Raw genomic sequence first — 137,388 nt, forward strand, 5'->3', positions numbered from 1 at the left:
AGTATACTTTTAGTAATTCTTTTGCATTTAATTGATATCCAGTGGATGATATTAATATTATTATGTTTGTTTATGAGGTATATGATATAATCAATTTGCAATGATAGATTAGTATTATTAGTAAAGGATGTATTGGTAAAGATAATTAAGTTGATAGAATCTATGTTGAGAGGTATAAATGTGAATCTTTTTTTCAGATTATCTATTTGCTATTTAATGATTTTATTAAGCTTAATAGTATCTTCCTTCTTCGAATCTATTATCTGGGCAGTAACAGAAAGATGATATAATATCTTTGGTTGATATATAATTGCAATATATACATTTTTTGTATATTAAGTAATATACTGATTCTTTAAAATAATATTCTTTCGAACTTTTCCTTTTATTCTGTATATATCGATATTTCCCAATATAATCATTCTGAGATTATTATATTGTTTTTCTTAATTCAAATAAATCCTATTATTTTTAAGAATAATCAATTTATTATTAAATTTGAATAAATAGTTTTTGGTAAGTTGCTTTTTGTTTTTAATTATAAAACCAGCTTTTTCCAACTTTTTTTACTCTAAATGTACAAATCTCTTATCTCTAACTATAAGAATATTATTAATTTGAAGTCCTATAATACCAATACAATCAATCGAATAAAATAAACAAGGGTTATATATAGATTATATTATATTTAGTCTATTTCTATAATAATTATAATAAGTTCTAAACCAATGATTTCCTGCCTCTAAAACATTATATAAAGATTTAACGATATATAATATATATCCGTTATTAAGTTCGATTTTTATTAATATTTCCATATAAATGAATTTGCTCAAAGTTGTAATTAACTAGATATATATCTGTATAATATTTTATAAATAAATCTGAATATTTTTATTTAATATTTGCAAAATAATAATAAATATAAAAATAATATACTAACTAATATATTAAATAGTTGATAATTGTATTAAAATAATAATTTTGCTTATATCCTTGTATATTTGAATTATTAATTATAATTTTATATATATTTTATTGATTTCTTTTTTCTTTATTTCATTAATAAATCGAAATTTAAATAATTACATTTCGAATAATATATTAGTTTTTGAGATAATTTTAAAAACTTTATTTTTTATTAAATTATTAATTTCCTTATATTGTAATTCTTTATATTGTATAGATATATTATCTTATAAGAATATAATTAATTATAATTATGATTTAATATTAATATTCATTATATTGATTATATTAACTAAATTACTATATAATTGATATTGTAATTATACACCTAATTATATCGCTAGAGGAGATGTTTATAATTATAATATAAATATATATAATATATTAATTATTATAATATTACCATCATTATTATCCATAGTATTGATATTATTTAACTCGATTTCTTTAGATTTTTTATAAAAAGATTGTACTAACATAAATCAAAATTTAGTTGATTTACTAATAAGTTCCATCTTATACATTTCTCTATCCATTCTAATTAGAGTATGTAATCCAATCCACTTACCTAACATATTATCGCCTTTATCCTTTTTTTATATTAAAATCTATAAGTTAAATAATAAAATAAGAATTGATATTATAAATAATCTATTCTTTATTCTGAATATCTTTGTAATCTATTTCTTAGTTTGTATATAATATACTTCCACTATAATCTTCTTTATAGCTTTTGTATATTAAATAATTATCAGAATTAAAGGATTAATATCATTTAATCTGGGATACATTCCATAGATTAGTAATGTGGGAATAAGTCTATTAGATTCTGTTGTATTGTTTATAGCTTTTATTGTTATTTATAGAATTATTGATTTTATCAAATTGTTATTTTCAAACTTCTTTATTAAAATCTTATATATATAATATAATAAATAATAATATTATTCTATAATCCCTATTGAATTATATATTTCAATTGATATACTTTTAATGATAATTAACATGGATTTTGTATTCTAAACAAATTCTTTACTTATAAAATTCTTTTTTGTATTATAAATAATATAATCCGGTAATCCCATATATACATCAATCTAGTACTTCCGGAGATTGTTGAATGTATACTTAGCTGAAATGTTTTTAAGAAATTGAGTAGTTTAATATTATTTTATTTTATTAATAATATATAAAACTAATTCTTTTGTAATATATATAATATCGATATATATAATATAATTAAATTCAATATTCTTTGGTAAAGTGAATTTAAAATGTTTTAATAACTTGCTATACATTTAATAGTATTTATAATATTTAATAAGATATTTGATAATATTATTATTCTTATTATAGTCTGTTTATTATAATATATAATAAAAGTATTATATAAATAGATAGTCAAATTGATGATATAAATGTTATAGCTCTGTAATTATTAAATAACAATTATTCTAATAAATCGATTTTTGAATAAATTAATCTATATTCATCTTTTATATCAAAAACATATATTTGCATTTCCTAATAATAGAGTATTAATTGATTGGATTAATAAATTTGTTAATAATATTATTATAAAATGCTTTAAATCAGTTTATATCCTCTAGTTCTAATAAAAATGGAATATTAGTATTTATAATATAAAAATCGATATATTCAAATAATATTTTGATATAAAATAATTCTATTAATATCATAGTTCCCTTTTTAAAGCATATATTCACAACTTCTGTTATTTGTGGATTATACGTTACCGAGTATATTTATTGTTATGTATAATATTATCTAATTCCAATTATTAATTTACCCATACAAACTGTATTAATATATATACTATAAAACTTCTTGCTTGTATAATTTGTATAAAAGATATCTATTGAATTCTCTATAAATAAAACAATTTTAATAAAATCTTTAACAATTATATGTAGGAGAGTATTGATTAATAGTTAATTGAATATTTCCTAGTTATTGATAGATTTTGAATTAACAAAAAACATTTCTTCTTTATTATTATTATCAATATTAAGATTTGTAAAGAACTAATCTATTTCAACCTTTAAATCAAACTCTGTATTTGTAGCCTTTTTCTTGTATTTAATTAACCATTAATTGTAATACTTATTATATATATTATTGCTATTAATCTTAATCTTTTCCTAATATTTATAATAGTTTTTATTTTATTCCTCCTGAATATACTTTATTAATTAATATCCCTCTTTCTTATATATTCAATAATAATTATATTGATTCGAAGAATTAGATTATTATCAGAACTTGCCCTTAAAGCTATTATATCTGAAATTACTATTATCTCTAGAATCCCTAGAACCACTTTAGTTATTATTATTATAGAATCTTTTATTAATAAATAATACTCTATTTTCTTTATTTTTATACAATCTCTTTTATATATTAATAAATTATTATAATTAATTAATTAAACCGGATACTTCCTTTTTGGAATCAAAACAAGCCAGATTGTATGCCTTCATATTCTCATATATAAATATAAGCTTATTATACAAATAAAATATTTGCCGCATAATAGGATTAAATTGATATTACAATATGCATAATTCTTTAATTATAATAATAAGATACTTATTAAATAATTTATTTTTATATTTCTTTTTAATTAATTTGAAATTAATATTATTTTATTTAAATAGTATATTATATTAATATTCTTTTTTCTTAAAGTTATTTTATATATAAATATAAAGCTCCTTGAATATTAATAATAATGAAATATAATTAATATAAAAGAACTGAAGTACATTGTTCTTAAATATAATTAGAAATGCTTTGTATTGCAAATCTATAGATACCTCTACACATCATAAGATTTCATAGAATATTGAGAATTTGAAATCGAAATTATTATTATCTCTACTATATTTCTTTTTATCAATATAGAATTTAAATAGACTAATAAAAGATTGATTATTGAAATAACTAAAATATATTAATAATTTTTTATCCCTATCGCATCGTCCCTTCTTTTCACCATTATCGTCACCATTATCATCAGGATCTTTTTCTCCATCACCATTTTTATTACCATTTCCATCACCATTTCCATCACTATTTCTATTACCATTTCCATCACCATTTCCATCACCATTTCCATCACCATTTCCATTACCTTCTCAATCATTATCATATTTGAAACCGTTTTTGATAAATCTTTTGATCATTCTGAATCTAAATTTAGGATCCTTAATATTGCAATTCTTCAAAACTTTTTAAATCTAATTCTTTATTCACACTTTTACAGTAAATTTACAAGATTGATTATATAAAGCTATATATACTTTAATATCTATCTTTAGTATTAATACTTCCCATATATATAATACTATATAGCTTTCGTACATTTATCTAGTAAATCTTTGAAAACTATCCAAATATAAATATATTAAAGTTATTATAAAAAATCTCAATAAGCTTGTTATCATTAATATTCTTATAATTATATTGTTTATATTTGAATTTGATATATTTAATAAACTCTCTAATATCGAATATAAATTTATCTTTAGCCTATTATTCCTTTATTAGACTTAATTACTCCTTACAATAATCCTCTTTTTTCTCCATATATAAATCCTTATCAATAACCTTAAGAATAATAGAGATAATTATAGTATTATTGCTATCCAATATAATAATATATAAGAGTAGATATAGATATAAGTGTTTTTGAAAGAATAAAAGAGTAAAAGGATGAAAGGATATTTATAAATGTATTTTAAATAAAGATTTATAGGTTATTCTGTATAATATATAATATAAAAACAAATATATAATAAATACAAGCTCGATTCGTTATAATTAACAAGATCGATCTTTTTGAATATATCTTTCTGATACAATTATCTAAAATATACTCTTTAATACAACAAAAAAGAAATAATACATTATACCAAGTACAATAATATCTTCCTTTATAGTCTCTTCAGAATTTCTACCAATCTTAAAAACTACTTCAAAACACCTAATACTTTATAGTAGAATCCAAAACCCTAATTTGTAATATCACTAATTAATATTAATATTAACTTGGGTTAATAAAATATATAGTACTTTAGTCTATTATATTTCATTCATACTTGATTCTTATTACTATAGGAAGCTAGTACTTAATATAATAGAAGAACTAGTGCTAGTGTATACGCTAGTACATACGCTAGTTGCAATACAGTGCCCTCTTAGATCACATGATCAATATCCCGACAGGATGGATGAATGGATGGAGGAAAGGCTCTTCCGCCCTTCACGGCATCCCCGCATCCAGGATGTATTCACCCCAGATTGTCATTACCCAATAAACTTGGGTAGCATTTGCAATTATCATTCGACCCAGCAAAAGAATACCAAGAGTTCTCTACAGAGAAACCCAAAAAGAGAAGCGAATGCGCATCGTGCCACTCACACTGTTGAAAATTCACTTGGTATCGAACGCAGAGACTACCCGAATGACGTTGAGTAACGACCTACAAACAACATGCCAAATACTAATTGACAAACCGACGATCGAGTTTTCCCCAGGTCTCCCTCTAAGATGTATTCGGACCTTCTGCTGTCGTGTAACATACTAGGCAGTTGGTATTGGGTATTGTTATTGGTATGTCATTACCATAGAGCGAATCAATATGTAAATTACCCATCCGAGTTCAAGTTCAACCAACAAACACGCGAGAGAAGCTTCCAAAAACCGCCTTATTCACGGAACACAAGGACTGCTGGTAAAAGAAACAGGACAAGGGAATCGCAAACGAGCTAATTCCCCACAAAACGACCGTATTCTAATAACTTCCGTCCGAAGGAAGAGAAGTTGGGGGTTCAAAGCACAAGGTTCTAGTATAGCGTCAACCGTAGAAGGTTAATGATCCGTCCCGAATATTCTCGAAGGATTCTATACCTTCATTTTTTTGATTGTAACATGGATTCGGCAATTGCGCTCCAAAGGAATATGTTGTTGTTTTTCTCCTGCTCTCGTCGTACGTACAATTTGTAGATGAATAGCCACCCATTCTGATGGGATGAGACGTAGGCAAAAAATCTAAAAAATCGTGGAGACATGTACGTAGTGAATTTTAGCCAATTGATGAATGATATCTGTAGTGCGTCTATCTGCATCTCAAGAATTACATCGGACGGCATAAAATGAAGCTTACATTCGGCGTGAGCACACTTATGCAGGAACACCTTAGTGAGTGAGTACGTACCGCGAGCCATCCAATCAAATTGCAGACGATGTATATCCCATATGAAAGTAACAATAAAGAATTTCATAGGTGGTAACACCTTTGCTGCTGTATTGTATGTAGGCCGTATCACCAACATTTGGATCGAGTAACATTTCCCCAACGAACTCAGTCAACTCATTGTAACGTGAGATGAAGGATACTTATATGCCAAGACTCGAAAAAGGAAAGTTTCCAGAAGCAGTAACAAAAACGCGTAATCAATCCATGGGTTTCCCACACCTGAAGAGAATCAAGAGATGCACATCGATCACATTCTCCAAGTATCTTGGTACCTATCAATCCACCGCGCCCATCTGCAGTTTCCACACGGAGCACATACAGTAGCTTCTATGCAAACCTTCGGAGACTGTAGGACTATCATCCTATGCATATCTCACCCTGGTACCCGCCTCCGGATTCAATTCATTTCCAATTCCAAGCCCGCCCAGGGGCAAATAGACCAGCTTACACGGGTCGGTGGTAAGGCTAGAATGGTAACTTCCATCCGGCATTGACGTTCCTGTAGCCTGTAAATATGGAATACTACCATACCACACCACACGCAATCGCAGAAATATGCGAGGCGTTCAGAGCTTAGTGTTGTGAGGGTTTCTGGCATGACAAGGTGGGAATGTTACATACGAATGTACAGTATAGTAGATAATGTAGGTGTACAGAGTATGATTGAAGCGAAGTTGAACGATAACATTGGTAGCGATGGCAGTGTTCGGTCTTTATTCGGTTGGTCTTATTGTATTATCCTTCTGCTTCAAGACAACTTTCCACAACAGCATTGAAATCGTCCACTATCTAAACCCCAGCTTACTGTACGATATTCTTGATGGCATCTAGATTCCAGATTCCACCCCTCCAAGATGACATAACATAACATTACAAACTATCCATCCACCCCTCTTCCTTCGCCCCGTAACCCGTTCCCCCCGTTTTCTTCTTCTCGGGAAAGATAGGTACAGAACCCACAGCCTACAAAATACACCTTGCACCAACAAACAAATAAACAATAACAGTAAGCTGACTTTACCACGGTATCAACCGTCCGTAGCCGTAAGTCCGGGGTTTCGCGCTGTTTCTTCCGGTCATACTATTAGAATTTCCCCTGATTTCTGACACAGATAAGTGCCAATGAGAGGTCGTATATCGCATTACTATTTACAAATGCTGAAAAAAAGGAAAACAGAGCGAGATGTATCTGTGAGGCTGACTGATATGTACATACCTCGAAGTATACAAAAGCCTCGCACGAAAGGTGGTGTAATTTTCGGGAGCGATTGATAGATACAAATATTCCTGGTGATATGATCTGACGGTCACAGCTGGGGTCACAGCTGATACTGACAGGTAGATACCATATGAAAGCAATCCATGAATGAACGTGGAAATCACGACATAAACGAACACTTGGGTCCAGCTCATGGCGTTTGGCTATATCGCATTCCAGCACGACAAGCAAGCACCCACGACCGGCCTCGTACGTACGAAGCTGCCGTACGTCTCACCCGCATCAATTCTGGTTTCATAAGATTTTCGCACGTTCAAGTCAAATACCATGGCGAAGAAGACAATGTTTACCTCACCAGTTCAGAAACGCTTTACGTAGTGAGTTCGCGTACAGTGAATGTAACCTTAAAATTCTCCTGTTTATCCGCTTCAGACGCTATTTTCTCACCTCCCTAGGTATTTTCCCACCTAAAAATTTAAAACCATCCTGGTGGATATATCTGCACGATCCCTGAGATCTATATCACCTTCAAGGGATAGTGTTAGCTCTCGCCTATTCAGGATATATTCTCTACAAATGTGTGACTTTGTACCGAGACTTATGTAACCGATATCCCTACTACGTGCACAGCCCTACTATGTGCACGCTCTTATTATTTATATAAAATATTATATTAAATTGAATTAAAAATTGAAAAAGCTAAAATTTAATTTGAAATTTAAAACTAGGATAATTTCAGTATATTAATATAATATTTTGAAATAAAAAATTTGAAATTTCAATTTTTTTTAATAATAATATTAATAAATAAGATATTAAATTTTTATATAAGAAATCATTTATTTATTAATATATTTTGTAATGTAATTAAAAATATAAGTATTATTTAAGGAAATTATAAAATTTTCTATATTATAATATAAAGTAATTAAAAAAAATAGACTTTTTTATTGAAATTCTGAAATTATATTAATATTCAATTCTAATATATTTTAAAAAGAATATTTATAAGAATTAATCATTAATAAAATAATAAGTTTACAATATTTATATATGGACAAGGGAATTCAAGGGAATTCATTCAAGGGAATTTACTTCAAAGGATTCACTTCAATACAATGGCAACTGTATTAAGGGTATTAGGCGAAAGCGAAGGAGACTAGCTCTTTCAGTAGTGCCTATATAAGGCCTACTATTTCCCTCATTTAGCTAGCTCCTTAGATTGAATACAAATAGACATTTAGGGGCCTACACATAGTGGGAACCACGTCTTCCGTATCTCTCTCAAACCAACAATTTAACTACACTTTTGAGTTATATAATAATGATGATTTTCAAAATCATTATAAATATATTAAAATCTATAGTTTATTGATATTATATTTAAATAAAGGTTTATAAATAAATATAAAAAATTTAATTAAATATAATATTAATTATAATCTAAGCTTTTATTGATTATTAATAAAAATTTAATTTCGAAAATCTTTAATCATATATATTTCATTTAATTGCTAAAAAAAAGAATTGTATTGATTGATTTTTAATTTAATAAAACAATTATATATCTAGATTTTCAGGATTTATTAATATTAAAATAATTTCTATTTAGAATATTCTATTTTAAAAATTGGTTTAATAATATTTTGAATTCTAAAAAACTTCTTTTTTAAATTGTTCTATATTATAATAATAGTCTCATAATTAAAGTTTCATTATATATCATAAATTTAGAAATAAATTAATTTTAAAATTTAAAATTTAAAAATAAAAGATTTCTTTGAATAATTTCTTCTAATTTATTGATATTTTATATACTTTAATATTCAATATAATTTATTTCAAAAAGATTATAATATTTAAATCTTTAATATTAATTATAAAACTTAAATTCATTTTAAGATTTATTTTAAGTTTTTTTAAAAAAAATAAAAATAATTAGGAAATCTAATAAGTTATGTTAAATGCAATTCTTATTACTTTTTTGATTTTTTTGATTCTTTTATAATAATGTTATTATCAAAAAATCTATTAATATATTTTATAATTCTATAAATAGATTTGATTCTATCTTTATTAAACAATTATATATTAAAATTATATATTCTTTTTATTCAATTATTCAATCAATTTTTATTTCAATAATTTGAAAATTCGAAAAATTCAAATAAATACTATTATTTAATCCTCAATTTAAATTTTATTTCATTTTAATAATTTTCGAATTTTAAATTGATTTTTATTTTGAAATACAAAAACGTGCATATAGTAGGGGCGTGTACATAGCAGGGATATCGGTTACTGCGTAAGGGATTGATTAATTCGGATGTACTAATTAATGTATATATCTAGTAATAGATTCGAGTCTCGAGCCGTTCCAAGTAGTCGGGTCGGAGTCTCGGTCATGATCTTGATGTCTGGACAGAGGTGCAGAGTACATATTTACACATGTATCATTTGAGATGTTGTCCGATGCAATGCGGATTATGTTATGTTGGAATTGATGGTGAAGCCAGAATGAGATAGATATAGGAGGTCAGTGCGTCTGTCACATCTCATTTTGAATCCTGATACAATGATAGCATAAACCTTTAGCAGTCATTCAACTGGTTGGTTTGTAATATGGAGTGAGGCATCATAAGGAATTTGAGCCTAGGCGTTGTTACAGTTAGTCTTCAAATCCGTAGGGCTTAGCTGTTACAACGGTTGTGTGATAATGTTCAAAAATAACATTGCTTCTAGAAGTTAGAGATTGTAGATACTCCGTAGACGAGGAACTGGTTCGTGAACTTTCAGTAAGGTTACTAGCGAGAGATTTTTATCTAGCGGAAAGATGAAGCAAGATCAGTTTGAAATACTTGATGATTCTGAAATAGTAATGAAGAGTAATTATGGAGTTATATTGAAGATACAGAGGAAGGCTGAGGGGGCACAGTCTAGATAGGCGAGGATGAAATTGCCGCGCGAACGTTGTAGGTAAAGAAATCAAGTATCTGTGAAATTAGCAACGTAAATATTACCAAATATTGTGGTATATCGTCACAGTGCTCGGCGGGTCTTGTGAAGGTTCTGTAGCGTGAGTGCCGACGTGATATGTCTGAAACTACCTATTGATACAAGCCCGGAGGGGATTTGATCCGCGAGAAACCTTTATGAACTTCTATTGCATGAACAATGTTCACGTTTCCAAGTGAACGAGGATGACGATATTCACACATGAACGATAGATCAACGCGTGAGACAAAGAGGGTCAAACGAAGGGAGTCTCCACTACCACGTGCTCGTGACGAGCGTGTACATTTCCTATTCATCCTACCAGCTTTGATGGGATTTTTATAGACAGATAAAAATGAGTCGTGTGGCAATCAGGGGGCTTTGTACCCAATAAGTTCATTTCTAATGCAAGAAAGTACGGAATATTGCAGGAAACCAGGTGCCTACTCGTAGCACAGATATTATTTTTGTAATTGCAGTTGTTTTGCACTGGGATTAAACGAGCTGGTTTTGGGGGCCATCTGGGCGGCGATGTACGCAGTGACCACACCTGTTTTTTGTACGCGAAATGAGCATTTGTAAATACCTGGAGCCGATATGCGAAGTAGAGATTCAGAACTCAGCCAGATAGAATTCAATCTGCCTTGCATCAAATACCTTCCTCAAATATAAACAAATTTTGGCAAATGACTCTCCATTCGAGTCAAGATTGATAAAAATAATCGACGGCCGGCCCCGCAGCATAGATTCCCAAAGTGGATGACGATATAGAAAGGAGGGACCTTTTCGGAGATGTTGGACGATCATTGCCACTTAAAACAGATCCTTCTGCGGGTGCTTGATAGGTCAGTTGAGACTACGTATCCAGAATTCAAGAGTAATCCCTTCGCGGCAGCAATATCATTCATGCTATTACGCTTGTGCGATGGCCAACAGACGTCAGCTTCGGCGTCAAAGTTACAACCAACAGTACATTGAATATGAGATGTCGTTGTGATATCAACTTTGGCGGATAATGGCGTGAGGATTGTCGTAAAGAGTCAACCTCTCAGCAGGCTGAACGGCATTTTTTTCAAAGCAGCGGGGCTCTCCGGTACCTGGTATGAGGGACTAGACTATTTCATCTACATTAGCTTCAAACCAATCATTAGCTTCAGGGCACTGTGGGACCGTAAACAACAGTTTGCTTGCCTCCACTACTCTTTCAGACCCGATCCTGCCGACATGCAGATGATTATGTAAATGTAAACATGAACGAGAGCACTTCCTTTTTCGACTTTGTCTATCCTTTGGATGAGATTTGACGTTGATGCGTTTGCAGTTGTCCATGGTGGATGGCTGGCTGATAATTATGATTCCATTATGACTGACTTTGCCTCTCCGTCTTTCTGCATGATATTTAAGCCACTCTGCCCAGCCTCATTGCGTGGACAAAAAGTGGAAGTTGTGGCAAGATCGCGGGTCGATTCCAGCAAAGTGCACACGAATTCCAGGAGGACTAAAAAAATACGGTACAGTACCTAGTTAAGAATGTCCTTTCGTATGGTGTGTTTGAGTGAGACGGCACGATATTGTGCGAAATATCAAATGTACCTAGACCATTTAGTACATTACGTTCTAGTACGCACTACACGGTGGCTTCTTTGCTTCCATGCGTATTAAATTCCCCGGCAGAAGGACTCTACTCTGTATGGAAAGGCGTGACTTTGACAATACAAGGAACTCTTGCCATTTATATCGCCTGGCTTGACCTTTCCGTTCTCTTTGGCGTTGTGTTCAATTGGGAAGTCCAATCGCATGATTTCAGGCCCACCTGTCAAAATTAAGTCAACAGCTTTCGAATCGACATTGCCTTCAGGTATCTAGGTTACCCAAGCCTTCTCGTGTTTATTAGATACTTTACGGTCTTAGTACAAAGTATGATATACTCGAGTGTCAAAGTTTTGAGCTCGTTGGATCCTCAATTCCAAATTAAAAATCCGAGGTCACGACTCGCTTCTTGTTCAGTGGACCTTTGGGGTAGTACGATCTTCCAAACTTTGTTTAAGGAAACATGATCTTTTTCTTTCCGAACCATGATCACATCTATTAGAATTCTACCACAGTAGATCATCGATCGGATAAACTCCAATAAAGCTTTTGTGATATTGATCAGGGGTTGTAACATAAATGATGATGAAATACGACCTTACGCGCGACCTTTGGACCTGCATATATGTTTACACATCTGCAATTAGTTGAAGCAATGTGTGTGGGTGGGCAAGTGAGTGAGTGGACTGCGGAATACGTTAGCTGGTATCTAGCAAATTTTGTGTACGCCTAGTTGTAAGCTTGTGCCTGTAAGCGAAAAGGGTGTATTTACCTCCTAGCAAATTGCGGAGTTCTAATTGAGGGGGAAGAGGGGGCCACGGCTCGGTATAGGAAAACGAAAAGATAAATGAAATCAGTTGTTGATGATTACTACCTGTAAACAGAGCAATTTGGAATACACAGTCAAGTAGGCAACGCCTCCCCCTTGTAAATCCTTGTGGTGGCTTTCTTTATCAACGCTCTTCTGGTTCGGTTGGGTTGGGTTGGGTTGGATTGAATTCAATTCAATTCAATTCATTTTCTTTCTTGGGTATTTCTTCCTCGCCCGTGCCAATTATAACTTATATCTGAGAGCAGTCAACAATAAACCAATAACCCGATCATCCAATGGTATCAATTAGCCATGGAGAAAAGACCTAATGTGGAAAAGTCAGGAGTGGATCCCCCGGAGACGCAAATTACAAGGTGACCTGGTCATCGTATCCATGCAAAGGCAATCAACTTACCACACTCTCACACCCAATGATTCAGCTCGTTGGCCGAGATTTTCTTAGACACAGGGAAAAAAACACCCATCACCAGTATTTCTCCAAAACTTTCTCAACCACTCTTCAGCTTGCCAATTGGCAACCTCCTCCCAAATGTATCCTCTCTCTCCGATAACCCAGGAATGCTATATTCCTTGTTCAAATATTGTAATATTGTGCCTCTACACGCAAATCTTTTCTTCCAATTAAATCTGCAAGGTGGATTTATATCCTAATCCGGTCAACCACTAGTTGATACTTAAGACTTCATCCGCGTCTTTTGCTGGCCGAAACACCATCTTCTCACAGGGATTCGTCCTACCGTCCCTTCAAGGAAGGCATAAGGAAAGACCAATCCTAGCTCATCATGGAGCCAGAGCACCATCATGGGCAAGACCCTCGCGTGCGTCCCAAGCTACGAGACTCCACCTATGGTACTCAGACTGCACTTATGTCGCCTTATACATATGCAGGCTTGTAATCCCCATTCTATCCATTTGGATCAGTTTCTATTTTTCTCATCTCTGTATCATACACAAACGTTCCAGTTCCATTTTTGAAGTCTCTCTGCTTTCTTGATATCAGCTGAAGTATTGTCAAAACACCTGGCGATGGCCTTATGAAACTCTTCCAGTATTATATCCCACGGGCCTACGCACCACCGAGCGTTCAAACAGACTAGACTTTCCCATCACTGGTTTCGTAATATACCACATGACGATTACAAACGTTTAACTTCCAAAAGTATATGACAGCTGAAGAAGAACGCCACAGCATAGAGTGTTCTTACACTTCCTTCCGTCCATTGATATACGGCCGGTCCGGTGTGAGAATCAGGAAAGTTCACACACCTGGCTGCCGTCATTTTCAATCGATCTGGTGTTCCTCTATCTCGATTGTTGATTCTCATCTCCACAATGAGTGGTTCTAATTCGACAGTTTTTGGCCAGGGCAGGTGTCCAGCGCCGTTCCTTGAGGCAGATCTCTTCCCATCGACAGGTGGTTGTATGTCTTGCGTACTCTCCGGTCCGTTTCACCATGCTGACAATATATAGTTATCGATGGAAGATTTTGCTCTACCACCTTGGGGGTCATTTGCTGCTTGCCATGTCCACAGACTGAATGGTTTTACGGTGGAAGCATCAACACCCTCACCGAATCCGCAAATTGGGTCAGTGTAGCGGCGATGATATGTTCTATATACTTGTTGATATGCTTCGCATTTCTGCCAGTTGAGAAGACCCATAGGCACTACCTCAGTATCTGCTTGGTTATTGCTACAGTTTTGATGCAGGTAAGTCACTAGTCCCCGTGCCTTCTACCAACCGCTTCCTAACATATGTCGCCAAAAGTTGGGATTCATTATACCATTAAGCGCAAACCCCGATCAATGCTATAACGCAATCACTCCGAACGATATGAGCACTAACTTTACTTGTGCGATCTCTGGCGCATTCATAATGGCTGGAGGCTGGTGTGGTGTGATGTGGGTCTTCTTAAGGTCCCTCGCCTTACATCTACAGATCTGTTGGCAGGTGATTATTGGGAAGTCATTCATGTGGGGAGCTCTTGCTACTGGATGGGGAATACCGGCCATTGCATTATGTTTTGGAATGATCTTCAGTGGTGTTTCCTTCCGATTTGGAGATACTTGCCACATCAATCACGAGAACAGTTTAGCGGACTTCTGGATTCCTCTTCTAATATTTTCTGGCGCCACCGTTATTATCCAGTTCGTTACTTTCGGTTACTGTATTAAAGTATATCTTTCATCCCTCACAGACGATTCCAACACCACGGAAACTTCAGGAGTTCTGCCTTCGTACACTAACAGTGTACGCACTGTCTCACCACGACAAGCATATCGTAGAGTTCGCCGAGTGATTGAGTTACAATGGAGAGGTATCGCTATTGTACTAGTGATTATCGCTGATGTCACATTCTTTGCGATTGTGTTTGTCTTCATGGATGATTTAGAAACAAACATCCTCAAGGATCCTACCAAGGCGGAGCAATGGTTAACATGTCTGGTGCGAACTGCTGGAGGTAAAGAAGAGTGTTTACCTTTAGCAAAATCTCTAGTCGTGAACGAGGCTACCGTTGGTGCGGTCCTTGTCATGCTATCCGTTAGTTCTCCCCATTGCCATCCTTATTCTACTCAATTGCTAATGTGATTTAGTTCAATGGCTTCTGGGCAGCAATATTCTTGGGAAGAAAGGCAATGATTACAGGCTGGTATGAGATGTACCGTGGAAAAATCAAGCCCAACAATGAATTCATCAGTGCCGATGTTCACGCCTTCAAAGATCCCAGGTCATACGAAATGCTTAGCAAGGATCGAGATCAACGTGACAGCAAGAACATAGAGGCATACGGAACTCCAGATGCCGTCACTCCAATTTCACCCGTTCGAAAAAGTGGTCGAGAAACACCAGACTACTTTGGCAGAGAAGCAAGATATAAATCACCGTCACGTTCATTTTCCAAACCCCATCCACCACAATCGTGGGATTCTACCACAACATATGCTCCACCCATGAATTCAAGCACGAACAAATTCTAGTATGGGTTCTACATGTATATTTTATTTATTTTCAAGCATTTTTTTTAGCGATGTTTCATGCTGTCCCTCACGAAGGGTCAAACAGGAGTTTGGTGGCTTGGCGACTCGGCGGCTTGGCTAGGCGATAGAGCGAGAAGAAATAGAGAGCTCGGCTCGTCACCCCACGCGGGATGAAAAGACTTTGGATAGTCACCTACATGAATCAAGTCAGGATACAAAAAGGACGAAACCTGGAACAAACCATTTTTTCTTTGTCCAAGAGAAGGCCGGTCAGGTACGAAAGGGCTCCGACCGGATGGATAGAATTATGGAGGGGGATTGGGTATAATGTGTTTACAATACTCAGATACCCATCATAGACCAAAATGGTCATCGAAATTACTGGTTCGAGGGTACTAATACTGCTACAGTTGTAGTAGGTATACATAGAGATCTCGAGTCCCGAGATCTCGGATTAGGTATGGGGTATACCCCGCCTACGTAATGACGATCTGTACTTTATTAGTAGTGTTTGTATGTATTATGATGACATCAAATAGAAAATATCTAAACCAATTATCTGATGATTTCACTCCTGTTTGTACTGTGCTGGATTATATATTCTTCTGACGGCGTTGGGTATCCATCATGGAGATGTTATGAAGTCAAGTCCATAACATCCAATAGAAGCTAAACATTTTCAAGCCCGTACTTTGCTTAAGTTGCTAGATATTGTTGAACTACAGCATCACCAGTGTTCGCATTCCTTCCCTAATTCTTAAATCCAACAAGACCCTGGGCCTTCGCACACACAGAGGCATCCACTCTCATTAGCATGACATTGCCGTACTAGGGAGGAGCTAGTTCAAGCCCGATATTACCGGAAATTCGATGATGGATATCGTCTGCATCTCATAACGAAGGTTCAGTACTGGCTAATCACGAGAGGCAATGAGCAACGCAAACGAAAAGAAAATCTTGATCATATACTTGAGTATAACCTATGGATACCCGTCTCTTCGTGGCTTTCTCGCGAAATCCATGCTTGTTCATCACGATTCATAGCATCGCATCTACGGTTCCTTTGAATGTCTCAGAGTGGGTTTAGACTCTTTGAAATTGTATATTAAGCAAGGATTTCCTCTCAAGACTCAGAAGTTGAAGTCTGATTCCTCATTTCTTATAGTATACGCCGTACAAACGTGCCTGATCAGGAGAGTCCGAGAGCCTTGAATCGAGTTTGAGATCGTAATGGCCGGTGCCTTGGAATGGATACTATATCTATCTATTTAGAATCTTCCCCTCCGTCTCCGCTCTACACTCAATAGATAATAATGTCAATATTTTGATTGGACGCTAAACCAACGGCCTCTTACAACCAGAAAATACATAATCACGAGATCCCCATTCTCACCAGTCAGATACTCCTTCCATCCCTCTCCCCTCGAGGAGGGGGTGGTGTTTGGATTTGGGTTTGAGGGGGGGTTTGGAGAGGGGGGGGGGGCTGAGGAATCGAATTCGTTGGTAGAATATTACAAGATCATGGATGTTGAGAAGTAGCACCAGGAGAATTAGAAGGGAATTAAGTAATGAGTGTCATGGAAGATAGCGTGGAGGAAGGTTAAGAGAAAGGTGGTCGCCATTTAGCTATGAAGTGTCTGTCCGTGTTACATTAGGAAGGTAACCTGCGAAAAGAGTTATTGCCAGGTCGAACACTTGACAGATTAGGGAGCAAGCTTGTTGGCTGAATGTGATGACTTTTAAGTAATCACTCGTGAAAATAATTTGCACTGATGAAAAGGTCCAACAAGCTTATAGAAGTGCTCATGTAGATATCTGTTAAAACCCTTGATGGAAATATATGGAGGTTGAACGCAGACGATCTGGCAGGATACAGCACTCTAACTACTGTATGAAATTGCTTGGCTGATGGCGAGAGAATTCTACACCGATTAGATTGATTCCATAAACTCCAATGGAGTCATGCGGGATGAAGTGAAGCAAATCACTGAATCGAGCAAAATCACATATAACGATCAAATAGATAGACAGCGTTACAAGACATCAAAAATATTATTGTATTCTATATAAAAGAGCATAGAAGTTTTCTCTCCGGCTCACTAAACACCACATCACTTGAAGAAGTACACGATTCTCATGATCCAAATCCATTTCGTGAACCTACCTATACCCTGAAAGAGCATGACTGGCAATATCATATGTAAAATGTCACCAATCTAGGCCGTGGTCGTGAAGTATAAATTGGCACATTGATGTTGGACAGAAATAAAATCTCCACAGGCATCTCTGATATCTACCAGACATTACATGCTTTCCAAGAATGTTGACCTTTGCGATGCGAGAAATTGGTTCATGTGAAAGTGTTCTATTTCAAGGTCAGTTACGGATCGTGTGTAGATATACAATATCATAAAAAGTAGCAACCGAGAAGATTAATCAGATGTTCAGTTAGTTCATTGTTCCCTCCGCAGAGAGTCCTAAAACAAGAGGTACCAGAAAAATAGTAAAAAGAAATATCATCATTGTATCTTCTCGGTCGATTGTGAATGGAATGGGAATCTCTTACATTTAAATGATAGCGCGACGCAATGGAAAGTTTGAATAGTCAGTACAAACGACGAGGCTGATCCTCAATCAGTTATGATGAATTGATCATTACTTCTGTTGGTGAATCAAAGTTGTTGTCAGGAAAATTAAAAGCTCTGGACTTGAGAAATTTCTTATGATGTTCGGATTGCGCTAGTCAGAATTCAGTCTAGTACAGAAAATACCAGCTCTTAGCGTAAGCTAAGCGACGAACAATCCACACACATAATTTTGCGACGACGAACATTTTCAAATCTTTAACACCTCTCGACAATCTCAATCTAACGACCAGTTTAATCACCGTCGACAAATACCGCAAAAATGGGTCGTCTTCACTCCAACGGAAAGGGAATATCTTCCTCTGCTCTCCCATACTCCCGTGCTCCTCCTTCGTGGCTCAAGACCACCCCAGAGCAAGTTGTTGACCAAATCTGCAAGCTTGCCAAGAAGGGTGCTGCTCCTTCCCAAATCGGTGTTGTCTTGAGAGATTCTCACGGTATTGCTCAAGTCAAGGTTGTTACTGGTATGTTCATTTCCTCGTTCTGCAATTGATGTGGTTGGATTTTATTTTGAGAGAAACACGAATACTAATATTTTTATTTCTGCAGGTAACAAGATTCTTAGAATCCTCAAGTCCAACGGTACGATATCAAACATTACCTGAATAGTTCCATATATGCCATCATTGGATTATAGTACATCCTTGATGTGTCAATTTGTATCTTTACAATCGCCTCTGCTTGGTCATAGACTGACAGAGTGACAAAATAGGCCTTGCCCCAGAGATCCCAGAGGACCTTTACATGTTGATCAAGAAGGTACGTTCAATACTATTCTCATAACTAACGTTGAATTATACTAATCCAATAAATTTAGGCCGTCGCTGTCCGCAAGCATCTCGAGCGTAACCGCAAGGACAAGGACTCCAAGTTCCGTTTGATTCTCATTGAATCCCGTATCCACCGTCTCTCCCGTTACTACAAGACCGTCGGTGTTCTCCCACCAACCTGGAGATACGAGAGTGCCACTGCCAGCACCATGGTCGCATAAAAAGTTTCACCATGACAAAATGGATATGGAGTTGGGGTGTGGACATAATTGCATCACGAACTACACTACTTTCTTGAGAAGGAGTACTGCTATATTGGCATAAGAACTAAATAGCAAATTAAATATTAAGAAATACTTCCAGCGCCAGCCTTGTTCTCAATTATTGTCCAATTGTTTTAACGTGATGTCTCACTCCTTGAACGCCCATCTTGAAACGATTTTGATGTGCCTAGGGGTATTGTAACTAAACCCCATCTATTTTTTAATTTCCCCCTTCCAACTCCTTGGATTTTGATAATAAAAATTCTCCCAGTACTCGTAAAGGATCTTTTGGTCTATTAAGAAATGATTGTTAGTTTATACGCACCGTGAGAGATTCTTGTCGGGCAGCAGATCCAAGGTACATACTGGTCCTTGGCTAATAGTTTCATGCCCTCTAATAAACTTCCCGTAACAGTCTGATTCAAATAAACCCGTGCCGGCGCTCCATGCACACTTGCTTCAGTTGGCAACGATGGCCCCGTATCAGGATGTTGGCTGGTAGCTCTCGAAGAATTTTCCTTCTCCGCATTTCCATTTACCTTCGGTACTGGCGTACTTGTGCGCGCAGGGACGGGCGCTGGAGAAGCTGTTTCGCGATTTATGTTCGCAGACGAAGTGGAAGCTTGATGCGAGGGGGGTAAAATGGGCGAATGAGAATGTGTTTGCGATTGAGTTTGAGCAGTGGGTGGGAGAATTGCAGCGGCTGGAGACTGTGAAAGAGTTGTATGAGTAAGTATAGAGAATTCTAGTGCAGAAGACAGTCGCGAGAGGAAACGTCCAATTGAATTTGAAGGATGGGAGGAAGGAGAAGGTGGAGGGATGGGTGGAGGATCAGGGTCTGGGGGAAGTATAAGGCATACTGCAGGTCTATGAAGAGGTGCATCTTCCATAACCACATCGCGTGTTGCGCCCGGCATTTGGAGGACGCCGGAGGGTGTGGATGAGGGGGGTGTGGAGGAAGATTGTGTTTGCATCGCGAGTTGATAGGTATGCGCGGCTGAACTGATGCTGGGTGTGCTGTTAGGGTTGATTTCGGGTGATGGGGTCTCGGGTTGCGACATGCTGGTAGTGGAGTTAGGTGTGGATTTATGAAGGTATATGTTTATGTCGCTATGATTGGATTGTGTACGTAATTGGGTGGAGGAGGATTGCTTTCTGCCAAAGCGGTGAACCAAGTATGGTAGCTGGTAACGTGCTCAGGCGTATATTGGAATGATTGACGCGCTTGAAGACGCGGATGTAAGATACGTTCTTGCCATAAAATTATATGCGATGGATGAAGTACTTCTGTATACATAACATTCGGTATAATGGTACTCGAAGAAATTAAGAACGCTAATCACAAAGTTATGCTACATCGAAGAAGTCAACGTAAGATACCGCAAGACTTTAAAGATAAATTATTGCCACCTTCAAAGCGTTTGAAAACTGCAGAGAGTATAGATGGTGATGATCTTAGTTCTCGGTGTCCTTCCGATGAAGATGAATCATTACCTTTATCCCCACGAATCCGAAGTCCCATTCAATTCAGAAGTACGGAAATTCCCGATTCGGATGATGAAGGGGAAGATGAAGCGGAGCAGATTGTGGCTCCCAGATTGACGGAATTGGAGAGTGCATTGCCACCAGTTGTTATCAATAAGAATGCAATTGCTGAATATGAAGCAATGCGTGCCGAAAACGAAAACTTTCCAGATGATCTCAAAGCGAGGTTGACTGGGAGGACTTGGGAGAGAGGTAAAAGTAGTATTTATAGTGATGCTTTCAATCTTGCATTGGAAACTGTGTTAGAGGATGAAGGGCATCTGTTCGATGAGAAGGAAGTGGAAGTTTTCACGCAATGGAGAGAATTGGATTATGAAGCTCAATATTTGTAAGGCCCGATTATTATCTCTGTATTATAACTTTTGAGAGCTGACGAACATAGGTATGTACGTCTTTTCTTACGAAAAACTTCAGCATGGCATCGTATAAACCGTTTGGGTTATCATGGAGATTTGACGGATGTTTCTGCAGCTTCGAAAGTTCTGCAATCTACCCGAGCATTACCAGAATCAACTGCAACAGTTCAAGTCAATCCAGCAGAGTTGGGACCTCCCGAAGGAACAGTCCTTGGAGACTCGTTGACTTTTGCTGATTCGTCAGAAGATCAAATCAGAACCTTAGATGAGGCATTATCCCTATTGAACCTGGATGAACTAAAAGGCTTAGCAAAGGAACTCAAGGTTCAAGGAAAAAATAAACCTGATATACTAAAAGCACTTCGTGAAACAAGTCGAAGACAGGCTGGACTCGGTTATGTTGGGTTGAAAAGAGCCGATAGTGCTTTGAAATCAAACCCTACAACTCCAGATGGATCGATTCTCGAAGAAGAAGACGACAGTCTCGATCATGTGAACAGAGATGTTCATTTCCTCAGAAAGATCATGGCTATCACAGGACCGTGTATACGACTTTCACTGCCAGCTTTGAACTTATTCGAACGAGTCCATCTCGTCTTTTACAGATCAACCGAATGGACCGATAAGTCTCTAACCACAATCATTCTTGCCAGAATCTCCCGCCGTAACTTCCCCTCTTATATTGTCTCACGATCAACCAATATCTTCCCCACCCGTTCCACCCTCCTCGAATTTGAAGCATCAATTCGAACGCAATACCGCGTCGACAACATTCTCGACGGCCATCCAGGCAAATCCGACCTAGACCAAGTTCTTGAAACTTTCGAAGCCATATATCCCCGTTGGAAGATTCTCCTGGAAGAAGAACAACGCAAAGAAGACTCCATATATGAAAGTGGAGAGGGAGGCTACCTTCGTCGATTTTCTCCAGCATGGGTCTACACACGCATCGTGCATAAAGCCCTCTACGTACTCGGACGATTTAAGTTCTACGAAAAAGAATACGCTCTACTCATCGAACTCCTTTCTCAGAAGCTTTTTCATTCATCCCGAAGGGGTGCATGGTATCAACGTAAAGCTCTTCTAGAAGAACATTATATGTATAATCTCCTCCCAACCCCAGGAATTAAAGATCTAGAACAACGAAAACGTCATTGGAAACGTATTTCGCTCAAAACATGTGAGCAAGGTCTTCAAGATCGACATTGCCATACAATCTATCACTACGACTTACAGAAACGAATCCGTAAACTCGAGAAGACACTTAAGATTCCTAAGAGAGAAAAACACGATTTTGAGCATGTTCTTCTCTCTAAACCCATCGAAACAACTATTCAAGGAATTCAAATCAAAAAGTCGTATCTCACCCCCACAACTCTCCGACGCAAGTCCAGCGCACCCAATGGATTTGAAGAGAGACAACGCAGTACCAAAACCATTTGGTTAGATGAATATGAATCTCCATCAAGCCCATCCGAATGTTCCGTTGAACAATTAACTCTAAGCTACTATCGCAGTCTCGGGTTCCGCGGCTACCACTCCGAAGGTGGCATTCTACGCACTCTATTCGCATACCTCTTTTTCGACATCCTATTTCTTTACATCCCCAATGTATTTCAGACAGAATACCAAACTTGCCCTCTAGACTTACATACCGAGTCATTCTATGAAGCTCGAGCGTCGGAAATCAATCATCGTATTGTAGAGATTGAGAATGGAATGGCGGCGGAGATTATAAGGGGGGTTTGGGAGAGAGAAGGGGAGAGAAAGACGTGTGTAGTGGGTTTGAGATGGGACTTTGAGAGGAAGGACTTGGAGGGGATTGTGGAGGCTTTTGGGAGTGGGCTGGGGAAGGTGATGAGGGTTATGGCGGAGGAGTATAGGGTGAGAGGGGGTGGAGTGCCTGATTTGTTTTTATGGGATGATGGAGTGGAGGAAGAAGCGGAGGATGAGCCAACGAAACAAGAGCCGGTGAAAGGGAAATTGAAGGAAGAGAAAGATATCAAGAACGAAACTCCCGAAGAGGTCGAGGAGGAAAAGAAAGGGCCGCAAGTGAAGAATGAGTACAAAAATGGGTCACAAGACACCGTCAAAAGGAGAAGGAAAAAAGAAGTACTCTTCGTAGAAGTCAAAAGCGAGAATGATAGACTAAGCGATACGCAAAGATTGTGGATACATGTACTTCTAGGGGCGGGGATCAGGGTTGAGCTTTGCAACGTGGTAGCGAGGGAGGTGAGGGTTATTGATGCTGAATAGGGGGTAAAGGAGGAGTAAGGAGTTGATTTGGTTTCTGACGGAGTGAACTATATGGATTGGGAGAATGAACAGTATTGAGTGAGAATTTATTATGTTCAGGTGGTATAATAACTAGGCGATACGATTTCGATTGAAGATTTGCCTTCTTAGTTTTCATGCATGTTCTGGCGGATCAAGCCTGGCATCACAGGACTTTTCCTCCATTCGAAAAATCTACAACAGGCCTCGGCTTACCCCGCATTCAGATACTTGGGTGGCTTTGGGCTGCATTCTGGTATCTCAGATTCTTTCAATACTATTTATAGTCTCTCGTACCTCAGTACTAACTAATGTGGCGTCTCCGTAATACTCTTTTCCCACAACTCCTTTTCTTCTATAAGTGTAATCTATATATTACTTTATATTTCACAAATATCCTGAAATCAACAGTCGAAGTAAAATCTGGGTAGGATACATTTTGCTCTGGTATAATTCAATCATGTGCAAAATCTCCTCAAACATCCAATTCATCCTGCACCAACCTAATCCTCACCCCATTCCCATTCTCCACCGCCATTCTAAACCGTTCCATCCAAGGTCTTGAATCCCGACTTTCAATTTTCGAGAACTTCTGCATTACTCTCACAATAATATACGCCGAGTCAATAAAAACCATCTGCTGAGCAGGGCAAATGCGCGGTCCCCCTGAAAATGGAAGGTATTCCCAAGTAGGTCGCAAGGTTTCCCATCTCTCGGGACAAAAGTCATCGGCATCGCTGCCCCAGTAGCTTTTGTCGCGATGTAACGTGTGGATATCACATGTGATATTACTACCCTTTTTGATTAAGAAGGGGGCCTTCCCATCAGGGCCACCGCCAAGTGGTAGAATGGTGTCTTTGTGACATACTCGCCGTAGAAAGCCTGCGGTGGGGTGAAGACGGAGACCTGGGGAAATGGTTGATTAGACTGGATCATACATTACTGGAAAATATCAAGAATATGGTGATCTTTGAACGATGTCAAGCAAGAAACAAGTATACGTACTTTCATTAAACACATATCGTAAATATTTCATTGACTTCAGGATTTCGAAACTCAGCGTCTGTCCGGTCGTCGCAGCGAGTACTTCTCTCCGCAGTTTATCCCATCGATGCGCATCACGAGCTAGATGAAAAAATATATCGCTAACAGCTATCCCCGTCGCATCATGAGCGGGGATAAAGACATGAAAAAGCTGATAGCGTAAATCAACCGGATCCTGCGTTTCCTTTGCCATTTCGTTCAAGAGTATATACTGTTTTTGAGTGGTACTCTTATCTTCCTCTTCATTATTCTCTGCACTCTTCTGACCCTCCAGAACCCGAGAGACGTGTTTGTCAATATAGGCGTGCACTTTCCCGAAAGCCTTTTTCCACTCGATATCTCGACCACGAATGAATCTCAGCTTGCCAAGCATCATTCGTGCGCCGAGACCACGCATGGTCATATCGAATGCATTGAGGAATTCTCGAGCATCGAAGGGGGTATTCGGAGATTGAGATTCTACCGATTCACCGAACAGGAATTCGGTGGAGATATCTAGAAACTAGGAAAGAGACAGACACTCAGTCAGCCAAACAAGCAGATCGTGGTAATCCAGCCATGACAAAACAAACAATCGCAAGGAAAGATTCACCATACCAAATTCTTCGTAAGCGGTTGCAAATCAACCGTCGAGTCATCGCACGGAAGAAGCTCCAAAAACCGCGCGACGTGTTTCTCCAAAGCCCCAAGAATAGAAATCTCAGTCCGCGCAAACGTCGGTCGAATGAGCGCACGCGAGCGTTGCCATATCTTCCCATCCGCGGTAAAGATTCCCTGGGCCTCTAGCGATCCACCCCTTTCCTCCGGCTTCACCTTCACCTTTCCGAAACACCCAAACGAAAGCGCGAGGACGGTTTTGATATTTTCGGATTCGCAGGTGTCGATGACTGATGTTCCCCAGGAGTTGCTCTGGAAGGTTTTCCCATACGTGGCGTATAGTTGTCGGTTTGTCTGGAGTACTTTTCCGGCTTTCATCGCTGCGCCCATCTTGAAGATGAAATCGAGTCCGAGAAGCGGATCCTTGTGTGGACATTTCCTTGGCCGCATGCAGCCATTTTTGCGTTCGAGGTTTGCGATGGTGAGATGTTCGGAAAGTTTCTTGTATAGATATACGGTGATCAATATTCCCGTAGTCGCTAGAGCTAGATAGGTGGTGGTCCTCATGATTAAGAAGGGTTATTGAGAGGTTATAAGTGAGACAATTTCAAGATCGAGTTGTGAGAGAACTTCGTGGATAACTAAGTTTAAAACCCCCCCGCCTCGCTTTATCGTCATCATAATATGATCTACCAACATGTTGGAATGATATTAATGTTAGGAAGGATTCATCCTATCTTATCTAAGAACTTTGGATCATTGGGCTGCGGCACATGTTTAGAGCGGTTGGAATTGCTTTTTTTTGTTCGATAAGAGGAGATTGATACTTACTATTGGACTGATGAACAAGCGTATGACAAGCTCAGCCCTTTTGTGTTTTGCGCTACAAGTTGACATTGGCATGTAGAGTTGTAAAGCATACAAATCTAGCACAGTGAATTCCTATCTATGCTCGAGCTGGCTTGGTGCGTTTGGCTTGATGGAATCATAAATTCGCGGCGTAGCATGCAACTGCATAAGTGACGGAGCCTATATAAGTGACACAGGCCGACGACGGCAAGGAAAACTTCAATATCACGATTTCGTGTTGCAAACCAAACACGAAGGGGGAATTTTCACAGAAATAAATCTTTGTGTATTATTCAAGGACGTGAATGCAAATCCGGTACGTGACCATTACTTCGTATAGAAACAGCCCGACCAGTCATCCAACATCCTGGCAACCCCATAATTTTATCATCATATCCAAGCACTCGTGGTATCAAAACGACCAAAAAAGTAACCAATCCAAAAACAAAAACGTCAGAAATCCCCAAAATTTAAGCCACAACCCCAGTATCCCTACCTCCTCTTTCCTCAAACGCCTCTCTTGCTTTAACATTAGCCACTGCACTCTGGAACGCACTCGTAAGATCGACGTGGAACAATGGTCTATTGAGACCGGTAACAACAGCTGTTCTCGACCTCGTGACGTTCTTCGACACAGCTTTTAAATCACTGCCACTTCCACTCTCACTATCTCCTCTAATTTGATCTCCATTTCTCAGATCCCGTTCGCGCGTTCGCTGTTCCTTAATTTCTTTTTCGTTGGTTTCAGCTTCTGCTGCTGCTGCCGCACTATCTTGACCTCCCATTTCCGCAACCGAGAAAATAGGCTTCCAGCGGTGTGATCCTTCTTCCTCGGGAGTTGGGTATCCGAATCCAGCGGCAACGAGAGCACGTTTGGTCCAGCGGTTATTGATAGAGGTGAAATGCCAGTCTACGACTGAAGGAGACGCATAAGTATCCAGTTGATTACGGACATCGATGAGTTGTTGGATGGAGGTTATATCGACATTATTAACGGAGCTGAAGTCGAGGATGATAGCTTTGAGGGTAGGGCGGTCGCTATGATCTTCAGGAGCTTTGCCGCGACGTGGACCGGGGTCATTCCATGGGCGATCACCAGGTCGAGCGTAATGGTCAGGGTTGGTTCGACGGGTTGTTGCAAAAATTGTATTGGTAAGGTGATCGAGATAGTGATTGGCGTTTGGATAATTAAATCCTTCTGAGAATCGATAGATGAAGATGCCAGGATAAGGAGTTTGAACATCAACCTCTGGATTAGTTCCATCACCGTGGTCGAAAGGAAGGAAGACTGTTCGAGATCCAGAATCTTCGAATTGAGTGGCATCAGATTTTGGGAAGGTGCCATTGTCGGCCAAAGGTGCTGATCTATATTCGGCAATTTCACCTCCGATTGAAGTAACCTTGACTTTACCAAGAAAGCGTCCTCTAGCCTTAATGATTCGGAAAATGAGAACGGCGAATGAAACGCAAATGGTTACGTAGATACCATCTTCAATGGTGGTAAAAACGGTAACAATGACACCTGCGAAGAAAATCGGAACCTCGAGAGGGGATACACGCCAGAATTGATAGACGGTATTTGGGGGCGTGATGAGATCTCCGACAGCGTGAATAATGACTGCAGACAAAGCTGCACTTGGAATGTAAAAGAAGACTGCCGTAAGTGCGTAGATAGCAAGAAGAACAACGACAGCGGTTATGACACCAGCGAATGGAGTTCGAACACCAGCCTTCGATTTGATAGCTGTACGAGAGAAAGAACCGGTGACTGGATAACCACCAAGGAAAGCACCAAAGATGTTGGTGACACCAATAGCTACCATCTCCTGAGATGGGTTGATAACATAGTTGTTGACACGTCCGAAGGATTTCGAAATTGCGATGTGCTCGATAAGGAGAACGATGACAGTGGCCGGTAAATCTCCTACAAAGACGTTGATAATCGAAGAGTTGACTTCTGGCACAGCAGCATTTTGAAATCCTCGTGGAACTTTACCAAGAATCTTGAAGAGTGGCTTTTTGCGATGATGCATGTTTACAAGCCAACTAACCAATGTATATAACAAAATGACAAATACGGTTCGAAGAGTTGCGGCGAAGAAGAATGTTCTTTTGTGGTTTGGGAACTTCTTAGCTCCATAATTACAAGCCTAAAAATGATAATCAGTAATGATCAAGGTGTTGGCAAAGGTTCACAACTTACAGCTCTGAGCGCATATAACAGGAAAAGGGCTGTCAAGCCGATGGCTGCATCAAGTTTTGTATTGGGAAGACCCTTCAATGTGTTGATCACAACCTTATAGGTTGAAGCTCTGGAGCTGAAGCCTGTGATACCCATCAAGGTTGGAACTTGTCCAACAGCAATATTGATAGCGGAACCAGTCATGAATGCCGAAATTGAAGTGAGAGAAATCAAGTCGACAATCCAACCGCATCGAATAAGTCCAATAAAAGCGATGATGCAACCGGCAATTACAGCCAAACAAGATGCAATGACATGACCAGGAACATCAGGATGGGTGACAGCAGCTTTCACCAAAATTTGACCAACGAGAGTCGACATGACAGCAACAGGTCCGATAGTGATATCCTTTGACGTAGCGAAGAACCAGTAGACAAGAACTCCCATGAAGGATGAGTAAAGACCGAATTGAGGTTTGAGCTCAGCGAGGGTAGCATAAGCCATACCCTGAGGTACGACGACAGCACCAATAGTAATACCTGATCGACATTAACCATCAGACTCATCAGAAAGCATTCGGTGCTACTCACCAGCTACCAAATCTCCAAACAACCATTGCAGATTATAGCAGCCAATCCAACTTAAAAATGGAAATAGCGAGCGGCCATAAGCGGCGAGATCGTGTCGACTTGGAAGGGTATCCTGGATCCATTCTAGACTTCGAGGTTCTTCCTCTACGAATGTATCGGCTGTTTGAATGGAAAAGACTGACTCTCCTCGTAGAATCTCCTGACTGTTGAGTTCATCGCGATAGTTGAGTTTGATACCAAGGACCTTCGCCAATCCATGGCCAACTTTGGTAGCAGCCATTGTGGTAAAAAGCAACTTGGCTGTGAAACCTGAGAGAGCGGAAGATTAAGTGGACAGGAAAAAGGCTATTCCGCAAAGGGTGGGTGTCAGTAGATCTGACCTGACAGATATGACAAGGCGATCTGCAAGTTACTCCCAGATGGTTATCCAAGAATCTGTAACTTTATGAGCGGATGCAGGGCTGATATAGCCGTATCTGCTCCCAGAAAGTCGGGTCGAAATCAGATGATTTTATCTGACAATTGAAGAAAAATGGGAATTAATGAAAAGTAAAATTGTCTTACATCGGAACTATTCAAATGCAGGTCGAAGGCTGGAATAGATAGTGCAATTTCTAATTGTAAAAAAAAGAGGCTTTTGTTCTCGAAAGACTTGAAAAGGTAAGACGTGATCCAAGAGTGGCATTCAGCAATTGACCTCTTTGAAATTTGGGGGTGCGCCACCAATGTATTGCGTGCTCGTGGATGAATAAGATGGAAGAGAGAAGAGCAAAGGAAACGACCAGGTAAATAAGTGAATCCCTGTGTGTAACCTTAGGCTGATCCGGAATTTGGAGCTTTTTGAATTGAAATACTTTGGTAGTAGACGTCAAGCCAAGTCTAATGGGCTTGCAAATTCTTCGAGTTTGGGGGTTTTAATATTATACTACTGTGAAGCTAGAACGACTTGCGGGAGATTTGTCTCGAAATGGAAGAGGATATTCGTGGTGACGGGATCGTGCTGGAGAGATGGCATTAGTTGACAAGGGTACAATATAAAGTGGTTTGATGGATGTACATCTAAAAATGGTGGAAGTACTTACTTATGGTAATAATCCAATGATAATTATTAAGAATGGGTTTGGCATGTATTTTAATTGGTATTCTCTGAATTTCTAGAATTCGATTTTCTTGTTATGGGGACGTGGAGATGGCAGTAGCGGATGGCTACTCTTTCTTGATACAACTACAACAGGGTAGGGAGTATCCTACAACTTTGAGATGTATCGAGACTCAAGACTCAAGACTCAAGACTCAAGAAGAGGTCCTGTAGGTACTCTAGACTCGAGAAAAAGCGCTTCAATCTCCAAGGGACCAAGGGTATAAGTTTGAACCTCAATTCACCATCAAATGTCTTGAATTGATTTGGGTGTAAACGTAACCACAGGTATTCGGTGTACGAATAATATGGGGAAGTCATTTATCAAGGGGGGAGGGGGATTAGAAATACACTCTGGCCATTTCTCAAGCCATTTCTTTTACCCATTTCTTCTCAGAGCGGAGTTCTTCTCTAACATAAAATTCTCTTCTTTTCATAGGTAGTCTCGGTAGTATACTACGAGACTACGTACTGTCCTGTCAGTCTATTTCATGGCAAAGTTGATCTAGTGTTACATGTACCACATTTTAGTGGATATGTAATCATCATTACCATTGTTACCATAATTATGCTTTCTTTACCCCGATCTTAATTTGGTTGAACACAGAGTTTCCGCCTAGATCTTCCGTAGAAATCTCCAAGGAGAGCAAGGGAACCAAGGGAAATGGGGACAGCTCTTTGTGAATCCGGAACAAAATAAATGGACTTGTAGTGGATGAAGTGGGCGAGGTGGGAATATTTTCAACATGTCGACGTATTTGCCGAGCACGCAATTCGCTAAAATTGATCTAGTTTTTCGAAATTATAAATTAGTGTCAAGCGAAGAAGGAGATACTGCGTAGATCTCCAGGGACCAAAAGAAGACAAAGGAAAGCATTAAAAAGAGCTTTCTTTCCATCTGGAATCTTGAAAATGTGAACAGCTGAAAACTCTATTGTGTACATTATCCAATCATTGGCGGCAAGGAATAAAGAGGAAAGGGGAGTTTGAATAAAGAAATGAAGGAATGAATCATTGAAATGGCGTTTTCTCCTTGATTTCCTCATGAGTCTATTGTCTAGGGAGTAAATAAAAGATCAGCTCTTCATGATTTTTGACAATTTCACAAAGCTGTCTGTCTCTTTCAACTTTCAAGCAGTAGATTCGGCTATTGCCAGGCAAGGGTAGCTCAAACCTTGTTCATGCAAGTTGCAGCACGCGGATTATCCATTGGGAAATGTCCACCCAATGACCGTTTTGCTTCATGATGCAATGGGAGGGATGAAGATCGCAATCCGATAAGATACGATAAGGATGAGAAGAGGCTTGAAAAGCTCACAGACATCATGATAATTTCAAAATTCTGGAGGCTTGAAAGGCTTGGAGGCTTAAAAGCTAATATTTCTGAGCTGAGATCTATATTGTAAATGGGATGGAGTGCAAAATTGTATTTTGATTATTGAACATCGAGACCACCAGACTGGAGATGGTATCTTTCCCTTACCAACAAGAACCCGCGGAGATGAGGGTGAAGGAACCTCCCGTCAGCCAAATGTCTTGGGAGATACAATATGAGTTAGTCCTAACAATAGGGTCTGCGGATGGAGCGTTTGGGGCTGATAAAAGAGTATTCACCGCGTCGATGAGAGATATTGTCGAGAACGCATTCAAAATCCGATCAAGCTTCCTCTTTTGCCTCCAAATTTCCAAGATTTGAAGACTCATGTCGAAGTGGAAGATTGATTCTATATCACATGATATTTAACCACGTGATGGTATTTTCATGCGGCCTTTCGCGGTCTTCCAGACTCTGTATCCGTACCTAGGTCCCTTGTCGACATGTTGTTGGGTTGAAGTCAAAGCAGAAAGACAGTGAGAAGGACATTATTGTCATTCGACTTCAATCAGCATCTGAACGAAGTGTTGATAATTGATAATATCGTTGTAGGTTTGTACATTAGGTAGGTAGGTTTTTGTGGTTGTCGTAAGTTATGTATGTATAATAAGTATTATCACGAAAATTCGCGGTTTACCAGCCCCAGCTTCACTTTAACCACACTTCACACTTCAGACTTCAGACTTCAGACTTCACTCCTCGCTCAGACTTCTGCTGACATGACAACAACTCAATTTGATAACAGACAGTACAATAGAAGATAGAACGATACCATACTTCATGTGATTGTGATTGATTGTATTCACATCATCATATTCACATACTAGGTAATCATATTCACCATTTTGGATCTCACGAACAAACAATCGAATTTATTATCCTCACTCCATCACTCAATCCGTATCAACAAACAATGCGATAGCAAAATGGCATCTTCATCCCCCACCAAAGACGCCTTTCAATTTCCTACACTGGCCCCTCCAAATCATTCTGCCCTCAATCCGCCAGCATCTCCCCGCCGAGCTTTAAGAAGATTACAGTCCGCGCACACTCTAGGTTCATCATTCAATCAACCATCCCTGATCTCACAACAACATAAGCAAGCTTTGCAAAAGATTATTCCGCCCGTGCCAAAAGATGCCACACAATCCTCAACGACAACTCATTCCAGAGCAAGATCCAATAGTGATGTAACGAACATAGTCCCAGTCCCAACTTCTTCCATGAGGCGCCCTACATCAAACAGAAAACTTACTGCGACAGAAAGTATGTCGTTGGATCTTCTACTTAGAGAGGGCCCCCCCGATGGAGATATAATTGGAAGTTTGGAGAGTATGAGATTGAAGATATTGGATCAAGGGGTCAAGAGTGATAGCGATGGAATGGTTTGTCAATCCCTCCCCCTCCACTCCACCACTTCTGCTAACAAATACTTATTTGTCAATAGTCCTCTTTGCGCATTTACATCTGGCTTATATTACTCAATGCACCTACCCTTGAAACCGACGCATATCTCTCTCTGATCCATCGCGGTGCATCTCCCGCATATTCCAAAATTCGAAATGATACCTTTCGAACTCTAGCCACCGATCCTCTTTTTCGACGTCGAGTTAGTGAAGCAAGCTTAATCCGACTTTTAAATGCAGTAGCATGGAGATTGCACGATGCGAAAGAGGCGCGAGCAGAATACAGAAATATACAGAATAGACAGATTATGGACGCGGCTATTCAAGGTTCTCCGGAACGAGGTTCATCATCACCCAGTATGAGATCTAGAGCTCGTGCTCTGACTTTAACAACGGAAGGTTCTGATGTCGGGGCTGGAGAACCGGGTACATATGTTCAAGGCATGAATGTACTCGCTGCACCCTTTCTCTATGCTGCCCGTAGCGAATCTGAAGCATTCGCTGCTTTTCATCGCTTCATAACAACCGAAGTTCCTGGTTATGTGAGAGGTGCTATGGATGGTGTCCATAAAGGACTCGCATTAGTGGATAAAGTTCTAGCTATTGTTGATCCAAAATTGAGTCTTTATCTGATTGGAAAGGGTATGAGTGCAGAAATTTATGCTTTCCCTTCAGTACTCACTCTATGCGCATGTACTCCCCCATTACCCGAGGTACTTCGTCTTTGGGATTTCTTATTTGCCTACGGTGCTCATCTCAATATTCTTTGTATTGTGGCACAACTCGTTATTCTCAGGCATTCAATAATGAGTTCTCCTAGGTAAGTTCTGGGGGTTGCTTCTATTATATATGAATTCAACTAACGAAAATCAAAGTCCTACGAAGATTCTCAGATCTTTCCCTCCTTTACAAGCGGACACCATTAAAGAAGTTACACTTACTATCATCAAGAAAATTCCGGATGATGTTTATGCGGAAATCGTTGCGCATGCTAAATAGTCTATTGACATGCATGGCGGGTGGGCGTTGTACATTGCGTTGGATGACAAAAGTGAAAGTTTGAGATGGGCTGAATGTTTGCTATATGTTCGAATGATATCATGATAAGGTTATGTTTTGAGAAAAAAATGATCAATTGGTTGGATTGGATTGCATGAGGCTGGTTTCGGGTTGGTCGGTCTGGGGAGGTTCTGGGTTGGATGAATGGGTATGAATATGAATATGAATATGAATATGAATTAATGATATTGGAGGGGAAGTAATTTTTTCCAAGTATAATAAGCTTGAGTGTAATATATTTATTTGTATACCGGTCTACGTCTATTTGAAACTTTAGTGGCCGGGTGATCTTCTTCGCTTTTCTGAAGTTTGAATTACTGTTTCTGGTGGCTATGCGAATGTTTAATCTAGCTTCTTCAAAACTCATCCTCCTTTTCTCTCCCTCTGGGTTTCTCTTCGAATACTAGGTAGGTATGCACTAACACTGCAAGATATTCTTCGCGTCTTCAAAATGTTGCGTTAAGGCTTTTTGTTTATTTGATGAATAATGAGTGGGTGGGTGAGAGTGTGCTTGTGTATGTGCTTGGCTTGTATATGTATATGTATATGTATATGTATGTGTGTGCTTGGCTTGTATATGTGTGTATATGTATGAAAACGCATGATGAGATGAAGAGAGAGATGGATAGGTATACGTATTAGAATTAGAGAGACAGATGCTATACGTTCATAGAGAATAAATGGGAAGGGGGGGGAGGAGGGGGGAGTTAGTAAGGTTAGATGAGGAGGAGAGTATTATAGTATAGTATAGTAGAGTATATCCCTAACATACATATTTTAAAATACGATTTATAATTGGAAGCTGATTGATTGAGAAAAAATACTGATGTTCTGTATAGCGAACATTAAAAGTTAGGAAATAGATTGGAATAGATTAGAAAGGTATTATTAATAGGTATAGTAATTATAAATGATATATGAAATGTAATTGATTGATATCTTTATATTTTTTGAATTGAGAGTTTTCTAATGATATAATTTTTATATTAATAAGTTATAGTTGATGAAAGAAATAATTGATTAAAGAATAGATTGAAGATTTGAAGAGATTGAAGATTTTAAAGAATGGAATAAATGTTTTTGATTGGTTTGGAGGTTTGGGATTTGTGATAAGAGAGATAAGGATTAAGAAAGAGGGAGGGGGATTAGAAAGGGGAGGGAGATTAGAAAGAGGAGGGGGATTAGAAAGAGGAGGGGAATTAGAAAGAGGAGGGGAATTAGAAAGAGGAGGGAGAGAGGGAGGGGGATTAGAAAGGGGAGGGGGATTAGAAAGGGGAGGGGATTAGAAAGAGGAGGGGATTAGAAAGGGGAGGAGGGGGATTAGAAAGAGGAGGGGAGGGGAAAGGGGAGGGGGAGGGGAGGGGATTAGATTTAAAAAAAGAATTAGATTTATAAAAAAGAATTAGATTTATAAAATAGAGATTAGATTTATAAGAAGGGAATTAGTTTATTAGATTTAGGCTTAAAGGCGCCTTCGGCGCCCTTATACGAGCTAGAAGCGAGAGGCTAGCGAAATCTATTTATTATTATTATTATTATTATTATTATTATTATTATTATTATTATTATTATTATTATTATTATTATTATTATTATTATTCTTATTATTATTATATTATTATTATTATTATTATTTATTATTATATTATTATTATATATTATTGTTATATTGTATTATTATTATTATTATTATTATTATTATTATTATTATTATTATTATTATTATTATTATTATTATTATTATTATTATTATTATTATTATTATTATTATTATTATTATTATTATTATTATTATTATTATTATTATTCGAACTTCGGGGTTAAATATACCCCACTTAAGCCTGTGCACAGACCACCACTCCAAAAAGCTTATAATCTCTGAATAGCTTTAAAAGTTTTAAAAGCTTCAAAATTTATATTTTAATTAGGATTTTAAAAGCTGCGTAGTACGAGTGTAGGCGTAGGTTTTGAGTAGTGTTAAAATAACTACGGAGAGTGCTAGCGAGGCTGTAGTTATTTTTAGCCACGAAGGGCCGAGAAAAAGCTCGTATAGTATAATAAAAGAAATACTAAAGAATTATAGTACTGGTTGGTTGAGGAAATCTCGTGTGTATGGATGTGGATGTTGATGTGGATGTTGATGTTGATATTGATATACTGGTATTAGCTATATAAAGTATCTTGATAGGTTGGGATACTTGTAGAAAGTTGAGTATGGTGGTTGGGGAGCTGGGGAGGATTGTGGATATTGTATATTGTATATTGTAGGTAGTTTGATTTTGATTTTGATTTTGATTTTGATTTTGATTTGGATGGGATTTGGATGGGATTTGGATGGGATTTGGATGGGATTTGGATGGGATTTGGATGGGATTTGGATGGGATTTGGATGGGATTTGGATGGGATTTGGATGGGATTTGGATGGGATTTGGATGGGATTTGGATGGGATTTGGATGGGATTTGGATGGGATTTGGATGGGATTTGATTTGATTTTGATTTTGGATTTGGATGGGATGGGATGGGATGGAAGTGAGTGTAGTGTAGTGTAGTGTGTAAGAGAGATAGCGAGTGAGCATTAGGGGGGGGGGTATGTGTAGATAGAGGGGAGTGGGAGTAAGTATGGGAATAGAAGTAGAAGTAGAAGTAGCACTGCCTCGAAGTAAAGTAGCCGTAAAGTCGCAATCGCCTACCCGTAGCCCTGCACATAGCCCTAAAGTCGACATAAAATACCCTCCCGTAAAAATCCCACTCAAAGTAAAAATAAAATCCCGTAGCCTGAACCCACCTAGAAAAAAAGTAGCAGTCGCCATGGCCCTCGCGCCGTTCTCCTCACTCGCGGATTCATCCTTCCTAGTTTTATATCCTCTGCTCTTCCCTTCTTCGTATTCCAGCTCTCCCTCTCTCGCCTACCCACCCAGCACCTCTTCCTATTCAGTTTTCCACCGTCTATCTATCATTCATTAGTTTCTTCTCATCTCTTTCCTCTCCCCTCCTCCTTATATACAACTAAATTCTCCAGGGCTAACTGAATACAACGAAATGAGATTGACTACTCGGGAGTTGATTGTTATATTAGGTATCTATACATTCATACCTACCTAGGTGGGTATTGGAGATATAATATAATATTATATTTATTAAGAGTAATTCGTATAGACAGATAGATAGATAGATAAATGATAAGTATATATTAAGATGAAATATTATATATCTCAGCATATCTGTAAAAGATTTATATGATATAATATCACATCATATCATAGATAGAAAACAAATCCCAATATGAAAATCTACTGAGAACTTTATTAAACGTATATATATTATATATAACATATATATATACGAGGTACCTAGGTAGGTACTTAGTAGTTATACTTCGGAGCAAAAACTAAAGACTTCTTTTATTACATAAGATGAGAATCTCAGTTCATGTGATTAGGTATTCAATACAGAGCTCATAGTAGAGCATATTCAAAGATGGTTTGAGGATATTGAGGAGTTATTGTTTGATATATGTATATGATACTCAACAACCCATACATATTTGACTTTGAGAATCCCAAAATGGAAGACTGAGGGAGGGATATTTGTATGGATATTGGATATGGGATATGGGAGTATGTATTGGATTGTATGAATTGGATTGTAATGCAGAAATATCTATCAATCCGCATCGCACACTCATGCATTTTTAAATGCTACATGGAACTGATATATATGAGTTAGCCATCTCTTCTCTCGACTCTGCAATACTTTTCTTATATCCTATCCCTCTTCTCACAATCTCTCTCATAATCCCATCCCGTCCCATCTCATCACATCCCATCCCATCTTATCATCTCCAGAAGATCAGAAGCAAAAAAAAAAGAAAAACGCAAACTCACCATGTCCACCCCACTCGTCCCCTTTCCCAAATATCCTATAGTGTCCGCAAATTCCTTTGTCTCTCTAAATGCCTATATTTCAAATCTCACATTAGCCCCAAAATTCTTCCATCTCCCCATCTATAGACTCCCACCACTATATCAAAACCGGCCTCAAATTTGCAAGATTCGAAAAAGAAACTACAAAGTAATAAATGAATACCCACCATATGAGCCTCCTTATTCTCCCACCCTATCATTATAATCAAAGCTTTCCCCTTTTCTTCCTCCATCGTCTCTTTATTCTTAGCGATCTTCTCAATTACCTCTCCGGAATCTATCACGCCAAGAAACCCCGCGATTTTCTTTTCCGAGTGAAGTTTGCGGATTGCCGTTTTGAAGTTTTCTACTCCCTGTTTACTCCTCTTAGTCTTCTACTTGATCTGATTCTCATCCTCTTATTCTCACTCTTCTTTCAATTCATCGAAATTTAGGTTTGGATTTGGATGGAAACAACAAATGATAAATAATGATAAAACACCACCCACCTCAAGAAAAACATCCTCCACATCAAAAAAACGTAGCAACTTCCATTACTCCCCCCTTCTGCCCCGCATTTCCTTTTGCAATAGCGCCCGCAACATCCAATTTGCTTGCGTGTATGATTTCCACACTGCCCATAATCGGCTGCAGGTTTTCTAGAAAGGCTGGGTAGGCTGGCGAATCCATAAAAGCTTTGTGGAGAGCGAGGGATGTCCAGTCTTTGGATTGGGGGTTAGTATAGATATAGATAGAATTGAACTTGTGTAGGAAGATAGTGGAAGACATGAATGGAGGGGATAGATATGAAGAGAAAAAAGAGCAAACGATAAGTGACAGGAGAGTTCTCAACGTAGTCAAAATCAGTAAAAGAAGCAATAAAAGGGGAAAACAAACCAATACACCAAATCAACACTCCCTCATCCTCCAATGTTCCGCCGTAATAAGAATTTGTACATCCTTTTTGGGCCGCAATTGTATCTAGAGTTTCACGCCCTATATAGGTTATATCGATTAGTCTGATTCTTTGAATTCTCTCCGTCCATCCTTCCATTCAGCCATTCATCCATCTATCCGTTCCATAAAGCCGAAATCGAACCGTGACAAGTTTGAATCCAAGCAAGCCATTCAATTACTCCCCACCCTATCCTTATCCCCATTCCCCTCATTCCAAACCGGATCTAACACACTCGTGATCACTTACCTCCCATCCGGTCAATCTCACTTCTAAGTTCTCACCTCTGGACTCTAATACCAAATATCCAAACCGTACTGCCCACTTGAAGCAATACCCTTCTTAGATCCATCCCCATACACAACCAGCTTACATGTATCTCATCCCCAATACCCCTCCTCCAGAAAAACAAAACACACTTACAAATCCTCGCCGCCTCTCCCGCGTCTCCCTCCCCGTCCCCCTCCAAATCCCCTCCCCCTATCTCCCCTCTCAACCCAATCCTCACCATTTCCGTGACCGGTCCATCATACCCAGACTCACTAACCACCGACCGCATAGCCATTTCGACACTATTTTCTTATTCCCTAACTCACGTAGCTATGATCGAATCTGTATCGATATCCCCAATACGTTTATCCACCAACCCTCTCGTACTTGCACGTATAGATCTTTCAAGATGTCCAAACCGTCCGGGTTATAACGTTATCCAAGTGCAAACAAAGTATCAAAACCGAAGCCGAAGCCGAAGACGAAATGGAAATCGGAAACAAGAATAGAATTCTGTGCTCAATACATCTATCTATACCAAGAGTTATATGATAGATAATAAATAATAAAAATCTATAGTGACAAGCCAGCAGCTAACATATCTGAAGTCTTACCTTACCGACCTACCTAGGTACTTAGTTACCCCACCCAACACGAACACGGCACTTATGATGTCAGCAGCTCAGATCACATCAACTCGTAAGTACACTCTGATTTCCGAACTCACTCACTCAAACTCACTCACTCACTAGATATCTCCTAGAAATCATCAAATCAATAGATATTAGTGATCCAACCCATATGGCAAAAGATCATATACACAAGATCACTAAACACAACACAACACAACACAACACAGCAAACAATTATATAATTCAAGTATCACCAAATCACAAATCCATCCCATCTATACATCATCATTCCATCTCACCTGACCTCACCTCAGCTCACCTCAATTTCAAATGCTTCTCTAATCCCACAAACACAATCAAGAGAACCTCATATCATGATAATATAGCAATTTTTCACAATTCATATCACCCTAGCCTATCATCCATCATGATTTTCCTTGCATACCAATTTCCCTATTAGCATCTTTCCCATCATTCTCGTTTCCATGCACTTGATTCCATCGCGGGTCAGATTTCCATCAATCAATCAGGATCTCATTGTCCCATCATTAACTTTTTTTATCAATTGCTTAGAGAGATCTTTTCACTCCCAAGGGAAATATACGCCATGAAAAAGCAAGCAAGCCACCATTCCGCCAACCAGGCCATTAACATCCATAAAAAGATTCATTTCTGATTGTTAATAGCACATATTGCCAAAGGAATTCCTTTTCCTTGCCCATATCTAACCCTTTTCATATATCAGCTTAAATTTAGCTTGAAGCTCTGTGACGTTCACTCTCTAGCCTTGAGTAGAGCATGTATCTATTCATATATTAGTAACATAAAAAATATAGTTAAAAGAAGAGGAAACTTACAAGGCCATTTGATTACACTCTGCCGTTCCTGTAATTGTAACCAGTCTCTCATTTGAATTATCTTGCGGCTCATTGATCTTAATGACACTACCACTGAGTTGTCTGATTTCATTAATCTTGGCACCGCCTTTGCCAATTATAGCTCCAACCATATCATTTGGAATAAAGATTTGTTGTGTTAAGGGTTGACCAGGGATAGCACCTGGCATAGGTTGACCTTGTGGGCCAGTAGCACCATGTGGTTGAGGAACAGCGTGGCCAGCTTGTTGTGGTTGTTGTGGGCCCACTCCACCATAACCGCCAACGGCTGGTGAAGCGTGTCCACCGTAATGTGCAGCAGCAGCTGGCTGTTGGTGAGGTGCCTGTCCTTGACCGTATGGTTGGGCATAGCTGTTTCCAGGAGTATGGTGAGATCCACGGTCAGAACGACGATGGTTGTCAGGGTGACCATAGTTTCCACCAGCTGGTTGTGGAACATATGGAACAACCTGCATACCACCTGGGACCACACCTGCAGGTCCACCACTTCTTGATGCATAAGCAGATGCAGCGGGACCACCGAATCTCTCTGTCAATTGTTCAAACAATGTGCTTCCAACATAATAGGTTGCAATATGAACGGCATCTGCAACACCAAGAACAACAAGTGATCTCTCAGTTGAGAGTGGAAGGTACGAATCGGAAGCATTCAAACGAGCCCCAGAAGCTTCTTGGATCTCTTTGATCCGAACACCACCTTTACCAATTATAGAACCAATCAAGATATGTGGAATAAGAAGGCGAAGAGGGTATGTCTTCGAGGTAGAGTCCGAAGGAGCTTCGAGAGGTTCGTTGTTCAATGTTCGAATTATCAAACCAAATGCCTACAAAAATTAGTTATGTTTCTTCAAATATCGAAACGAGCAAACATGCCTTGGCTACTGCATCAACAACACCACTGACAGTCAAGATTCTTTCCACTGCACCCTTTTGATAATCGCTGACTGTGCATTTTGCACCAGAAAGCTTTCGGACCAAGGAGACATTTTCTCCTCCCTTGCCAATGACGGTAGCAGCTTCGGCACTTGTAATTACGGATCGAACATGTATCCATCCACTTTCGTCGTGTGGGAGAGCATTTCCAGAGGAAGTGCCTTCGGTTTTAGTAGGAACCGTTGTTTGAATTGGTTGTGTTGCTTCAGTAGTAGGAGCATCAACGACCTCGGTATCTCCTTGAGCATCCTTCACTTCTTCTTTTACTCCATTGGCTTCATCAGGTTTCGCATCTCCATTTGGATTGGTGAGGACTGGGAGCTCGGTTTCGATAACCGATGGTTTCTTTTCTGAATCATCTTCACCCTTTACAATCTTATCTAAAGCAGGACGCTTGGCATCTGGTTGATCGCTTGGTGCAGAAGGGGATGATGGATCCTCAAGAGGACGTTTTGTAGATTGAGTGGGAGCTGTTGTAGGTGAGGCCGACATTTTCGATTGCTATTTGGTTAATCTCTTCTTTTGTATTTGCTTCACTTTAAGTTGAATAGTGATCGGAACGGGATTGGAAGATAAGTCAAATGACTATTTGGATTGATCGCTTTTTATGTACACCAGAAGAGTCTTCGAAGGAAAACGTGCTGGTGTTGGGGTCGGAGGAAGCAGGGAATGGAGCGTGTGCTTTGACGGGGACTGCGAATAAGAGAAGATATGTCGATAGGGGAGGAAGCAGATGTGGTGTAAAACAACAACTTGTAATAGACCTGCAAACTCTGGAAAGGGATTTTCTTGGAAGTTGGAAGGAGGGCGAATAATTTCTGTGATTGTGATGGATGTGAGGGTTTTGGAGGTGAAGATAACTGATTTTGAAGAATCCTCTTATTTTTGGGGAAGAAAAAAGCAGTATTAGGGACCTATCCTCAAACCTTAAGCTTTTCCACCAACGATTCCAAGTTATCGTTGTCTTGATGCTTTTCTTTAAAAGTACTGGTTTGCGTTCCCAGTTTTCAATTCCGATGATTGTTTAGCTTGCTGCGTGTTGGATCGAAAGTTGCAGGAGATGGAAATGGAGATGGAGATGGAGAAGCGACAAAGGGTAGATGGAGGTGAAATTCAGAGAGGTTGAAAATCGCGTAGATCTTTATTTCCCGAGGATCGTGGTTTACGTAGATAGATTGAGCGACTTAATTGAAGAAGTCGTTCCGATAATGAAGATGATGAAGAGGATGATATTTCAATGAAGAAGAGAGAAGGGGAATGAGAAGATGATGATTTAAAGAGATGTGCTAGATAGAATACCTAGGTAGGTAGATATTTCAAAAGAAAGTAGCAAACAAGAAAGAACCTTACGCGGTACTGGGGCGGTAGATCTGAGATGCGAGGGAAGCTCCACTAGCGTCAAAAAAGTTATGCTGTCGGTTTGGTCTGAGGCCTTTTGCTCTTTTGCTGCGGAGGTTTGGATTAATGCTTGCATAAAAGATGTGTATTTGTGCCTGAGATTCAAGGTTACCAGGCTTACATCAACTTTACATCAACTTCATACTTCACCTGGGCACGCATAGCAAATTTCAGAGTGACGCGGGAATGATGATAACTTCACCTCATTCATTGAATTGCAAGAAACAATACCATTTGATATTAATAAGCTGGTTTACGAGTCATATTGATCATTTATCAACCAAACAACCCTTCCCTTCCCGCATCTTTGACATAATATCATTCAATAACCCTTTTCGGCCCGCTCCTTTTCTTCAAAATAGAAACTGGTCTGCTTGTCACGACTTAATATATCCGTGCACATATAAAATCAAAGCATTGCACGTGTTTTTGGCTGTCAAATCGAAACACGCTACATTTCAACCTCTGCTCCTTGTCTCAAGTGGCTGTCGATCGAGAATGGAATGAGACAATTGAGAGGATCAATCAAGACATTTTCAATAACTTGTTAAAAATCAAACTTGTAACCCCTTACCCACTCCATCGACCATGGATATCGATCAAGACTCTCGAATCTCCGCCGCATATACAACGCGTCTCGACCAAACCCTCCAAGATCTTCAAGATCGAGTCAAGGAGCAAGAAGCTGCACTTGCAAAGGTGAATTTCCACTCCATACCATATCGATTTCTAAAAAATCTCAAGCTAACAATCCACCCTAGCTCCGAGCAAAAACCTCAATCCCCATATCTTCCGGACCATCACCAGACCCCCAAATTCACCTCCACCAACTCCGCGCTCTGAAACACGCATACGATACCCTCTCCGCCACACCCCCCTACCTCCCACCTCCCAAATCCGTCCTCCCCGCCCTCCTCGCCCACCGCACCACCACATCCTGCATCCAAGAAACCCAAGAATGCATCACCACCAGCTCACATGACCTCTCCACCATCACCACGCTCCTCCAAAAAGAAAAATCCGACCACCAAGATGCCCTCTCCATCCAATCCGCGCTCCAATCGCGCATTTCCGCCCTCACAACCCAACTCACGCAACAAACCCAAAAATCTCCCTCCCAGATCTTTTCCGAGCTGCAATCCTCCTTCCAAACAGGCAAAACACACTACGACACCGAAACGGGCAATCTCATCCGCGCATTCAATTCCTTCATCGATACACATCTCGCATCCATGCTCGCCGCCGAAGAACTCGGCGGCCCCATCGTAGGCGAAATGCTCTCCATCACTCCACAAACCCTCATCGCCGGTTTCAGCACGCAGGGAAAACCCAAAAAGCCCAAGGAAAACCCAAACATGGACAAGCGCCAGCGTCGCATCGACGAAATCTGGGGTCCCAAACCATCCCTCGACCCAGACGACGACGAGGACGAAGCAGAAGAAGAAGAAGAAGAAGAATGGGACGAAACACGTGCCGCCGCCGCAGAAATGCGCGAATTGGCCGAACAGCTGTTGAACGGATTATTGGAAGCCGATGAGAGTGGCTCGGGTGGATACGTCACGCTCGAGAGAGATAGTGCGGCGGCGAGATTCCTGGTCAGGAGTAAAGTGGCGCAGTATCATTTCAAGGATGCGCGGAAATTGAAGCTGGTTGATTTTGAAAAGGATATTGTGTGAATGGTTGCTTGTCTTGTAGTATATATACCCTTCCTTATTTAGATTACTAGATTACTACTTACCTAGTTTCGCAAGCTTCATACCTACCTATTCACCTAGATGCCTACTCTTGATCATAATGACTATTCTATCTATTCTATTCTATTCCCTCCCTCTCCCCTCTCCCCTCTCACAACCAACAACCAACAACCAACAACCAAAAACCAACAAACTAGACACCCCCTCATCCCCCATAATCCCCCACACACTAACTTATAATACCAGTACTCACTCCCCTTGCAAAAGAACTTATAAACCCAAAACCCAAACCCACAACTCACAATTCACAACCACAATCCCCCATACACTCATTCCGGTACTCCCTACACCTCCCCAAACCTCACAAGCGATCTTAAAGTAGTCATCTCCATCTCCATCTCCATTTCCATTTCCATTTTTTTTACAAAAATAAAAGAAAGAAAAAGAAATCAGTAAAAAAAGAAATCAGTAAAAAAAAATCAGTAAAAAAAAATCAGTAAAAAAAAATCAGTGAAAAGAAAATCAGTAAAGAGAAAGAAGAAAAAATAAGAATCATTTGATATCTCTATTCTATTTCTCCCTGTTCATTCTCCTTTTCCACTTCGCTACACTACACTTCATCACACTTCTCTACTTCACAGCCCCCACGCTAACGTTAAGTACATACATACATACATACATATACATACATACATACATACATATTGTATATAAATAATATACAATACACAGTACACAATACACAGTACACATACAAGATCCATACAAGATCCATACATCTGTACTAAACTACACTACAATACACAAACGACACAACACAACACAACACATCCAACCCCCATCTCCCCCATCCCAACCACTCTATCCAGCAATCCCTCCCAGCCCCCTCCAGACCCCTCCTATTTTCAAATTTTCCTCCTTTCAAACCATCCATCCATCCATCCATCCATTGAAAGGAATCCAAAACCTAACCTAAACGCCCAGCCCGCCCATATGATGAATCAGACTACTAAAAATGGTATGTGAACGAACGCCTTACATGAAAAGAAACACGAACAAGTAAAGCAGAATCATTAATGTACCAACAATCCCCTTTTCCCTAGGTATTTTCACTTTTCTTCGCCGTGAAGAAGCAGAAATAAAAAAACAGACACAAGAAATGCTTAAAAGAAGATGACGAAGAAGAAGAAGAAGAAGAAGAAGAAGAGAAAAAAGAACTCAAAGAAAACCCCTCAAATATTTATCCTGCCTCCATGGAAGCCTTTCCCTAAATATCAACAGTATCCACACTAAGCTCCACTAGCACTTCATATCTTTCCACGAATCTCACTTAGTCCTTCCGAAAAGATGTCTCTTATGACCTTCCTTTCCACCCTTTTTTCCATTCGGCGAACCACTGACATCGTCTTTTCCATCATCATTGTATTTAGATTTGTAGATCCTGCTTTGCGTTAGATATATTCAATATTTGATCCACTTTGACTCCAATATCTTTGCGCGCTTGCACCCGCAGATATCGCATCCTAGATGTGAAAGAGAAGAAAACATACCAACTATTCCCAATCATACTAATCCCCTTGCTTTCCGCTGCCCGATAAAACTTGGCACTCTTCTTAAGGTCCTTTTTACACCCAACTCCCTGCGCGTAACAAAATCCCGCTTCAGCCAAAGCATCGCCATCACCCCAAGCTATTCAAAATATTAGTACCTTGTCTCAATTTTCATTTGCACCAACTCAAAAATAGGATAAAACTCACATCCAGCAATCTCAAAGCATCTCAATGCAAGGACTTTGTCCTGTTCAATACCCCAACCATTCATATGACTGACTCCCAATTCATAAATACTAAGCGCAAATTGGGCCTTTCTAGTTTTCCTTTCCAAAACATCGACAGCTTTTCCATCCTTTGCCGTATCCTCATCATCGGCAACCTCAAGGCTAGCCGAATCCGCAGCTTTTCTCAGCCAAGCTACACCTTCTCTCTGATTAGGTCGCATACCCCAACCATGTCTACAAGCGAGTGCATAGAGAAGCATACCCGTAGGATGATTTTGCCTGGCTGCAAGACGTAAATGATAGGTAGATTTGGTTAGAGAACCAGCTTCATGATACTCGATAGCTTTCGCAACATGTTCTTCTCCAGACATTTCAGCCGATGGAGCTAGTGAATGTTGCGATCGAGCTTTTATTGTAGTATTTGAAGAGGCAATCGATGGTGCGCGGTTGTCCTTTTGCGTTCCATCTTTATGTAAGGTGGGGGGTGCGTCGAAAGGTGATGGAAGATGACTAGGGTCTGTTAAGCTTCGTCCTCTTTCGGCCAATGTTGTGGGTTCCGAGCCCTGCTCTAGGGAAGGACGTAAATGTGAGATATCTGGTCTGGAAGAAGTCGATGGTCGAGATGGAGGTGATGGCGGAGGTCCTCCTTCAATCGTTGGATTACTGCCCAGGAAGGCAGGGGGTTGTTGCTCAAAGACAAATTGAGCTTGCGGTTGACCTTCTTGAAAAATTGCCGAATTTCTTTGTAACATCTTGCCTCTAGGTAGATTAAACGTCGAGTATACATAGGATGGTGCAGCTCCCTCCATAATAAGGTTGTGATCCGGGAATCCCTCACTATGCATACTCACAGGGGTATGAGCAGTATCATCCGTGAGAATAAATGAAGGCTGGCTGTCAGAAGATGCCTGTCGGGAAGGTATTGTTGGTTTGTCTTCCATTGGGTGATTACTAGATCTACTAATTGGCCGAGAGAAGTTGAATGCAGGTCTGGGTAGATGTGTGTGGTCTACAGAATAGTCGGAGCTCACAGATGGAGATCGTGGTACTGAGGAGTTGAAAGAAGGAGAGTTTGGTGTGCTTGACATGGCACTTGTTGAAGAAAGTTTGCGTTGAGGAGAATCGTGTGATAGTGAGTGGTCATCATCTGAGCTCTCCATTGACATAGATCTGGAGCTAGGAGCTCTTTGCGCGAATGGTGCTCGTGGTGGTGCCAAAGCTCTTGGGCCATAACCACCTACAGCTAAAGAGCCATCGGGTCCTCTAAGTGCTCGCTGGCGCATCGATTCCTGGCTAGGTCGAGATGGGGCATCGGAAGGAGATCGGCCAGGTCTGGGTGAACGTGGCCCTCTATATGGACCGTCTGAAGGAGATCGACCTGGCCTACCCATACGTTGTTGAGGAGCGGATGGCGAACGTTCGGGCCTAAGTGCTCGATCATTGTGAGGGCCAGATGGCGAACGACCCGGTCTAGGTGATCTGCCAGGTCCATTATGAGGAGCAGAAGGAGAACGCTCTGGTCTAAGATTGTTACGCCCCTGATGTGGAGCTGAAGGCGAACGAGATGGCTGTGGAGACAAACGTCCCCGATACGGGGCATCAGATGGTGACCTTCCAGGTCTGTGTTGAAGTTGACGAGGATCTTGATCTATGGGCGCTGGCGAAAGATCCCTTCTAGCTCCAAACATGCTCTGTGGTTCCCTCGGAGTCGGACTTGGGGGTGGTCTTCTGCCTCGAAATCCATCTTCCTTCTCGGGAATTACATCGAATGCTGGAGTATCTGGAATCTTTCCCACCTCAGGATGCACCGAAATTGGTCTGAATATAGGTGCCTCGACCTCTGTCAACTGTTGTCCCGGGCCAGCAGAAGCAGGAGATTCTGTAGGAGACAATTGGGCCAGAGGGGAATCTGCCAGTCTTTCGGCAGAGGCAGATCGTAAACTTCCGAGGCGAGATTGGCCGAGAGAGTTCGCGATTGTAAGTGGTGGCAGACGACTTATGCGCTTTCCTCCATTTGTACTTTCATTCAACTGTCTGGCCAAGAGTCGACTTTGCGCCGCGAACGCATCCAAAGGGGAAAGTTCGGGTGGAATATCTCCAGCTACGTGTAAACGGGGGGAAGGTAATGAGCGCAGTGATGGGGATGGTAAACCATTACTGCTACCACCCATTGCCCCATACGATTGTGACCGGAGGTCAATGAAATTGGGTCTGTTAGCCATATCGCCGGTTGGTGGATGACTTCCTCTGTCCAAATTGTTCTATCCTTCCCATGAGTTTGTAGATAATTTCCAGAAATCTTGTGTTATATTTTGTAATCAATGTGCGATCCTTTGTTGGTCTTGTATTGTTGATTCACAGTAGAGAAGACGTTGTGGCCGCCGTAGATATGATCAAGGGAACATCAAACGTTTGAGAGATGTTAGTGAATGAGGAGGAGGCGCAGTCAAAGTTCTCGTAAAATGTTGGGTCTGGAGCTGGTAGATGTGGATTCGAATATATGCGATAAAGTAAGGAGATGGTGACGGGCCGTGTATGATAAGTTTTGGAAGTTCAAAAGGTTCCAAAGTTTGAGAGTCGAAAGTCGAAAGTTGAAAGTTGAAAGTCGAAAGAGCGAAGTCGTTAAGAAAAAGCTTGGAAATGACAAATGGTATTGTATTGAATATGTAGGTATTGAATTGAATTGAATTGAATTGAATTGAATTGAATTGAATTGAATCGAATCGTACCAGTAAAATGAAGGAGTGAATTAGCGTTTATGATTTGGATGTAACGCAAGTTAAAATGAATGTATTTCGAATGAGCAAATTTGAGATCTGAGATCTGAGATTGGAGATTGGAGATTGGAGGTTGGAGGTTGGATTGCTTGAATGATTGAATGAATGAAATGGGATCTTGTTGGCTTTTTTTTTCTTCTTAATAAACTTTGGGCGATAGTATTCAACAACGAGAGAAGATGTTGCAGAATGATTAGAATAGATACGATAATAATGTATGTAATAATTCTTTCTCGCTGCAGTTTCGAAGCGGCATCATCTGTAGAATTCTCTTGCCGTTGGTAATTTCCTCTTTTTCTTTTTTTCCTTTGGGGTTTCCCTATTATCCCCCCTCAATCTGTTGTGATCCCCGATATGCACGAAAGAATTGACCAAATGGCTTGCTGGCCTTTAAGGGATATTGTATTGTGGAGTTGCCCCTTGATGAAGAAGACTTTGATGATATTTGGAAGATGTAAATAACAACATAAAAATCAAAGTTAACACCAGCACGAGTAGAGCATCGAGTAAAAGAAACGAGAAAATAGAAAAAGGTCCAATGATCACACGAATCTTTCTCGTATAACGATGATTAGTCGCCGTGAGGGAAGGATATGTTCTGACTATGGCTCGAAGAGTAGATGGAATGAAAAGAAGTCGAAGAAGGTATTGGCCAGGTCATTCATAGCAACGCTTGGCAGATCATAAAAGAACAAAATATATGAATGTATGTATGGATAGATGGATGGATGGATGTGATGATAAAGAGTGAAAGGTAGAAGGGTAGAAGATTCAAGAAGGGTGGAGGGAATACGGATAAAATGCAAGGCAAGGCAAGGCAAGGTCAGGTCAGGTCAAGTAAGATAATTAGATACTAGAAAGCCAAGCCAAGGGAAATTTCCCATATAGCAACAAACGGGAATCTCTCCTTTCCTCTGCTTTCACTGGCGTTGATGCATGGTCATCATAATCAAACAATCACAGTCACAGTCACGACGAGAAGGAAAAATGAAAGCATCACCAGGTAAATGTCACGAGAAGGACAAAAAAAAGAAAGAGATGCCAGGGACCGAAAGTTCACATATCCATAACCCTAATGACCACTCCTCCGTACCATCTCCGTAGGTCTTTATATTAAATCGATCCACTTCATCTACCCGCTGCTACTTTCAAACCTAATGAACTGTGAGCTAGAAGGAGATGATGCTAATAATAAACAAATCATCACGCTCTCCCCCCATCAGACATCTCATTCCGTCGTTCCCATTCGTCACATCTAACCTACTAGGTCCACGATCCAATCATCCACTCAATTCAATATCAAATCACCTTAAAATTTCTAACATGTGGAGTTGAAACTACGACTACCTAGGGAGCTATCTACGGAGTAGTATCTACTGAGTGCCATCTCCGCTACCACATGAAATAATGAGGACTAGGGAGGGAAGAGCTATAGAGATCTGAAGAAACTGAATTAATAATGATGTTAATAAGGGGGCTCGGGGGTCAAGACTGGAGAACCAACACGCTCACGAGGAGACTCACGAGAAGACGAGGAGAATTTCATAAAGTTCCTGACTAATGCTCACTACCTAGGAACAATGGAAGAAAAACGCCATAGCATAGGGGTTAAACCGAGTTGATGTGCAGTTTGCATACGAGTACCTAGTAGCTACATACACACATAATATATCGTATACCGGAGTATTTATCTAGCGAGCGGCGGTTACTTTCTCCATCACGATACACATCTCGTATTCATACCAGAGTTTTCCGATTTCATTACTTTGGTGTAAGGTTACTCATCGCGTCCATTAGACACCCATCTGATTCTTCACTAGAGCTTCAGATACGATACGACACGATACGATATCTATCTAGAGCTTCAAATACGATTAGAGACTTCAAATCGGATATCTATCCATGTAGACACAGGTCTAATTCTTTACTCGAGCTCTAAACGATATTTACTACCTGGGTAATTCTACACTTCTACACTTCATCCCAACTCTTCAAATACGATCGTCGACTTCAAAACAGATATCCATATAAACACACATCTAGTTCTGGTGTTCTTTACTAAAACTTCAAATACGATATCGTATCTATCTACGGTACTTGTCGACTATTCATCCCAAACTAAATTTCAAATACAACACCACACACATCAAAAACAATCCCATCAAAACATTCCCCAGTCCCATTCCTATTAATATATCACACACACTCACACAAATCATTCTCATCAACATGATCAATCCCATCTCATCTCATTCCATCTCACTCCAAATCCCATACCCTCTAATCTAATCCTCCTTCTCGCACTTCCCCAATTGCTACAAGTTTCTATATATACATTTATTAATCTGCATCACAATCGTATCATCCTATTACTACATCCATTAATTTCCTTTTCTACACATACATATATACATACATACATATATACATCCATCAATTTTCTTCTCTATATACATACATATATACATACATAATCTATCAATCTATCATACAACCCATCATCCCATCATTCATCAACCCAACCCAACCATCAACCATCCATTTCCCCAGATTCAGGGCCCATCCATCCATCCAACCACCCAAACCAACCACCCAATCACAATCATCATCTCACACCAATCCCATAATCCCTGTCCCGTGCAAATATCTACCACATCATATCATATACACCATATCATGAATACCAACCAAACCCCTCCCCTCCCCTCTACAAAACTACAAACTACAAATAAAAAGTTAAAAGTTAAAAGCTAAACCGTTCCCATCATCCATCATCCAGTCCTCTTCCACCCACCTACCTACCGACTTCCACCCACCCACCCATCTCCCCTCCCTACCCTAGGTACTTCCTCCAAACCCCAAACTCAAACCCAACCCTCAAACCCCAACCCTCATACCGTCACCTCACCTCACCTCACCTCACCTCACTCACCCACTCACCTCACGCACCTCACCTCACTCCAAAACCCGAGCCATATGAAAAACGCCAGCCAACTGGACTACCGAGATACCGACCGACCAAGAAATACTCTAGACCGATACGCTACGCGAGACGCGAGACGTCTAGTACCTAGACTCTAGACCGAGACGCGAGACGCTAGACGTCGAGACGCTATACTCGATACTTATGAACTCTAGATCGCTAGACTCTAGACGCGATACTCTAGACTGCTAACCGAACGCATACGCGATACTCGATACGCTATACTCGTATACTCTATACTTTAATACACTCAACTCAACTCAACTCAACCCAACTAACGCCTATATTAACCCCTCCCCGCTTTCCCCTCCTTTCCCCTCCTTTCCTCTCTTCCTTTCCTCCTCTTCCCCTCCTCTCTCCGCCTTCTCCACACACACCAAAAAAAGGGGGGGAGAAACAGAAACAGAAATAGAAATAGAAATAGAAATAAAATAGAAATAGAAATAGAAATAGAAATAGAAATAGAAATAGAAATAGAAATAGAAATAGAAATAGAAATAGAAATAGAAATAGAAATAGAAATAGAAATAGAAATAGAAATAGAAATATCATTATCATTATCATTATCATTATCATTATAAATCAAAAAATTTGAGAACTGAACACACATATACACACATACACACACACATACATACACCCATTACAGAAATAGTAAAATACGCACCAATCAGAAACCACTTCATCCCATCCCATCCCACCTCACCTCATCTCATCTCATCCCCCCATCCCATCCTGAAACCCATCAACATCATTACACCAAACCCTTACCCTTCCTTACCCTTACCCTTCCATTTCCGATATCTGATATCTGATATCTGATATCCGATACATCCACACATCCATATCTACACACATCCACATCCATACACATCCATCCATACACATCCATCCATACACATCCATCCATACACATCCATCCATACACATCCATCCATACACATCCACATCCATACACATCCATCCATACACAAACTCCACCCCAAGAACCGGGTATCTTCCCCGTCCCATCCCGTGCCTCCCGTACGTTTCAAACTTCAAGCCAGGCATAAATAAATCTTCACATATATCCATCCACAATACCCCCTCAAAAATCTCACAAATATTGATAGAAGAATATGTATATTCGCTACCTCCAAAAAAAAAGTAAAAAGATGGTCATTTCCTATATTCAATGTACACATTCCCTCTCCCATCCCTCTAAACTCCAATACCCGATGCCCAGCTCCCAAGAACGCAAAAATAGTCACACACCCCCGACTACAGATTCTTTGATTGCATTTTTCGTAATCTAGTTGCGCCTTCATATACACCACGGTCTACTGCTGCCGCCACAGTTAATGTACCTCCGACAATTGCACAGAGACCTGTCAAGAAACCTGCTAATGTTTTGGTTCGCTCTTCCTTATTGATGACCTTCATGGGTGAGATATCCTGAGTATCATTAGTAACTGTGTGGATTTACATATCATGGGAAACTTACATAGGAGAAGAAAACACCCGGGATTCCACCACGTGCATGTAACTTTTCCTTATGGCCTTCAGCGGAATCATCACCACCATTGAGACTTCGGCGATGGCTAGTAACAGAGTACTGATGAGTTTCAATACTTCCGTCTTCGGAATGTCCATAAGTTCCAATATCCACACTTGCGTCATGTGGTCTGCTATTGTAGTTGGTTTCCCAGCCAAGAGGAAGGTATGAAGTTGAAACAACCTTTACAAAGTACATGAAGTTGTAAGCAGCCTCATGGGTAATTTGTTCCGTGTTATCGAGAGGGTTTAAGTGATGATTGGTCCATGGGATAATAGAATCCGAGCCCAACTTCTTGAAAACTTCTTCTGGAAGCTCTGGTCCAAATCTAAGAGAATGAATGTGATGAGAGAATACGTGACCGCCGGGAACTGGTGTATCGAAGAAGTTGTTAAGGTCGTGAACATGCATATTTCCGTTGGTAAAACTGCGTCCAGGGGCAATGTGGAAATTTCCAATGACCTTGTTTACTCGGAGACCACCTTCAATGCGACATCCTTCTTTGCGTTGTGAATCCAAGCGTTCGCCATAGTGTTCACGCTCGCATTGCTCGACATTTTCTCCTCGGCCAAAAGCCCATGAAACTGACGCATATGCTTCTCGTACTTCATCACATGTATTACAGCAGCCTGGCTTTTGCGCATTTGAAGGAGGGGTAGCACCGTAACATGCACCGCAGTAATTCGGATCAAGATGAGTTGCTGCATCTTCGGCATTATGGCTACATGATATCAGTCACGACTCGGGAGTTACGATGGAGAAATACATACAGATCCAAGGCCTTGATATCAATGACTTTACCACCTTCTTCTTGAGGACCCAATCGAACCTTCTTAACTCCATGCATAACACCAACTTGCTGTTCTCCGGAAACATCCATTACGTCCAGCGTGAGAAGTTCGCAAGGAATTTTTGGAAAAGTAATATTCAAATGAATTTCCATCTTTTCACCTGCAAAGAGAAATACTGATTAGTTTCCATTTTGTAGAATCTCACAAATCTCGAGTATAACACACCTCTTCCCTTGTCAACTACAAGCTCAGGATGTACTGTTATCCGCCTGTAATCCGCCCATTCTCCAAATGCCAGATACAAGACGATTAGCAATGAAGCTATCGTTACAATTCCTCCTGAAGTTGTGCGCACTCTTGCTTCATCGACCGTTTTAGTAAAGGCATCTAGCCTTGTAAACCTAGATTTTGCTGGCATTTTCGCTGGATGTTGTAAAAAGCTGTATTGTTGTTGTGGTAGGCGGAGTAGCCTTGCGGCGTGGGAAATTGAGTTTGGAGGATCTTTCAGAATTACATAAATCAAGTAGATGATTCGAATAACTTTCAATTGGAATGTAGGAATGCAAAAATGAATGAAGGATCGATCATATAAGAGCTTCTTCTTTTCAAAAGGCCTTCCGGCAGAAGCATCAAATGTGAGTTTAGTGAGAATATGTAAGTAAGAAGAAGTAATTTTTTAATTTTGGAAAACTCTCAATCCTTCAAATCTCAGTCAGTCAGTCGCATTTTCAATTGAGGACAGCTTTCCATTGAATGGATTGCTCTCGGTCGGGTTGTTTTAGTCCCGCCCCTCTTGTGTGCACTTTCAAATCTAACCCATGTTCATGCAGGGAAAACTACGCGTAACACAGACATGATTATGGTTCAAAGCTTTGGAAGGTCGATTCGAGAATTGTCTGGGAGATGTGTCTGGGTGAAATGCACAGATATAGAAAGATTGAGAAGACAAAAGATACGGTATAAAATACTGGGCAGCTTTTAAGGGGATTTAGTAGAACTGTTACGATACTCTTCTCTTCTCAAACAATGGATTCATGACCACCTAATGTGTTCTACGGGTACCTGCTGGATTGAGATAGATATCTGTTGCCTGAGGCATGACATGAGCGGCCGCATGTGAAAGATAGCAGCCTCGGCATCAGTAGCCTTGTGAAATTTTTGGTGAGGCTGAGTGTTAAAAAGAGGGGTTGAATCATGAAGCATATTTAAATTGAACAAATGTTGAATACCTACCTGATAAGGATTGTCCATTACAAAACTTGTTTCCTGGTAAATAGTAAGACCTTGACTCATTCATGAATCATCTGTACACTTGCAGTATGACCTTCCCAGGTACCCAGTAGGCAGAACCTTAAATCAAGGCTGGGCAGCAAAATCATCATGATTTGTCGTTTCAGCCTTGCTTACGTCAGTATTAAAGAACTTCTTATTCTTCTTCCTAGTAACTTCTTCTCTTTATCCCAACAAACCTTCTTTCTTTCACTCTCATCATCAACTTGAACCAAAATCATTCAAAACAATAGGACCGAAATTCCTTTACACCGTCGTTTTTACTGAATCAAATCGATTGCGGTAAATCTTCACCCCTTCTACGAAACATCCACCACTCTTTCGAGAAAAATCGCATCTTCAAGATACGTCATAACAATCAGCAACAATCTTCTTGCACACTTTGCGACTTGTAATATTTAACCAACATTGCAAATTCAAATACGACTCTTATAACCAGAACGACTTCAAGATGATGAACCGAACATCAGCGCCTCCTAGAGGTCCGCGAAACTCATCTTCAAGTACAAGAGGTGGTGGTCGCGTGGGTGGTGGTGGTATCACAAAGCGACGAGCTGGTCCTATTCGAGTCGATAAAGATGGAGACTTAGATATGGATACCACGACAGGCGCAAACGGTCGCAAAGGGGGAAAGGGTGCCATCGGAGGTTCTGTTCCAACTGGACCACGCGGACATGGACGGGGAGGTGCAAGAAATACTGGCCGTGGTGGAGGAAGACTCGACGTCACACGAAATCCGCAGGCCATCCTTCGAGGCATGGGATCGCAATCGCAACAAGCCAACGTATTGGTGACTCTCTGGATCAAAGGATTGAAGGGGAGTAAAGCAGCTTCAAATAGTGACCAAGGCCTTTCGTCCCTAGTATCATTCCTCGAACGCAAGGCCACAGCATTGGACTCCAAATCGAAGAGAAGTATAAGAGTTAAAAAGGTACGTTTTTATCGCCATGATTTCGGGATCACGAGTTCCACTGCGCTGTCGCCGTAATTTTTCGCTCTTGTCATGTCAAGTTCACTACAACGAGTCGAGATTTGACACTTTCGCTTTACCACCTCATGATCCCGGTCGACTTCAAGGTTATCTATACCTTGCTAACCCTCGAATAGTCACACAAGAAAGGTGACATCGTTGTTATCTCAGTTGCCCCGGAAGACGCAGCCTCTATTATGAAGCTGGATGGTTTTGCATTTGCTGGATCAACAATTGGCGTACAAGATAGCGAGCCATCGAAGACGTCGGAGAAGGCGGAGTCTGAGGAGGCTCGGTTAACTCGAGAGAAGATCCAGGGAGTTCTTGCAGCTCGATACGATCCCAACCTCAAGCTTTTAAATCTCTCAGCTTTGGGACAAGACGAGCAGTTGAAGCAGATGGGAATGTTCGAAGATAATACTCTTGTCTCGAAGCTTTTCCCAGTTTTGATGGTCATCTGCGACAAATTATTCACCACTCCACAAGCTAAGAAGGATGCTATAGTCAGCGTCACTTTGACCGACAACTCATTGGCCGATCTTTCAAACGTGACCTCCTTGGCTTCAACATTTCCAGACTTAAAGAACCTGGATCTTTCCAGAAATCAATTCACCGATCTGGAATCCCTGAAATTATGGCGCTGGAAATTCCGTCACCTTGAGAACCTAGTTTTATCAGGCAACCCTATCGAAACCCTCGTTCCAGATTACGCAACCGATATTGTACGCTGGTTTCCGGAACTTCAACAGTTGAGTGGTGTCCAGGTCAGAAGTGTTGCTCAAGTCCATGCAGATCTTGAGGCCATTAAATCACCATTCCCAATCGCTAGCCCATCTTTCCGAGATGTCGCACAAGTTGGGGAAAACTTTATAAGACAATTTTTCGGAGCATACGATAATGATCGCAATGCTTTACTCACTAACTTCTACGATGCCGAGTCTTCTTTCTCACTATCTGTCAACATGTCAGCAGTTCGAGATCGCAACCATTCATTGCCTGTTCCACCGTGGGCAGCATACAACAAATTCAATCGAAATCTTGTCAAATATACACATTTATCTACTAGATTATCTCGAAAGTCTACTGGGTCTCAAGAAATCCAAGCCATCTGGAACGACTTACCTAAAACAATTCACCCCGAGATCGCCACCCGACCCGAACTATATCTTGTCGAATGTCAGCCCCTTCCAGGTCTTCCTGATCCTTCTGGACAGAGTGCCGCTGGGGTTGACGGTCTTCTCATCGACGTACACGGTGAATTCGAGGAGAATATTCCTAATTTTGAAGGCAAAGCTCTCCGTAGCTTTTCGCGGTACTTCATACTCGGACCTGGAGGGCCTAATGGACCCCCTATTAGGGTTCTTAGCGATATGCTTGCGCTTAGGGCTTGGAGTCCTTTGGCTCAGACGACTGCAGTTCAAGGACCTCAGCCGGTTCCGGTGCTTCCAAATGTTCCTCAGGTTCCTATTGTCGATGCTTCACTCACGCCCGAGCAACAACAAAAGATATGCGCCGAGAAACTTTCCGCTGAGACAGGCATGAATTTACAATATTCGGCCATGTGCTTAGCAGAGACAGGATGGAATTTAGAACAGGCTTACATTGCTTTCCAAGCCAACAAGGCAAATTTACCAGCGGAGGCTTATCAAAAGCCATAGGTTAGAGGAAGGACGGAAGGGGGGAGGAACGAACGTAGAAAGAGTTCATCAGCACCGGCGTTTTTTTGGTTTTTTTGTGGATTAAGATAATAAAAGAGAAATGGGTGGCGAGCATTTTGCATGAAATGGAGGTTATGGCAGCATCACCTGGAGTTTTTTTTAAGCTTTTTTTTTGGTCTCGTCAGAATTGCAACAAGCAATTCTTAGCGCAAACGGAGTTTGGGAAATACATACATACAGTTATAAAAACGTATGTTTAGCGGAAATAAAGGGGAGGGATGCATATGAATCATTACACGCAAATCAAATTTTGGACGATGTGCTCTGTGCTCTGTGTGCTCAGCGTCTTCGGGAAGGATACGAGGAATCTGTAGATAGAATGGATGGATGGATGGATGGATGAACTTGTCCGAATTATGATAATTGGTACTGTACGGTACCATAGATACCAGGTACTCTATAGCGGATTGTACAGGGTTTTAATTCTTGATTCTTGAATGACTATTTGCTTGTTGTTTGTGTGATTTTGTATGGTTAGATCACTCGCTCACTCACCCACTCACCCACTCATGATAAGAACATATAAAAAACTCGGAACGTACGTTACCTACTTAGATACTACATGTAAGGTTAAAAAACAATAGCTACCTAGGCTAGGTATCTACCTGGCTATATAGGATAGCTAGGTACTTAGCTACCTCCTCGCTAATTTTTACCGATGATGACTTCATTCTTGAATCTCGATGGAAGGAAAGGAAAGGAAAGGGAAGGAGAGGGAGAAGATAAGATTCTATTATCTATTGACTCATCTATCTGTGTTCACTTTATTATATTATATCATATCATAGTATGTTATATCATATCATATTACATCACACCCGCCTCAGTACTTAACATTTTTCTTACCCAGATAAGATTATCTATCTACCTACCTAGGTAGTTAGAGATGGAATTTAATTATGATATCTTTAAGAAGGTTTTATAATGTTAGAGAAAAATAGAGTATATTTGTATTTATTGAACTAGAATAGAATAGAATATAGAATATAATAGAACTCGCCGAATGTTTATCTTCTTTTGTAATGCTTCTAATCAGGGACTTGGGTAGGTTTTATCTAGACTTACCTATGTATTCTCATTTATTTATTGATCTCCTACAGTTTAGCTCCTGTATAAGATTCTAGTAATAGGTAGGAAGTCGTTAGTTGCAAGTGAGAAGAACTAGAGCAATAACATCATCAGATTTATCCCCACGAGTACGATGTCAAATATCGAATATCACAATTAACTATTAAATTTCTTATTATTATTTCATTCATATCGCTATATAAATCTATTACGTTTTTCTAATTCTCCATGCTCCAACCCTTCCATATATCGAATACTATATATTCCCACCCGCCTGTCTCAACGGATGCGCCTCAGTATTCAACACCCACTCATCCAAACTCACTACTTCTGGTTCACTAAACAACAAGTAGAAATACTTCAACGTCTCTGCCAACCAGAAACTCTCCATCGAATCTTCCTTGTCTGGTTTTTGCTCCATCACATTTTTGATTCTCGCATTGGCTAGAGGTGTATGCGTATGTTTCACAATGGCTTTGAACATTTTCCAGCCCGTTTCTTGCCAGGCGCGATCACCCGTTAATCTATACATGATGAAGACGGATTCGATGGCTTCAGGGCGGAGTTGGTAGGATGGATCGTCGACGCGAATATACCCGGTGTCTGAACTGGAGCCGGAGAAAGTACAGGAAGATGTATTGGTGCAAGGGATGACGTGGAAGATTTCGGGCATGATTCCCGAAGGTGTGTGTTCGTATGCCCAAACGCAACCTTTGGTGAGTTTGATGGCAGTTTCCATTTCTGATGGGGATTGGGATATCCGGGAGCCAAGACCTATCATACCTCCTGTGAAACAACCAAGATGTTGGATCTGAGCGGTTAGGAGTGGTTTGCCGGAATTAATATTCACTGTGCCTGTGAAGAGAATATCGGGATCGCCTGGGAGATTGGGACGAAAGACTAGGTGCTTGCTTATGGTTGATAATGCAGTACGATACATTTTCAGGTATTGATCAGCAGAGGAGGATTTTGGAAGAAGTAAATGAGTCTTTGGAAGATATTCAAAAGCAGAATCTTTGATTGTATACGTTAGTGAAGGAGTGAGATATGAGAAACATCGATTGACCTACCGGCAAAAGCTCCCAAAGTAAAAGAACGACTCCCAAATGACAACTCAGATCCCATGCAATTAGCTTGAGATGGCCACATTCCTGGTAGTGTCGTAGTATTCTGAGTAGCTTCCAGTTGATCCGTAATTTTCTGTATTGCATTTGCGTATTTTTGATCACCAGTGACTTGACTCAAACGAATGAATTCGAGTGAGAGACTTGCGATTTGGGCGACTAGAACACCATTTTCGCCGGCTATCTTGTCTCCTTTGGGAAGGTCCTTTTCCCACCAATAATATGGAGTAGGGATACCACTCTCAGTATTAAATGCTCTGAATAATAAGTCCCCAAGCTGTTTTGCTTTCTCAAGCAAAATAGGATATTGATGACCACTGTTATCCCAAGCCCCCAGCAACCCACCGAGATACCGAATGGTAGTTTCGAAAACAGGTACACGTTCAGCATTGGGTTTAGAAAAGTCGATGTTCTTAAGTGATTCCAAGGCTTCTTCAAATTCTTCCTTTAGTCCCATAATATAAAGTGTATCCAGGGAATCCACCAATGTCGCAGCCCAACCCACAAATGTGTCTTTTTGACCACCTGAAAGTGGCATCACCTCGTCATGCATCCATGCATTCTTTTTATATCCGTTCCATGCATGTAGAAATTCCTCTCTCACTTTCTTTTGCTTCGTTAATCGTACTTCTTTCGCAGGTCTGGATTCTCTTGGAAATGTGGTTGCTTGTATGCTATATCGACCAGTATGAGGTAGTGGTAGATCTATCGAAGGATGGAAAGAGAAGAATCCATATCGACTGTTTAGTGAGAAGCGGTTGGCCGTGGAAAAGATGTAGACGAGTATTAAGAGTACAACTGTAATGGGTATGAACCGTTTTTGAAATCTTGTCCGTTGTGATCCTGGATACGAGCGTGGGGTTAGGAGAGCTTTCTCCTTATATTCGAGAATCATTCTTTGAATTGCTTGTAAATTTTTCTTCTTATGACTTTAGGCCAATGTGGATTCTCTAGATTTCATCAATTGAGGGAGATATCTCAAGATTGTGAATAGGACAGGCAGGAAAAGAAAAGGAACAGGGAAGGAAAAGGGTATCAAGGCGGAGTGAGAATAAGTGAATCAATCACTGTTCTGGTAGATCGAAGTGAATAGAAAATACTTATGGTTGTTTGAAAGGCCTATACCTAACCACAAACACTCTCATCCAGCTGTCAACGTTTGACATAATCGGGGTGCTCATCTTTTCGAAACTCTTGGGAGGAAAGAGCGAGCTATGGTTAATCGTTAAATCTCTCTTGATGAATATCATCATATATCATGAGATATCATTGGGCGATGAGTCGCACATGCCCATAATATATGGAAACTCACTTGCTTCTCGATTCAAAGATGTTTCGGAGCCAAAACTCGAGCGGGGACCTCAGAATCGAGAGTTAAGCTTCATTGGGTTAGACCGATCTGTAGATCTGCGGGTGTACCTATTCCTTGGGCCCATTTTCAATCCAACTAACCCACAAATTGACAACCCAAGCCACCCTTAAAGTTTGAATCAACCATAAATAGATGGATTGGATCTTCATATTTAATTTTCTTTCTCGAAGATCGAATGATGACATTGTTGATTGTTCTACGATGATCCCCTACCAGAATATATCTGGGTAATGATAAGAATCATGGATGGTATAAGATCAACATGAAAACTTCGACAGGAATTTTCGGCTTTCCGTGTTCAGCTTGGCTGTGTCTGTTTGACTCAAGATAGCACGGACAAGAGCATACTCAGCCAGCAAACTCATGTATCATGTCCCACAAAGGTTTCTTCAACGGATGCATGAAGACAAGTACTGGTTGTCATGATTGATTGTTAAGTTGAGTTTCTGGAAGCGAAAGCCGAAGCCGAGTGGTACGATGGATGTCACCCCAAAGGCAATCCCGACGTCGAACACCTGTATATGCAAATCGAGAATGACTTAACCTCGTTTGTTCGTTTGTTGACTCAATGGCATGAAGTCGTGGTATTCATTCAATCTCATACATCACATGTAAGGGAATTTGAGAGTTTGAGGTGTTTAATATCAGCATAATTATGGTCTAGTTTCCCTCACCGACTTCCTGTCTTCAAATATGGATTAAAATGGGCCCGAATATCAATCTGATCATGCAATCGTTTGTGTGATACAGCCACCCCGCTGTCACACAACGACGCCTACTTTGATTCCATTCTTACTACTTGCAACTCCGGTCATTAGTTCCACCCACTCCATGACCTCGTCCTTGCAGTTTATTTCTCTCCATTCTTGTGCCATCCTCGCTAGTACATACGCCGTTTCCGTCAAAGCCAAATTTTGACCAGGACACATCCTCGGTCCTCCTATAAAGGGAAGATAGTTCCACCCTGGTCGCACCGTCTCCCATCTCTCTGGTCGAAAGATATCTGGGTCAGGTTGGAAGCAAGGTGCTATCATGTGGAGGGCATGGAAAGATGCAAAAACTATCTGCCCCTTTTTCACGAAGATAGGTGACGTGCCTTGTGGACCGCCTCCATTGGGTAGTATGGTGTCTTGCAAGGCAATTCGTGTATCTGTGGGAGCAACGGGATGTAGACGTAAGGCTAGTAGCGTGGATTTAGTGATGGTTCGAGGAGGCAAGTGGTTACCACAACTTACTTTCCTTGATGATATACTGCAGATAGTGAAGATTCTTCAGCGATTCAAATGTGAATGGCTTATCACCCTCTGAAAGAATCTCAGACCTAAGCTTCTTCCACTTCTCGGCGTTTCGACAAAGATGGAATATCGCGTTGCCAATCGTGATAGCGGAAGATTCATGACCTGCTAAGAAGACATGGAGGATTTGGTTTCGAAGATCATCACGACTACCTGTCTGTTTTGCCATCTCATGCAACAATACATGGCGAGGATTACCATTGTCGTCATCTTCTTTTTGATCCGAATCTTCTACCTCTTCTTTTCCTCTTTCTTGCCGGGCATCCAAATAGCTGCGCCGAAACTCCATGGCTTTGTCTACATATCGATCCGCTAATGAATGGGTGATCTTTATTGATTTATACCATTTTTTGTCCCAATATAGGGATCTTAAACTACCTAGTTGGAAGCGAATTCCCATGCCTCTTATAGCATAGTCAAAAGCTGCGAGGCACTCTTCTGTCTGGAATGTGGTCTCTGGAGATAGTGTGTTCATGGACTCTCCGAAAAGAAACTCCGTCGATGTGTCGAAAATCTTGATACATGTCAACACTCAGATTGCAGTCAAATCGGTAAAGCTAAGAAAATGAGCAGTCATACCAGTTTATTTAAAAGTGGTTTCAGATTGACCTTGGTTCCATCTGTTGGAACCAACGCAAGAAATTTTTGAAAATGAACTTCGAAAGCTGGAAGATTGGCAACATTTGATTTGGTAAAGGTAGGTCGAATCAAGGCTCTGGAGTGTTCCCAAAACGGACCATCCATAGTGAACACCCCTTCACCAAGAAATGGCAAAGTAGGAGGTTGACGCAATGGCTGAACACCATAATGAGTAAAGTTTAGGGCATGAACAGTTTGCAGATTCCTCGCATCGACAGTACAGATAGCATGTTTGGTCTGAACTTTCGCCGAAAAAGTATTCCCGTAAGTTTGGAAGCGATTTACCCAGGTATTAAGTAGGTTTGACTTGATCATTTGACGGAAATTGTCGATGAAAAGATCAAGCCCGAGAATCGGGTCTTTGTTAGGATATTTAGGAGGGGATTGACAGCCATGCTTCTTTGATTCCTGTCGTACATGCCATTTCGATACAAGTGTTTCAAAGACATAGTAGGAAAATAATAAAGCAATGATAGTGCCACCAATTTCATTTCTGTATTCCATCCTCGCACTACAATAAAGTGGTACAAAACATGAATTTTGTGTTTGTGAAGAGGCGGAATGAATAGAAGCTACTCAAAGTGATATAAACATTCCATAGTTCCAACGAGTTGGTACTCCGAGGTACGCCTCGATCATGCATGAATATATTTCTCGGAAGTAACATCGCGTTACGCAGTAAAAACAGAGGTAGATGACCACGAATCTCTTTTCTGTTGGATCTTAGCAAGATAGGTTGTCGTCGATCAATTGTTTGTGCATGTCTTCCAACTTTCCAACCCAACGCCGGGTTTCACGGCATGTCCTGTCACGAAATTCCCTCATTGGTTATTAGCATAGAGAGCTTACTTTTCTCTTTCCTCTTCGTATATCTGTTGCTGTGATATATAGGCATGAATCGAGATTGTATCTCGTGTAGAACACTGGAATCTGGATTGGGATTGGGATGATGATGAGGATGAGGATGAGGATGGGAGAGATAATAATCATTATAATTAGGATAATATAGTAAGTGGTATTTACAACTTCACAACTTCAAGATACATACATACAGATATTTGAAAAACACGACCAAAACAAATTGAGATCTATGGGGTAAAAAGAGCTACGTCTATCAGGACATTATTTTGTGATAATCGAAGACTATAAAGTCCGAACTGGCGAAGAGATTGAGCGAGCGGTGGTAAGTAATTGTCTGGTTTTCATTCGCGAGATATAATGTTTGAATGGAATCCCTTTCCCTGATCATCTGAATATATATTATAGATTGATCGTACCTGCGTGCTTCTAATATATATCTAGATACCTAAATATATCATGCTAAAATGAGATACAGTACAAAAATAAATATCTTCAAAAGAAAACCAGACGAATGTATTCATGTACCTCTCTCAATTCAGATTTATAAATAAGTTAACATCTGTTAAAAAAACTACAGATAAACAGTGGGTATTATTTAAATCTCTATCTCCCTTTCATCAACCTCACTATCACGAACTTTCTCGCCTATCACCCATCATGCAACAAAAACCCTCTCACTCCTCGCATTATTCGCGTTCTTCCCATTTCCCCCTCCATTCTTCTTATTTCCATTTCCATTTCCGTTTCCGTTTCCGTTTCCATTACCATTCCCGTTCCCATTTCCTCCATTCTTTTTAGCAGCCGCAGTAGTAGTCGCTGCAGTCGCTGCTGATGCAGTAGTACTCGTAGCAATTGCCGTTAAAGAAGAGCTGAGAAGTGCTTCGACGGCGAATATTCCTTGTTCGTTAAGTGTTGCTTCAGAATTGGCTTTCATGGCGGCGGGAAGATCTTTGTTGTTTCTGTGGTGGGTGATGGTTAGTGGTTATCTCATGCGATGTATGTTTCCAAGTGATGGATATAGAAGAGTAATAGAAACATCGGAATCATGAAACTTACTGTAAGACCTGAGCTTCAACACCTTCTAATGTCTGCGCTGTGGCAATAGTACCGGGTGTGTTCTTGCTAGCTGTCTCATCTGTCTGCATTACTGCAAAGCAACCACCGAATGGACCAGCTTTTGCTGCGTTGAAACAGCGGATTGTACAGATATTTCCCGTTGAGGCTAATTTTGTGTTAGTTGCATTTAGTAGCTGAAGACCTTGGGTTACGGGTATATAAAGAGAGGGCGGAAGGAGAAGGGGTTGAGATACATACCGCCAATACAACTCATATTACTGGGCATGGTGACCGCCAATTTAATGTTCCCGTTTGTTCCATCCGTCTCCTTGACGGTCAACTTCGTCTGACCGGAGCCTAGTGCATTACTCGTCTGATCCATGTCACACGTATACGGCCCTGCTCCATTCGTACCTCCTTGCTGCATCACCACATTAACCGTACTTCCTTTCGTAACTGATGTTACGGTTTTATTGGCTAATTGGGTCTCAGTGTTTTCACCAATATCAATGTTGCCATTGAGAAGAGTACGTCCACATTCGTTGACGACGTTGGTGCTAATTTCGGTGGGGTTGATTATATTGGCGTCGTTGGCGTTAAGTACAACTTGAAGGGGGAGAGATGCGGGAGAGCCTTTGGTCCCTTGGGCTGAAAGAAGAACGCCTTGGGCGTGGGCTGAGATAAGGAGGGAGGAAGTCAATAGGAGGAGTTGATTGAGCGACAACATTTTGACTAGTTTGATGGTAGAATATAAAAAGTATATAATTATGCACAGCACGGTGGCAATATGAAGAATAGAAGTAGAGTAGATAAATCAGGAGAAAATCAGACCTGCTGAGGATAAGGTTATAATGAATGATGAAAGAAGATAGAGTAAGTGAATGAAATCAACAGCAGTGAGAGACAGAATTCCTTCAAGCCTGTGGTATGAGGATCATTTTCATCTTATACAGATGTCAAACTAAACATACATTTCCACCTACATAGCATTACGACGATTTTTCATACATGAGGCGATTTTTCAACATCTCAAACGTAGGAGTCAAAGATCAGATGCGAAGACCATACATCAAAAATACCACTTGGAACAGATTCCGTCGCGAGGGTGTGGGGCGGAATCAGCAAAATAGCCGAAAGTGACCTCTCATGATTGAGGTGAGCGAAAGTGGAGCCGTATCAGGGGCAATTCTAGCCGCTTGGCATGTGCCATGGTGCGAGAAGTGGAGAAAACTTCTGCAAGATCAATGATATGAGACGAAGCAGAAATGTATGGATGATGAACAACTCGAGGAATGGACGATTGACAGGGCTATTTTTATACTACAAAACCCGTTTATGCTTTAAAAATGGTAGATCGCGGGCAGAGAAGAGATACATATCTGCAAAGCAAAATACGCTAGCGATAAATTGTGATGATGGAAAACATATTCAATGGAGATGAAAGCATTTTTATTCTCATCTGAACTTTGAGATTGAGATGACAGTCTCTGCTTTCTCAATCACTCTTCGTTTCTTGCCTTGAGTATGCTGGAACGTCTTCTCCGGCTTTCCAGAAGTACTTTGATCCAGGATGTGACTCTGAAAGTCTGTTTTGACCTTTGACACCCAAATAATTTTCTCTTAGTGTGCCGCCAGGGACAGCGTAGTCATCCCAAAACAATCCTCTCTTCCGTAGTTCAGGAAGTAAATACTCTATCATGTCGTCAAATGTCTCTGGAATGCTAGCATAACTGAAATTAAATCCGTCGACATCAGAGACCTCTACCCACCTTTCTAATTCGTCTGCGACTGTCTTTGCATTTCCGATGAGCTTCGCGCCATTTCCTCCCAGAATGAGATGTTCGGCAATGGTCTTTTTGTTCCAGGTTAAACCTTGTGGGGAGACTGATGCCCAGTGATTTACCATACTTCTTACTGCAGGGGGAGCGCTTTCAATGAACCGAAAATCTTCATCATCACCATATGAGCTTAGATCATATCCAGACCAACCTCCAAACAACGATAAGGCTCCTTCTCGATCGCCGTAACTTGCAAGCTTCTCAAATTTCTCCTGTGCCTTTTCATCGGTCTCAGCAACAATAACCAAAAGCCCAGCGACAATCTTGATACTAGCCGGATCTCTTCCTAACTCCTTGGCTTGCGAGCGAATCGAGTCTACCGACGGACGAATAAGCTCTGGTGTGTGTGCATTCAAGAAAATGGCTTCAGCATGGGTGGCAGCAAATTTCTTTCCCGCTGAGGATGTTCCAGCTTGGAATAAAAATGGGGTTCTTTGGGGAGAAGGTTCACACAAATGTGGGCCTGGTACATTAAAGTATTTTCCCTTATGGTTGATCTGCCTTACACCCTTTGGATCCGCATATGAACTCGATCCTGGGGGTTGCACAGCATCATCTCTCCAAGATGCCTCCCAAAGCTTATATGTAACGTCAAGGTACTCATGGGCAATCTTATATCGCTCATCGTGTTCGATTTGAGTATCGAGGCCAAGGTTTCGAGCTGCAGAATCGAGATATGATGTAACTATGTTCCATCCAATTCGCCCATCACTAAGATGGTCTACTGTTGAGAATCTGCGAGCAAGTAGATAAGGCTGTTCGTAGGTTGTTGAAGCAGTCACACCAAATCCAATACTTTTTGTAGCTGCAGCCTTTTTTCTCAGGTCAGATATTGCTTTGTAGCGAGCCATAATTCTTCTAGGAAAAACTTACCATGGCAGGAATGCTATATAACGGATCATTTATCGGGAATTGAGATGCCGCAGGTATTGTCGGTTCAAGATTGGCAGGGCCTTTGTAAACATCATAACCTCCTAGAACATCTGCGAAGAATATGGCATGGAATTTGGCCTTTTCGAGTTTCTCGGCAAGTGCAATCCATGATTTGATATTCTTGTATTCGGAACCTTGATCACCAGGATATTTGAAGAGACCTGGATTGAGATGGCCGGGTGCTTGCATGGCAAACGCATTGAGAATGAGCTGTTTCTTAGTGGAAGACATGTTGAATATGCGGATTCAAGTAATCGGATAGGAAACTGATTTGAACAGAGATAATGACGGCGTCGAACCTTACAGTTTATCTTCAAAATGTAATGAGAGGGAGGACGCGCGAGCAGTAAAGGAAACCCAGACTTACAATCTATACTCTAGACCTTAGGTAATGGCATTATCTCAATCAATTGTAGATAGCTGCCAGTGCCGGTACCATGCGCATGAAATGACGAGAATATAAGTTCCATCGTGCCATCATTCGCGGAAGGTTAAAATGCAGCATGATGAAGAAGACTCTCGTCTGATTGAGTATTGATGGCGTCTTATTCCTTGCAAAAGCACAAATACGCTAACCCCGCACGTGCCCCGCCAATGAACGCACATCCATCTCGCGGCTTGAAGCTCAACATCAGCTCATCAAGCCAATACATACTAATTCTGGTGATTTTCTCCTTCATACCCTTCCACTAGAAACTATCGACGCGTGGACTAGTACCGAAGAATGAAGTCGACAATCCCCCATGTAATCACATAATTATCCAGATCTTGTCAATCCTTCCTATCAATCTTCTTTCCAATGCTTGTTCCTTCCGAACTGTACCGCAAATTTCGTCATGTCGTGCATCAAATAGATGCCCAGATAACCACAATCGTTACGAATGCAACTCCAACTTACCCCTCTATGTCCAGGGTTGCATGTCTACTTGCGATGATCGGGAGAATATCGTAGAAAGCACCCTAATGATAAGGATCTCGAGTTGAGTCTCCTCAGTCCTAAAGCTAGGAGAAAATATGGGTCCGAATTCCATGTTGATACAGTTCGTGGATGCTGCAATGGGATACCATAATATCGTGATTGATAGTGTCAATTATCTTCGTGGAGTGGTTCTGTAATGTGTTTTACTGTTGCCATCTCTTTTGTTTCCTGTCCTCTTGTGATACTTTTCAATTGTCATTCTCGTTGTTTAGAAGTCCTAGATAGAAACCTGCAGATTTTACTTCACTCACCTAGACATTCATCAAAAGTCAGCTATTGACAAACCATGTCACCTTCTGCGGTTACTTTGGAAACACAGGGGATTGATGCTGCTTCAAACCCCAAAATCGTATCTTCATCTCCATCGTTTGCGGAGGCGCAAGCTTCAACGGCCATCGATGACAAGGCAAATGGAGATGGCGTGGCTCAAAACAAATCTTCTTTACCATTCAGACCTACTCCTCAGCCCTCTTTCGAAATAGAAGACCACCCAGTCGATATTGTTAAACCCCTGAAGGTCTGTGACTATCTTAATTCTTGTTTCCGAACGGTACACTAACCGATAATTTAATAGGTTGCAGTTATTGGTGCTGGTCTTGCTGGAATCAACGCAGGTATTCTTTTACCTGCTAAGGTGCCTGGAATTCAACTTACAATTTTCGAGAAGAATGCCGATGTTGGTGGGACTTGGTTTGAGAATATCTATCCCGGGGTTCGTTGCGACATACCTGCAAACGTATATCAATCAACATTTGAGCCTAATACCCAATGGTCCGAAGAATATGCACAAGGAAAGGAAATCAGAGAATACTGGCAGAAGGTTGCAAGAAAGCACAACGTATACAATTACCTCAAATTTAATCGCAAGATTGCTGGGGCAGTCTGGGATGAGGAGAATGCACAATGGACATTGAGTATCGAGAATGTTGAGAACGGAGATATAACGGAAGAGCAATTCGAAGTAGTCATTACGGCAATCGGTAGATTTAATGCTTGGAAACTCCCAGACTACCCTGGTATCGGCGATTATAAGGGACATCTTCGACATTCTTCAAATTGGGACCCAAACTTTGATCCTACGGGTAAAACTGTCGCGGTCCTTGGAAATGGTGCTAGCGGCTTGCAAGTGGTTCCAAACCTTCAGAAAGTTGTGAAGCATTTAGACCATTATGCACGTAGCAAGACTTGGATTGCGGGATCTTTCGGTGGTGAAGGTGAAGGTAGAAGATTGGAACCAAATTATTTTCCTCCAGATCTCCTCAAATCATTCGAGGATCCAGAAACGTATCAAAAATTTCGAAAAGAGCTTGAGGGAAAATTCTATGGTCGATTTGCCGCTCTATTCAAAGGAACAGAAGATAACAAGAGACTAGAAGAAGATTTTCGAAAGTTGATGGCAGAACGTTTAAAAAAGAAGCCAGAGTTATTGGATGCTATTGTTCCGGACTTCGCGCCAAATTGTCGTCGTTTGACTCCTGGACCTGGCTATCTAGAGGCTTTGACCGAGGAAAACGTCTCTTTTATTCAAACTCCTATCGAGAGATTTACCGAGGAAGGTATTGTTACAATTGATGGTGTCGAAAGAAAGGTCGATGCAGTAATATGCTCCACCGGAGCAAATATTGATATGCGACCACCATTTCCAATTGTTGCATTCGGTCATAATCTACGTGATGCATGGGATCCTGACCCTCTTACATATCTTGGAGTCGCATCGCCTTCCTTCCCCAACCTTCTCTTTGTCTCCGGACCCAATGCTCATGGAACAAGTGGTACAGTTCCAAACCAAACCGAAACACAAATAACTTACTTGGCCAAGATACTGCGAAAAGTTAGCCAGCAGAGCATCAAGACCTTCGTCCCATCCAAGGAGGCGACAAATGATTTCATCGCTTATAGTGATGCTTTCTTTCCCAGAACAGTATGGACAGATAATTGTAAATCTTGGGCAAACTCTGGCAGACCAGGAGGAAGAATTCATGGTCACTGGCCTGGAAGCGCATCGCATGTTAATTTTATAAGAAAAGATCCCAGGTGGGAAGATTGGGAATATACCTATAAATCCAAAACTGGAAATAGATTTGCATATCTAGGAAATGGTTGGACGGTAAAGGAGACGATTGCGGGTAGTGACTTGACTCCATATCTCAAACGCCCGGATCAGATCGATTTGAGAAGTTATCATGAAGAATGGTTTGAAGGCTTATAGAGTAGATCGTGTCAGATAACATCGAATTTTTAATAATATACAAATTTTTCACCACAACCTTCGCGACATGGCAAGGGCCTGTTGGACACAAAACTCTGCTGCTCGACTTTTTCGAGCTCTGAAACTGTCAATTCTGAATTTCCAATACCCCCCATCTCCAGATCAAATCCAGTAATTTGGTTCAGACCAGGAAGTTCAAGATTTGACTTTTCTTTCCAAAAGAGAAGTCTAGATGAACCCAACCTAAAAGAAACCTCGCAAAAAAGATTTAAACATTTTCGCGACGGATCCGATAGAGGAATTTAGGCAAGCGTATCTGCTTATCGTTTGCCAAATCCCCCTAGTACACCGTTAGTTCGAGTATGATGTTCGTCATGACAAGGTTTCGATTTCGTGCTCGTCACGCCATGTAAACGACGCGGAAAATATATGTGTGCCGACACTTGAGCTCAACATGAGTACCGTGCATGCATATCTGAGATAATCTTGGATAAATAAAATGGTCTAGGACTCCAGTATCGAATCTTTACTTCTCTGTTGCGCGGTTTTACTTGTTTTCCACTTTATTGAGAATCATGGCGTCGGATAAATCAGGAGCACTCGATACTTCATTGTCTTCGGATAATGAAGCTCTACCTATAGTCAGGGAAAAGCAACCAGGTACTTCTTGTTTCTCCTTCTTATATCTCTTTTCCTGTATATACAAAGCTGATAAAAATAACAGTAAAATGGTACCGTTCCACCCTCTACAACTCCATAATTCTTGGAATCTGTAACTTCCTGGCCCCAGGTATCTGGGGTGCCATGAACAGTCTCGGCGCCGGTGGCGAAGAATCTCCTCATCTAGTTAATGCCGCCAATGCTCTCACTTTCTGCCTGATGGTATTATCCTGTTTCTTCTCCTCCGTTCTCGTTAAATATATTGGTATCAAGGCCGCTCTCATTTTCGGTACCATGGGCTATGCCCCTTATGCCGCTGGTCTCTACTGTAATAATCGATATGGAAACGAATGGCTTGTACTTCTCGGTGCTGCCCTCTGCGGTATTTCCGCAGGTGTGTTCTGGATGGCTGAAGCAGCCATCGCGCTGAGTTATCCGGAGCCAGAGAATCAGGGAAGATTCCTGGGGCTATGGTTGAGTTTCCGTGTTGCCGGACAGGTACTTGGCGGCGTGATCAACCTGGCTCTTAATGCGGATAATTCGGGCAAAGGAAAGGTATCCTATAATGTATATCTTGTATTCATCGCGCTACAAGCCCTCGGACCCTTCGCAGCACTTCTCCTCACACCACCTGACAAGGTTCAGCGAACTGATGGAGTAATACCCAATCTTCGAATTTCTGAATCAAGCTGGAGAGAAATAAAACTTACGTCAAAACTGTTTATAAGTAAATATTTTTTGTTGCTGGTTCCAGTTATTGCGCAAGGTGTGTATAGTGAGGCGGTTATGTTTACATACGAATCTGTTTGGCTTAGTGTTAGAGGAAGAGCATTAGGCTCGTTTCTTTCGGGTATTGTGGCAATGATTTCTGGTAATCTATTGGGTGCGTTCTTGGATCGGGAGAAGTGGTCTTTGAAGAAGAGAGCGAGGTGGGCGTTTATTGTTATCTTGGGATTGCAAGGTGTAAGTAGAATGCGCCCATTGATTTTCGAGTATCTTGATACTAACTCCTATGTTATAGGTATGGTGGATATGGGGAACCGTTCTGGTCACAAATTACTGGGGACAAAATCCGCTACCAGTATATGATTGGACGGATGGTGGAGCATTTGTTAGAACCTTTCTATTATTTTTAGGATGGGTCTCTGGGTTTCAACTCAATTATCTATTCTTGTGAGTTTCTATCACCCACTAAAATTCACTTTCCACCCATACAAAAACAATTATAAATAGCTAAACTCTAACAAAAATTAGATACTTCCTCGTCGGAAACCTCGCCAAGACTCCTGAAGAGGTAGTAAGAATCGCAGCACTACTTCGAGGAACTGAATCAGCTGTTCAGGCTGTTAGTGTAAGTCTCCCCTTGTATTCTGTGAAATTGTCATCCATATTACGTTTTAACTAACAAAATATATAGTACGGTTTGAATAGCATTACAGTGATGGGTGATATTGGGGGCGTATATCTCAACTTTGGTCTTTGGGGATTAGCGTTGATCCCAGGATGGTTACTTGTAAAAGAGATTGGAGTAAGTCTTGGAGATAGTAAGATTGCGAGGGAGAGGGAGGTAATTGAGAGATCGTGAAGAGAGAAACAGCAGAGTGATTGAATGTTAGGTGGGGTAGGATTTAATTTTTAGATTCAAGACAGATTCGGTTAATATTATGGATTAGGAGCTCATGACTTTACTAACATACCATATATCATTCTTATGAAACTTGACATATTGTCTGATCATCAATTTTCCCAAGTGGGGCTTAACGCATCGCGTATTTGGGTTTTGATGGACGGGGGTGTATGCAAGGTCTGCTAGATGAGGGATATGAGACTACTGAATCATTTTGTGGTCAAGTTCTCTGTGAGTTTACGCTGTGTGAGTTAGGGTTAGCGAAGTTTGAAACATTAATGCGTTTCGATAGTCGTGAGATCTCACGTTGACGCTATTCCAGGAGTATATTGAGATATCACGGCATTATTTATCAAAACATCTAAATCTTTTCCGTCACATTGGGTCTCTAGTTGGGCAACAGAGTGTTTGATAGAGAACTCGCTAGTTGCGTTGAGTTTAATGATGACTATTGAGTCGAATCCCCACTATCCTTGTTCGATGCTTTCTTTACAATACTGCCTACTTCTTACATCGGCTTCTCCTTCTCAATATACACTCAACTAATCCTCAAAAAATCAAATCAGTGAAATTTGATACGGAAATTGTATAGACATGGCTTCACCTCGAAAGATTGATAACCTGCCAGTTATTAAACAGCGGGCGCTTGACATGCAAGTGCTTTGTCTGGGGCTCTCTCGTACTTCCACGATGTGTGAGTCTCGCACAAAATTAGAAAATGACTTCATTGTACTGACTTCCTTTCGCACTACAAGAATCACTCAACAAATTAGGCTACAGAACTTATCATTGTCGAGTTGCAGCACCCACAAAAGGTCATATCTCCCTATGGTTGGAAGGCTTCGACGCCAAGTTGAACGGAAATGGCAAATCTTTCGGTCGTGAGGAATTTGATCTTACCAACTTTAGCGTCAGTGTTTTGTTCAAAACTATCTCATTACTCAAATGTGTGCTGAATCATTCTATCGTGTGTGCTGAATCATTCCGATAGGCTACCACAGATATGCCAGCTGTGAATTTTTCTGAAGAACTCCTGGCGGCATATCCAGCTGCGAAAGTCATCTTGACCACGAGAGATCCAGATAAGTGGATTGAATCGGTGGAGAGATCAATGTATGCTGTTATACACTCGCGCATCTGGCCCTTGTTAAAGATTATTCTGCCAGTATGTAACTCTTTTAAAATCAAATAAGAGTCTGGCCTGTCAATGTTAACCAAGTACAAACATAGGAAGCCCTCCCATTCCGTCAACTTCTCATAATCGCACTCACTGACTGGTCCGATGGCGAACCGGAAGATTGCAAAGCTCTTCGCGCAGGATTTATTGCTCATAATGAGAAAATCAGAAGACTTGCTGGCGGAAGACTTCTTGAGTTCTCACCCAAAGATGGTTGGGAACCACTCTGTAATTTTTGGGCAAGCCTGTTCCAAATGAACCTTATCCGTATGTCAACGCGGGAAATAATACACACAGGCTGTTTGTGCTTTCCATGGTGTTTTATTTCTTCATCAAGTGGTCTAAGTGGATTGGTGCCGTTGTAGTGGCATTGGCGACTTTTCGATGGCTGAAGCACTGAAATGTCGTGGTCCTCGGGATATTAGTACCTTATTTATGCAATGAAAATATCAGGATGATACTTTTAAAACAGCGTTTTGTTTCCATTTCATTTTAATGAGTGTTATGTAAGTTTGACTCTGAGCCTTTGCAGTTGCTCAAAGTACCACCTTCCTCAGAGGGTTTTCCCAGAGAAGAAATGTAGCCAGTATTCCACAGCCACTCAATCCTACTAGAACCTTCAATTGCTCACTAAGTCCGGCCGCATACGCCAATCTCATATCCTCCTGCAGTGATGCTGGTAGAATTGATATATCTTGAGATGATTTGAGCAGTGTCTCAAGCTGCATCGCTGCAACCTCTCCTTTCAATAAGGATTTAATCTTTCTATTTAAAACATTTGAACAGATAGCGATGCCCAAAGCACCGCCTAGCTCTCGAGCTTGGAAAAATGCACTCATAGATACAGCTATATTTGTTAATGTTAGTTAGGTAATTCGTTTTAAGTACTTCATTATTATACGATACATCCCAATTCCCCTTTCGATTCCCATTGTCATTCTCCTTTCCATTCTAAGATACCCTTCCTATCCCCATTTTGAGGTTTCCTCGTCTCTTTAGAGATTCGAATTGTAGACTACTATAAGAGTCTATATGAGGGTTTATTATACTAAACCTAATATGTAATCTTAGAGAATAAATATTCTTCTTATAACCAAAGACTAAGTCGGATACCCCACTTTCTGGCCACCCCCCTTTTGGGCCACTTTTTACACCAAAAATGGAAATTTTAACTCTCTCATTTATGGATAGAATTTAATGAAAATTTATATATATATAATTTGAATCGATTTAAGCTTATTCTGAAATTGTCAGATTTTTAGGATTTTTCTATATTGAGATCTAGAGCTTCAAAATATCGATTTTTAAATTTGTATGGGAATCACATACAAATTTGAAACTTTTATAAAATCTTTAATAACTTTCGAATAAAAATTGCTAAAAATATATTGTAAAATTTTACTATCACTTTATAATATATTTCATATAATAGATTCAGAAAAAATAAAAAATTTCTCATAAATAAATATTTAAAGGGGTACCCTCAAAATGACAGGGATTATTTATACTACTCTAAACTCACCGTATACTATATCTCTATATCTGTTAATTTTTTTGAATTTTTTTTTGAATTTCTATATAGATTCAAGCTCAAATATCTCAGAAATATATATAGTTTTCTTTTAATAATTGTTGTTAAAAAGTTATTAAAGGTTTTATAAAAATTCTAAATTTGTATGTGATTCCCATACAAATTTAAAAATCGATATTTTGAAGCTCTAGATCTCAATATAGAAAAATCCTAAAAATCTGAAAATTTCAGAATAAGCTTAAATCGATCTAAATTATATATATACAAATTTTCATTGAATTATGTTATATATTGATAGAGATATTAATAGGCCTAAAAAGTGATTTTTGGTGTGAAAGGGTGGCCCAAAACCCTGTTGGCCCGAAAGTAGGGTAACCGACTTATACATTAGAAAAGATTGAGAAGATTTATAATCAATATAAAATAGATATATAGATATATATACAGATTTGATATTTTGATATATTTATTTTATATTATTTCTATTTAAATCAATGATTAATATACATAATTATTATATTTATATAAACATATCATGTACAAGCCTTTATAATAGTCTACTATAAGAATCACTCTGCTCGTCGGGAAAAGCGACGATTAGACTACATAAGAATGCCCTACCCTACCCTACCCCGCTATCCCGCCGCCCTAACCAACTCCCCAAACCTACTCCCCTCTTTTCGGGCCAAGACCTCCGGCTCTCCCACCTCCACCACCACCCCTCGATCCATCACCACCACCCTCCCATAATCCATCACCATCTCCAACCGATGACTAACCGCCACCACCGTATACCCCTGAAATTCCTCTCGAATAACCCCCGCCATGACCCTCTCCGTCTGCAAATCCACACTCGAGCTCACCTCATCTAGCAACAAAATCCCCTTCTCATCCCCCCCTGCTCCTCCCGCTAAATTCCTCGCACGAATCCTCCGTCGAAGAAGCGCGCGTCCGAGAGAAAAAAGTTGTCGCTGTCCCGCGCTAAGAGTCGACGCATTCATATCCGCGTCCAATCCCCCGCGTTCTTGGATAAAAGACCAGAGATCGACGGTTTCGAGCACGGCGCGACATTCTGCGGGGGAGGAGATGTGGGAGGGATCGAGATTGGTTTGGAAGGTGGTGCCGTCGGGGAGGAAGACTGCTTCTTGGGGAACGGCAATGATGCGCTGACGGAGAGAGTCGCGGTTGATGCGGCGAAGCGGTATGTTGTCGATGATTGCGTTTGCGGCGGTTTCGTGAGTGGGGTCGAGCAGTTTGAGGAGGAGCGCGATTAGACTGGATTTTCCGCTGCCGGTACGACCACAAATTGCGATTTTCTCGCCGGATGTGATGGTGAGATTGATGTCACGAAGAGCTAAGCTGGTTATGCTATCGGTTGTATCTTCCACACTGTGAAAGGTATTAGCTTTACTCAATAATAGACATTACGTCCATTGGGACTCTCGTCTCTTACTCGTAACCTGCAGATATACCCTTCAATTCAACCACGCCACTATGAGGCCACTGTTCAGGAGGAACAATGTTCTCTTCATCCTTATCCTCCGGCTTAACATTCTCATTAAACATCTTCAATCGAGCAATTGCTCCAATGGAAGTTTCCAGCTTAGTATAATAAGTGACGATACCCGAAAGATTCTCTCCAAAGCTAATGAGTGTGTATAACGAAGCACCAGCAAACCCAGAATCGGAATGAAGTCGAACGGCAAGTGTTGTCACAACTACCGCCATTGCCATGACGACGAGATCAAGAACAAGGTTGAGCCATTCCTGAATCATGAGCAGGAAATACGCGGGTCGTTGACTAGCGTTGATGAGACGAGCATTCTTTTGAACATCATCGGAAACAAAACCTGTTTAGTTTAAGCATTAGCAACAACGACTTTCCTGAACACAGAATATTATTGCAAAACTATTGAAAATGCAATTTTGACTCATGAATTTAGACATTACTCACCAAAAGCTCTCAGTGTAGCAATACCTCTAAGAGTATCAAGAAAATGCGTACTAAACAACCACAAATTAGCATGAGCATAACGACCTATCAAGAAATGACATTTTGGCGCTAAACTTACTACAAAGGACTTTTCGCCTCAAGATCCAGCAACCTGAGCTGTCGAGACGTTCGCAGGTAAAATCGCTGCACAACGTAAAGCAAAGCGCCCAGAAGCGGGTAGCTTATAGCCAAGTACACAGACGAAGTGAGCATAACTGCCATTTGACCGACTGCTTGAAACACCTGAAACATTCGCGTTAGACTGTAGCACATATGAATTTCCTTCGAGGGTACTGACGACGTCAGGATACATGAGAAACTCACACAAAATAAAGTATTCAGCGTTGCATCTGGCAACTCGGTATCTATAAGATTTAGATCTTGAGAAAAGAGGTTCGTTACAACCCCGGTATCCGTCTTGGTAAAAAATCGCAGTGGTGCTCGGATCAGTGTTCGCAAAGCATCATGGTGAAGTTTAGCACCCGCTTTCTTAACAGAAACGATGAAAAGTGTGATGCCAAGAAGAAGTAATGAGATGAGACCGCTGATTTGAAGTAGAGCGTATATCCCAGCGTAGTAAGCGTGAGGTTTAGAGAAAGCGTCGTCGGTCCAATAATCGAGCCCTGTGATTCGTGACATTAGTGCTATGAAACTTTGTGGATTGAATAAGATTCCAATGATTTAGCCCAACATGGCAATCTGTTTGAGATCTCACTATCCATGAGTAGAACCAACTTACAAATTGTCGGGAAATTAGTGAAGAAGCCCCAAAGAGCAGCAAAGAACAAACTACATACTGCTGAAAACCAGCCCATGCTCAAAAAGTAGTGTTTGTATACCGTCCCATCACCCATTTGACGAGATTTATCTACTTCCGGTGCAAGCGACAACGTTTCAGCCGTCTTCGTCGCCTCTAGCACATGTGGCTCTGATTGACGGGCACTATCCTTCGACGTTATATCCTCCGACGAAACCTCGCTATCAGAAGAATTCTTCAATCCTAGACGTTGAACATAACCTTGTTTTCTCATCAACTCATTGAAACTACCTTGCTCTACAATGGTGCCTTTTCCAAGCGTGATAATGTAGTCTGCTGCTGGTAAATGTCTAACGCTATGAGTGCAAAGCACGACTGTGCATCGTCGTTTTCGTAGTAGCCCAGTAGCACCAAAAACCTGCTGGAATACCTTTTCCTCGGTATCCGCATCTAAACCACTGAATACATCGTCTAGTACCAGTAGGTCAGACTGCAAGTATAGGGCTCTTGCAAGAGAAACCCGTTGCTTCTGACCTCCTGACAAAATGATTCCATCGGATCCAATATTTGTTTGGTCTCCGAGTGGGAGTGTTGCTAGATCAAAGACTAGCGAGGTAGCATTGATTACTTCAGCATATCTCTCACTATCAAAAGGAGAAAACCCTATGATATTGTCCCTAACCGTCCCGTTATAGAGAAAAGCTGCTTGTTCGCAGAATCCAACGTGGGGAAATCTAGTGCTCAAAGACACATTACCTTCGCTAAAAGGAATTTCTCCAAGCAGTGCCTTACAGAGCGTCGATTTTCCAGACCCAATAGGTCCAACAACAATAGTGAGCGAGGATTTTGTTACTTTAAAATTCATGTCTCGTAAAACGAAATTATCTTCTTCCCAACCAAACTTTCCATTTTGGATAACAATAGGAGGCGCCAAATCTAGTTCCGAGTCTGAGGAAGCTACAATCTCAGTTCTGATCTTCTCTGCGTCCAGCTTTCTATCAGTTAGTACTTTGCGGAAATCATGACGATTTTCGCACTCCAAAAAGGCCTGGATACGTCCGAGACAGGCTAACCCAGAGATAAGCTCCGGAGCAGATTGAAATATTTCAGATAGCGGAACCGTGAGAAGCGTAAGAAAAGAAAGACTCGTAAAGACCCTCGAAGCATCCAGTGTTTTCGAAGTAAATGCAAAGGTTAGCGGTGGACCAATCAGCAGGGGAATAAAGCCAAAAAGCGCCGCAATGATGAATATTTTGCGAAATCGTGCTCCGGCCGCAAGTTCCTCGACGCGAAGTTTCTGGACAAAGTCACTGACGGTGCCAGAGAGTCCAGATATCTTCAGGTTCTTCATGCTGGCGATGACTGTAGCCGTTAAACCCACACGTTTCTGGACGCCCGACATCCAACTCCTCTGCGAATCTCCAGCAAAATTCATTAGGATTGCCAAGCCGAAAAAGCAAACTATAACGAGTCCCATTGGTGCAATGAACACCAGACCAAGTCGAGTGTATAACATCCACCCTGCAATTGCGGCCTGGACAATGCTGGCCCAAACTTCGTGCAGATTTCTCATACCCATCTTGATTCGCTCTATATCAGTGCTCATCAAAGTAAGCGCCGCGCTGTCGTCACCAGCTCCAATACGAGCTTTGGTGACATTAATGTAAGTTTCTGTGGCCAATATTGATCTTGCCATAGTACGTGTTCGATGGTGAAGGTACCTACAGATAAGTGTTAGTGATCAATGTCGTAGATTTTTAATCGTGATTTATAACATACCAATAGAAGGCCCTTGAGATAGCAATTCCAGAGTAGATGAATACGCTGGCGCCAATGAATCCATACCCAACGTTCGCATCAATTTCAGGCTGGGCCAGGGTATCCAACAGTCTTTCTATAAAAAGAGGTTGACAAAACGTGAAAGCAATAAGTGCTAGGCGCAACGGTATAGGAAGTAAAAGAGGGACTTTCAACGTGCGAATTAGCACCTTCAAAAGACCAAACTTATCGCCTTTCAGTTTGGAATAATCCATATTCTTGGAGAACCCATCGTGCAGTGATTTCGCATCGAAAGAGCTATCTAAAGGATAAAGATCTTCAATCGCTAAAACCTTGTTGTATCCCATCAAAAACATCTTATTGAGCCAGAAGAACACACCGAGCGAAAATATACCGCTCGTCTCTTCCGGACTATGCTCTTTCTCATTCCAGCTTACCCATTTGGACTTTTGTCGTGATTCCAAAAGCAGGATTACACATTTGAGAGCCAGAGCGGCTATGAAGATACTGCTGTAAACAAGCCCGGACTTGTTGTCCGACGACAGGAAGAGTGTTCTTGCCTGAGCCGCATCCAACAGAAGAGTAAAAAACAGGTAACTATTCAACACTACCGACGGCCTTGGACTTCTGCTATGATCAATGACACTTAGGGGTATCATGCACAGGCCAGCTACCAACTTGAGAGCCGACGCCGCTACAAACATGCTAGACACATGCAAAGATGCAACCGCAGCCAAAACCAGAAGTGACAGTTCCAGAGCGACATATATCACGATAGCACCCTACGACTCTTCAATCAGCACTCGACTATCATCCCTCTCTATCCTTGAGCTCGAATCAAACTAAAACATACCACTTTAACAAGTTGAAACCCCGGCGCATTTACAACCGTGGGCTTCCGAGCCCGAGAACTCATCCGCCAACATGCTATCACGATGAACAAAGCAGATGGTATAATGGAGAAGAACAATTGCTCAAACTGGATACTGAAATCAAACTCCTCTTGATTCATCTGGAGCAGATTGTCCCCTCCATTGAAGAAAGGCATTTTGCATGCTTGAAATCCTGACTGTTTCAATCCAAGTCGATTGCCGTCGGGGCAAGCAATATCCAATTCTATTTCAGGACGCTGGAAAAATCAGTTGCGTTGCTGTAATCCGATCTCAGGTAGACCAAATTGATAAAGCAAGCACGCACAAGAGTCCATAGGGCTAGCTACTTAAATAGAGCTTGTTAAATTGGAGCAAAAGAGATGGCATCACGGAGGCTCGGAGGATGACACGCAAGTCTGTGCTTCATAAGCTTATCTAGCTCGTCTAGGTACTTGCTGGGGGTTAGCGAATGCTGTTAATCCCTGGTGATGACAATGACCGAATTAGGAAGGTCATTATGTGACGATAGCCTGGGATACCTTACTTACTCATAAAGTGGAGGGTACGGAGTATTCATCAAAGAATACCTACGCAGAATCAAACCAACCATTCTCCATTGTGCAAGATGATAGTATGATACACATCCCAGGATTCCCAACAAGATACATGAGCATCAGCACTAGCACTAGCCTGCTTGTCTTTCAATCGTACGACGGTTTGCTCTAAACGATGATGAATGAAATCACTCAATCGCCATGACGACTTCATAGCCTGGTATGTATCCATAATATTGCATATTTGCATTGGCATGCCTGTTTTACGTCAAGAGTATTGAAAAGAGTACAAAATCCCTGGGAATGATAAAACTCCAGCCCAATCCCCCAATTATCAACATGTGAGAGCGATACGTGATATACATGTCCATTTTATCATCAACCTCATTAAACTTTCTCTCCATGAGAGTCCCCTCATAACCTTCTCACTGTTTTACTTCTCGAATCCCCCCCTATTACCCACCACCACAACCACCAAACTCGTCACCATCAATGCACCTGTAATCATTGCCACAAGCGCAATGCTGCCCCTACTAGCTGGGAATTTTCCTCGAATAATATAGAACTGCCCTTCAAAATATCGATGAAACCCTACTGAGAGCATGAGAATCGATATTCCCACAAAAGTAGCGCCTAGGGGTTTGCCAAGATGGCGGAGACTACTTTTAGGCTCTGGTGGGGCGGGGGTAGTGGAGCTTGAAGTATTAAGGCGGAATCTAGGGAGGAAGAAGGTTAGTGGGGAGTGAGAAGGCGGGGGAGGGAAAGAGACGTACAGTTGAGTGATTGCAATTCCGATACTAGCGAAGGCGAGGGAAGTTCGCAACCAAGCTAAAAATGTTCTTTCTATCCACACCCCATAGTTAGCAACATAACAAATCAATACATGTCCATCCTCAGACGTGTGACAAACGAGTCGTGTGATCTGAATTTAGCGAGAGAAAGAAACCACAAACCAAGTGCCAAATGATCCCTCGCAACACTCCCCTTATTTTCCAACTCAATACTTCCATATTCATCCATCATTCTCTTCCACCATTTTCCTATCTTTCCACTTCGCTTCGTCCTACTCCCATCTTCAGTAATTACCCCCTCAGCCTCGGTCCCTGAAAATCCTCTCCCTCTTCCCGTTCCCCATACCCCCCCTCTCTTATTTGGGTCCTTTGCTTCGAGTTTCCGCCTCGTGCTGTTATTTCCATGATTCGTATCTGCGGTGATCGCTGTAGTTCCGCTGACGCCTCCATAGTTCATATCGGGTCCGCGTCTTAATACACTCGTTTCTTCATCTGCGCTACTTTCCCCTCTGCTTTCTTTACCATTTGTATGCCCATGTCCATTTCCATTTCCAATCCCATGCCCATGCCCATTCTCATTTTCATTCTCATATCCATCCATTCCCCTCGCAGGACTCTGACTCTCCTCCCCATCCCCTGGGGTCTCCATTGTAATCTTCCTATTCCTCGCCTCTTCCAAAATACTATCAATCCTCTGTCTCTTCCCCTCTTTAATTCTCTGGCTCCCTTGAGCACTAACACTCCCACTCCTGCTTCCACTCCTACTACCCGTTCGCGGACTCGGACTCTGTCCTTGATGTATACTCGAGCTCGATCCAATCTCAATATTCGCCTTCGGAGTATTCGGTCTCAATTGTAATGTCTCTGTCGAGCGCGCATTCTCATTCGCATCCGTTCGTATCCGATTCAAATCCGTCTGCGAACTCGAATTCGTCGTACTTATATCCAACGAAACCTGCGACTGCGAATTTATCCTCCCCTCGATCCCATCCGGTCTCTTTGTACTCTCCATTACAGCCCCAACACAACGTCCCAGGCACCTACTATCCTTTCCTATCCTATCCCAGCACGCACACTATACTATCCCACCGCGCAATTTCTCCGCTTGCAGATAGATCCAGCTGCAGCTTCCCAATCAACCAATTACCGCAATCGCTCTCGTGCAACCCGAGTGCAATTGTCCAATCAATCGATCAATCGATCCAGAGACTCCAACCTGGTACAAAACAAAGCCGCCTCTTCCCTACCTCTCGCACTGCGTCTTGCAGCCAAACTCGGAGACGAAACCTTGGAACAAAAGAATCTCAGCGCACGTATATCTCTCGGCGAATTGCGTGCTTCCCTCTCACTCTCCTCGTTGAAACTCGATGATAAACCTATGTATGTAATCACAATTAAACCAAAAGCAAAGATCGAAAACCAAGCAGAAACGAAAGTCTCTGAAATAAATACTAAGAGCTCCTTTCAGCTCTTGCAGCTTTTAAATAACTACCTAGTTATATGCCGAGGGCGGAGAACATTTAAAAGGAATCTAGCCTAGAAGTCGGTGGTGTGGGGTCCCGGATTTCTTTGCGGTAGTCTTTGCGGTAGGGTGAAAATTAAGCATAAGATTAACCTTTATTAATAACTCCCCAACAGTAAATCTCCTTCCAAACAGCCAGAGCTACTGTCACAGTATTCGGATGATCAGATAATCAAATGGACGAAGATATTAGTTATAGCATGTTGTTCAACAGAGAAATCATTCTTCCACCTATAATATCATAGAAGGGATTTCATAAAACTACCTACTACTAGATGGCTGAATCATATGTCAAAAGAGATACCTATTAGGTAGGTAGGTATCGAAAAAAGGGGAATCTCACGCATTTGATTGATTAATAACGACAGAGCTCAATATGTCTACCGGCATTGCTGATCTAAACATCAATTATAATCTACAGGTTGACGACATCGATCAAAGATGAGACCATCATTCACGTTTATATTCACACTCACAGGTTCAGAAAGACAGTCAGATATGAACATCATCAGGAAAGAAAAGCGAAGAAATTCATAAGAAACCAAAAGAGATTTTAATTTGTATACACGAAAAAGGCCACACACTTCATCTGAATGTTCTATTTACTTGTTTTTTTGATTTTTCTGTTCTCAAAAATTTCTCAACATCTTTCTTGAAAAGGTAGAATAAGTAGAGTGTAACTGATCTCCCTTTCCCTGTCTGTGTTGTGCCGACTAGACTACTTTATATTGATACATGTACCATATTCTGCAGCCTCTGCCGTCAAATTTTCCATTCACATCCACATGAAACAAGTGTTATAGCTCTCTACCACATCTCCTTGGAAGAGAGATATGGTGGTGATTTCTGTTTCGTATGCGCGCTCCGTCCAAACATTTGTAGCCAGTATGAAAAACATATGCAAGAGTGCCTGCGGCAAATTGATAAAAAGGCCGTAGGGATAAAGGGGCACTCTGAACCAGGAGCACGTCTCCTTCAAAATGAGTAACGGATACATAGAAGAGTTAACCAAGGTGATTGCTTCAAGGAAAGAGGGCTTTCCCATTCGACATATGAACATTCATCTGCTGAGAACACAACTTTTTTTCTACCAACAACCCAACCCCCCTCAAGAAATCCATCCATGCTTATAACAACCATCTGGAACGTGGTATTCCAACGGCCAGATATCTTCCACTTCAATAATGTAAAAACATTAGCGACATTGATTACAAAGGAAAAGTTACCACACGAAGTACATTCAGAGATCGGATGGAGGGGGTATCTTATTGACAAATTTGTTTGAACATTGTAAGTCGAGCGTGAGTTCGAACATCCGAGACTTAGAATGACTTGAGGGCGTGTAAAGAAAAAAAGTGACTACAACGATCATAAGCCGCAATTGTGGATATGCGCGCGGAAAGAAAACAACAATATGTGCACCGGAAATTTTGCAAAGGGAAAATTGAGAAACTCAAGCGCCTATGATGAGAAGACGTATGTAGCGGTTCCGCCCGAGAGAATGGAGACCTAAAGGACTTGTTAGTTTATGACCCCACACCTTATAGATAGATCAATGAACTTACGGTGCAACCTGTTGAGGACTCAACACCATTGTTGTAGTATGTTCCTGATTTGTACGAACATTTTCCGGATACGTCACCTTCGATAGTGATGGTGAAATTCAAGGTACCGTATGTGTTGGTTGGGGTGTTGGGGATGATTGACAACCAAGTGGTACCAGAGGCATCTCTTCCAACACCAGCATTGACAGGAGCCCAGTTACCAAGGTTTCCACCCGAAGTACCCCAAACACAGGCTTCAGAGGTGGGAGCTCCTTGTGGGTTGATGTAGTATTGTGCGGATGTTGGAAGTCCTTCCCATGAGTAGTAGTTACTGGCATCTGGGCAAGTCAAGTCATAGGTCTGTCCAGGGGAGGTTGCCAATGGAACGGTCTCAGCCTCGAGACCAGGGTAATCAGTACGGCAAACAGCCACAATGCTGTCGAGCTTGTTCTCAACCTTGACGGATCCAGATCCAGCAGTGCAGAGTTGCTTGGTGGTAGTTCGGGATAACTCGAGCATGCCGTTGGAGTTGCAGTAAAGACCACCGATGGATTCACCAGTGCTTCCTTGTGCGGTAGGCCATTGAGATTTCTGGTATCCCGCTGGGCAGGCATACGAGCAGAATGCGCCCTTGACACATCCACCGCTGGTAAGTGTGTTAATAGTAACGATCGCGGAAGCAGCGGTGGTGTAACCAGGGGTGCTTTGGATACCGATCCATCCATCTAACCCAAGGTAATCGACAGCAACTGGGCCATACTTGGATGGGAAAGTGGAACAAGGGATTTTGCCACTTGGGAAGTCGGGCCAGTTGCCGGAGCTGCTGGAGGAACTGGAGCTATCAGAGGAACTGTCGCTACTGGCCGAAGAGGAGGCAGCAGCCGCACTGGTAGAGGCGACAGAGGCGACAGAGCTTGATTCTGAAGTGGATGATGCAGCGCTTGATTTCGGGGTGTATGCAGCCTTGGTGGAAGAGGCCGATGAGGAAACCTCAATAAACTCCGCGGCAGCCTTGACGATCGAACTGGTGGAAGTAGCTGCTGGAGTGGTTGAAGGAGCAGCTGGAGTGGTTGAAGGAGCAGCTGATGTGGACGCGACAGATGGGGAACCAGTGTACCAGTTAGTAGCAGAAGGGGCATCTTCGACAGCATCTCCCACTAAAATGTATTTTCCAGATTTCAATCCGTCTTGAACTTCGGCCAAAGAGATATCCTTTCCATTGAGCATGTAGACCGTCTCGACTGGACCTTGCATAACTTCTGTCACGGAGACAATGATGTTATCGCGTGCGACCTTGTTTGCTCTCGCTGGGTGACGGTGTTGATGGTTGTGTGGTTGCGCAATTGCAACACCGGCAACGCTGAGAAGCGCAACAGAAACTGGGGTGAACTTCATTGTGAAGAAGTGAACTCTTGCGATATGGATAGACGAAAGGTTTTCTTGACTCGGAACTGCAAAGGCTCTTAATATATCGACTGAATTGGACGGAGTAAACGAGTGAGGTTGACTTCAAAGGAGAAGAAGAGAAGATATTAGCATTCCGAACCCAGATGCGACGAATTGACTCTCCTAAATTGAAAGGCGAGGCGAAGTTGGATGGATAGCAATAGCAATGGCAAGAGACAAACGAGTCGACGGGGAAATGAGATTTAAATGGAGCATGGCGGGACGGTGAATAAATAAAAACACGAGAACTCGCAGCACATACCTTGGCTATGGGTCTTTCTGACTTAATTTGAACGATTCACTCTAAATGAAAGGTCTGTTGCTAGGGGATGGAGAATAATTTGTAAGGGGGAGAGATGAACAAATTAAGTGTTGATGTAAAAAAGGGTCGCTATGGGGAGAGAGGGAGGGAGGGAGGGATTGTAAAGGATAATTGAGGTTGATTGAGTATTTTGAATTGAATTTGAATTGAATTTGAATTGATTTGATTTGTTAATTGAATTTTGCAGGACGAGAGAAGATTGTGATTGCTGTTGAGATAAAAGTCGCTGTTCCAAATGAATGTGGTAGAGAGTTGATGATTATCTGGGTAGGATAACAACTCTCAGTTGGGAGGGAATGCTTTGCGAGGGAAAAAGAGGGTTGATGAGGTCTGAAGGAGTGAGGTGGTTAAAGGGAGAAGTATCACGAATAAGATGAGAAGATGAGAAGTCTTTTCCAAGGTAATCGCAGAATCGCACGGAGTATAAGAAAACAGAGGAGGACCAGGAGGCGGACGTGGCTAAGGGAACGAAAGCAAGAAGGGGTGAACAAGGGTGCCAGACCACTCAGAGCCAAGCATCGAAATTAGATTCAGGTACAAAACAATTTCACGAGCCAATGACAAGGCCAGGAACGGCAGACGCTAAGGGAAATATCCTAGCTTGGGCCGGTCCTCACCCCTGCTCACCTTGTCACCTTGTCAGTACTAGCGTCGGGTCTAACCATGTTTGGTAACATATAATATAAGAGATGAACTCCAAAACATTGAGATTCATTTTGAATTCGGGATTTGCAGCATGGGGGGGGAATGGAAGATATTGGGTCTGCCCAGGTGATAATGGAGATGATTGAGATAATTTTGGTTCTTCCGTCTTCCGCTTCCTCCTCAAATACTTTTTATACTTTGATTACCGTCGGTGATAGGGTCATCGATCGCTCAGATGAAGGTCAAATCTTAAGATTCTTTTATTTTTTCCCTAGAGATGATGAATTTAGAGGCTTGGCTGGACGGGCAAGAGATATTTATGGGGTGGAAGTAGGGATAGAGATGGTCGAGAAGTGGTAGAGAAGTGGTAGAGAAGTGGTAGAGAAGTGGTAGAGATGGTTGAGATGGTCTTGTTGTCTTGTTGTCTTGTCTGACTGGAGTCTGGAGTCTGGAGTCTCGACAGTATAGATGCCAGTATAGATGAACTCTGGACAGTATAGTGGACTCTGGTGGAGATGTGAGTGAAGAAGCTGCGAATATTGGTGGGGGGGGGGGAAGTTGAGATGGAAGATTGGAAGATTGGAAGATTGGTATAGTATAGTACCTAGGTAGGTATACATACTTACTCTCGAGTTACTGTACATATCTACTTACTTATTACTTAGGTACTTATTAATCCATTGTGCCTACTTACTGTGCTCACTGTCCTCACTGTACACCACACCACACAACACAACACCAAGAAAAGGTCTTTCAATTAGGAGTCAGGTTAAATAAGGTCTACCAAAAGAATCAATGATATCCTCTGACAAAAATTTTTTTAAAAAAAGGTCTAACCATTGTATCTTCGTGGCTATGATAATATATGTTCATTTTAAAGCTTTTAAGCTTGATATTTGGATTAATACAGATAACGACCTCGGGAAGTATGATACTAGGTAATACTAGCCACCTAGTAACCATGAAGTGTCAATTGTCGTTGCTATGATCATTGAATACCTACCTACTCGAGTAAGATCCCTTTATGACTAAGATAAATCCTTTGGATGAATAATAAAATCCGAGGTAAAATTCTATGTAGGTAGTTACAGTATTATTTATAACGGATTATCTACCAGGTATGATCTATGTAATATCTATGTTATGTCTATATAATGTCTATATAATGTCTATATAATGTCTATATAATGTCTATATAATGTCTATATAATGTCTATATAATGTCTATATAATGTCTATATAATGTCTATATAATGTCTATATAATGTCTATATAATGTCTATATAATGTTTATATAATGTCTATATAATGTCTATATAATGTCTATATAATGTCTATATAATGTCTATATAATGTTTATATAATGTCTATATAATGTTTATGCAATATCTATGTAATATCTATCTAATGTCTATGTAATATCTATAATATCTATTATCCATCTATCATCTATATTACCAGTACACACCTCCTGATCCTACGGATCTATACATTCTTATTAGACCTGACCATCTGACAATCAATTCTCCCATTCTCCAATTCCATTTCTCCAAATCACCTCTCCACTCCATAAATCAATCAATTCATTTGCCGTTCATCCCATTCACAACGCCCATTTTCATTCTTACAACTCACCACTCACCACCACCACGCACTACCCACCACTCACCACCCACCACTCACCACCAAGTACCATCCCATAACTCACTGCAATAAATAAAATCCCATCTTCCAAGAGAATTCCGTGCCTTTCCACCGAAACATCTCCACTTCATTGAACCAGAAGGAATCATTTCTACATCCGCTCTTTTCTTCCAAACCTCTAATTTCGGCTACGCCACTGCAGTCTGCATGTTAGATGAAGAGCACGTAACCAAATAACCTCCAGCAGTAAAATATCTCCAACAACTCCACTGATTCTTCCCATTTCTGGAGTAGAGACCTAGAGACCTGGGAAAAGCTTGGAGAAGATGGTCGGAGATCTTTCAATATTCGGTCTCGGGATATTGTCCAACCCTAGAAGTTAGAACAGAGTCCCGTGCCCTAGTTTCACCTTACCCAAGGCCAATTCCTCAATAGGTATCCGGGAGGCACTTCAGGGAGTGCGAGCGAGAATTTGATCAACTGTTACTACCGCTGAGCCTGTGAGTGAGTGAGTGAGTGGGTGGGTGAGTGGGTGGGTGAGTGGGTGGGTGAGTGGGTGGGTGAGTGAGTGAGGTACGCAGTAGGCTCAGCTTATCGTTCATCTTCATCCCATGCGAGTTTCTATCGTTTCGTCCCAAGGTCCCTTTTCTGATACTGGATTCCCTAGGACGTGGTGGAATCGAGACCGTCCACAAACTCAGGGGTATCGTTTCAACATCCTATCTAAAGTTCTAAACGGCTGGGCTGGGCTGGAGACGGACCTCATGATTTTGACAAGTCTCCTATTCAAGCTTGATGGGTCACGATAACAATCACGATAGATAATTTTCCCATGTCGTGATCTATGATCTGGGGATCTTGGAGTTATTGATTCCAGTCGTGGTTCATGACGAGTCTCAAATTTTAATCTCACAACAGCGTGGTAATAGTTTGTTTTCATAGTGGGGTAACAGCATGATGAATCCATGATGAATCCATGATCATGCTGTTTCTATCATGGAACACATGGCATGGCATGGCAGTGAGGGATTTGGGGGTCCAGTAGTGACAGCTTGGGAATGCGTGGTAGGTAGAGTTGTTGAAAGGCTGACGAGGAAAATTCCCTCAAGAATTCCGATATTCATCCCTTTTCGTGCCACAATCAGAATCCAGATGATCCAGCTTCAACGGCCACAGATGTCCTACTGCAGGATTCTCCCGTCACACTTTATCCATCATGGATACGATACTAGGTAATGCTCACACGGTAAATCCATACTTGTGGAGAAGCATGACTGCCATTCGATTCAATCCTCGTTGTTCCTTGCTTTAAGGTTACTCGGCCATTGAAGTAAGTATACGAAGTCAAGATCAAGATATTTCCACGTTGCCATCACAACTTCCAACTGTTTTCACCCGCCTGATGATGTGCGACTCTAACTTCCACATTCATCCCACATCCAACGTGGGCCAGCGAAACAGATACGAATGCAGTAATTCTAAATATATCTCACCACAAACCCTCCAAGAAGTTAAGAACATCCAGACCAAATCAATTCAAAATCAGATCGACAACAACCCAATCTCAATCGCTCGTATGAGTCGTATCCTCACATTTCATTTCCTTCACACTCATTCATTCATCATAAATCTCAACCTCTAAGACCACCCATCATCAATCACTGGCTCTGGTCTTAGAAGAAAACCGGCGCAAAACGATACGATAGAAGCGACCTAATAGAGATACGGGCTGAGCCATCCATCTCCTTTATGCCGTTAACAAACTGTTTCCACCGCCGCTCCTTGGCATACTTTACCCCTGACTAAATCAAGGTACCGCATTGCCATTCGTTGCTTGCATTACCACCTTTATTTATCCTATTTGTTCTGCCTATTCATCCTTGCATGGTCTGTATAAAGTTTATGCTACTACCTGCTCCAGAGTACCGGTAGTACACTTGCGAGCTCTCTACAGGATCATGCCTCAAAACAAGCAATAATTACCTATGAAGTCATAGTCGTCGATATGTTTGATGTAAGGAACAGATTCAGCCTCAAGTTAATTAATGAGTCGCTTGATTGTTTGGGCTTCAAAAAAAAGCATTCAAGTATTTCAAACATCGGATATGACGGCCCAGTGGCTGGAGGTTGTGCAAATCCGATCGGCCCGCTCACGTGTTCACTTTCCTTCCTATCGTAAACATTGCGGCATTCTTAAGATTCTCTTCCACATCACGAAAGCTTCATCATAATTTCTTCCCGTCGACAGCTAAGATAAGAATACGCAAGTGCACTGTTTTTTTTTTCGTCTTGCCACTAAAGGTCTCTCATGGGAATAGCCCAGCGGAAATACTCCAAGGAACTTGCTCTGGAGATACATTACGCTACAATAAGCTTGCTGCTATCAACAGTGGTCAATTCGGTACGCACCTTGCCGAAACCTACTTTATGTCATCATGTTTTGTCTTAATTAGCTTGGGGGAATCTGGTGGTGTTCAAATAGTCATTTAAGCGTCACTGGATTTATACTCATCTTGGTTATACATCACGAATTTCCACCTGAGGTATGTTCGTTCAGCTGCAGGGCTCATACTGCTAGTGAAGTGTATGACAAAAACTCGGTCTAGATATAGAACCATCATCACCAATTTAATCCGAAATTGAGTGGTTAGTCTTTCACTATCTACATCATACACCAACTGATACTTTACCACCATCCTTAAGAGAGTAAGAAACGTGCGAGAACGTTTTGTCTTATAGATTACACATATTACACTTGTAAAGGAGCTACGTTATCTCTTCGATGCAACTTCAACGTAAGCAAATACTTAATAAAGAGGAACTTATTCTACCAAAGTCAAAAATAGAAAAGAACTAAAATCCAAAAGATAAGTTTCTGATTTAGATCTAGATTTGAACGAAGCGAAGTCTAATGACTTAGCTAAACCTTGTATTTGACTCTCATGTGTACGTACCATTCCTTTTTCATTTATTTGTTTTCTATTTTTAATTTTCAATCTTATCAGAGATAGTTCTTCAGATTAGGTATTCGCTCCTGTTGATATTCTATCTATACTTCTCTGATTAGAGCAGTAAATAATCTTTTCCTGCTTTTGCACTGAATGGAATGGAATGGAATTGAATTGAATTCGAAGAAATGTGAAAAAGAAAGTGTGATTATTCTACAGGATATTCTCTTTACCCTTCTACAAAACTTTATTGTGTTAGGTATACACATACTCTATCTTTGTTGAAAAAAAAAGAGGGCACGTTGTAAAAAACGTACACCCCTGACGATGGAAAGTTACCTATTCTAGGGTCGCGCAAGTGGCCGATAACAGTCCACATTCCAGGACATATCGATTCGATCCCACATTCCCATCTCGAATGTTTATTTATGTTATGATGGTTTGCCTGTCTAGCGATGAAATGGTACACGCAAATATGAAATCTTATATGAGGGTAAATTCCAGTAACCCAGGGTTTGGGGCCATTGATTATTGTGGCGGTGGTTTGTTTGATAAGGCTGCATGAAGGATAAAGTTAAATACGTTTGGATTGCAGCAAACCCAAACCCGGGTTCTTGGGATTGTGGCGGTATTCTGTGAGATGGGATGGGGATGTAGTATGTAGTGTATGTTTGTTGGTCGTTGTTAATATGTAATGCAAGGCGAACGTTTTATTTGTAGGTTTTGGTGTTTGATAGAGGGTGTGGCGGTGGTTGGATAGACTGTGGTTTTATATTTTATATGTGTGTGTGTGGGTTTTCTGGTGCTGTGTTGTGTGGTGCTGGGGGTTGTATATCGTACCTATCTATTTATTTATTTATCTATATGCATCATAACAGAGAATGTGAGATGGATACCTAGCAATAGACAGGAAGATCGTAGGGTAGGGGTATTTATTGAGTCGTTAATTAATCAAGACAATAACCGCAGAGTCCATAAACCAGAACATATCTATCAAAAAAAAGCGGTTCTTGGAGTGCTTCTTGATATTCACATAAGGGACCTTGGGAGTCATATCATACCTCGCACACTCTCTTACACTAGATCCGCCGCGCTTGATATTGGAAGGTGATAGATGTGATATCTGCAGCGCGGAAATTACGGCATGTATAGGCACCCGCTATCTACTATGTAAAAGCGACGGAACCCGCACTCCAACATGTGGTGTAACTTGTTCGTCTTATTGCGATGGTATCATGTTCACACCAAATCACATTCGACACGAAACGAAACATCATCTCGATTCCTCTCGATTTTGGAGCGAATGGAAGATTCGGGAACGAGTACGTCTCTGAGAGAAAGATTTGGGGTTTGTATCGGAGTTTCATGTGGGTGGGTACCTAGTCTTGTTTATCACGATGAAGATGTGGTTCTTGGGCTCTTTCATTTAGTTCTTGGGATTGTTTATTTTTTTTTATTTTCTTTTATTTTTTGATGGAAATCGCAGTTGGCAAAAGAAAGAAATTATTGAGATTGGGAGGATTTGAGATGGGTTTCGCGCATGATGAAGAGATGATGGATGGTGGGGAGGGAAATGTATGGATTTCTTGCATATATAACCTTTTCTCTCGATATGGTCTGATGTGTTTGTTAGGAGGAAACGTATTTTACCAGTGTTGAATGGCCTGATCCACAGTCGGCGTGGCTCTCGCGTTCCAAACCGTTGGTTTGTAGATCGCTTGTGTCTGGTGTCCCGCTTGCTGGAGAGATGATAGATGTGGGTGGAAAGGTAGGTTTTTTAATGGTTTCCTTTATAATTGATCTTTTTCTTGTTGATTTACTGAGAGGAATCTTTTAACATGTGTAGGATGGACTGGTAATTTCCACCGGGAAGGGAGGTCAGCTTCCTGCGTGGTTTGAATATCCTAAACCACTGGTGCATAGACCGGCTGTGTCTGGTGTCCCAGCTGTCGAAAAGAGTTCTTCATGGTTTGGAGGGGATGGTTACGCTAGGCCGCTTGTTCTCAGACCTGCTGTATCCGGTGTCATGGATGCTGAAGGGGCTTCTTCACAGGTCATGTGCGGCAATCGTACTAAGCCGCTTGTTCTCAGGCCAGCTGCACATGATATCTCTGTTGTCGAAGAGACTTCTCCACAAGTCGTACAGAAAACCCGCACTAAGTCACTTGTTCATAGACCTGCTCTACCCAAAAATCCCAGACGGCACAATCTTGCAGAACAGGCGCGAATCATGCAACTACAATCCACACTTCCGCATCGACCTCGAGTAACTGACAAGTCTCGCGATTCAAGACGCAGATATAAAGAGGCTGTGAGGAAGTGGACAGAACGCAAGAGAGAACGTGAAGAAAGGGAGAGACGGAATGAGAGAAAGAAACTCGGCGAAAGCCGAGGAAGTGATCAATATGAAAATTCACATCGCCAGATCGATCCTGCGATCATCAAACAAGACATCCAGGACATACATGCAGATCTTCCTCGCGCGGTTGGTAATGATGAACACGAAACGCTTCAAGCGTGTAATCCGCCTCTTAATGAGTGGCACGGGATCATCCCGATTTCAGAAACCAAAATGTCGACTGATACACTAATCTCAGTCCTTGTTGCCGAAATCATGAAAGAAAGACAACATGTAGATGAGGTGAAGAATTTTGTTAACAAAAAGCATACCCTTGAAGAATGGCAGAATTGGGGTAAAATTCTAGCGGAGCGGATGGATAAGGAGAAGAAAAACTGGGAAGAGTATAGAGAGATGAGGAGGAAAGAAGAGTCGAGGGATCATGGAGGCCCAAAATTCGATACCTCAATGAGGGGAGAATGGGCATGGGAGCCTCTTTCAATCCAGTCGGTTTACGGTTGGCTAGACAAGCTTGACAAGGTTCTTGAAGAAGCAGAGAATCGTTCACTCGAGACTCATTGCGAATTGAAGGAAGTTGAGAGGGAAAGTGTGGAGCAGAGGGCGGCGAAGCGCGAGAAAACACGGGTTGTAGAGAGAAATGTGCGGGCCTATGTTGACTCTGATTCTGATGATATGTCGGCTGTGGGATCGGGAAAGCGCAAGCAATTGCCTCTTCGACAGAAAAAATAAAGAATAGTCATGCGCGTTGATTCTGGGGATGGGGATGCGTTGATTGGGCTTATTAATGAGGATTGACGAAGAGCGCAGGCACCTTTTTGGATAGGGGGATACCAAGGCTTGGAAACAAAGATCTCAAGGTCTGCTGGGAGGCATGAAACATTATGATGAACAGTCGAGGATCTGGTGTGAAGATAGATTCCACACTTAAGATTCCTACTAGATGTGAAAACAAGCGAATTATTGAAGCGTGCATTGCCACGAATAACTTGCGCCAACGATCTAAATTGAATCGTCTCTTTCTTGAAGTAGAATGAACTTGAAATTTGATATAAAATTACGATAGAAACCATGTTGTGTCTTCTGTAGTGATTCCTCAAAGATCTTCCACATGAAAATTCCATCATCGTCTTCATCCTATCCCAAAGTTTGTCTGGAAGCTGCTGGAAGAATGAATGAATATACTGCCGATTCCAAAGTCTGAAACAAAATCTGTGACAAATCTCAAAGGCTCAGCATCAGTCTTCATTATTCTCTCTTTAACATGGTTTTTTACTACGCACTATATGTTGATCACCTTCCCAATCTTTCCTTTCACCCATCACATCTCAATTCTAAACTTCTCTCCAAAATGGCATTCCACCCCGCCCAAACCTGGTACCCATCATTCCACGACATCCAGCCAAATCCCAACTTACCTTTCAGCAATAATACTCCCCCAATCATCGATATCCCTTTGAATTCCCGAGAAATACAGTATAGAGAGATTTGCGGTATGTTAAAATATACCCAAGACAACACGAGACAAGTTACGAGAGACGAGAAGAAATACGCACGAGCACTTCGTGTTGCATTGGTGAGATTGCGTGTGGGAGGGGGAGAGGGAAGAGATGGGAGGGAAAGAATGAGGAAAGTGGTTGTGTTGCGGAAAGTAGTGCGGTCGCATCAGGAGTATAGGAAGAATTTGAGAGTGTGTGAGGGTGTGTTGTGGAGGAAGGAATATGAGTTGAAGAGGATGTTGAGATTGCGGGTGGGGGGGATTGGGAATGCGGATTATTATGAGGGGAGAAATTGGTGGTTTGTGGCGGGGGAAGAGGAAAGTGATGATGAGGATGAGGATGAGGATGAGGATGGCGAGGGTGAAGATGATGAGGATGAGGTGGATGAGGTAGATGAGGTAGATGAGGAAGATGACGAGGATGGGGAAGAGGGAATAGATGAGGGAGATGAAGTTGAAGGAACGGAGGGAATGGAATTAGAGTGCTGGAGTGAGGAAGATGAGGATTTGGAAATGGAGATGGAAGGATGAAGTACACTGTACGCATATTCGAGCAGTGTGAACGTGGCCATACCTATCATGTTTGGACATGTGAATCTGTCTTTCATCCATCGCCCATGTCTATTATCAACAAACTCCACTGTGAACAATCATACAGAAAATTGGCTCAAATCTCGAGGCTCTCGTCACATGTCGTCTTTTGCAACTCTCAAAAAGATGATCTGAAGAAGTGGGGCATCTCATAATGCGAAGCGAGGAGATTGCGAGGGAGGGGGGTATTTACGAATTAAGAGCTATCTGGTTGACATACCTAGAAACAAATGTGCATGGATAAATTTCCTGAAGAAAAAGGAAAAGATGTCAACTCACGCTATACTTTCAGTCCTAGGCGTTACCGCAAAATATGCAATACCAAGTCAAAGCAGTCTTATTTTTAGTCGCATCATTCACTCCATGACACTTAACAATCAAACACAATTTTTGAGATTTTTTTACCAGCTCTACGTACCATCAAAATCTTGATGTTCATAAATCAAAGATTTCCAACCTATGGTAAAGTAAAGAAGCTTCAACGCGGCAAAATTGAAGCGCGACAAAAACCGCGAAGCGAGACGACGACAACGACACCACACCTAGCATCCAATCAAGCAACCTCAATTCATCACCTCAACCGACACAGACCCACTCACACTATCCTCCCTGGGCCAAAAATTCCACAAATCCAACATCCAAAAGAGCAAAACATAGGTTCTCAGTGTGAACACTGAGTACGGTAACAAGCCGTAGGTTTCTGTCCCTCTTCCTAGAGCGAAGTTCCCGTTGGAAGAGTAATTAGTTCTCCTAGTATTTGCCTGCGGGGACCTTCTATGCGACTGCGGTGCACGATGTTGAATCGTCAAGAGTGGAATCAAACCACTGCACCACACCACGTTGCCATTCCCATGCATACGCCTAATGTACTGGAATCAAGATTTTTAAAATATATATAGTAGAAGCGAGAGCGGTGAATAGGTGAATGCTTGGAAGGATAAATGTTGGATTGCCTCAGGGTTGTGGGCTCATCGCTTTGTCATTGTGGGATATACCACTGCGCAAATTCTCGCAGGGTGTATTATCATCAAGTTCATTGTCTTTTGTATAGTACTGGCACATCATCTATTGATTTCAGGCACGTCACAAATTGTGGTACTGTCTGGTGAGTTTATATACTACAAAAGATAGCAACAACTGACATATCGAACTACAGCGCATATCGAATCGATGACCATCCACGAGCCACAGCACAATATAATGAACTCGTCGGATGGCAACGATCGAAAAGCGCCTATACATACCTAGGTACTCATCAATATCAAAACAACGTTCTTGTTTCAAGAATTCCTCAACAAACTAACTACATCATCAAGGAATACTGTAGCGCAAAGAAGATCTGCATCGAAGGAAGTTATGCTCATGGCATTAGAAGGGTATGATTGAGAAGCTAAGCATCATTTGACTCATCTACTTACCCATTCTCACACTAGTCTTCCTGCTGAACTTCTTTTCCATTCAATAGACCAATGCTTGCGAACCTTTTTCACACTCGCGAATCTTTTCTATTTCCCCATCTGCACCTCAATTTATGCGATACCTTGCGGATTTGGTTTCTCCGCTCTTAAACCATTAAAGCTCCTTTTATATTATGGAAGCGCATGCATATGGGTCAGGTTATGACGGAGGTTGGTGTTACATGCGGTGTCTGCGCAGTTGAAATGGGTGTTCAAAGTTACCTTGTGCGATAGGAGTTGTTTTTTTCGATAGGTAAGATGTTTTTGTTTACGTTTGATACCGACTGCGTGTTTTTGTTTGGCAGTCAGTACCGTTTTCGGCAGTGTGTGGGTATTTCCAGCATTTTGATCTGAGCGCGTTATATTTGATCTCTTGGGCTACTGGTGAAGTAGATCTGAAGCAGTGAAGCTTGAACTGCTTGAGTCACAACTAGAAGATTTGGCCTCTTAATTAGGTAGGTTTTATCTATCATCCAGAAGTGTGTAGCTAGAAAGGGGAACGGAAGTCAAAGGTAATGTCTTCAAACACTGCAGTGAAAGTCAATCTGACAAGCATTGCAGCTGACACTTCGTAAGAATAAGCTCAAGACCGTGATAGAATAATCATTCCCACACACCCTCCTATCCACCCTCCTATCCTCCCTCCTTCTTATCACTTCTTACGTTAAAGAATCCTACCTAACCACCTCTCAACATCACCTAAGAGCCATCAACCCTCAATATTCTTTCCCGACTCCTCTACCTCTTTTGCCCTAAATTGCAATTTCTCCACCATATCATTCAGATACTCCAGCTTGCAAATCACTTCCTCCACCCCCTCTATTCCATTATCCTCGAGCAACTTTTCATACTTTGCCAGCTTCGTCTGAGCTCGTTCACACGAAATTTTCTCATTCATACGCTGCGTTAACTGTGCTTGGCATGTTTCCAACATTGCATCTTTCCTCTTGATTGTTTCGAGAAGCGCGTTGCGCTCCTCAATGGCACTGAACAGGGCTGCCACGACAGTCAAGTCGTGTGGTTGCGTTGCCATTTTTGGAGAATGTATGATAGTAGAAGCTAAAAGTTGGCTAAAGCTTGGGGTACTTATAATAATATCGAGTATTGTTGTTTGCCAAATTGTTCTCAAGATTTGCATTAAGACAACTCAGATTGGATGTTGTGGTTTGTCGAGCAGCTTGTGACGTCTTCCAATGATCAGTTTCTCTTTGTGTCAAGTTTGCATTCTTCTTCTTTTTTCTTTTTAACGTCCCAGTATCTTCTAGCAAGTATTGGAATCAGAGAATCTTCACGAAATGCTAAATGATGCCACGAATATGCTTGAATATACATCACACAGCTTCCATCACTACTGGAAAGGTAGTATAAAGTCCCAAACAGCTTTAGGTTTTGATTCGGGTTTTCTTTAAGATAATCACCAGTCTTCACAATCAAATCAGAAGTGATCACCTAGAAGAGCAATCAGCAGAATCCAAACATGACATCGTCTAACGACACAAAGGTACGTTACGATCTTCAAATGAGATCATTCTCATAATCATCTCTAGTTTTGATTGTTTCAAATCCAAAAATTCCATGGGCAAAAATTGACACCCATTCTAGTCCGCATCCGCCCCACAGAAAGACGAGGCCCCTTTCAACCTCCTCAGTGACCCATCACACAAACCGGAAGGTGCACCACCCAAGATCAGTGACAATACCGACCCCGACACCCCAAACGAACATCAATCGCTGGCTCAAAGAATCCATGAACGCGTATTGTATATAAGAGCAGTCATGAATTATCTGAAGCGATCCGATTCGGTCACAGAGTATGAGAAGCAGATTAACCGTTTGGAAATCTACATCGAGTCTCTCGATGAACAATTAGTTTGCTTTCAGCAGCTTCGCGGGAGGAGATCGTCTCCGGAGTGGCGCGGCAAGTGCGAGGAGGGCATTGCAAGCACAGAGAAATTTAAAGAGATTTTTGAGACGGGAAAGAAGATGTTGTGTTTAACTCTGAGGTCGAAGACTGTGGATTCTGAAATCCATCAGTTGTTGGCCGAGAAGCAGTCGACGGTAGGCAAAATAAGCGACTTGAAACTCAGACTTGATAGGTTTCAATGGGAGGGGAGTAATCAGTGAAAGGGACATCGCTTCTTATTGAGCTCACTATGGTTGATGCAGTCTCAATAGCACCTAGACTTCCCAATCCAGCCTAAGGCGTCATCTCATATTTGTATTAATCGCCCTGATTTGACCAGGGTATTCTCGAGCATTTATTATTCATCAAGAGTATTCGCGAAATAGTAGGTTCCTAGGAATATCGTGAAAGGGAATAAGATTCCACTGGTAGTACTTTTTCTCTAAGGTGATGATCCCGGACCGTCCATCCTCACTATCATTCAATCATTATTCCACATGCACTTCCTTTTTTCCGAACCCCATCATAATTTTTACTTCCTCCCAGAACGATATGTGTTTTTCAGCCATAGTCGCTTCGTACGCATCGATAATTGGTCTTTCCCATACAAGATCCGCCTCTTCTGGTTTTACAACTTTGGTCTTCTTGACAATTTTCCATCCCCCATAAAGTATTGGACAGACGAATACCATAGTATAATAAGAGAAGAATGTTCCGGTATCCCACCCTATTCTTGGTTAGTTTTGTTTTCACATTTTGATAATCAGCACGCAGGAGAGGGCGCAAAGAGAACTCACATCCTGGCAAAAACGTGGTGTATCCATAACACGCCACCGTGAAAATCATTGCCGCAAGTCCCGCCCAGGCACAATAAGGTTGATACCAACCTACATAAGGCAGTGTGCTTCTATCAATACCCTGTGCCTTTAATGCTCTATAAAAGAATATATAAATAGTACACATGCAAATGTAATCTATGATTTGTGAGGCTTCGGTAAGATTTGCGAGCCATGTGATGACTTGAGCCGAACTGTTGCCCACTGCAAGGAAACTTAAAAAGGGAAAGATCATGGTGACGCAAAAGCAGTAGATTGGTACACCAGACTTGGTGCATTTGCGGAGGAAACGTGGGGCATGTCCATCGAGCGAGAGACTGTACAATGTACGACATGCGCAGTAACTTCGGTACTGTCAGTATCTTCTAGGACATTGTTGTATGAGAGAGAAGGACAACATACACATAGGAATTACCAGCGGAAAAGATACTCGTCACGAGTAAGGCATTTGTAATATGCGGAAGTACGCCAATTCCCAAATTTTGCATAGCAAGAACATAGGGACTGGAAGCTGCAGTTCCAGTCTCCGAGCCACCACTCGAGAGGATAGCAATTAGTTTCTTATCGTTGTATGGAATGACTATTCCGCATGCTAGAGCTCCTCCGATAAAGAAGACTCCAAATCTCCAGTAGATTGTCTTGAAAGCTCGCTTGAGGTTTTTGCGGGGATGCGAGGCTTCACCCGACATCATAGCAATGTATTCTAGATAATTGTTAGGGTTACATGTTTTACACATTTTTAGTACAATTCCGGCACAATTTAACGTACCAGGCCCAACAATAGTAAATGCGGCTTTCCATAATGCGGCAAGAAATCCTTCAAATCTACCCAAAGATCCCGTAGTGACGTATTCGGCAAATGCACCCTACAGATCATTAGGACTAAAGAAACTCAGAAAATGCAAGGGACTTACAGGTTCTTTCCAATAACGGAACCCATATGCATCATGTTTTGGATTTCCTCCGACCATTGTGATAAATGTGAAGGAAAATATCATAGCGATCAACACTACCTTACCACCAGACAGCCAAAACTCACTTTCTCCATACCATTTAACAGCAAAAAGATTAATAACACTACTCTAGTCAGAAATGATACCTGGGGATTGAGATAGAAACTTACCCATAGAGAAAGATACATCCAGCGCAGACAGCTGCTAAGGGTATATTATCACTGTCCTAATACGTTAGATATGTCCAGTGTAACGATCGGTTGAGAAAAAGGAGCTAAAGATACCTACATACCTCCAAAAAGTCAACACCAAATTTAACGCACTAATCTCCCATGGAATCAATACAGCCTCTAGATCCAGATCCTCATTAGCACTTATCCACATACTTCGTAAATTCTCGCACACAATTGAACACTACTCACCATAAAGGAAGAAATTCCACCCCAGCATAAATCCGAAGGCTTCGTCAACCCATTTACTCCCCATCCTCACAAAACTTCCACTAACCGGCATGAAGATTGACATCTCAGCCATACAATTATTAACTAACCCAAGGAAACAACTGTATAAGATGAAGGCAATGAGTAGAGATCCCGGTCCACCTTGTGTAAGTCCCGATCCAATGGATACGAACAAAGCTGTACCAATTGAACCACCAATGGTTACCATTTGAATTTGTCTTCCAGAAAGCTGTCGTTTGAGACCATCGACATTTTCGGATATTAGCCCTTCTGTTTGGATATCATTGCCATTGTAATTTGGAGGAGCTTTTTCGCCATAACCCGTGGACTCTTCAGGATAGCTTGTCACAGGACTGTGACTAGACTTCTCTTCCATGATGAATAGTAGTCCTCCAAAATTTACTTCAATAAAGAACAGAACTAGTAGATGTAAGGTCAGGAGACAGAGAAAGCGAGAGAGAAACAAGTAGATATTATATTCATTCTACGGGAAACCTCTACCTCTATAGGTAAGAAAAATACTTGATCTCTAGCAGAATGGCAGGAGCATCCTCGCATTCAAGGTAGTACCTGTATCTTGGCCGTTCGTAGATTTAATCGAATCACAACCTTTAGATTTAGACCTAGGGCGGAGACCCCGAACCCATCATTTCCCTATTAGGAAAATCTGCACGAGGCAAGATTCGGATGATTACTGCAGTAAATACGGCTAGTCGATTGGCCGATAGTGGTCGATATATTAACGAAACTGGAGAGGAGACTGGGTTCGGTCAACCAACATTGATACGCGGCTCGATAAGATGATAAGCGTTGATAAGAATCTCATTTTACGTTTACCTGCGGTCATTCAATCCCTAGAAGATTGCAATGTTCGATATTTAGTTTCGTATTGTAAGGATTCTACTCGTATTTAACCATTGCTAATTTTTTCCAAACATATGTATCTAGGTATCATTGCCAAGATTGACGGGCAGATTGATCCTACGTTTTTTTCCCTCAACCACGCGAGTTTCTATACGGAGGGGCCCGCGGGGAACGTGCAATTCGCCTTTCCGCCGTTAGTTCCCCCGGCAATTAATCTACTTGACTCCTCGGGGAATTTTCTTTCCACTCCACCGCTCCCCTCAGCTCTTTTAATCTTACCTAATGAACACTACTCGTGCTGCCAGAAAGTATGCAACTCCGAAGCTAGATGCACATATCACAAGATGGTAAACTACAAGGGGACTAACTTGGTTCTCTTAGCGGCGGAGTTGTATACTTTCTAAGCTTCTAGCTGCACGAGGATTGTTTTCTACCTATTTGTCACTCGATATGAAGCATGACTTCATTACTCTAATTGATACGGGAAGTAAGACCTCACCATCACATTTCATTTTGTGCATTCAAACATCCTTGTTCCAAAATCATTATATTAAGTCTAATGTCTTCAATCGATCACAATGCCTCCAGCGCCCGCTGGTCTTCTCTCACTTTCTAGCAACCAAGCTCCGCCCTGCGGTCCACTAGCATCTAGACTCATAGTCGTCTTCCTAGCATCACTTATAATTCTAATGGTTTCGCCAGTATTCTTACAGTCAGTTTCGCAAGTTACAGGCCGTGATTTATTCTTCACGCCTTCCTCTCCACCGCCTGATGATCCTGGTCTGATACTTCTGGTAGCGGGAAGTGGTTTGATCTCTATAGTAGGATATTGCAAGAACCCCTCCCGAAGAGGGATCAGCACGATGGGGAAATTCAATTTGTGATTTCCTCCATCTACAGCTCTAGGGACTTTGAAGTGGCCTTTTCGCCTACCACCAATGAGCCATGTATCTGATGGACCTGTAACCTCATATACAAATTCTATATCTTCCCCTGGGCTTGTAGCATCATCATGAGAGGCAGTATCCCAGTTCCTCGTCGATTTAAGGTGCAATAATGCTGGTATTGGCTCGTTTGCTGCTGCTACAGCACTACTAGAAGCTACTGATGCCATTTGAAGTAGCCGTAGGTCAGCAGTATGCACCACCATCACCGAAGGGACATCCACTGGGATTACAATCGATCGACTTTTTGAGATTGCAGCTCCGTCGACGGATAGGAGCGGTAAAGGGATGACAGGATTTTCCTTCTGCCATTCCTGAAGTGTCTTGCAAATGAGCAGAGCAGTATCTTGATCTTGTTCAATGGAATTTCCCAGTCCCGAAAAATGGTCATGCCATCTGATGTTAAGGATAGCTGAAGTAGGTATCTCACCAAGAATGGCGGCCCTTTCAAAATCGTATGGCGAGAAATTTGATCGAAGTTCCGACAGAACGACAGGTATAATCAGGCGAGTATATGGTCGTAAGGAGTTGCTCCCGAGAAAGTCTCTCAGAACTTGAGCCACAACATCATAAACCTCTTCATCAAGACAAATATAATGTAAGATGAGGGATAAAGTTCTCGGTTTGTGGGACTTCCGTCGATTGATTGGGGAAGAAGGCGAATCGGTCTTTATGATTTTGTACAGTAGAGACGCTGGTTGACGAGGAAATATGGTGAGAGGTCGTGTTAGGCCCAGTCCAGAATGTGCCTCAAATATTTCGGACTTTTCTAACTTAGAACTAAGAAGTCTAAGTGGGCTGTTTGTGGATGTTGAGATGGTGAATTTAGAAAACAATGCTTTATGCTTAAATACGTCCTGGACATTGACACCGAGTGGGAGCATGATTGACACCGAAGAAGTGGTAGCAAAGAAAAAGTCTCCATCTTTCGTTGTGTACGATATTTCAAGTCGAAGTGTGACTTCGTTCACCTCGTGTTCAAGATTGAACGGCACTCGTATTCTTGCAATGCTCTCTGCTTCCATCGCACCAAAGTGAACGACCCCTGCCTCTTTCTTTTTGGAAATGTCGAGTTGTCCGTCGATAATCGCTACCTCACTCGTTTGAAGCCGCAGCCCAGCTGTTGCCGCACGAATTTGAAGTTGGCCGTTTCTGACATTATTCCACCCAGACGATAGCTCAATCTCTAAAGAACGATTTTGGTCTAGATGCATGCATCTAGAGGAAAAGAGTTTGGCGTTGAAAGCTTCTGCGCGGTGGTAAAGGAGTAGTTTCGGACATTTGAAGAAACCACTTTCTCTTGTAGATAGATGCCCAATACTATCATGTGAATACTCCATGATAATTTTGCTACTGTGGAGAATGACATGTGTAACTTGATAAGAGCCAGGGATTATGATCTATAACCGTAAGAACATATTCAAATTAAGAGTGTTATCTTCACTTACATTACTCTGAACGTATAATTTGTTCCATCCTTTTTTGTATAAACGTGCATCATTTGTTTCGAGCCAGATTTCCCGGCCAGGGCCGCCCAATAACGGAATAACTCTTACTCGGGCCTTATCGACGTTCAAGTCTTCCTTCAACAAATATTGAAGTCGAAGCTGTAAACCGAAACTATCCTGACTAGAATGATATTGAGGAGTTCCGTCTACTTCAATCTTACTAAAATAATCCTGCAGTGGGACGTGAACGTCACGGGACAGGTTTGGTGTTATCAGCAACAATTCATTTAGGTATTTATCACTGAGCATGACATCTCCTTCGTCAAACGTGCTCATTTGGCCAATCTTGAAAGCTGATTTTCTGGTAAGTTTGTCTTTCTCCATCATGGCCACTCTCGCAAGAAGCTTCAGTACGACTTTGGCATATTCATCGTTACGACTTAACTCTTTGAGGCACTTAGCGTACATTACTAATAGCGATACTTCGACTTGTGTCCACGAAGCATCTCCGTAAAAAGGAGTAATGCGATAAAAATAGGAGGCAGCGGCAGCATAGTCCCCCAAATGATATTTGAGAATAGCCAGATCTGCCATGCTGGTCTGTACAGATTGTATGCGGTTTGCTACGGTATAATGCCGGAGTGCTTTATCAGTAAGAGTTTCGTAGAGACGATAAAAATCGACCTTGTTGTCTAGTGCTGTCCGAAGCAACTTGCTGTCAATGCCGTTTAGTGAAGGTGGAAATTGAATTGGAGAAGTTGTCTCGTCTTTGTTTGATGGCGTCTCTTCATCAAGATTAACCTCCTCCATGACTTCCACATCCTCGCTTTGATGCTTATTCACATCTTCCCAGCCGGCAGTCCATCCACGCTGCTTACCAATGTGCTCTAGAACACTCCGAGAGAGCAAATAGAGTTCGGCTCGGTGGGCAGCAAGGTCCTCTAACCCGTTTTTGAGGAAGGCCGACGAACTCGCACCAGGACCAGGTACGCTGGCTCTTCGGCCACCGGGAAACAATCCGGGACTTGGAGGCTCTCGAGACGATGATCGGAGGGCAAGAGAAGTCGTCCTAGCAGGATGCATCATGGTTTTAGGTTCGGGGATTGAGGATTTCGGCTCTGCTCCGCCGCCGGGAGGTGCCAGTGTCGAAGGTGGGATAGGCAATGCTTTTGTGGAAGTTTGTGCGAGTATCTGCTGAGCAAGAGAAAATGTGAAAGAGGAAACAACATTTTCAATTACTTGATTCATCACGGGATCTGATTTAAAATCCGATTTTGCCTTCTCGTAGGAAATCTCTTTTTGAGAATGGAAATAAGCACTCCAGATATCCTCACGCATGATATTTGATATAGCACCAATAAAATCCATTGCTCGCTTACAGACCTCACCAAGCACAGCAAGATTTTCAGTGTCATCTGAAGGTTGTGAAGCTGGAAGTCTAGCAGCTACTCCAAGTAAACTTGATTCTCGCTGCTCTTTGAGCTTTGCGAGTAATTCTTCTTGTGTAAACCATGCATTTGCTAATCGCAGTAAGAGAGTTAATTGGCGAGCAAATAAATAGCACCGAAAATCAAATATTGAAACATCGTTCGCAAGAATGAGTTCCCGGTACCTTTTCCTCGATGCGTCAATGGGGATTTCATCATCCTCCTTCTCGAAAGTACCACCCGTGGACTGTAGGTCAATCGGTTCCTCTGAGTCTGATCCTGCGCCCTCCAAGCCTATGTCTTTCAAAATTGCCTCTCTAGCCCGCTCTGCCTGGAGTTTAAGTTCTTCAGTGTAAGGTAAGAAAGAGCCGCCGTGCTGAGTGCCAGGCTCTGCAGCAGCTTGGTCTCTAACAATTGTGTCCAAGCCAATGGAAAGCTCATCATAACCCACTAAGGCATCTTCGATCAAACCAACGCTCTCAAATCCTCTTGCCAGACCCTCTTTGAGTACAAAAAATGTACAGAAGTTCCAGCCAGGTAAAGTTCTTTGACTATCCTTTTCCCGAATGTTCTCTTCATATTGAGTTACCCGCATGTCAAATGACTGCAATATCAAGAATTTGAGCTTCGAAATCAGATCAATCCAGGCATTCTCATTTTCTTGTGGTGTTTCCGTATAGGATCCAGGAATCGCCGGTACAACACGGGGAAGCATGTTATATGGAACATCGTTGATGCCAATGCGAATTTGAGCAATCCGATCAACACCGGACTTCGTTGAGCCATTGAAGTCTGCTCTCAATTTCTCGAGAATGGTAGATGATCCACCGCCTCTCCAACGTGCCGTAGATTTCTCACTTGTAGATCCAGAGCTACCGTCTGCACTTTTCCCACTCGTTGGAGGCTGTGTAGCTGCTGCGGTATTCGGGACGATTACATGAACAATAAGGAATTCAAAATTGTCGTGGTTTTCCTGCGAAGTGGATTTGCTTGTAGATGATGGAGTGTGCTCCTTTATCCACTCTCGAACCTGCTTCCGACCCTGAGACTTGTATGTATCATTATCATCACACCGCAGAAACAGAATCTTCAAATACGGTGTCTGTCTTAACCCGGGAATTTGGTGTCTGCGGCCCTTCACAGCCGAGTTCGTACTGGATCGGGAGAGTGCAGGAGGCCTGTCAACAGCTTGGCCAATTGCCTGTGTGCGAAATCCATCATCTGCGCTGATGCCAGAGTCTGTACTTCTTACTCTTGAGAGATCGGATACACTCGAATTAAGGGGCACTGATGGTGCGCTTAGTCCGGAGTCTGGATTGTATTTGATGAGGTCGACATGTAGGGAGGATATGGAACGGAGCGGACCAGCGTGTGATTCCCAGTGTAAGTTTCGTAGAGGAAGTCGAGGTAGAAGTCCTGGCGACAAGAGCGGATATACGTTATCAGGATCGAAATATTCCACTTTATTGTTCTTAGTAAATGTAATGGGCATAGGACATTGAGAGTATGTTACCTGTAACCTTTGAGCTTGACGATGGTTGTTCCATTGTCAATTGATCTATTGTATTGGTTTATTGTTTCTAGTAAGGACCGAACGCTACTGACTATCAACTCCCATAAATCATGACAATCATAAAATTCATTAATTAATAAGTAAAGATCGTGACACTTCATTCAAGACATCGCATCTTCCATTCTGTGCTGTGAACATTATTTCGTGGTGCTCAAGGGACAGTTTAGATTCTGCCATAGTTGCATTCTGATTAGGTTAGCATGAAAGAAAGCGGTGTAGATTTCAACTTCTGAGCGAGCTTGGTGCAAGGAATTTGAAGCGAATAGACAAACTTCAGAAAAACAAGCCCACTGGTGGCCCAACATCTACTAGGTAGCCATCATGTAAATGATTTGTTCCGAGAATTTTATTCATCACGAAATCTGTGACAGACTTTAGCAAGTCAGTTGTAGAGGATGGTCATACTATAATTCACTGGTTTCGTGAGGTTAACGGTCTTGGATAGTTGCGATACTAGGTATCAATTGCAAGTGAATTCACTCGAGAATCCGGGAATTCAAGTGAACACCATACAACTCCCTACTTTCCCGGCATTGAATCATACATTGGCACGGTGTTTGACGTCTGAGATAGCATGCACCATTCAGCAAAGTTGCTGTAGTTCGATTAAGACACAAAGTTTATTGTCGATGTCTGCACGATGGAACATGTCATGATTGCGGATGACCACAATAAGCCAAACTTCAGTCGAGATAACTGGCCGGGTTTTACGGAAGACTAGCTCTCATATCGAAAGGGAACCAGAAAGCCGACACTTCAATTTTCTCTTCTGCTCATATGAAAGTTTCGGCTACTTGGACGGTATATATTGCATCAAACAACCGATATTGGGTTTGATCACCATCAAGTCGTCCACTGTTTCCAATTTTTCAGCTACGAGAGATGCTTCAATGCAATAGTTTTTGCGTAATAACAATCAGGAAGGCATGCGAGAACTATAGTCGGCAATGACATGTTCGTTCATATTGTGATTACACGGAATGAATTCAGCGTACCAGAGAATTGTGTATGTTGAAAGTACTAGCAAATCCGCGATTTATCAAATCTCTTCAAGTTTCTTCACACACTGATATCCTTGGTAATTGCTTTCTTACTTTCCCGGTCACTCGTCTTAGTTCCAATAGTTCGAAATCTGAGACATCTTCAATTTTCATGCATCTCTTGCTTAATAACAATTGCAAACTTTTCTTTTAACATGCTTATTCAGCCTTTGCTATGCAGTTTACGGAGCATACGGAGCCTTTCCGTACCACTCGTTCGAGGGAGGAAACTATCAATATTGATTGAGCTGAACTTTGATTGTACAACCCTAGCCTTAGACCCATGGACTTTCCAAGTCACTAGTAATAGTTATAAATGCGGTTTGACAAATTCATAAATATAAATTTGGGTGTGTCCTACCAGTGAAACAGTTCAATTGTGTTCCTGTTACTCCAATTACCTTTGCTTTCCTTCCCCGTTCACAAGATGCGCTGTGTTTATCATATTACAGGTCTCTTGACCACAACTTTGTTCTCCCTCGCTAGCACCACACCTCTAGCAAAATCTTCGGCCTCGTCTCTTCAACTTCCTGTCACAGAGCTCCAGTTTCTCGGGGACAAAACCTGGGCCGAGAACATTGCCGTCCGTTCTAATGGCCAACTACTTATTACCCGTCTCGATACACCGATCCTCCAACTCCTTGACCCTTCCAACCAAACCGCTCCTATAACCCTTCATACTTTCAATACAACTACCTACATCGGACGTATGCATATTGTCTCACATTGTACTCCTCAGTTACCCTATCTATATCAATGTTATACCGTATATTTTATGTGTCTTCTCAGTTCCCCTACGAGAACCTAAATTCCCATTTGTCCTCAAGAGCCTTCCTACAAAAGCAAATATTGACTTCACAACTCTACAGTTCTAGGTATCACTGAAATCACACCCTTCTCGGATGTCTTCTACGTCGCCGTCCAAACACCCTACACAGCTGTTTTCACAAAGGCTACGAATTACTCTAATGCAATCTACAAAGTGGACTTGAACACCTTCTCTTCCAAAGCTGGTATCTTAACCTCCCCTCCAACAGTATCCCACATAGTCGATCTTCCAGAATCTGTTTTGTTGAACGGCATGGATACTTTAGATCCGGAACATATTCTTATAAGCGATTCAATTCTTGGTCAAATCTATAACGTCAATGTCGCAACATCCTCTTATACCATTCCCCTTAGGCTCTCGTCTATGGCCATCCCACCAAGTTCAGAAGCACATCTCGGAATCAACGGTATTCATTACCGCTCCCCATATCTCTATTTCGACAATCTCGGCGCAAGCACCTTCAACCGCGTACCTATCGCTCCGATCACTGCGGCACCAACGAGTGATAGTGTATTACTAGTGAATGTAACGAGTCCAGATGATTTCATTATTCGTGAAGATGGTACAATCTTCTTGTGTGGCAACGATCAAGATACGCTATTCATGTGGAAACAGGGCATGAGTGAGGTTGTAGCTGTAGCTGGTAGTAACACATCTATAGTACTGGCTGGTGTTACGGCGGGCGCATTTGAGAGAGTTGGAGGAAAAGAAGGGAAGAGATTATGGTTAACAACTAGTGGCGGTGAGTTTTCTCTTTGCTTTTGGAGGTTATGAGGGCAAGAGGGCAACTTAATGAATGCTAATACACGTACATCCATAGCCCAAGCCCAGGCTATCAATGGCACGATAACTACAGGGGCTACAGTATCATATGTTGATACTGATTGCATCTAGAGCACAATTGCGGTACACAGGAATGAGGAGGGCGTTTTTATGTTAACGTATTGCAGAGGACCAGAGGTTAGGATGGTTTGCGGAGGAAGCTATATTTAGAATTGTTTGTTATTCGTTTGTTGTCTACGGAACATCAGCCAATCTTAACGAAATACCGTCAAGCAAATTAGCAGAATGAAAACTCCCCGCAGTAAAGAGAGTGATGATGCCTACAGTTCAATTCAAACATTTTGTTGGCCAATCAGTACCTGTTACATTTACACTGCACCTGATTCAGCTTTGGATGGATGATTATTCTCCGAGATAGCATCCTATGATATTGATTCGGGTTAGAGTATTATGCAGTGTTCCTACTGCACAGTACCAACCAGATTGCTCCGATTCTCACTTGCAAGCACAAGTCATCATCCAACAAAAACGCAAATCCAATGTGATAGATGCCTATGCTATTATCTTTCTGTATTGTTGGTTCGAAAAAGCACTTATTCAATTAATCGCGCCAAATCCTATTTATCCTCTCCATTCGACCCCACCCCCTCTTCTCCCGCCCTAATCCCACCCACCACCCACCTGATCTCAATTTATTTCGCCATCCCACCATCCCACCATCCCATCCCATCACCCCTTCACCTCTTCACATCCGAACAATCCTCCCACAAACTCAATCTTCGACCTTTACTAGTCTCTCCCACTTGTCAGAAAGCACAGGGCTAAACCTAGCAACAACCACTCTGCTCTACTCAAGTAATCAACTCTCACTGAATTAACCAACACCACACACATACTTTCCACCATGGCATCCATGGATGAAGATGCCGTGATAGTCCACACCTCGCCTTATCAGCCGCCTCCTTCAACACGCCACATGCGCAATTTATCGATTTCCTAAAGACTAGTTCATGCTTTAGGATCGGTTACCAAACATAGTAGTGTTGCTAAGCGCAGCTTGGTATCTTACCCCGTAGCTAATGAATCTATGATTCAGCTACTGTGATTAGTTTGTGTATGCACATGTATGTTTGAATCTGCATCTTTATTGCCAATTTCTATCCGTTAGTGGTCTGGTAACCTAAAGTCTAACTCGGATTCTGTTAAGACTTCATCCCACTCACTACACACACTCGAAAGATGACTTTCCACTCAGCTTTTAATTTCAACAATATGCACTACTCTCCATGCAAGCAAACACCAATCATTGGGCATTGTAAAAATCAAAGATTCGCAGGTGAGTAAGATTTGGGCAGCAAGCTAATTTCTAGTTTCTACCCCTAGTTGCCCTAGTAAAGTAGCATCAAATATCCATACACACGCCTGATTGGTCCAAATAATATAATCCTCCCCAATACCCACAGCTTGCTCCCAAAGGGGAGAACGGAGTTCTCCGACTTTCTTTCCCCATTAAAAATCTTGAGACGTGAGCTCGTGAGTTATGAGTAAAGTAAGATTACCCGAATCTGCCCTACAAAGATGTGAAATAGTGTATGAATATGTTTTTCCGAGGTGCTTTCCCATGTTGAAAGAGATTTCGATACTGAACATCGTATCTTTAGTGTGTTGATTGGGCTGTAGACATCGGTTCGGGGGTTTGTGTGAGGGGGTTAAGAGACTAGGAGAGCACTAAACAAAGCAAACGAAGGTAATGGGGTATCAATAGAGAAACACCAGCACTAGGGATCTACACTCCATCTTTATATCCACAGAATCTACCATCCTTCAACACTCATTCTCTTTACATGATGTTCTCAACTTATTAGGAGTATAAGTTCCCTCTCATCATATTCCCAAGTTGCAATACACCCCGACACCGCCGAATCAATTCCACCAAAAAAGCGCCCCCTTACGAATTCCACCGTCCTCTTACCCCAAACTGCACCCGCTAACCATGTTGCCGAGGAACCTTCTTCAATCACTTCACTACTGGCACGTATGTTTTAGTACTTTCAAGGTACGGACTAGTTTCCGTCTTCCGTCTTTTCTCCGCCAGTCGGTCCAAACTAATTGTGGTTAATGGTACTGAACGAATCGTGCTATATCGTACTAATCATGAGAGTCATTGAAGAAAAGAGCCCTATATTCATTTTCTAGACATAGCGTTATGCAAAAGGAAGGATCGTGGAAGTTTGGAAGGCAAGCACGTTCAGTATAATAGGAATTGCATACCGAATTCGACATGTACTGCATTTGCCCTGATATCAAATTCCAGGCATTAGAACACCACAATATTTCTTGGTTTTCAAGTTTAAAGTTGACCAATCAAACAGCTTGTCAAGCTTTTTTTCTTGCACATTCCATCGTGTGGCAAGTTTTACTCATTAAATCCTCAAGTTTGACATAGAAACATTCATCAAATCATCAAAATGCAATAACCAATTGATCATCTCAAACCTCCTACTCATCCTCGACAATCCGACACAAAAAATTCAGGGTCTTTCCGCCACCTACGCTGAACGTTACATAACCAATATAGCCAAATCGTCATTTCCACGTGGTATGCCTGTTCAGTCTTGTAAATATTCATGCTGTACCACATAGCTGCCTTGCGCACCTGCGTGAGATATAGACAGAATTGTGTAATTGCGCTGCCGTTCCTCAACTTATTCAAGTGCGTACAAACGAATGAAGTAATAATTCCATCTGATCAAGCCCTCTTTGTGTGAAAGGTAATAATAGCCTGCAAATACCGAGATTGGGCAAATCAATTTTCAGCCTCAAAAGTTGGACGAAAAGAAGAGGTCGTGTGAACAAAACAAGCTCTCAGCCCCTTCATCCACATTCGCTAATCCGCTTACGATTTTGAGTGTTAGGGAAGCGACGATTAGGAGAATAACGAATAATGCAGTCAGATGGTTATCAAGAATCTCACCCACAAAAAGTAGAAAAATAGATACCAGTGGGGAACTTTCACGACACTCTGATTGTACATTCTTGAATCTTGAATGTCCCCTCTATTGACCCATGACCTCCGACGAAGTGTGTATCCGGGGAATACTGTGCATCAAATCCGATGTATGGCTTATTTTATTTCCCACTCACGAAGATAAACCAGAGAAAGTGCCGCTCTGCATAGATGATAGTAATACAGTAAAACCTCTCCATAAGGATCCCCCCTATAAGAATAATCTTTCTATAAGGATATATTTTTCAATCCCAAAAATTTTCAGAGCTAAAAATAATCTATATCCTTAAAACCCCTTTATAAGGATATCCTTATAATTTCCAGTTCCAGAATTATGTGTATCCTTAATAAACCAATAGAATCATTAGAATTAATTATTATATAATCGATATATTGAAATTTTGATTATTTTTTATAAAAATAAAAAAAAATTCCAAAATTGTTACGGAAATGTTACAGAATATAACCCAATCAGGATTAATCGAAAACTGATTATTATTATATCGGAATTAGTCGGATACCTCTATATAATAATATCTCTATATATCCTTAAAAAAGTCTACAAAAACCGGTATCCTTATGGAGAGGTTTTACTGTAAGAAGCTGATCTTTCTTATGGTTCAACAGTTACAAAGATTTTCAGCAAATGATTTTCCAAACTCTCGCACCTCACCGCTATGTTGATTATTGTTTATTCTCTTGTTGATCCATCCCGTGGTGCTCACTTTGACGGTTTGGTGGTTTGTGCTTTCTTGCTACTTCAAGGATCAATCGCGGTTCATAGTCCGTATTTTAGTGGAAGTAAAATCACGAAATCTTGGGACAATAATATTGGGAGTACATATGACCGACAATTGTCGGACCACCCACTCCGAAAAATGGCCGATGTTCGCCTAGGTAAGCTTCTCATAATCTCATAATCTCATTCGTGAACCATAATAAATGGACATTCTGGGATATTCTGGTTTGTGCAAGAGGCGATTTCGCTGACAGGTCTCCCTGATGCGGCTGAATCTTTTCAGGTTTGATGATTCGAATGATGAATCACAAGGCTGTGCTGGCGATACGAAGAATTAGACCAAAGCACGAGGAAACGCGACGACTATGTTGTGGCAATACTCGTAAGTGATCTTGTTAATAAGTAAAAGCTTATTGTAGTGAGGTTGGAGGTATCTTGACTTGTTAACTTGTAACCCTGATCCTGTAGGCCAAGGCACCAAGGCAGAGAAAAAGGTTCAACATGTTCAACATCATCATCGCTGCACCACTGCTGTCATCATACTGATGATAGCCTCTAATAGGGTGGTATAAGGTTTATCACTACTTTATATTGTCTTAAATGGATAGTAGAGCCAGGGGTTGCTTTCAGGGTCCTCTGTATTTAGTAATTCGTTTGAAATCGTCGAGAAGATTTTGCAGGGAAGTATTTCCATGGGATCGGCAACGTGAGAAAGGCGGAACATCATGGGGACACAGAATTTGTTTGATGAGCATTGAGCTTGGATAATGTATGTTCCGAGGTTTGAAAATAATGTTGGAGGAGGGGTTAACGACTGACAGCGAACCCGAGTCAACTTGTCATATTGTTAGGACTTGAAATCTGTATGGCTTCATTGAGTGTTAAACTCTTGACGCTTTGAAGAGTCGATCGATTTGAATTTGACATGAAACTTGAACAGAAGGATTGGAGCGCCTCTTCCTACTTCCGAGGGCTCGTAAACGCTCGGCATCGGAAACAGTTTCATGATTTGTATCCTTAGTTTGTTGATCTGATCTTCCAACGTCTTATTATGCCGCTGTAAATGGAAATGATGATGAGCGGGGAAAATCTCACGATACTTGTGACTCGCAAGTAGTCCTTCGTAGGATAGGATACGTAGGGATTCTTATATCGGTACGTACGGCAGTGCCAGTCATGTCGTTGGACCCGTACCAAATCAAAATCCCGGCGCTTCAAGAGATTAGCGGTCATGTCTACCTTATTTGTATTATTATACCTCCTCTATTACTCGCTACTACTATAAGGGGTAAAAATGGTAGTTGATCTTCTTGATTTGAGTGCTTAATTGAGTGTAGTAATCAAGAAATGCTTGAAAGCCCTTGATGTATTCGATGCTTAATGCTTGTGGGAGAGAGTGGCTTTGATTGATCCCGTGCGTAATTACATCATGACGACGTGGGTCCCTTTTTGTGAGTTCGGTGTTTCTAAATTTCTTGACCTACCGTTGAAAAAGTGTGTTGTTGTGTTGAAACCTTTTGGGAAGATTTGAGATTTTTAGCTCAGGGGTACTCGTACACAAATACACTTTCGTACATTTATGTATAGGATCCCATAGAAAAGAGAGGAGAATCGAAAGCAGGAGAAGGGGTCAAGGTTTTAAATTTGCTGGAAATGCTAGGTATATTATATGACGGACAGCAGTTTTAAGTACGAAATGACAATGATGTTCAAGATAACCTCAGAATGAATAGGATCGTCTTACAAGATAGAAGCCGAGTAGGATTATGGTGTGATTTGTATTGGCAGATCTCAAAGAGGCTATTATCAATATGTTCTTGCAAGATGAAGTGTTGATTTTGTAAAACTATTTCGATATCATTTTGACGTTGCTTGACCTTTCATTAATAATTATGACCACTGACTTAACTAATTAACTCACGCCCGCATAAGAATAAGTAAGGAGGAATGGCAAGATATCATCTGAAATGTCAACAACTAACTTCACTTGAACTAAGTGCATATAAACGTTGTCAGGCTCTCCATAAATCCATAATTCCTTTACGAAGTTCTTCTTGTTTTGTTCTTTGCATTGGGTCTCGCAGCATCCTACTCTATCCGATCTCTCCATATGTGCGTGTGGTGTAAGTATCGTTGATTCATCGTAATGCTGGTGACATAATGGTGTTTCCATAATATTTCTTCCTAGCCTTACGATTATGTATTAGCATATCCAATATAACACTGGAAAAGTTCATTTCTACTTCCCAGCAGTTTAACAAAGTCAAAGTCTGACAGTGACACACAGTTGACCACGCGTGAACACTGAACTCTTGACTAATAAAACGTCGAACTCACCGAGACGAGCGAGCAAATTACAATCAAGTACCGAGCACTCTTCATCTGTGTGTGCTCAAAGTCCACTGGAAAGGAAACAGGACATCCACAATAAAATCCAACCCATGAAGGGATAACCCAATTTAACCTGACCCCCACTCAACTCTTTTAGGAAGACTTCCAAAATTTGCATCGACAAAAAGATTTTTTGAACCCCTTCATCCATGATTCCTTAACCCGACTATCTGGATATCACAATTAAGGAAGCCTTTTAACTCTTGCATACAGGAAGCGGACGACGGCGTTACGGCACGTTGCATCTACCTAGGAACGTCTAAACGATCCTTCCACTGCATTTTCCTCTTTGCTTTGCATGATGGGGTGGATACTTAGACATGTACACTATTTTATATTCGAGTATGATCATTGGTGACACTCCGTAGGTGGAAAAGTTGTTCCTTGAGTAACACGCACGTTCTGAACACATCAACATTTCCCTCAATACACTTCATTTACATCGCTGTAGTTTCAAATTACTTCGTAATAATGGGAATGCTGTAGTGTCACTCACAACCGCTAACCATGATGATTTAATAATTTGATCAAAAATATCTACCGACTGTGCCGTATTGTGCTACGTCTCTATACTTCACCTCAAATTTGCTGCTTTTGATTAAATAATAGATAGGGTTGCTAAGTCACAACCAACAATTCAATATTCCCTTCAATACACACACACACGCACACGCACACACACTCTCTCCTTCCCCCCTCCCTCTCTCTCTCTCTGTTTTCAAAAGTAAGGTTCTGACCGTTGTGTTAAGAGGTCCGGGATCATTCTCGGTCAGGGGTGGATCAAGCATAATTTGTTGTGGCATAATTGGCACTTCGGAATCTACCAGAGAAGTAAAGCGTCACATAATCACAGGTGTTAAGATCTGCAGCGACGTATCCTAGTGCTTGATGGCTTTATCAGGGTCCACTACAACTTGCAAAAAGAGAGCATGGGAGCCAAGCTAGGGAGAGACACCGGGCATGGCAAGTTGAAAAAAGCTGGGAGGGGGAGAAAAAGTAGAGAAGGATGCTGCCCGCCGCCCCCTCGGCTTAAGTACCTTTTTACTTCTTTCTATTGAATATGTGAATATGTGAATATACAAATAAGACGAATGAATAAATTGTATTATGTGGATATATGTGAATTTAAAGTGTATAGCATCAATTCTCTCTGTATTCAATGTTCAAGATTCAATAGTCAGCAGAGATCAGTGAAAATAAGAATCTAATTCATCATTGAAGGAAGTCTACCTCGCAGGATGATTAAGAACATGAATCTTTACCATGTGGTATATCTATCTTCTCAATATGGAAAGCGTAGGGATATACTTGAGTACGTACCATACTGAAGTAATAAGAATTATGAGAGTGATATGATCGGGCTTATTCGACGCTACCCCTTCATTACAACCTCACTTGAATTAGCTTTGTGCATGCTAGACAAGTACATCTAAGCTTTGTATTATTCAAGTTCTATATATCATCTAGTGATTCGAGTCATTCCATCATGTCGTAACAGTAAGTAGTTCCAAGTACCGGTACGTATCTAATATCGACGACACACCTCCTATGTGAAACGAAGAAGAGATCATCTAGATACCCAAGAAGCTCATCACGCACCGTTTGATATTCATCTAATTGCTTTACTGGCTATACACCATATCTACCTGAACCCTTCCCTTCAGTCTGTCCGTACAGAGAGTCCATGTTATCCAACCATCTTGTGATTTGTGAATAAATGAAAATTATTCATTTCCGAATTGATACACCTCGTCTCGAAGTTGTATCCTCTTTAGTCTTAGCTTTCCACATTTATCATTTATCCTCTCCTCCATCGTCCATTTATTTCCCTGAACCAAGTTAGTGAGAGGAAAAGGATACCGATACTCTTTTACTGCACTGGGCTGGCAAATCTTTTGGTGTCACGGCGGATTTTTTGAATGGATACACTACACAACACTAAAAGTAACCCCAATATACTCGAACCTTCCCAACCATAACCTACCACACATTACACCACACACCTTTTCCCACTGTTTTCCACCAAAAATCTCTCTTTCGGAAGAAAAAAAAAGAGAGAGAAAGAGAAGAAAGATTCCTTTTTGCAAAAACATTAAAAAGAAGAAGAGATTCGATGCAAATTATTTTTGCTCGTAGCTCTTCTGAGCTTTCATCCTAAAAGAAAAGAAGAAGAAGACGAAGAAGGAAAAAAACAATCAAACTCCTATCAAAAAGTTTCAATTTTATTCGATTTCTCTTCTCCAGCAAAAGATACCCCATTATTATATTTTTGTACTACTACTACTACTACTACCACCATCACCATCTCTTCGAATCCAATCACGAACATTCCCTCGGAGCCAATACCCATCGCTTTCTCTTTGGCAACACCATCCATCCCATTACCACACAATACAACATCAGGTCTGCCAGTAAGACAGTCAACTCGGTTTAAGAAGTTGTTGGCACGAAACTTGACATTCTGTTTAAAGCTGTACATTTCAGCCTAGTCGAGCATCTACCCAGCTCACACCTCACACCTCACGGCTCCCTTTAATCATGGCTTCACCAACTGAAGCAACGGTTCCCGCCATCCCGCCAACCTCTTCCTTGGAACCCAGTACCGTCAATCCATCACTGGCCGATTCTCCATTAACCAACGACTCATCAAGCACATCTTCGTCCGATGCAAATGGAGGAAGCACGCCAGCAAACACCTCTGCTAGTCGTACACCTTCAATCAAGAGGCCAAAGCTTGGTACTAGAAAGTCTAGCGGTACTATAATAGTACCGCGCGAACACCCGCGCGTGGAATTAAAAGAAGGGGACGAGGTCTTCGACGAGGATGATGCAAGAGCAATGAGTCCAAGGAGGAACAGTGAGGATTTGGAGAAGATGAGTCAAGATGCTAGAGCGCAACTCAACGAGTATGTTATCCTCCCTTCTCACCCATGAATGCTACCGTTCATACGGAACATCCATCAAACAATACTAACTCGTTACTTCCCTTAAAGACACGCTAAACTTCTTCAACAATCTCTCCTCGAAATATTTAATCGAATCGAAGCTGTCAAAGAGGAACACGATAAACTCGATAACAACAACAAATTCTTACAGAAGTACATCGGAGACTTAATGTCCACGTCTAAGATTACATCTACTGGTGCTGGGGGCAGAAAGAAATAGCCACTAGCCGTGGAAACCAAGGAAATCGAGGAGGTATGTCGAAAACGGAAGGCATCGCGGCATCAAGGCTGGTCAAGTCGAAAGAAGAATAAACATACCAAAGAGGACCGAGAGGTATGACATGATGCGCGGGACCAGGAAAAAGGCGAACCAAATATTGATACCCCTCAAACACACACGATCACACACATCCCGCTTTCATTAACGACTCATGATTTTTCTCCATAATGATCATTGCAAAGAGCTTGCAAAGAGATCACAAGAAAGATCACTTCCACCATACTACTTTACGACACTATCCACTCATTTCCTGGTCTCCACACAAACTTATACGTCTCATCTTAAATAACACAGCTGGCTGTACATCAACACCGGCATCAAATATCTGCTGCAACGACAACGACCAAGCGACTCAGGGGACGAAGATGAGGAGGCATTACAACGGCGTACTTTTCGGCTTGGGTTTTCTGGTTCAATCTAATTCATCGAACATCCTGGGGGCTTTATCTCAGAACCTCCTTTTTTGATTACTCGGTTTGGGCACTTGCTTTCGTTTTTGGCAATGGGGGGTAGGCTCCATCATGGCATTATTGGCATGGCTTGGCATTTGTGATTTTTCTTTTTGGCTTCTATGATGACATTGCATTTGGAACTGGCTTTGGCATCACTTTCATCATTTATCATCATCAGCGACAGGCGTTTAATTTCTTTTTTGAATTCAAATTCTTTCGTTCCTCATTTGGTATCCTCAATTCGACGAACACATACAAATCACACATACTTTTTACGGGAGAGCAAAGTCAGCAATGCTTATCTCTGGTTCTGTGGACAAAGTCGCGATACAACACGATACCACACCATACCCTCGGAGTAAACATTAGACTGGAATGCATAGGATGGAACGATTGAAACCCGGAGAAGTGGCGAGGAAGGTAAAAGAAACAGAGCTGATTCGAAGAACATTCATATTGTTATTCATGAGTGATATTCATGAGTGATCAGTGGGGATAGGGGGTGCAATCATGTTTTGGGGAGTAAATGGAATGGATGGGGTTTGGGAAAGGGTTTTGGAAAGTGGTTGCTGGAGGAGCAGAGAGGGAAGAGAAAGTGTGTATTATAGATGCAGTACAATACAACACAACAATACAAATTTATGGTTTAATGCAATTGTGAGCTGTAGGATGTTAGTTGTGATGTTGGGTCTGAGTTCGAGGTGAGATGGGTATGAGCCCGGATTGCATTGTTTCTGAGATGAGTACGGCATGATATATGATATTGAGATAGCTATTATCCTGATACATTCCAGATGCAGATACCCTTTCAAAATATGAATCCATCACCCTTCACCGAACGAGGTGCCCGCACGCTCGTCTGACTAGATTTGATTTCTTTTGGCCAACGAGATGTGCCAGCCTACGGCGAAGTGAAATGAAGGTCTTCAAATATCATGCACACATGTAAGCACGACACCTCATCCTGATCTCCTCATTTTTGACAAACATAAGAGATTAGATAGGTTGCGATAAGACGAGTAGGATACACTTATGAATACTCACTCGACATCACACACACACACGCACATTATATATACTAGATGCTTGATGCTTGAAGCTTGAAGCTGTGACCGAGATATTCGAAGGGGATATATTCTTTCTTAGTCCACCATACCCTCCCTATCCTATCCTATTCTATTCTATCCTATTCTATTCTATCCTATTCTATTCTATTCTATCCTATTCTATTCTATCCTATCCTATTCTATCCTATCCTATCCTATCCTATCCTATCCTATCCTATCCTATTCTATCCTATCCTATCTCATCCCAACTTTCTATCAAATCTTCCCAAACACCTTTATGTCCTTCTTTTTATCACGCTCAAATCCCACTGCCGTCCAAACTAAATCTTCAACTTTATCTCCTTTGGGGGACCCAATATCTCCACCTCACTCCTAATCTCCAATCTCCAATCTATTTCTCACACCCCCTTCCCCTTCTTGAACTATTCCTTCCTCTCTTTCTGCAATCTCCTCCTCACATGTCCTCTTCCATGTCCGATTCCCATACAATTTCCTTACGCCATATTTCTTCTATCCTTCATTTAGCGAGTACACATAGTCTCACCTCTCCCAATGATTTTCACACATGAAGTATATACATCCTCATCTACCACCATTTTCCTTCATAACACACAATAAGTCACATATGCCCTCACGTTTATCCTTATGGTACATACAACACAACATAACAATCACATGTCACTCTAAAAGCTTGCCAATGCTATTGAAAAATTATTGATTATTTCCGGGTATACTGCCATTCCTACTTTCCCTCAACTAATCGAATCAACTGAATAAAACACGTTCGAGTTCTCCACCGAAAAGAAAATAATAACAAACAGGCAAAGACAACAACGATATAACGATAGCAATAATTGTGACAAGAAATCAACGCATCGGAACCTCATGATTGATAAAAACAAAAACAAATGAATGCCAAGTAATACTCAGTTCACTGCTGCCTAAGTCTCTCGAGGTCCCCCATCAAACATGATATAAGCTCGAACTTTAGGCTACACATCATGCCCCACATCCTCTCCATGGTTTGTTTCTCTCCTCAAGCATTATCAACGGTACTTAAAACTCTTCTTTCAGCATCCTTTCCCCTCCCATTCCCACTGGCATTTGATTGCCTCGAGACCTTTCTCAACGAGGGAGAGGATCTTGGCTCATCTTCATCATCAATGGCCTTTGAGGAAGCAGGAGTAACGTTCCTTTGTCTTTTAGTGCCAATTGCATTGGTGGATGTAAAAAGATTAGACGTTCTTCTAGTAGAACCATCACTTGCAGTTCTCTGGTTGTTAGGACCAGTGCTTTCCGATGGAGCTGCTGGACTTCGACTTTCATTCTCCTTGTTAGCACAACTCAGCGAAGAAGAGCTCAATCTTCTAGAGTCACGGAGTCGAGCCTCTTCGACATGAGATACTAGTCCTTCGGGTGCATCCAGTGCACCCATTGCGCGTGGTATTGTTACACGATCGACGGGGCCGACTCTGCTAGATACTCTTTGCAAAGATGTCTGTCGAAGTGAAATTGTGTTTGCCGATGTCATTTCAGATTCATTCTGTGGTGTGTTAACAGGTACAGGTGGCAGTAATGCTTCACAGAGAGATTCGTATGCGCCCATACTCTGCATGTCATTGTTTCGAGATGCCTTCTCGATTATCATAGGATCTGATACGTTTCGAATACTGCCTGCCTGTCCACTAGAATCACTTGAAAGATCCGGCATAGAAGTTTCGGTTGAGACCCCTTGACGACGCCAGCCTGCAAAGGCAGGACGTGTTGAGTCAGCAGTGAATGGGTCGAAATTTGGAGGTTTTGAGAATGGTGCTGCTGGTGGTGGCATAGAGTTGGACTGCGAAGACAAGAAACCAATGTTTTGTGACTTTCGTGGAGAATGGGCATGAGCCTCGTGATCCTCTTCAACCCGTTTCGGCGATGGATGCTGATTGTAGATAGGGGCAACAAGAGATACCTGGCGCCACATGGCCGCATTTGGCCATGCAATCGAAGAAGCTTCCAAGACGTCTAAGAGTTGTTAGGTTGATAATCTGTCATTATGGAAATGAAAATTAATGGATATACCTAATGGAGCATGCTGAAACGAGAAAGCTACTAAGTTCTTGATACGCTCGAAAGGCATAGAAATATTATCTCTTGGAATACCTTCCGATACCACTACTTTTACACGTCCGAGATCGTCTCCCGGGTTCCAATAACTTTGCGATAGAAGTTCTCGATGGAAGGCAGGAAACTCGAGTTTTTTGCAATCTCCCTGTTTATCGAGCTCTATAGATTGTTAGACAATGCTGGCTCTCGGTCATTCCAGTATATAGTTATGTTTATACTAGGTACGGGTGAAAAAGAAGAATGATTTTATTACCAACACTAGTTTCGAGAACTGTTGGCCAGGGGCCGTTTCGATGGAAGAGCTTGGTACTTAATAAGACTAGTCAATACATCTGCTTGCCTGCGACAAATGGTTGAGGCCTACCCAGCAATCTGTCCATCCACAAATACACGAGCTTCAAACATAACATATTCCGCATTTCTATTGCTGATATGTTGTACATAACGGCTGGCTTCGGGATTTTGCCAAGAATGGATAGAAATTCGGAAGGGCTCTCCAGCAGCTAAGCTTGGTATGAAACAAGTAACCATAGGAACTATCAGAGCAGTGGTCTGCGAGTAATGGACTTCTGCGATTGCATCAGTTTGGAAGACATTGGCCTCCGGTTTGGAAGCAAGTACTTACCGTGGTCCTGAACAACTTGACAGGAAGTTTTGAACTCTTGCATTGGGATCTTGCATAATTCATGTGGAAACATGAGAACATCCCAATTCTGATAACGCATTTTGAATGGCTTTTAATCACTAGGAATCAAATATAAGCTGATAGGTTATGGCATAACCACAAGCAAGTATTGAAGCAAATCTTGAAAGAAAGAGAAAGAAGGGCAGCAGTGATAAGTTCTTAGATCTGAGGATAGAGCAAAAATCATGCAAGCTTTATCCAGGTAAGAGGTTTGGCTAGAGAAAAGATGATTTGGTAAGAACATCGCGTTTGATTGATTGAGGAAGGAACGACCTGAATACTGGTGATTCTTATCCGCCTGTTTAATATGGCCACCAGATTTCATCAAGCTGGATATGACATCCCACGCCCTTACCTGAGAGGAAAATTCACTACGCTATCTCAAAATACTTTAGGAAAGGCACTATTTGCCATGATCGTAACTTCTATGAGAAAAGGCTTGGAGTTGATGAAGGTTTGAAAACATATAGTGCTTCACAATGAATGCCCCTCAGAACTTGCTTGCTCAAATTGATATTCATATGTACATAGCCGCCTTCCTTCACAATGGATCTCCAGCAGCTCTGGCCTGTTCTTTGCGTCAGTAAAAAGCAACTGGTGAGACTCGCAAATATCGTAACGTACCCTGACTGCAGTTGGGCCACCCAATTCTCTCTCAAGTCCACCCTCGAATTCTCTTGGAGCGGATTGCTTATCTGGGTACATCATGCCCACGACTGTGCAAAGTCCCAACACAGATAAAATAAAAAGGCCAAATTGAAATCCAGCAGTTCCGACCTTCTGATGTGTGTATTCTTCTGGTGAAAATATGCCCAAGATGTCATTATCCTCATGAACTGGCTCTCCGTAATTTCTTCGCTCTTGCTTATCCCACCAGTCGGCATTAGGGTCACGGAATTGACGCTTGATTCTGGGTGGGTTGATATATCCTCCGTTCTTCATGCTGTATTAGTATCCATTTCAGAAATCGAAGTCGAACTACACTAACCATGCCAGGATCTTCAATATCGGTCTTCAGCCTACTTTGTCAGTCTACGCTTCCCCCGAAACAAATAACTGCGATCAAGCAGACTGACCAATGGTAGAACTGGGCCGCTGGGGGCAGCTGCCTGGCTGGCACATCTCTGTGATATGAGGGTTGTTTGACGTGGGATAATGGAAGTTCGCAGTGGTCGCGCTGCCGCAATTCGTCGGGAAAACATCTGCGAGTTATTGATCAATAAGTCGAGGTTAATAGAATTAGGGTAACATGTATATGGCGTACCTTGAATGAGCCTCCGCAGTTAATCGCAATTGTTTTCAGAGGTCGTCTTCTGTCACTTGTAATCAGAGGTCGACGGGATGTTACTCGTTCGGTTAAACGTTAAACTAGTGGCAGTTGGACGGAATCTCGACGCGAAGAAGGTGTATTTTCTTCGTACTTCCTTCTTCAGCACGTAATTTTTGTACAGCGAACGATAAAAGCATCTGGGCATGCTCAAATTTTATATGAAGGATCCTTATGATGTACGGAACCTTACGAAGTAGTTTTAAGATTTCAAATGAAAAGTTCATGAAGTTCAAGGTAGTGTCTAGCCTCCCCTCTCGTAAAAAGTATGACAACCGCGTCAGAAGCTCCCGAGAGTGAAAAAATCTTTGGTAAGGGCCATAATTGAAAATCTGGTCAACAACTTAAAATTAACATTTTTATTATCAGATATACCTCCAATTGAAGATGTGCTACAAACCCCAAAAGCGAATGGACATGCGATTGAAAATGGAGATAGAGAAGCACCCCCGAGCAAGAGGCGGCGACTCAGCAGCGAGACAAAGACTATACAGAAGCGCAAACCCGAATCGCCTCCCTGGAAAAAAGTCTTAGCAGAAGGTCCAACTTCTTTTACTGTCGATGGAAAACGCAAATCAGGCCGTGTGAATCAGATACCATTGGAGCTACAACCTCCGTCCGAGAAGAGGACAACGCGGGGTGCGGCGCAAAAGGCTGTCACCTCGAAAAGTAAACATGGAAATGTGAATGGCATTCACTCCTCTTCAAATCGAGATACATCCACACCCGGAACCTCCCAAGCTTCCAAAAAGTCTACCAGCCAAAATGTATTGAAATCTCCAGTCAAACTATCAACATCGCCAAAGCGCTCGCATCGAAAGTCCATACCTTCGGAGCAGAATTCAACACAAATGCGATCTAGCAACAAAAAATCTACGATTACTAGAGAATCACAGTCAACGCCTTCAAATTCGAGGTTGCGCCGATCGGGTCGAGCTTCTGAAGTAATTCAGTATGACCTTACGAATTCATCGCCGGCAATAGAAGCAGAGAGTATGGCAGATCAAACCCCGAAATCTACACCAACAAAAATTAGACTTCGAGTCAAGCCAGCGGCCGTCCCTGTGGTACATCCAAGGTCGCTTCCGGTACCGTCAAAATTTGGGTCTTTCGATGAGTTCTGGGAGCAGGGTCAAAATATACCAGTAGAAGCAGGTGGCTTGTATAGCGCCGAAGATGCGGTCATTTTCACCGAGGAAGATGCCAAGAAAGAAGCCCATACAATTATACAGCTTGAAGATGCGGTGGAACGTGGTGTTTTGGGGACTTCATTAAATCGTCCTGAGAAACAAGACCCCATGCCACCGCAGTATGCCCACCAAGATCATCTTGTAAGAGCTGCCCTCCACTTCAGGATGCTCATGATCAGGGAACAAAAAGAGCATTTGAGGCTCGCGAAACAACTGGCTGAGGCATGCAGAGATGAATGGACCCGGCGACAACCAAAGTCTCATGAACAACTGGAGGCAGAGGAAAGAAGGGCGTCTGAAGTGCGTTATAAAAGCGTCCTTAAGAGTCTCTTGGGTACCTGGGAAAATGTTAAAGCAGAGGTTAATCGGCGGCGCCTAGTTGAATGGGAGGCACAGGAACAAGCTCGGGTACGGAAAGCCCTCAACGAAGCTGTGGACATTTCTACGCAAAAGCTTCAGGCTCGTAGAGCGCAACAGGATTCGGAAGAAGACACTGAAGAGGATGATGATGAAGATGAGGATGCAAATGATGATTCCGATAATGATGACAATTTAGATTCTGACCCTAGTGACGACGAAGATAATATGTCCTCTTCGGAATCGGAGGCTGACGAAGAGAATACCAAACACGAGGATGAGCAACTTACTGTTGATGAACTGCGCGAAAAATACGCCGCCCTGCCAGATATTGTGCCAGCCAGCGATGACAAAGAAATGACTGGAAACGGCAGCGAAGATGAAGACATGGAAAGCGATCCTTCCATAGACATGGATGACGACACTGAATCCAGCGACGAAGAGGAGGACAGTGATGAGGAAGAGGACAATGACGTGGATGGAGGGAGCCGTGCTGATCTTCTTGGATTTCTTTTGCCTTCCGATATCAAAGATCTTGAAACGAGGCAAGCTGAGTTGGGGCCCGTTGCAGAAGTGGTGGAAGGTATGGGCGAAGGTTCAACTCCAGTCGTACCAGACGACGCAATGGATTTAGATACCGAGGATAGTGAAGTTCCCTCCATACCCAATGGAGAATCTATACCGCCTTTAATGAATGGAACATCCAAAAAGTCACCTCTGATCGAAGAACTGTCCACAAGTGAGCATCATGATTCATCTAGCAAGGTAAATGAATTGTTATCTGCACATCAGCCACAAGAGGTCTCAGCGATGAGTCCCGATCGAAGCAGCCAGCCCACTCCAAGAACAACCGAAACTAAGCCTTCAGAGGTGGATTCGGCATCATCTGTGGATCTTCACCATAGTAGTCGCCGCAACACACAGAGCGCAACCCCTCAACCTTCAAACGGACTGAAGACTCCGGTTCCTTTTCTCCTGCGTGGCACCCTTAGAGAATATCAACACTATGGTTTAGATTGGCTTGCCGGTCTTTATGCGAACAACACAAACGGTATTCTAGCGGATGAGATGGGATTGGGGAAAACGATCCAGACCATAGCATTATTAGCTCATTTGGCCTGCGAACACCAAGTCTGGGGCCCCCATCTTGTTATCGTACCCACTAGTGTTATGCTCAACTGGGAAATGGAATTCAAGAAATGGTGTCCAGGTTTCAAAATCTTAACTTACTATGGGAATCAGGAAGAGAGAAAACGCAAACGTGCTGGCTGGAAGGATGATGATGCTTGGAATGTATGCATTACATCATACCAACTTGTCATACAGGATCAGCAAGTGTTCAAGCGACGACAATGGCACTACATGATTCTTGATGAAGCTCACAACATCAAGAATTTCCAATCTCAAAGGTGGCAAACTATGCTGAATTTCAACACTCGAGCGCGATTGTTACTGACCGGTACTCCTTTGCAAAACAACTTGACGGAATTGTGGTCCTTACTATACTTCTTGATGCCCTCGGATGGAAGCGAGCAAGGTGTTGGTGGTTTTGCAAATTTGAAAGAATTCCAAGACTGGTTCAAGAAGCCGACAGAACAAATCTTGGAGCATGGCCGGGAGCAAATGGATGATGAATCGAAGGCAATCATTAGCAAACTTCACAAGGTTCTTAGACCTTACCTTCTCAGGCGATTGAAAGCAGATGTCGAAAAACAAATGCCCGGGAAGTACGAGCACGTTGAGTTCTGCCGTTTGTCCAAAAGACAACGTGAGCTTTACGATAGCTTTCTAAGTCGAAATGATACCAGAGATACCCTTGCATCGGGTAATTACCTTTCCATCATCAATTGTCTGATGCAACTGCGAAAAGTTTGTAATCATCCAGATCTCTTTCTAGATCGACCCATTATGACTTCTTTTCCAATGGAAAAGTCTGCAATCACCGACTTTGAGATTAAGGATCTCTTAGTTCGTAGAAAAATGTTCCGCCAGGAACCTATGTCTAGAGTTAGCTTGGATTTCTTGAATCTCGTGCCCGCGAAGCATGAATACTTGCCTGGCATTTTGGCCTCCGAAATCAACAGACTCAGTGCCCGGCGTGCCCTAGAAGTAATGAGGGAGGCTCAGCGCGCAAGAGCCCAGAATGCATTTACCAACCTCGACCCTTCAACAGTCAAATCAAATCTGGTGTATTTGGAAAGTGCTTCCAGGTGGGGACGATTCGAAGAGCTTCAGCATTGCGTATATCTCAATGCACTTAGACGACAACAGAAACCTATTTATGGTAGTTCTCTCATTGAACGTCTAGATCTTCGTCTTGATCAGCATCCACTACAAGCGAAGCCTAAGCGACGAACCAAGTTGATAGAATGGTTGGAGGAGTCTTCGCCAATTATGCGTTCAATGGTTCCGACATTTACCTCACGATCTCAAGCCCTACATACAACCATCCAAAAATTTGCTTGTGTAACTCCACCTGTCGTGGCGCGAGACATGAACTCAGTTATGTTCACACCTAAAGGTGTAAGTAACTTTCAAAGCACCATCGCCACTCGAGAAACAGATCCCTTCCACGAGGCACGCATGAGACTATCCATTCAATTTCCGGATAAGCGTCTTTTGCAATATGACTGCGGTAAATTGCAAACTCTGGACAAATTATTGCGCAAACTGCAGGCCGGCGGGCACAGAGCACTAATCTTCACTCAAATGACAAAGGTGCTTGATATTCTTGAGCAATTTCTCAATATTCACGGACACAAATACCTACGCCTTGATGGAGCTACCAAGATTGAGCAACGACAAATTCTTACGGATCGCTTCAATAATGACACTCGAATTCTTGCTTTCATTTTATCCAGTCGCTCGGGCGGTCTAGGTATTAATTTAACGGGTGCGGATACTGTTATCTTCTATGATTTGGATTGGAATCCAGCCATGGACAAGCAATGTCAAGATCGTTGCCATCGTATTGGACAAACACGAGATGTTCACATTTATCGTCTGGTCTCAGAACATACTATCGAAGCCAACATCTTACGCAAAGCGAACCAAAAGCGTATGCTTGACGATGTCGTTATCCAAGAAGGAGAGTTTACCACGGATTACTTCAACAAGATGAACGTACGAGATGTCATTGGAGAGGAAGAATCTAGTCTTATGGATGGTGATGCCGCAGCCAATGCAGCCATGGATCGAGTTTTGGGTGGCCCTGACAATGACAAAGATGTTCGACGCGTGTTCGCTCAAGCCGAAGATCGCGAGGATGTCGCTGCAGCTAGAGTCGCCGAACGAGAAATTGTTCAGACTGACGCAGCCGATTTCGATGAGAACGCAGCTACAGCATCTGCTACTCCAGGTGGCACGGGAACTCCTGCAGAAGGTGTCCCAACTCCTGGTGCCGATGGAACACCTACCGTTGAGGACCTCATGGAGATTGATGAAGACGAACTCAATGCTTGGGGCCAGCCAGTGAAAGCAGCGGATGAGTACATGTTGAAATTCATGTCTGTGCAATTGGCAGATGCACCCATTGAGTTGCCAAAGGATAAGAAGAAGGGCAAGAAGGGCAAAGACCATCGAGATCGTCATAGACGAAGATGAGGAGTCTGTTCACTTTGGGACGATTCAAACGAAACCAAACAAACTACTTTGTAATTTATTGATTTACCAAATATTCATAAGCGCGTGTTTTACTAGAACAGGATTCAATGTGTATATGAGGAAAAGGACGGCGTTGCAGCGACATGGAAAGAAAGTTTTATTTTAATTTAGGTAACAATGGCATTTTATGCATGAGATGGAGTTTCATGGCGGAGGTTATCATTGCGCCGCTTTGGTTTCACTGATTTGATATGAGGGGATTGGAATTGCCAAAGGGAGGAAGGAGGGGTCAGTGGATGATGAAAAAGGATTAGGTGGTTTATGTAAAATTACCTATACGTAGTACTCAGGTTTGAGATGACAGGAATAGAGAAGAACTCAACTTTGAAATTATGATGATTGAGTAAGTAGTTGGGTAGTATTTAAGTGATGTGTGTAGTTGATAGTTGGTAGTGTGTTGGTTGGTTTAGAAGGTACGTGTTATAGACGAGTATATATATGATTGATATATATTATTGGGGTTAGATGAGAGGGTGATTTTGGATTGACGAAGTAGGTATAGGTACCTACTAGGTAGGTATATAAATATATATACAAATTACCTATTATCTACAATATTATCTAGATTACCTACGTAATCAATATTATTCGATATAAAAATCTGAAACAATCACAGTTGGATATGAGGTCTACCTACGATAGGTTGACTCGATTGATATACTCGTACTCTGTACTCAACTACGACGTATCTTCCCAAAGATGAGTAATCAATGCATCTGTGCCATGTCGATCGCGATGACTTTATCGGATCGGATATAAGACGCTTAAACGGAAGGCAGACAGTGTACTAGAGACTAGGCAGCTTTGATCCCAACCTCTTTTCTTTTCCACCTCTTTTTGCATTTCCTCGGAGCCAATCATTTCCATCCATCCAGGCGGGACATCGTACTATCATCGAATTCTTCGTCGGACTAATGCCGGTAGCTCAATAGGAATGCTTTGCTTACCAAGTGCATACTCGGGTTCGCGAAGATGATGAGATTTCATTTCTGCGTGCTGCTGGTTGCCATGTAATATACTTGCATACGTAGGAGAGCGGGGAGAGACAGAGAGAGAGAGAGAGAGAGAGAAATGGTAAAGAAATCAACATTATCTAATCATTTGATAATGAGTTAAATATCTTCTCATAAGTTAATCAATCATAAGTACCTATACATACTTCATATCATATCATATCAATTATCTCCCCGTCCTTCAATTCGGCTTCCAGTCCCATCCTCTCTTTCCTTCCTTCCTTCCTTCCGCTGCGTTCGTTGCACGGAGATATCTCCGCTTCCATAACCTTGAAAGCCTCATCCGAACATTCCGACTTCCCTGTGCGTCGATTGAGCTGAAATTGGAGTAAATAAACTTCATTGCAACTACCATACAGCATTATAAATCATTTTTCATTCATTGGCAGTCCTTCAAAGCTCTCAAGATATCATTATACTTTACTACTATCATATCTATCATATCGTCTCACACATTCAACAAAGTTTCTCTGCAGATTGGCTGAGACATCGAATATCTACCTTGCTTAACTTTGACATACATGAAAAAGAAGATCACGAGACATCAGTTTTTTATTTCAACTCAATTATATATCAAACCTACTTCTACGATATATATAACTGTCCCTGTAAAGGGACTATATAAATCACGCCAGATTCTGCTTGAAGAAGGAACAAAATGAACGCAACATCCTCTCTCAATTTCCCAATTTCAACCGCCATTTCTCCAGCATTCGAGAAATGGAGTCACGAGACCATTAGAGCTGCTGCTTTCTTTCTCATTCCCACCGAGATTTTCTATTTCTCCATTTACTTCTTGCTCAAGGGGCAATATGGAAAGTATAAGAAATTATCGGCGTTATCTTTAGTCACATTTTGGTTGAGTAGTTGGATGAATCCGATTTCTTGTGGCCCAGTAGCTGCGTTGAGGAATTTCGCTGGTTCGTATCTCCCATCTTCACAAAGTCGCGCGAAGAAACCAACAAAACTGCAATGTACTGATTCCGTCTAGTTGCAATTGCGACCCTCAGACTCTTGGATGTATATGCTCGACACCGCTCCCTTCCTCAACTCAGAAATGATCCGCCAACATGGAAACACGCACTTCTCCTCTTAACGGAAATGCGCTATGAATCTTTTACTCCAAATTTCGTTCGTGTTCCTCGATCTCAGGAAACTTTCAATGAACCGTTGCAATTCGCAATCCACGTCGCCATTTTCTGTGCTTTGCAAGCGTTACCACAGGATTGGGCATTGGTTCTGGCATTTGAAGTTCAATTAAGTATTTACATTATCTGGACAGCTATTCAGTTACTAGTAAGGTACAAAGGTAGTCCTGCCCTTTTTGGAAGATTGTATGCTGTAGAGAGTTTAGGAGATTTCTGGTAAGTCATCTGATTTTCGAAACCTTGAAGTAGGAACGCAAAACTCACAATCCCAGGTCAAAAACATGGCACAATGTATTTTCCGCCCCCTGTGCCTCTCTCGCCTACGATCCTATCCGTCAGAATCTTCCAAAACTAGGAGTTTCAATCCCAATCGCTCGATCGATGGGCATCTTAGCTGCCTTTTTCCTAATGGCGGCTTTTCATGTTTATGCTTTAGCTCCCATGTTGACGGATAAAGCACTTTTCCGCATCGGAACCTTCTTTGTGCTGAATGGCTTTGCGACGGTGGGAGAAGCGATGGTTTGGGGAAGAAAAGATAGTTGGGTTAAGACTGGATTGGCGTGGGTGACGGAAATGAGTTTGGCGGCTTGGACGGCGGGTGCGTTGGGGATTCCGAGGGGGGTACATGGTATTAAGTGGAGGGACATTTGTGAGGTGAGGATCTAGCGGATTGTTGGGTTGGGGTTGCGGGAAGAGTATCTTGATGAAATGATGAAGTATCATGCTTGGAATTGTCTTTGGATGATAATGCGGTTGGCATGGAAAATGCAACGTAATGAAAATGAAAATGAATGAATACAAATAACAACACAGATATGAATAAGTAACTATGATCTTATAAGTTCTTAACAATTTTCTCAGCGTCAAAATTCTTCTTCCTCCTTATCATACCCCGAAATGAACGCCAAGAAATAAGAACTCCCTCACAATCCTCCAGCTCTCCTCTCATTCTCCTCCCACCCTACTCTCCACAGCTCAACTTCCCGCTGCAGATTCTCGATCTTCTCTTCCATTTCCCGACTTTTCCTCTCGGCTTCCTGTCTCTTCGTCTCGGCTTCCTGTCTCTTCGTCTCGGCTCCGGCGATCTCGCGCTCCTGCGTCTCGATCACTGATCGATACCAGGTTGTGGAATCCATCATTTTCTCTAGTGCGCGGGTTAGTTTTTGGAGGGCTACGGTGGTGGATTTTTGGGAGGATTTTTCGGAGGTGTAGAGGGTTTGGAGGGCGTGCAGTTCTGCGCTTTTGGCGCGGTGGGAGGAGGTGAGGTGGGTGATTTGGTGGGAGAGGTGGGTTGGGAGGGTGGAGGTGGAGGTGGAGGTGGAGGTGGAGATTTGAGAGGGGAGAGTGAGAGTGAGAGTGTTGGGGTGAGAGTAGCTCGTGCTTGTTTGGGGGGGGATTGCGGAAGGGGGATGCGAGTTTTGGGGGGTGGGTGGAAGGATGGGGGGGGAGGGGGGGCAGACGGTTTGAGAGTATTTTTCGAATAGGTTAGTTGTTTGGGGGGTGCGGTGGCGGTGGCGCTCTCGGCCGATTGTGAATGGGTAGTCGGGGTTGCTGGAGGGCTGTGGAGGGGGAAAGGTAGGTTTCTCGTCTGTGAATATCAAGAGGGGGTGGAGATGATTGTGCAGGTTGAGGGAGGGAGATGGAGGGCTGGTGCATGTGAGTGGTTTGCTAGATTGGCTGTTGGGTTGGGTGGTCGGAGAAGGGGGTTTTGATGATGATGATGATGATGATGATGATGCTGATGCTGAATTGGTCTGCAGTGGAAGGGATTGGAGATTAGTTATTCATTTCTCGGAACAGATGAGAGAGAAAGTGAGGAGAAGGAGGAGAAGGAGGAGAAGGACAAGGAGTAAATACCTCACTCTCAGAACTGCTATCATCTTCATCTCCATAACTAAACTGATATCTTGCCATTTCGCAAATGATTTCGCATTTGAGATTAGATAGTACAGTGCTAATCTATGTATCCTCCGAAGTATAACAAATAAACAACGATCAACATTATGAAAATTTGAGAGGATGAGGAGGGGATTATATACTCCGTGGAAAGTTACAGAAGATAGATATAGAAGGAGAGAGAACATATGTCGCGTATGTATTCTCGCTCATCTATGTATTCCGCTCGACTCTTCTTTATGTACCTAGGGATGATGAGGAGATCGAACGAGACACTACTAGATTACTATTGCGTTACGCTTCGAGGGAGCGTATTGTATGTTCTTGTTTCATCTTGAGATATCTTGAGTAACTTTTGATGTGTGGGGATGAGAACTGAAGGGAAGCTTGCGCATAGGGGCTTGTTGATGGACTGATGTATCTCGCATTGTTCTATCGCTTTTTGAGGTTTTAGATACGATGATTATGTCCATGCTGTGAAATCAGA

General features: G+C 41.6%; 37 protein-coding genes across 37 annotated transcripts; 17 read left to right on the top strand and 20 right to left on the bottom strand.

Moving 5' to 3' along the window:
- Positions 1-14,218: 14,218 nt before the first annotated feature.
- EAE98_007660 (uncharacterized protein) lies at positions 14,219-15,864 on the top strand (the record flags this gene model as incomplete). Its single annotated transcript, XM_038955283.1, has 4 exons — positions 14,219-14,306; positions 14,357-14,595; positions 14,654-15,427; positions 15,481-15,864. 4 exons carry the CDS (start codon positions 14,219-14,221, stop codon positions 15,862-15,864), a joined length of 1,485 nt encoding a protein of 494 aa, XP_038808461.1.
- Positions 15,865-18,771: 2,907 nt separating this feature from the next.
- EAE98_007661 (uncharacterized protein) lies at positions 18,772-19,500 on the top strand (the record flags this gene model as incomplete). Its single annotated transcript, XM_038955284.1, has 4 exons — positions 18,772-18,973; positions 19,059-19,091; positions 19,222-19,268; positions 19,327-19,500. The coding sequence occupies 4 exons, from the start codon at positions 18,772-18,774 to the stop codon at positions 19,498-19,500; spliced, it is 456 nt and encodes a 151-aa protein (XP_038808462.1).
- A 262-nt stretch (positions 19,501-19,762) lies between these two features.
- EAE98_007662 (uncharacterized protein) lies at positions 19,763-20,603 on the bottom strand (the record flags this gene model as incomplete). Its single annotated transcript, XM_038955285.1, has 3 exons — positions 19,763-19,835; positions 19,909-20,252; positions 20,403-20,603. 3 exons carry the CDS (start codon positions 20,601-20,603, stop codon positions 19,763-19,765), a joined length of 618 nt encoding a protein of 205 aa, XP_038808463.1.
- A 249-nt stretch (positions 20,604-20,852) lies between these two features.
- EAE98_007663 (uncharacterized protein) lies at positions 20,853-23,699 on the top strand (the record flags this gene model as incomplete). The annotated part of the gene is made up of 2 exons (XM_038955286.1): positions 20,853-21,415; positions 21,470-23,699. 2 exons carry the CDS (start codon positions 20,853-20,855, stop codon positions 23,697-23,699), a joined length of 2,793 nt encoding a protein of 930 aa, XP_038808464.1.
- A 493-nt stretch (positions 23,700-24,192) lies between these two features.
- Positions 24,193-25,925, bottom strand: EAE98_007664 (uncharacterized protein; the record flags this gene model as incomplete). Its single annotated transcript, XM_038955287.1, has 3 exons — positions 24,193-24,623; positions 24,723-25,263; positions 25,359-25,925. The coding sequence occupies 3 exons, from the start codon at positions 25,923-25,925 to the stop codon at positions 24,193-24,195; spliced, it is 1,539 nt and encodes a 512-aa protein (XP_038808465.1).
- Positions 25,926-26,467: 542 nt separating this feature from the next.
- EAE98_007665 (uncharacterized protein) lies at positions 26,468-30,103 on the bottom strand. Its single transcript, XM_038955288.1, has 5 exons — positions 30,062-30,103; positions 29,544-29,979; positions 28,980-29,324; positions 28,411-28,928; positions 26,468-28,357 (listed from the first exon to the last, which is right to left on the bottom strand). Exons 3-5 carry the CDS (start codon positions 29,257-29,259, stop codon positions 26,678-26,680), a joined length of 2,478 nt encoding a protein of 825 aa, XP_038808466.1. The 5' UTR covers positions 29,260-29,324; positions 29,544-29,979; positions 30,062-30,103; the 3' UTR covers positions 26,468-26,677.
- Positions 30,104-32,418: 2,315 nt separating this feature from the next.
- Positions 32,419-33,897, top strand: EAE98_007666 (uncharacterized protein; the record flags this gene model as incomplete). The annotated part of the gene is made up of 3 exons (XM_038955289.1): positions 32,419-32,877; positions 32,940-33,718; positions 33,774-33,897. The coding sequence occupies 3 exons, from the start codon at positions 32,419-32,421 to the stop codon at positions 33,895-33,897; spliced, it is 1,362 nt and encodes a 453-aa protein (XP_038808467.1).
- A 3,494-nt stretch (positions 33,898-37,391) lies between these two features.
- EAE98_007667 (uncharacterized protein) lies at positions 37,392-39,382 on the bottom strand (the record flags this gene model as incomplete). The annotated part of the gene is made up of 6 exons (XM_038955290.1): positions 37,392-37,668; positions 37,845-37,916; positions 38,051-38,243; positions 38,404-38,584; positions 38,760-38,858; positions 39,241-39,382. 6 exons carry the CDS (start codon positions 39,380-39,382, stop codon positions 37,642-37,644), a joined length of 714 nt encoding a protein of 237 aa, XP_038808468.1. The 3' UTR covers positions 37,392-37,641.
- Positions 39,383-40,471: 1,089 nt separating this feature from the next.
- EAE98_007668 (uncharacterized protein) lies at positions 40,472-42,040 on the bottom strand (the record flags this gene model as incomplete). The annotated part of the gene is made up of 3 exons (XM_038955291.1): positions 40,472-40,523; positions 40,577-41,439; positions 41,477-42,040. The coding sequence occupies 3 exons, from the start codon at positions 42,038-42,040 to the stop codon at positions 40,472-40,474; spliced, it is 1,479 nt and encodes a 492-aa protein (XP_038808469.1).
- Positions 42,041-43,534: 1,494 nt separating this feature from the next.
- On the top strand, positions 43,535-44,622 carry EAE98_007669 (uncharacterized protein; the record flags this gene model as incomplete). The annotated part of the gene is made up of 2 exons (XM_038955292.1): positions 43,535-43,645; positions 43,708-44,622. The coding sequence occupies 2 exons, from the start codon at positions 43,535-43,537 to the stop codon at positions 44,620-44,622; spliced, it is 1,026 nt and encodes a 341-aa protein (XP_038808470.1).
- Positions 44,623-45,966: 1,344 nt separating this feature from the next.
- Positions 45,967-48,639, bottom strand: EAE98_007670 (uncharacterized protein; the record flags this gene model as incomplete). The annotated part of the gene is made up of 3 exons (XM_038955293.1): positions 45,967-46,081; positions 46,191-46,329; positions 46,398-48,639. The coding sequence occupies 3 exons, from the start codon at positions 48,637-48,639 to the stop codon at positions 45,967-45,969; spliced, it is 2,496 nt and encodes an 831-aa protein (XP_038808471.1).
- A 4,594-nt stretch (positions 48,640-53,233) lies between these two features.
- EAE98_007671 (uncharacterized protein) lies at positions 53,234-55,227 on the bottom strand. Its single transcript, XM_038955294.1, has 4 exons — positions 54,728-55,227; positions 54,482-54,662; positions 53,661-54,432; positions 53,234-53,611 (listed from the first exon to the last, which is right to left on the bottom strand). Exons 1-4 carry the CDS (start codon positions 54,918-54,920, stop codon positions 53,438-53,440), a joined length of 1,320 nt encoding a protein of 439 aa, XP_038808472.1. The 5' UTR covers positions 54,921-55,227; the 3' UTR covers positions 53,234-53,437.
- A 762-nt stretch (positions 55,228-55,989) lies between these two features.
- On the top strand, positions 55,990-58,948 carry EAE98_007672 (uncharacterized protein). Its single transcript, XM_038955295.1, has 2 exons — positions 55,990-56,723; positions 56,900-58,948. The coding sequence occupies exons 1-2, from the start codon at positions 56,244-56,246 to the stop codon at positions 58,418-58,420; spliced, it is 2,001 nt and encodes a 666-aa protein (XP_038808473.1). The 5' UTR covers positions 55,990-56,243; the 3' UTR covers positions 58,421-58,948.
- An 856-nt stretch (positions 58,949-59,804) lies between these two features.
- On the bottom strand, positions 59,805-61,567 carry EAE98_007673 (uncharacterized protein; the record flags this gene model as incomplete). Its single annotated transcript, XM_038955296.1, has 2 exons — positions 59,805-60,562; positions 60,619-61,567. 2 exons carry the CDS (start codon positions 61,565-61,567, stop codon positions 59,805-59,807), a joined length of 1,707 nt encoding a protein of 568 aa, XP_038808474.1.
- A 1,238-nt stretch (positions 61,568-62,805) lies between these two features.
- On the bottom strand, positions 62,806-64,293 carry EAE98_007674 (uncharacterized protein; the record flags this gene model as incomplete). Its single annotated transcript, XM_038955297.1, has 3 exons — positions 62,806-63,224; positions 63,280-63,853; positions 63,919-64,293. The coding sequence occupies 3 exons, from the start codon at positions 64,291-64,293 to the stop codon at positions 62,806-62,808; spliced, it is 1,368 nt and encodes a 455-aa protein (XP_038808475.1).
- Positions 64,294-65,356: 1,063 nt separating this feature from the next.
- On the bottom strand, positions 65,357-66,622 carry EAE98_007675 (uncharacterized protein; the record flags this gene model as incomplete). The annotated part of the gene is made up of 3 exons (XM_038955298.1): positions 65,357-65,798; positions 65,896-66,061; positions 66,154-66,622. The coding sequence occupies 3 exons, from the start codon at positions 66,620-66,622 to the stop codon at positions 65,495-65,497; spliced, it is 939 nt and encodes a 312-aa protein (XP_038808476.1). The 3' UTR covers positions 65,357-65,494.
- A 768-nt stretch (positions 66,623-67,390) lies between these two features.
- On the bottom strand, positions 67,391-68,897 carry EAE98_007676 (uncharacterized protein; the record flags this gene model as incomplete). The annotated part of the gene is made up of 2 exons (XM_038955299.1): positions 67,391-68,545; positions 68,607-68,897. The coding sequence occupies 2 exons, from the start codon at positions 68,895-68,897 to the stop codon at positions 67,391-67,393; spliced, it is 1,446 nt and encodes a 481-aa protein (XP_038808477.1).
- A 1,034-nt stretch (positions 68,898-69,931) lies between these two features.
- On the top strand, positions 69,932-71,854 carry EAE98_007677 (uncharacterized protein; the record flags this gene model as incomplete). The annotated part of the gene is made up of 2 exons (XM_038955300.1): positions 69,932-70,162; positions 70,220-71,854. 2 exons carry the CDS (start codon positions 69,932-69,934, stop codon positions 71,852-71,854), a joined length of 1,866 nt encoding a protein of 621 aa, XP_038808478.1.
- A 419-nt stretch (positions 71,855-72,273) lies between these two features.
- EAE98_007678 (uncharacterized protein) lies at positions 72,274-74,177 on the top strand. The gene is made up of 5 exons (XM_038955301.1): positions 72,274-72,514; positions 72,579-73,477; positions 73,536-73,687; positions 73,769-73,865; positions 73,932-74,177. Exons 1-5 carry the CDS (start codon positions 72,430-72,432, stop codon positions 74,097-74,099), a joined length of 1,401 nt encoding a protein of 466 aa, XP_038808479.1. The 5' UTR covers positions 72,274-72,429; the 3' UTR covers positions 74,100-74,177.
- A 558-nt stretch (positions 74,178-74,735) lies between these two features.
- Positions 74,736-75,683, top strand: EAE98_007679 (uncharacterized protein; the record flags this gene model as incomplete). The annotated part of the gene is made up of 4 exons (XM_038955302.1): positions 74,736-74,835; positions 74,915-75,051; positions 75,133-75,306; positions 75,372-75,683. The coding sequence occupies 4 exons, from the start codon at positions 74,736-74,738 to the stop codon at positions 75,681-75,683; spliced, it is 723 nt and encodes a 240-aa protein (XP_038808480.1).
- A 1,801-nt stretch (positions 75,684-77,484) lies between these two features.
- EAE98_007680 (uncharacterized protein) lies at positions 77,485-82,426 on the bottom strand (the record flags this gene model as incomplete). Its single annotated transcript, XM_038955303.1, has 8 exons — positions 77,485-78,238; positions 78,303-78,699; positions 78,804-78,853; positions 78,922-79,085; positions 79,167-79,465; positions 79,582-81,320; positions 81,379-82,160; positions 82,232-82,426. 8 exons carry the CDS (start codon positions 82,424-82,426, stop codon positions 77,485-77,487), a joined length of 4,380 nt encoding a protein of 1,459 aa, XP_038808481.1.
- Positions 82,427-83,237: 811 nt separating this feature from the next.
- On the bottom strand, positions 83,238-84,607 carry EAE98_007681 (uncharacterized protein; the record flags this gene model as incomplete). The annotated part of the gene is made up of 3 exons (XM_038955304.1): positions 83,238-83,520; positions 83,578-83,647; positions 83,758-84,607. The coding sequence occupies 3 exons, from the start codon at positions 84,605-84,607 to the stop codon at positions 83,238-83,240; spliced, it is 1,203 nt and encodes a 400-aa protein (XP_038808482.1).
- Positions 84,608-86,578: 1,971 nt separating this feature from the next.
- On the bottom strand, positions 86,579-88,056 carry EAE98_007682 (uncharacterized protein; the record flags this gene model as incomplete). Its single annotated transcript, XM_038955305.1, has 2 exons — positions 86,579-86,626; positions 86,683-88,056. The coding sequence occupies 2 exons, from the start codon at positions 88,054-88,056 to the stop codon at positions 86,579-86,581; spliced, it is 1,422 nt and encodes a 473-aa protein (XP_038808483.1).
- A 6,913-nt stretch (positions 88,057-94,969) lies between these two features.
- Positions 94,970-96,754, top strand: EAE98_007683 (uncharacterized protein; the record flags this gene model as incomplete). Its single annotated transcript, XM_038955306.1, has 4 exons — positions 94,970-94,988; positions 95,153-95,241; positions 95,300-95,434; positions 95,513-96,754. 4 exons carry the CDS (start codon positions 94,970-94,972, stop codon positions 96,752-96,754), a joined length of 1,485 nt encoding a protein of 494 aa, XP_038808484.1.
- A 619-nt stretch (positions 96,755-97,373) lies between these two features.
- Positions 97,374-98,051, top strand: EAE98_007684 (uncharacterized protein; the record flags this gene model as incomplete). The annotated part of the gene is made up of 1 exon (XM_038955307.1): positions 97,374-98,051. The coding sequence occupies one exon, from the start codon at positions 97,374-97,376 to the stop codon at positions 98,049-98,051; it is 678 nt and encodes a 225-aa protein (XP_038808485.1).
- A 2,226-nt stretch (positions 98,052-100,277) lies between these two features.
- On the bottom strand, positions 100,278-100,601 carry EAE98_007685 (uncharacterized protein; the record flags this gene model as incomplete). Its single annotated transcript, XM_038955308.1, has 1 exon — positions 100,278-100,601. One exon carries the CDS (start codon positions 100,599-100,601, stop codon positions 100,278-100,280), a length of 324 nt encoding a protein of 107 aa, XP_038808486.1.
- Positions 100,602-101,045: 444 nt separating this feature from the next.
- On the top strand, positions 101,046-101,692 carry EAE98_007686 (uncharacterized protein; the record flags this gene model as incomplete). The annotated part of the gene is made up of 2 exons (XM_038955309.1): positions 101,046-101,069; positions 101,171-101,692. The coding sequence occupies 2 exons, from the start codon at positions 101,046-101,048 to the stop codon at positions 101,690-101,692; spliced, it is 546 nt and encodes a 181-aa protein (XP_038808487.1).
- Positions 101,693-101,790: 98 nt separating this feature from the next.
- On the bottom strand, positions 101,791-104,217 carry EAE98_007687 (uncharacterized protein). The gene is made up of 8 exons (XM_038955310.1): positions 103,683-104,217; positions 103,553-103,610; positions 103,431-103,481; positions 103,222-103,384; positions 103,077-103,173; positions 102,710-103,010; positions 102,269-102,651; positions 101,791-102,198 (listed from the first exon to the last, which is right to left on the bottom strand). The coding sequence occupies exons 1-8, from the start codon at positions 104,095-104,097 to the stop codon at positions 101,960-101,962; spliced, it is 1,707 nt and encodes a 568-aa protein (XP_038808488.1). The 5' UTR covers positions 104,098-104,217; the 3' UTR covers positions 101,791-101,959.
- Positions 104,218-105,150: 933 nt separating this feature from the next.
- On the bottom strand, positions 105,151-109,951 carry EAE98_007688 (uncharacterized protein; the record flags this gene model as incomplete). The annotated part of the gene is made up of 3 exons (XM_038955311.1): positions 105,151-106,929; positions 106,978-109,865; positions 109,918-109,951. The coding sequence occupies 3 exons, from the start codon at positions 109,949-109,951 to the stop codon at positions 105,151-105,153; spliced, it is 4,701 nt and encodes a 1,566-aa protein (XP_038808489.1).
- A 1,493-nt stretch (positions 109,952-111,444) lies between these two features.
- On the top strand, positions 111,445-112,740 carry EAE98_007689 (uncharacterized protein; the record flags this gene model as incomplete). Its single annotated transcript, XM_038955312.1, has 3 exons — positions 111,445-111,724; positions 111,887-112,588; positions 112,667-112,740. The coding sequence occupies 3 exons, from the start codon at positions 111,445-111,447 to the stop codon at positions 112,738-112,740; spliced, it is 1,056 nt and encodes a 351-aa protein (XP_038808490.1).
- Positions 112,741-116,514: 3,774 nt separating this feature from the next.
- EAE98_007690 (uncharacterized protein) lies at positions 116,515-117,624 on the top strand (the record flags this gene model as incomplete). Its single annotated transcript, XM_038955313.1, has 4 exons — positions 116,515-116,533; positions 116,659-116,757; positions 116,844-117,144; positions 117,197-117,624. The coding sequence occupies 3 exons, from the start codon at positions 116,515-116,517 to the stop codon at positions 116,945-116,947; spliced, it is 222 nt and encodes a 73-aa protein (XP_038808491.1). The 3' UTR covers positions 116,948-117,144; positions 117,197-117,624.
- A 460-nt stretch (positions 117,625-118,084) lies between these two features.
- On the bottom strand, positions 118,085-118,548 carry EAE98_007691 (uncharacterized protein; the record flags this gene model as incomplete). Its single annotated transcript, XM_038955314.1, has 2 exons — positions 118,085-118,252; positions 118,297-118,548. The coding sequence occupies 2 exons, from the start codon at positions 118,546-118,548 to the stop codon at positions 118,085-118,087; spliced, it is 420 nt and encodes a 139-aa protein (XP_038808492.1).
- A 2,122-nt stretch (positions 118,549-120,670) lies between these two features.
- On the top strand, positions 120,671-123,093 carry EAE98_007692 (uncharacterized protein). Its single transcript, XM_038955315.1, has 2 exons — positions 120,671-121,672; positions 121,760-123,093. The coding sequence occupies exons 1-2, from the start codon at positions 121,305-121,307 to the stop codon at positions 121,929-121,931; spliced, it is 540 nt and encodes a 179-aa protein (XP_038808493.1). The 5' UTR covers positions 120,671-121,304; the 3' UTR covers positions 121,932-123,093.
- Positions 123,094-124,546: 1,453 nt separating this feature from the next.
- On the bottom strand, positions 124,547-126,347 carry EAE98_007693 (uncharacterized protein; the record flags this gene model as incomplete). The annotated part of the gene is made up of 5 exons (XM_038955316.1): positions 124,547-125,520; positions 125,578-125,781; positions 125,876-125,931; positions 125,987-126,191; positions 126,248-126,347. 5 exons carry the CDS (start codon positions 126,345-126,347, stop codon positions 124,547-124,549), a joined length of 1,539 nt encoding a protein of 512 aa, XP_038808494.1.
- Positions 126,348-126,848: 501 nt separating this feature from the next.
- On the bottom strand, positions 126,849-127,509 carry EAE98_007694 (uncharacterized protein; the record flags this gene model as incomplete). The annotated part of the gene is made up of 4 exons (XM_038955317.1): positions 126,849-126,875; positions 126,932-127,243; positions 127,296-127,319; positions 127,384-127,509. 4 exons carry the CDS (start codon positions 127,507-127,509, stop codon positions 126,849-126,851), a joined length of 489 nt encoding a protein of 162 aa, XP_038808495.1.
- Positions 127,510-127,685: 176 nt separating this feature from the next.
- Positions 127,686-133,456, top strand: EAE98_007695 (uncharacterized protein). Its single transcript, XM_038955318.1, has 2 exons — positions 127,686-127,945; positions 128,004-133,456. The coding sequence occupies exons 1-2, from the start codon at positions 127,903-127,905 to the stop codon at positions 132,782-132,784; spliced, it is 4,824 nt and encodes a 1,607-aa protein (XP_038808496.1). The 5' UTR covers positions 127,686-127,902; the 3' UTR covers positions 132,785-133,456.
- A 414-nt stretch (positions 133,457-133,870) lies between these two features.
- Positions 133,871-136,093, top strand: EAE98_007696 (uncharacterized protein). Its single transcript, XM_038955319.1, has 3 exons — positions 133,871-134,777; positions 134,849-135,221; positions 135,278-136,093. The coding sequence occupies exons 1-3, from the start codon at positions 134,516-134,518 to the stop codon at positions 135,669-135,671; spliced, it is 1,029 nt and encodes a 342-aa protein (XP_038808497.1). The 5' UTR covers positions 133,871-134,515; the 3' UTR covers positions 135,672-136,093.
- Positions 136,094-137,388: the final 1,295 nt, after the last annotated feature.

Source organism: Botrytis deweyae (assembly GCF_014898535.1).
Source record: "Botrytis deweyae strain B1 chromosome Unknown BDEW_018, whole genome shotgun sequence".
Classification (NCBI taxonomy): Eukaryota; Fungi; Ascomycota; class Leotiomycetes; order Helotiales; family Sclerotiniaceae; genus Botrytis; species Botrytis deweyae.

Excerpts from the sequence above, each read along its gene's own strand:
- EAE98_007665 (XM_038955288.1), bottom strand. The coding sequence starts at position 29,259 with ATGGCTGCTACCAAAGTTGGCCATGGATTGGCGAAGGTCCTTGGTATC. Across the intron at positions 28,929-28,979 it reads GTTTGGAGATTTGGTAGCTG|GTATTACTATTGGTGCTGTC; the intron begins GTGAGTAGCACC and ends AATGTCGATCAG. Across the intron at positions 28,358-28,410 it reads TGTTATATGCGCTCAGAGCT|GCTTGTAATTATGGAGCTAA; the intron begins GTAAGTTGTGAA and ends TATCATTTTTAG.
- EAE98_007671 (XM_038955294.1), bottom strand. The coding sequence starts at position 54,920 with ATGCCAGCAAAATCTAGGTTTACAAGGCTAGATGCCTTTACTAAAACG. Across the intron at positions 54,433-54,481 it reads GATATCAAGGCCTTGGATCT|CCATAATGCCGAAGATGCAG; the intron begins GTATGTATTTCT and ends GATATCATGTAG. Across the intron at positions 53,612-53,660 it reads CGGGTGTTTTCTTCTCCTAT|GATATCTCACCCATGAAGGT; the intron begins GTAAGTTTCCCA and ends AATGATACTCAG.
- EAE98_007672 (XM_038955295.1), top strand. The coding sequence starts at position 56,244 with ATGATGAACCGAACATCAGCGCCTCCTAGAGGTCCGCGAAACTCATCT. Across the intron at positions 56,724-56,899 it reads GAAGTATAAGAGTTAAAAAG|TCACACAAGAAAGGTGACAT; the intron begins GTACGTTTTTAT and ends ACCCTCGAATAG.
- EAE98_007678 (XM_038955301.1), top strand. The coding sequence starts at position 72,430 with ATGGCGTCGGATAAATCAGGAGCACTCGATACTTCATTGTCTTCGGAT. Across the intron at positions 73,688-73,768 it reads CAACTCAATTATCTATTCTT|ATACTTCCTCGTCGGAAACC; the intron begins GTGAGTTTCTAT and ends AACAAAAATTAG. Across the intron at positions 73,866-73,931 it reads CAGCTGTTCAGGCTGTTAGT|TACGGTTTGAATAGCATTAC; the intron begins GTAAGTCTCCCC and ends CAAAATATATAG.
- EAE98_007687 (XM_038955310.1), bottom strand. The coding sequence starts at position 104,097 with ATGGAAGAGAAGTCTAGTCACAGTCCTGTGACAAGCTATCCTGAAGAG. Across the intron at positions 103,011-103,076 it reads ATTTACTATTGTTGGGCCTG|AATACATTGCTATGATGTCG; the intron begins GTACGTTAAATT and ends ACAATTATCTAG. Across the intron at positions 102,199-102,268 it reads CACCACGTTTTTGCCAGGAT|GGTGGGATACCGGAACATTC; the intron begins GTGAGTTCTCTT and ends AACCAAGAATAG.
- EAE98_007692 (XM_038955315.1), top strand. The coding sequence starts at position 121,305 with ATGGCTTCACCAACTGAAGCAACGGTTCCCGCCATCCCGCCAACCTCT. Across the intron at positions 121,673-121,759 it reads GCTAGAGCGCAACTCAACGA|ACACGCTAAACTTCTTCAAC; the intron begins GTATGTTATCCT and ends CTTCCCTTAAAG.
- EAE98_007695 (XM_038955318.1), top strand. The coding sequence starts at position 127,903 with ATGACAACCGCGTCAGAAGCTCCCGAGAGTGAAAAAATCTTTG. Across the intron at positions 127,946-128,003 it reads CGAGAGTGAAAAAATCTTTG|ATATACCTCCAATTGAAGAT; the intron begins GTAAGGGCCATA and ends TTTTATTATCAG.
- EAE98_007696 (XM_038955319.1), top strand. The coding sequence starts at position 134,516 with ATGAACGCAACATCCTCTCTCAATTTCCCAATTTCAACCGCCATTTCT. Across the intron at positions 134,778-134,848 it reads TGCGTTGAGGAATTTCGCTG|TTGCAATTGCGACCCTCAGA; the intron begins GTTCGTATCTCC and ends GATTCCGTCTAG. Across the intron at positions 135,222-135,277 it reads GAGAGTTTAGGAGATTTCTG|GTCAAAAACATGGCACAATG; the intron begins GTAAGTCATCTG and ends TCACAATCCCAG.